General features: G+C 42.9%; 1 protein-coding gene across 2 annotated transcripts; it reads left to right on the forward strand.

Moving 5' to 3' along the window:
• Nucleotides 1–14524: 14524 nt before the first annotated feature.
• DGKQ (diacylglycerol kinase theta) lies at nt 14525–102490 on the forward strand. 2 transcript variants are annotated; one of them, XM_062604457.1, is made up of 23 exons: nt 14525–14800; nt 37306–37385; nt 54556–54655; nt 58357–58442; nt 59473–59598; nt 60973–61126; nt 63805–63888; nt 73128–73228; nt 74672–74895; nt 75718–75808; nt 77970–78024; nt 78840–78901; nt 79121–79271; nt 80116–80154; nt 81811–81926; nt 88607–88758; nt 90135–90283; nt 90838–91019; nt 92501–92601; nt 97331–97477; nt 98663–98774; nt 100581–100733; nt 101887–102490. In XM_062604457.1, the coding sequence occupies exons 1-23, from the start codon at nt 14596–14598 to the stop codon at nt 101977–101979; spliced, it is 2763 nt and encodes a 920-aa protein (XP_062460441.1). In that variant the 5' UTR covers nt 14525–14595; the 3' UTR covers nt 101980–102490. The 2 variants fall into 2 exon arrangements, with proteins under 2 accessions (XP_062460441.1, XP_062460442.1); XM_062604458.1 differs by having other exon boundaries at nt 63805–63873.
• Nucleotides 102491–129067: the final 26577 nt, after the last annotated feature.

A 129067-nucleotide genomic window follows, 5' to 3' on the forward strand; every position in this document is an offset into this window, starting at 1 on the left:
CTGACTTCTTCCATTACAACTCATTTATATAAGGAGCCTTTAAACAGAAATAAGTTTAGGAATTAAATGAAGTTGTTTCACAGCTTTGAAGTTGAGCCTTGGATTTGAATTCTGAAACCTAAAGAGATATAATACTGCAGTGGTAAATTGTCGAGAGGGCCAGAGCCATGGGAGGTAGGAAATTACTACATATAAGCAGGCAAAAGTAATTTGAACTTTACTAACTACCCGGGTAGTTCAGGGTAGGTTTTCTTTTTAATTATATATATATATATTTTTTTTAATTATTATTTTAAGAAAAAAGAACAAGCAACAGATAGTTGCAAATGCTGGTATTATTTACATTTATGACAGGGCTGTAATCAGGAAGGAAGCAGCATCCCTTACCAGTGATTTTCTAATTCTTAAGTATAATTTCTCACAAATATGCCAAATAGTGAATACATTTTAAATGACCTGATCAAATGTGCAAATAGGAATAATATGTTCTCTTACTTCACTTAACAAAAAGCAAAGAATAAGCAGTCTTATTTTCACTTTCCAGGCTGTAGACATCAGGTTCACAGCAAAAGAGAGACACCAAGAGCATAGATCTAAGGTAAAAAGGCAAATTATGTAGAATAACAAAGCAATGGAAACAAAGTTTATACTATGTTTGTATTATTGTGAAGTCTCTCTCTCATCTGAGTCTTATAAGTACTTCTGAGTCTTGATTCTTGTACTTCAGCAGTACTTCAAGGCCATTCAAAATACCTAAAAACAACTGCCAAGTAAATCTAGTATGGGAAGAAACTCTTACCTTTTAACAGATGAGTGATTAAGGATAAAGAAACACACTACTGTAACTAAACCTGAGCCTTCACTAAGGCTGTAGCACTATTCTGTCTGATGACTGCACATGCAGAGCATTGTTTTAGGAAGTAACAATTACCTGAGGAGCAATATGATTAACAGTGTCTGAGATTTCTACTGTGTATCTACTGGTAGACTGTTTGGTTTTTCCATTGCCTTTGAAAACAAACAAAAAACCTTCATAAATAAAAACTGCTAAACAATTTGATTTATAAAGTGCTGTACATGTAAAGTAATTCAAATATATGTGTTAAAATCAGAGCTTGATTCAACACTACATTGAAAAAAATATGGGTTATTAACGGATTTCTAACAAAAATAACGCCAAACAACCTACCCATGATAACAGAAAGGGACTTTTCCGAGACATTTGATAACTTTCACTGAACTCCCACTGCGTGCCTCAAATAGGCACGCTGAAGTCTAGATTTCGTTAGCATTACTAGTCAGTGTGCAATTGGTGAATAAGGATCCCAAAAGATTTCTTGCTGTACATGGGTGTCATTAACACAAAAGATGAGAGTAGGTGTTCAGGATTTCCTACTCAATGATCTCTTTGGTGTTTTATGTAAACATGACTCTGTGTGAACAGGGAGATGATTCTCATTAAGAACAACAAATAAAAGGCTAAATGAACTTAGAACATGCAACAGGAGAAGGCATAAGATGCTTTAAGAACTTTTTAAGTTAGGAAAATCAAGTTCACACTAATTAACATTACTTTCAACAGGAATATTGTTCACAACTATACACTTAATGTAAAGTATGACTTATCTGACAGTTACATCACCACAGAGGTAACAGAGCATTACAACTCTCAACATTACACACTCAACACCTGATACAAGGATGAGAACTGTCAATCCTATTACTTGAGAGAATATTGATTTCAGTTTACGTTAAAGAGATAAAATATGTATACCTATATAGGAGAATCTTTTGTATTCTTGCTTTCTCTATATCTTTCACCCAGATTCTGATTTGGGCCTCCAACCTGTCTTTGTCTGTGTTTCCTCCTCTGTGCCTTTCCATCTGGGACTGTTAAAAGCAAGAATACAGCTATTCTACTCCTGTATGCCTGGCTTCCAATCTGTCAGAAGGAGGTAATAGTACTTACTGCAACATGGATTGTCCTGAGGATAACCATGAAGCTGTTGGATGCCACAGTGAGGGGAACTATATATAAACAGAGGAATAAATTTAGATGCTTAATGTAAGATGCATTTATAAATACAACCCTGTGGACCCAAACAAAAATAACCTAAGACACCGATGTAAAACTCAGCTGTGAAAGTAGAATATTCTAGCCACAAATTTTTGCCTTTTTTCCTCCCAGAAATCCTACTCATCTGTATATTCTCTTAAGAAGCCTTGGAGTATTTACTAAAGTGGAGCACTGCATGATAGCAGATAGTTTATACAAGTTAACAGCAAGAGATGAGTGGTTTGTTGCCGCCTTTGTGACCTTAAGAAAAAATGAAAGGGTATCTGAAATTTTAACTTAATGGATGATATTTTTTTCAATCCATAGGAGAACACAGGCATCATGTGGTTTTTTATTAATAGCATTTTGATAGTACAGTTATAAAGCTTGTTCTTGGCTTGCCTTGAAGCATCATACTGACCTCACTTATTACAGAATGCTACTTTAATTTTCCAAGGTGAAATGTTCACAGAGCAGAAACTGGTGAGGAAAATATGGCCAAAATGGTTAGGTCTACCTTTATTTCTAAAGTGCTGCCCAGAAGGGCTTGCAGCAATTTTTGCTGATGCATAGATTGGCCTAGACAGTAAAAGATATGTGACCTTAAAAATATCTGAAGTAGCCTTGCTTGAGAATTTTTAGTAGAGAGTCATTAAATGGCAGTATAATTTACACAAGCATGGCCTAGTTTATGCTTTAGCATTCTCTTTGACTCTTTCTTGCCACCTGAGAAACATAGAAGCTTTAAAAATATTTTACATATCTCTCTTTTTTCTTTTTTTTTTTTTTGTCATAGAGATGCATCTTATTTATCACACTCAGAAAATCTAATCAAATGTGAGCCTATAGTTTAGCTCACAAAGGCCTGATCCAGCAGAGCGCTTAAGTACCTGCATAACTTCATCATGAAGACATCTTCCATTGCTCATTAACTGGCATTTAAAGGAAATTTTTTATTGCTTGGTGTCTGGGCATTTAGAGGAAATCATTGGCCAAAACGGGTGAGCCATTTAGAAGAATTAGGTCAGGCAATGGACAGGCTACAAGTCACAGAGGTCTGTAGGGAGCCCTGGAGGTTCAGGCCCCTTACAGAAAGCTGGAGATCACCACTGAGAGGGCCTTCTAATAGGTTATTTATTATAATGTAAGCTTAATTCCTCAGCTGTTCTCCACTGCTCAGGGTGGACGGTATTGAGGAGATGAGTGATGGTTGTTCAAGGCTGTGGAGACCACTATTTGTAGAACTTATGCCTTAAATCTTAGCTGAGCCAGTTAGCTTTAGGGCACTGCTGCCTGGAGGCAGCTCAACAGCTTCTTCTTCTGGAACAGGTACAGTAATCTGGGCATCTCTGCATTGCACTGTCTTGCCCTAGGTAGGCTTGCACCAGGGAATGACGAGGAGGAGTCTTGAGGCAGTCATCCCCCATCCACTCACTTATTGCTGCATTTAGCCTTGTTACCTAGGAGCTTTCAGCGCTTTTCACCATTCACTCATGTCCATACTATAGTATGTACATTGCGGGTGATCCTCCCAGCTGAGGTGCACCCACTTCTACCTTATTATTTATACATGAAGAAGAGATTTAAATAAGGGCAGGACTAAAAACCGTTCATAGAGATTACAGCTGCAAGGTTTTATTTTCTTTTCCTTTTTTTTTTTTTTAAGTCTGTTGATCCTGCTGTATTACAGCTTGAGGCTATCAAGGAATGAGAAATAGGTTTTCTGTCCTACTCTCTTAGTTTCTGGATTTTTTCTTATCCCTTGTAGGAAATCAAGTCAGAGGGTTCTTTAAAGAACAGGAAAGAACAGGTTTCCAGCTTGTTTGGAAAACCTGACAAATATTAATCTACTATATATCCTCCAGATTATTTCTTTCATCAGCAACAAAAACTGACCAGTACTGAGACCTTGACTTGCCAAAAACTCTCACATGCTATAGTGTGAATCAGCAAAATATTTTGTGAGCTACCAGACACAAAGCAGTGAATGGCCAGAGAGAACAGACTTTTGATCAAACATTCTGGAGAAGAAAATAGGCACTGCTTATTTATTTAAAGTAGGCTTAACTTTTGATTGATACAAAAGGGCTTCTATAGGTATGTAGCAAACAAAAGACAGACTAGGGACAATGTGGGCCCTCTCCAGAAGCTATAGGGAGAATTGGTTACCCTGGATTTGGAGAAGGCTGAGGTTCTTAATGACTTCTTTGCCTCAGTCTTCACTGGCAAATGCTCTGCCCACATGGCCCAACTCTTGGAAAGCAGATGCAGGGACTGTGAGAATGAAGACCTTGGGCCCACTGTAGGAGAGGATCTGGTTCGAGACCATCTTAAAAATCTGAACTTGCACAAGTCCATGGGACCTGGTGAAATCCATCTGTGGGTCCTGAAGGAGCTGGCAAATGAAGTTGCTAAGCCGCTCTCCATCATATTTGAAAAATCGTGGTTGTCAGGTGAAGTTCCCAGTGACTGGGAAAAGGGAAATATAACCCCATTTTCAAGAAGGGGAAAATGGATGACCTGGGGAATTACAGACCAGTCAGTCTCACCTCTGTGCCTGGCAAAATCTTGGAGCAGATTCTCCAGGAGGGCATGCTGAGGCACATGAAAAACAACAAGGTGCTTGGTGACAGCCAGCATGGCTTCACTAAGGGGAAATCCTGCCTGGCCAATTTGGTGGCCTTCTATGATGGGGCTACAGAACTGATGGACAGGGGTAGAGCAGTTGACATCATCTACCTGGACTTGTGCAAAGCATTCAACACTATCCCACACGACATCCTTGTCTCTAAATTGGAGAGACATCAATTAGATAGATGGACCACTCGGTGGATAAAGAACTGGCTGGATGGCCACACGCAAAGAGTTGTGGTCAATGGCTCAATGTCCAGCTGGAGACCAGTAACGAGTGGTGTCCCTCAGGGATCGATGTTGGGACCGGTCTTGTTCAACGTCTTTGTTGGTGACATGGACAGTGGGATTGCGTGCACGCTCAGCAAGTTTGCCAATGACACCAAGCTGTATGGTGCAGTCGATACGCTGGAGGGAAGGAATGCCATCCAGAGGGACCTTGACATGCTTGTGAGGTGGGCAGATGCCAACAGTATGAAGTTTAACCATGCCAAGTGCAAGGTCCTACACCTGGGTCAGAGCAATCCCAGGCACAGCTACAGGCTGGGCAGAAAAAAGATTCAGAGCAGCCCTGCAGAGAAGGACTTGGGGGTGTTGGTCAATGAGAAACTGAACTTGAGCCGGCTTCAGTGTGCACTCGCAGCCCAGAAAGCCAACCATATCCTGGGCTGCATCAAAAGGAGCATGACCAGCAGGTCAAAGGAGGCAATCCTGCCCCTCTACCCTGCTCTTGGAGGGGGTAGAGACCTCACTTGGTGTATTGTGTGCAGTTCTGATGTCCTCAACATAAGAAGGACATGGTGCTGTTGAAACGAGTCCAGAGGATGGTCACGAGGATGATCAGGTTTCTGGAGCACCTCCCGTATGCAGATAGGCTGAGAAAGTTGGGGCTGTTCAGCCTGGAGAAGGGAAGGCTGCGTGGAGACCTCATAGCAGCCTTCCAGTATCCGAACAGGGCATATAAGGACGCTGGGGAGGCACTCTTCATTAGGGACTGTAGTGATAGGACAAGGGGTAACGGGGTAAAACTTTAAGATGGGATGTTTAGGTTAGATATAAGGAAGAAGTTCTTTACTGTGAGGGTGGTGAGGCATTGGAATGGGTTGCCCAAGGAAGTTGTGAATGCTCTGTCACTTGGCTGTGTTTAAGGCCAGGTTGGATGGAATCTTGCATGACGTGGTTTAGTGTGTGGTGTCCCTATCCATGGCAAGGGGGTTGGAACTAGATGATCTTAAGGCCCTTTCCAACCCTAACTATTCTATGATTCTATAGTTGTGTGGATTTAGCCAAAGCGATGTGCTGCTTTCACAAGTGAATAAAAGCATACACACTTGAAAAATCCCATGCCTTTACCTTTCAAGGAACACTGATTTTCAAAACAAACATCAGTTACTTCCAAAGTCAGGGAGAAGAGGGAACCTTTGTGGCTTACCTTTAGCAATGCCACTGAAAGCAATGCAGTCTCTAGGCTTACATGCTGTATTAACCCATGTTGGTGGAGGCCTAGATGTTTCATCAAATCTTTCTTTCTGCAGGTCCAGAGAGAGGAAAATAATTGCTGATTCTGCCCTTCCAAATGCCATGAAGTATTTTGTGAGTTAAGATGTGGAACAAATTGTCATTGTTACGCTGACTTGAGTGTAACTGAGACAATTTTTACCAACATAGGTGATGGCCACACCTCTAATTTCAGAATAATTTCTGCTTTGTAAAGAAGCATTAGTATAAAATCTAAATTTGTTGAACATGTTAACTAGAGTGTTCTGAATCAACTGGGATGGAATTTTTGATGGTGTCACTGGCAGAAATTATGTAAAAGCAGTTTGAAAAAAAAAAGAACTGGCTGGATGGCCACACGCAAAGAGTTGTAGTCAATGGCTCAATGTCCAGCTGGAGACCAGTAACGAGTGGTGTCCCTCAGGGATCGGTGTTGGGATCGGTCTTGTTAAACATCTTTGTCGCCAACATGGACAGTGGGATTGAGTGCGCCCTCAGCAAGTTTGCTGATGACACCAAGCTGTGTGGTTTGGTTGATATGCTGGAGGGAAGGAATGCCATCCAGAGGGACCTTGACTTCTGTTTAGAAAGTTGTCTTCTTTTGCCCCTTTGCAAATAGTCCAAATCTTTCCGTACAGCTAAGCCTTCATTATGATGTACTTTAGTGGTTGCACTAGCCAATAGCACACCTGCTGAACACAGCAGCTGAGGACAACATAGTGAAGAAGCCAGAGGTTGGTGTTTCTTTTCATCCTGTTCCTTAGCACAGCATTTAGATGCCACAAGAGTGGGTAATCCTCTGCTACTGCTCTGTGTGAAAATAGTACCTCCATTGTTGATCTTTCAGCGAGCAGACTTCCTTATTCACCACAGACCTTAATCAAAAGCTGTGGTTATGCCAAGAGCATCCTACTCAATGGGACTTACTGTGAAATGTTAATTTGAATGCTACCAGACTTTTGATGCTTCATTTACATCAGTGAAATCCCATTCACTTTTTTTTTTTCTGTTTTAATGCAGTATTTTAATAACCACAACCACTGAAAATGGATTTACTCAACATTGGTGAGATATTTCAGTCATGCTCGCTATGCTAGCAGCTCATGAGCAGCCAGGTTTAGTTGTGTGGTACTTTCAACATATACTAAGGCTAAGTATCTTTTTAAATGTCCACCTCCAAAAAGCATTTACTACTGGCCTGATGCAGCTCTTGTAATTTTTACCTTTTAGGAGATAGTGTTAATGTGTTATTTGGAGAGTAATGCTCAAAGGGACTATTCCACATACAGTCCCATCTGGACGATCTTGTTGCACGTTAAAAATTACACTGGCAGTAATCAGTTTAATCCACTTGCAGTGAAAACTTACTTAGGATACAGAACCCTAGTTCTGGAGTAAGCATTCACATGACAATTAGTGGAGGAGTACCTACTGTGCATCTCCTGTTACTTTAATACTGTTGTTTCACATTCTTTTTCTTCCTGCTACATCCCAGGCAAATGGCAAGTTGTCCTAAGATCCTACCCTGAAGTCTGCTTTCTCAACCTGAAAGTAATGCTAACACATGGAAAGAAAGCATTAAAGCATGTTTTGGTTTTTTTTCCATAGGAAACTAACAAAAGATTAAATTGGCAAACAGCAAGTAGTTAGTGTGTCTTTGATCTTTGAAACTCTTCTTAATGAATAATTGTGAAGATGCATTCAAGTATTTGTTGGTAAGTTGAGCCTCTTAAAGTTTTAGAAGCCAGAGGTCTTGCCACAAGCAGCATTGATGGGTCAGTGGAGTGGTTTGTAAGAAAATTCCTGGGCTGAAAGGCAACAGCTTTGTTTTGGTGGTCTCTGAGGGAAAGCTAGGCTGGACTACAGTGCCTAGAATTAATGATGCCACTGGGCTGCAGTGGGAAACTGCAGGGTCCAGTGCCTTTTCTGTTGCATAACCAGCCTTGTGCCCACTGATACCTGCAGGTGGGTCCCTCGGCTGAGGCTGTGCGGAGATGCTCTCAGCTCCTCTCCTGGGGTTGCTTCTGGGCCCATCAAGGCTTTAGTGCTGGAGGTACTGGTGCCTGTCCTCATCCTGCAGTGTGCAGGTACAGGATCTCTGTTAATTTAGCTGTGGAATGTGATTTGCTGTTAGGTGGTCATTTCCCCTGGCCCATGGGGAATTTAAGGACACCAGCCTCTGCAGAGGTAAGTGCCACTGCCACACTGCCTTCCCTGCCTGACACTCTGAGATATCACACTGTTGCCTGAGGCTCTGGCTGCCCTGCACACCTTGAAAGTTTCTGCTTTGCGTCCATGACTGCATGCTGGTCCTGTCCAGCTACATCACAGAGCACACAAGGAGGTTTTTAACAGTTTTACTTGCAGCATGAATTGGAAAAAGGACACTGTTTCTAGAAACTTGAACTGAGTTACACATTGGGAAGTTTTGTCTCATAAGATGGTGATAGAGCAGGTGAGTAGCCCTGCTGGGAGAAAGCAAGACCTCCTTTAACAACAAAGCTGGATCAAACTTTGAGGTTGTCCTTGCTCTGAGCTCTGGAGAGCCCTCTTCTGTGAGAAACACAGCTTTATTTAATGGTGTTCTATATACCAGGTTTCTGATACATAACTAGAGTGTAGAAGAGAAGCTGCAATGTGGTTTTACCAACATCAGACCTGTGTTACATGTAAAAAAATTTTCGGTGTGTAGAACTCTTTCCAAGTCTAAATCTGTCATTCCAGTGTGGAATCTGCCAATTCTGTATGTGGGTGTTTCTGCATATTTTGAAGTTCAGAATGCACTGAGTTAGCTATTCCATAAGAACTGCTTATGTTTTCCATAGGCCCAGAGACAAAACATGATTAAATAAACTAACAATCTTTTACAATAAATAAATTAAACCCTAGTTGGGTTTGGGTTTTGGTTTGTTGTTGCTGTTTGGTTTGGTTTGGTTTTTTTTTTCCCAGATAAATCATTCCTTAACTCTGAGCATATTCCTTATGTTGTAGGAAGTTATTTGTGTTAAAATGTTGGAGCTGGAAATAAGCTATTAAAAGTTAAAAATCAGTGTATTTGGAGCTGAAATAGCTTTCCTGTCATACCATCATATTTGCTAGCTGACTGGATGTAACACTTTGGCCTCTTGACCTTGCTATGTTGTTACACAATAAGTTTTTTTTCTTTCAGCTCTGCTATGATTATTTAAAAGCCTCGGTTTTGTTACCAGAAAGAGAGAAGATCCTGAGATAGCAAGAAGTGTAACGAGTTCTGCAGTTCTGTCTCTCTGTGATAAGTGTCTCCACCTTTTTCTTAAATACTTACTAGTGTTGACTATAATGATTTTGTTAAGCTGCAGTTATATTAATTGATGTTATCTATGTAGGTTTTTATCCACAGGAGACATACTTATTTAGACTGAAGCACTTTCTTTTGATCTAAGTCTCTCTATCCATTTGTGGAATGGTATATTTTATGTATAAATATTAATATATAAGATAATACATTATTTATTTTGTGGAGTTCAAGAGGATAGACATTCTAATTTCCCTCTTTTTTTTTTTTAACAAAGTGTTCTTTATTATAAACTTTATCCAAAAAGGTATCATATCTTAATCTGGCTATATAAAGAATCAAATCAAATACTGAAAGACATACCAGCTATTTTGCTGCATAGCTTGGAACTGAGCCAGAACTTTGTGTTGGCTGTCCATATCTGAGCTTTTGATTCTCTTGTTCAGAAGCAGTTGTTTGTGCTTTTAACCAACAGGTCTGCACTTAATTTATTTCTATTGTGATCAGAACAATTTTTTAAAAGCCTTTTTTTTTTTTCCCCGCCAGGAAGTAAGACATAGAGATCCTAGGGAGCAAAACCAAAACTAATTAAATGCTATGTATTTATTAATACTTTTTTGTAGTGTAGGTATGAGAAGTTGCATTTCTCTTTTGCTTGCCATTGATGGCCAAAGAATGCACAAATGTGATCTAATGCTTTCCTTGTCTCTTCAGTTGTGAAATTTTAGCAAAAACCCCCATCCCAAAACAGTATCCCACTTAAATGAACATCAGGATTTGCTTTTGAATTAGGTAACAACAACTTTAATTATGAAGAGGCAAAATAGGTACAAATCTGAAACTGCTTTTGCCTAGGAAGCTGATACTTCTTGAGCCATTTCTACCAGATTAACCCTCAGTTTTCAAATACTGATGCACTTGTTTAAACCAACCCACCTGCCCTGATAGCCCGCTATTTCTTCTGGCTGCCAACCAGGACACATTCAAAGCACTGCTTTAAATTCTTCATTCATAACAGCCACAGTTTATTTTAAACTTTCCTTTTCTACCTCCACACATAATTTATATCATACCTCTCTTTCAGTGCCTAGTGGTAGGGAAAGAAACATTCTTAGAGTGAAAAAAGCCTTCTTCAGAATCTTCTCTATTTCAGTCTCTGTCCATTGCCTCTCAACCTTTTCACTGGTCGCCACGGAGAACAGCGTGCCTCCTGCTTTCCACCCTCTATTCCTGCATTTATGCAACCCTATAAAATCCTCCCTGTGCCTGGTTTGACCTGGTTGTTTATTGTCAGCTTTTTGCAGCTTGCTTGCAAATAAATTGCTTCATGAAAGAGTTGAGTAACTGGCTTTCATAGTACTGACTGTCAAGCAAGCACTGATACAATTTACTGTATTACTTTAAAGGGTAAAAATATGTGATGTGATGTGATATTGACAGCACAGAAAAGTAATTTAATCCTATACATAACCTGGGGGTAATGTACCAGAACTTGCAATTTTCAGTGGTATTAAAGGCTTTTAAGAAGTCACAGTATGTCCTCTCCCCAGATACACAGACTACAAGAAGGTTACAAAATGTTCAGAAGACCCAAGGTGTAAAGGTCACTTGATTTAAAGAATGCACCTCTACCAAGTCAGGAAACTTGCAAAAATAAGGATTTTCCTGAATTGTCTGCCCTACAGTTGTATTACTTGAGTTTGCTGAGGTCACTGCAAGTACTAGAAGTACTGCAAAATATTTATCTGGGTATATTACTAAGTAAATTATCTTTTCAGAGGCATCACACTTTGACCCTTTTTAATGATCTGGTCAAACCATAGGAAATGGATGCTTTTAGAATTTTGCCTGTTTTCTTCTGTGTGCCACTTCTTTCTTCTAAGAAGTGGTAGTTTGTTCCCTTTTATTCCACCTTTCAATTATCAGCCTGCAAAGCAAAAATTTCTGCGTGATCAAAATCCCTTTCATATTCACTGCAGCTTGGAGGTTTACGCACATCTTTTGAAACAGGCCATTCAGATATGATGGATATCTCATGATTTTATATACTTATCCATTTATTTATATATATCGAAAGACTGGAAGAGCCACCAAGCCTTTAACAAACACAATCCTTTGATCTCTACCAGCTCTATATTTTACGATGGAAGCATAAGGGTAGAAATTACCTCTTCATCTCTTCATGGGTATCTGTAGTTCATGCTAGAGTAGATGGGAATCTTGGTTCTGAATCAAAGCCTTAATGGAATTCCACAAAATCTTTTAAACTGAAATGCTCCAGAATATTTATCCAGGAGAATATATAGTTATTTTAGGATAAACCAAGATATTTTTTCCCCCTAATGTGCTTTTACTGTTCATGATGTTGAGCTATCTGAAACAAGTTCCAAAGAAGATCTGAATATAAGTTGAGCATTGATTACAGTGTCTGGAGGATGACCCCCTTCACATACCCTGATCCAGACAACCTGTCACAGTTTTACCATACTGAGCTGTCAGCCGTGAACGAGGATGAATGTCTCTAAGAACAATTCTGGCTAACAGCACAGAATTCCATCTAAAAAGCCACTGGCACTTCTCATCTAATTATAACTTTTGTCATAATGTAGTCAAACTCAGCTTGTTTGAAAGCACTGAAGTAGACTATGTGAGAGTTAAGGCAAGCAGACAGCCTGGCAGATGTTCTACCTTTTTTAGTCTCAGTCTCGTGTTCTCTATGTTCAACAGGGATTTAAACATACCTGTGGTCTCTGAATTCTGTGAACATCTGCATTCTCACCTGGTGCACAGAGAGATAAAACTCAAGGAACTGTATCAGCTCATACCAACTGACAACATAGCCAGACTGCTAACAGATACAGTCTTGCTGTGTCCGTTCACATTTGAAATGTCTTAGTGTAACACTTTGAATCTTAGGATTGTGGGATAATTCAGTCTGGAAGGGACCTCAAGAGGTCACCTAGACTAACTGCCCTGCTCAAAGCCACATCACCCTTTGTCTCTTGTCCTTCCAGCGTACATCACTGTAAAGAGCCTTGCTCCATCTTCTTGAAAACTTCTGTGTTGGTACTAAGGGGCTACTATGAGGTCCTCCTGAAGCTGTCTCTTCTTCAGGCTGAGCAAGTCCTGCTCCCTCAACCTTTCCTCAAAGGGTGAGTGCTGCAGCACTCGGACCATCCTGGTGGCCCTCCACTGAACTTGGTCCGTTTTTCATTGTGCTTCCTGTATTGGGGGCCAAAACTGGATGCAACACTCTAATGAGCACTGAGGAGGCAGGGATAATCCCTTCTCCCAGCCTACTGCCTGTGCTCCTGAACAGCCCAGGATGCTGTTGAACCTGGTCATTGCCAGGTTCTCATTTTTCACAAAGAGAACAACCAGCCATTGGCAGAATCTCCACAGGGAAGTGATGGACTCCCCAGTGCTGGACACTTATAAGATTCAACTGGACAGGATGCTAGGACATCTAGTCTAGATCAAGCTTTGCCTAGAAAAGTTGGGACCAGAAGATGCTTGCACCTCCTTCCAGCCTGGTATTCTATGATTCTACGTGCCTAGAAACGTGTTCCAAGAGGCCTTGCTCTAAGATTTCCACAAAGACCAAAGTGGGGTTGACTGTGTGGGAGATGGGACCTGTCATTATGGGCTTTGGCTCATTCAGCATGCATGCACTCATTTGTGCATTCAGCAGGCACAGCTCTTCAAAGCAAGGGGGTTCACTCTGCTTCCCTCTTCTCTTGTATAGCTGGAGCTCCATAAAGCTTTATAGAATTTTATGTATGTTTGTAGGACCAATTAGAAATACTTCAAAATATTTGTATCTAACTGCTCACTCTTCCTCCAACAAAAAAAAAGGACACACCAAGCTTTCTTTAGTCTCTGATTTTTAATGTTTCTCTTTCAACTGGTCAAATCTTTCTTACTCCTGATCATAAATAAGTTCATATTAACAGGACAGAAAAGACATGTAAAGTAAGATTAGTGGAACTTAAGATTAGAAGATGCTAAGAAATTTTAGAAGGATTTCAGTGCTGGTCTCAAGACAGCAGGATGGTTTATTAAGCCTTTCACCAAAATACAAACAAATCAGAGTCAGGGATGAAAATCTAAACTGCTTTTTTCTTGTCTGTGGTTTAATGAACACACCTATGTGTGTTGTTTGATGGAATAGTTTGTTTTGGAAGGGACCTTCAAAGGTCATCTGGTCCAAATTTCGGACAGCGCATATTCTCACTCAATATGAAACTGAGAACTAGGACCGAAGTGGAGATGTGGACAGCACAGATCTATAAACACAAAATCTAAAGGCCTAGCCTTTTCTCATTGCAGTCTGCTCCGGCCATGGTACCTTGCCTGTTGTAATAACAGGCAATGAACAGGCAGAGGAGGAAACATCCTGGGGTGTAAATGTTTTCAAAACTAGAAAGAAGGTGTTAAAGGGAACACATAGCACAAAAGTGATATAGAAGAGAGAGACTGCTGGGCAGAACCCATCATCTGTTCTTCCCATAGAGGCAGAGATGTTGACAGCAGAAGGTAAAATCATAGCAAGCCAGTGCATCATGAGAAAACTTGAGATGGAGTTTTGTGCGCTCCAGAACTGCAGGGGCCCCTCCACAGTGGCACAGTAGGAACCCGGACGTCTTTTCAAGCTTCACAGTGCTAAACTGCAAACCGAACCCGATGCTCCTTGCAATGAGACCCTCTCACGGGCAGCTCTGTTTCCTCGACGTTTCCTGCTCCGGGCCTGTCACCAGCAGAAGGCCCGGCGCTGCGGTGTCCGCACCTCCCCGTGATGAGTTCCACCGGTATTGCCGCGGCGGACCCGGCCTTCCAATGCCCGGCCACCTACTTGTTCCGCTCCTGAGGGGCAACTCGCTCCCGCAGAAACAGCCACCTCAGCGTCAACGCCCCGGCCAGGGCAGCCGGCCGGTGCTCCGCGGGACTGCCGCTAGCTGCAGCCAGCGGCCCCAGACGGGCTGCGCCGTGCAGCGGTGCTGCCAGCAGGGGGCAGCGCATCGCCGCCAGCAGTGGCCTTCATGGGCGCCGCCCCCGCCCGTCCCTAGCCCGCCGCCCCCGCCGCCTGGGGCGGAAGCGAGGGCGAGTGGCGGCCGGTGCCGCGCCGCGAGGAGCGGGCATGGCGGACGGGACGCGTTCGCTGCGCGGTGGCAGCCCGGCCTCCAGCCCGGTGCTGAGCGGCCGGGGACGGGCTACGGCGGTGGCAGCGGCGGGGGGGAGCAGCCCGCCGGGCCACGGCTTCCGCAGGGTGACCCTCACCAAGCCCACCTTCTGCCACTACTGCACCGACTTCATCTGGGGGCTGGCCGGCTACCAGTGTGAGGGTGAGGGGTTGCGGCGGCCCTGCGGGGGGCCGGGCGGGCCGGAGGGACGGAGCGAGGGCTGCCGGACGGGGAGCGGGGGACAGGCCGGCCGCCGCCGTGCTGACGAGCGGGTGTCCGTCGTGGGGGACCGGTCGGGGACGACAGCCGCGTCCTGGGTGAGATGGGGGGGGGGGGAATTATCCGAAAATACTGCTGGTAAAAATGGTAGTAATAGTAGTAAGTAATGTGAAAAGAGCCTGATAATAACAAAATAACACATTCTACTAAAATAATCTGACAATAGGAGTACTAGTAATAATGGTAAACTGTAATAATAAAGTCTAATGACAACTGATGCTAAAAATTCTATTAGTAGACTACTATTAGTAATAAGTGTTAATAATAATTTCTAACAGCACTAGTCATAAGCCTAACAATAATAGTTGTAAGTTATAATAGTAATATCTAACTATGATAATGATGAAGCTTCTGGTAATAATGGTAAAAATCGTAACAATAATAGTGGAAGATTGAGGTGTGTGTGCACTGCCGGTACCTGTGTGGTGACAACAGTGTTTGCTGTGATCCAGCACTGCCCTTGCCCATCTCAAGGTTTCCCTTATCTGCCAAAATGCCTGATAGCAAGGAGGAGCCGCAAGGTGTGTGGGGTTTGAACCTTTTAAACCCAGGAGGGCAGAAGGGCTCTCTAGGTCTCCTTGCTGGCCCTTACGGCAGCAGAGGTTCCTGGAGACGATGAAATTATGGCTTATTCTGACGCAGCAAAACCAAGCAGTGTCGCAAGGAAAAGAAGGTTCTCACTGGGCAGTTTTGAGTTGTTTCCTGACAGAACACCTTGATGTCTTCCTGCGCGTATGCAGCCCACCTGACTTGGGTTACGTCTGCAAGACTACATCTGAAGTAGCTGGGCTGTACAAGAGCCTCATTGTTCAGGTGGTGTTCAGGTTCTACAAACGAGGCTGTGTTTGTAAGACAAGCACCCTGCAGTTCTTAAAATAGCTCCTGCCTTTTGTCATCGTTGTGGGTGAAGAAGGTGCGGGATTAAGTTGAGTGGGAAGTCATGTTCCTGTGTGCTGCCAGAGAAGTCTGGCAGGAACGGGTTTACGTTTGCTTAAAACTTTGGCTGCGTGATGTCTTGTTCTGTCTTCATGGCACAAAGTCACTGCATCCCCTAACAGCAAAGAAGCCCCAAATTCAAGTGAAAATTTCTTACTCTGTCAAAACATGCAAGGCTAGTCTTTTACAGGCTTATATATTACTGCCTTAAAAAAGGCAAATTACTGGAGTCACAAAAGTGGGTAAAGGTGCCAGTTTTATTACTTGAAGGGCTGAGTGCCTTTGGTATGTTAACAAGTAAGAAGATGCAGAAGGTTTCCACCCAGGTTACCTCAGTTTTTTCCCATTCACATACTACGTATGTAAAGGTGTGCCGAGCTGTAACTTGAATTTAGGGTCTTTTCCTAATTTGAAAACTGCACTGACATTTTGTGGTTTGGAATTGTTTTCCCGTTTGGCTTTTCAGGCTGAATTCTGGGTGAGGATTGTTAGCACCGCTGTCTAGTGGCTGTGACCTAATGAGGCACTTGCAAGCTGCACTGTTAAGATACCTTTTTTAAACCTAAATGTGAAACCTCCACCCCAAACAAGTCATGTGTGAGGGGGAGAGAAAAACACACTTAGTCTGCGTAAGGTGTACTGTGGGAGGGGAACTCTGTAATGTCCATGTCTCCTTTGGATTAAGAGCTGATCTTTTTTGTTACTGTTCATCTATCTGTTTTCAACCAGTTATGCTCAGTGTCATGTTTGTCTTTTTCAGCTGCTAAACAACAAATCTCAGATATACCTGATGGGTCACTTGCTGATGGTGGCTGCTTTTGGCAGCCACACGTACACCCTTGTACCTTGTTGAATAGCTTGGCAGCTCCTTCTTTCAGAGTTATTTAATAAATGCTATTATGATTTCTCAAATGATACTTTAAGTAAATTCCATTTTGTAATTACTTCCTTGTCACATTTGCTTTGACTAATGGAATTTGATCATCGTTCTTTAGCAAGTAATAAAAGGGTGATCTCTAGGAGTGCCAGGCTGATTGAAAACAGAAAAATAATCCACCCAGCTTTTAGTGAAGGAAATGTTTGCAGTAGACTGCAAAAACTTGGTAGATAATTGCTATCTCCTTTTTCTTCTCCCCAAGGACAAGCATTGCGGGTATAATTACAGCCGAGCTAATGTTGGCATTATTTGGATTCCTTTTGATAACCCACCCACAGGCTTCAAGATGAAGCCATCAAGGGGCCTTTTTCTAGGTGAATTTGCAGTGGTACTATCTGTGGGTTTTGGTGTTCAGTCTCCTGATGCTGTTTGTATTGAAGTTGCCTGAAGCTGTTCTTGATCAAAACGGAAAGTTCCCAAACTTGGAGAGGAACTGAGCATGCTGATGGTAAGATCTGTCAGTTAAAGAAAGGGTGGGGGAAGCTCCTGCCCATCATTATTTTGACTAGTTGTGTGGCCTAAATGACCTGGACTTGAGTTTTAATTGTGATCATGCTTTTTTGACCCGTGGAAAGGGGCATCTTCTGTATGTGAATGATAGGTCTATGCTGTTTTTCAGTAAACTTACCAGACACTCAGCAGGCTGGCATATGCAAAAATACAGGAAATGAATTCTTAACACATTTCTGTCAGTGCATGCTAAGATAAATGGTCCTTCCCTTTTCTTCTTGTGAACTCTGGAAAATACATAGAAGAGATGCTCTGATACTCTCCGTACAAGGCACGAAGTGTCCTGGATCTAATCTCTCAGATTTAGAGTAAGGTACTGCTTCTCTCTTCAGCTCAGGGCCAGTGCCGCTCTTGCCAGCAGTTTGTACAGCACAGGAGGTACTCCTGGGGATAATGGCAGCACTCTCGCTAGTTTGACAGGACATTTTTATGAGTGAAATTTTACAGGTAAGGCAGTAGTCATCCTCTGTGGATTAGGTGTCCAGTTGGGTCTGAAGATGTCACTGTATTAATAAGCTTTTGTGCACTTATTTATTGTAACCTCTGTTAACCAGGCTTGCAGCTGTGGTTTATATTTTTATTTCCTCCCTCCTGCAAATTTGTTTTACATAAAACCTTTGTAAATGACTCTTTATTTTTCTTGCCACTTTACTCCTTGTAGCTGTCACTTCCTTTGATAAGCGTGTGTGTATGTGAAAGAGTAAGTCATGTCTGGATTGTACCATGAACAGTTACTCTTTTGTATTGCCTCTGCTTTCCAAAGGCTGGTAATTTCAGGTTTGATTGGGTTTAAATTTCCTCAGGCTTGGGGACAAAGAGGCAGGGTAAGAGACTGCATTTCTATGCATGTTTATGTGCATCTTAAAAATGAAAAATATTAAATATATTGTTTGTGTAAGAAATTAAGAGTTGAGTTCTTACTGGTAGTGCACAGAGGAACCAATTCCATATACAGAAATAATAGCAGATATTTTGATTTGGCATTTGGGATTTATTTTCGCCACCAATAAATACATTTCTTATCACAGTGTAGTGTGGTTTTGGTGTTTTTTTTTTTCCCATAAATGACTTAGAAAATGTAGGAATAATTATGAATCAGTGCATTTTGGGAGCTACAAATATTTCCAATGCTATAAATCCTTCTAATGTTAACTCAGTTTAGTTTCTTTTAGCCGAAGGTAAAATGTAAGGATTTAAATAATATGCAAATTTGTTAGTAAATGTGGTAAGTAATTATTAAAATAGTAATAGTAAAAAGTAATTTGCTTGGGTTTTAGGCTTTGCATTCCAAGCAGAACCTCCAAACTTATCCAAGATGCAGAAACCCTTATTTCTCCTAATTTGGTTTAGATGTTGGCTGACAACGCTGCTGCTTTTCCAGAATAAAATGTAAATAATGATTTGGAGTTGCATTTATGCCATAAATCTTTGACTGAGCAAGACGTCCAAAAGGTGGTGTGATTCATACAGGCATGTCGCAGACATGGGCAAACCATGTTGTGCTTTGTCAGTATAGCAGAACCTAGAGGTCTTCAGACAGCATCTTTGCAGTGGTCTGAGGTGCATATTCTGGATGTGTTTTGAGCAGTCCGTTCCATGTAACGACTATTCTCAGTAACTGGAGCCAGACAGGGAAGGTGTGTTTTAGTTTAAAGCTGGACATTAGACTAACAGGGAGTCTGTCTTTGTAAGGACATGGAAATAGTAGCAGGGAAAAAAGGGGTGAGGAACAATGCCCTTGAAATCTCATCCTGTCTAATTAGTTTTGTTGTTGGGACAGCCAGCTGGAACATCCTTGACCCTGCTGGCTTCTGTCAGCTCAGTTTTGAAGGAAGTAGATGGTGTATGAGATTCTTCAGAAAGTGTTAATGCTTGCAGTTCAAAAGGAAAACAAATTCTTCTTTCATCTGTTGAGCTTGCCTTGCTTTTGGGGCATTTTGAACAAAAAATGGAAGCTGCAAGAAAGTAAAGTGGCAGTAAAACCTCCCCTCTATTGTACAATCAGTTTGAATTTTCAAGACTTGCTGGCTTTATTCTTTAGTGGGTTCCTTGTCAGGGCTGGGGCCCTTCCGTGCAACTACAAGATGTTTGATGTCGAGATGCAGGGTGAGTTTGTGGTTGAGATGTTCAGTGGAGGTGCCTTTACTGCGTTTTAAATTTACATTGAATCATGTGACTGAATTTGTCTTGGGAGCAAACATAAAGGCTGTCAAGAAAGGGGGGAAAAAAAACCCAAACCCTAAAAACCCCTCCAGAAACACTCCCCAGAAGAAACCCTGACAGAGAAACTTACCTCAGTTCCCGTCAAGCTGAAACGTGTTGGGAAAAATGACACTGACTGACACCCTGAGAAGTGAAACTTGGTTACTGGTCTGGGCTTGAAGGATAATCCATTTTGTGCTCAAGAGAACTCACACTTTTCTTTTTCATGTCTCCCTGTGACAGTGCTTCAGAGGAAGATGTTCTCACCATTGGTGATGCAGAGAAAAGGACAGGGCACTTTGCAAGGATGCACACAGCTTTTGTAGCTGGAAGCTATTTTGTATTGATAGTGTTATCCTAGATTTCAGTCCAGAAACTCAATTAGGTAGTAAGTAACTTACCGCAGAAAGTGCTAAAGCCAGCAATCCAATACCAGCCTTTGCTCTGTGTTACTGCCTCAGTCTGACTTGGCAATAAATGACAAAAGCAATAAAGAAGGTGCTCATCAATTCTTCATGATTTGGAGTGGCTGTGACTGGTACTCTGCAGGTTTCCTTCCTAGATGACCTTTCATCTAATATTGCTTAGACTTTATATAGTCAGGTGTTCCTCAGCCATCTTCTATGTCTAATACCCTCAGGTTCTTTCCATCCTGCACAAAATTTTTCAATATTCTGTGTAGCTTTCCTGTGGCCCATATTCTTGCAATGCCGTGCTAAGGGTCTAAAAATGCATTTATTCTTTCTTGTAGTTGTGTGGGAGATAAATGACAGACTAGTTATTTCTTTCTTATAAACGAAGGACATTGAACTCTACAGTTTTTCCCATAAAACAGTCTCTAAGCACTGTACTGAGCCATTTTACAGCATTTTCTTTAAAAATTGGCTAGTGTTTCAGTCAGAAGTGACCTCAGTACTTCATGAGTGGAGAAGCACTTGCTTGTTCCTGTTTTCTGTGACGTTTTCATGTATTAGCTGTGTGCTAATGCATCCTCTAGTTCAGGTTTGTTTTACTTTTGGGAAGTAGTACATTTTGGTAACAAATCTCCTTTCTCTAGAGATGGTGTGCGTTCCTCCTTTATAGGTGTAGAAGTTTGTTTTAAAATGGGATGTAGCACATCCATCTCAGCAACACAATCTCTGATTATTCTCTTGTCCTTCAGTTTTAGTTATAAGCAGTATTTTTGAGTAGTGGTGTTACTTTTATTTCAGTACTTTACTGATAACATTAGAAGGTATCCTGGGGTTTTCCATGTGAAATAACCCCATTAAGCAATCACTTTGCATTGACAATTGCTTTTTAACAAGGTACACATTATGTACAATGGGCATTTATCATCTAACTGTAGATGCTGATCTTGTAGTGCCATGGAGGATGATATGCAAAGGCTTTGACTTCTCATTCTTGGCAGTTTGTAATGAATATTTCTGCTGATTTTCCCCTACCCGCTTCTAAACTCTTAAGTCTAGGGATAAGGAATTTTGCTGTGTTGTTTCCAGTGGATTCCCCTAGGCAGGGTCCTTGTTGCTTGTCTGTTTTCTCTTCTTTGATTACGATAACTTGTTCCTAATGTTGTTTTTCTGCTTAGTACCCTGTAGAAACCTGGTTCTCATCCTGATTTTGCTGTTCTTTTCTTAGGTGGCAGCTTTGAATTATCTTTGAATCAGGCTGTCCCTGGCTGAACTTTGCTTTTTGGTTATGTCACTAGTTTCTTCCAGAGTTATTTCTGACACTGCATTTCATCACCTCAAACTGTCTTCCTTCTAGACTAAATGTTTATTAAGCCCATCCCCTTGGCGAAACTGCTTTTGCAGTACCTATTGAAAACAGGTGACTAAGTTGCATTCATGCATTTAATTTGACTGCACCAATGGGGAAAGAACAGGAGGTATGTATAGCATTTCGACCTTTCTAAAGGATTAAATAATATGTGATGATCACCTCATGTTTTATCATTTGTTTATTTCTTGTGTTGTTTTTTTTTTTTCTTTGTTCAGTTGGGTTTTTGTTTCTTTGTTTGGGGTTGTTTGTTTGATTTGTTTTGTTTTATACAGCACCTTTCAGTTTTCAGGGAAGCCTGTTCAGAAGTGCTCCCAAGCAGAGGGCAAAACCTAACATTTGTGTATCACAGTGTGATTAGGAACTCAGTGGAAGTGTACTTTTTTTTTCCTAAATGTACCACCACAATATTTTTCCTTTTAAACCATATTATTACCAACTCTTGTCTCACTTCTGTTAGTCTGTTATTTGCTAGAATAAAGTTAACCCAATATTTCACTTCCTGGTTTTTATATAAATATTTGCACTCACTTGGCTCTGGAACAAGGTGGGTGTGTGACTGTGTCTGTATATATTCCTATGTATATATTCACATATATATACATGCATTTGAAAAACACGTATTTGTATTTTTATATGTGTTTGCTGGGGTTTTGCAGTTTAAAACTGAGTATGACTGATTTACTTGGAAGTATGTTTAGGATTACAAATGTAATATGTTTCTATTGCTCACCTGCTTGGCTTCATTTTTAAATAGCACTTGTATGACATAAATGTCATAGAATCATACAATCGATTAGGTTGGAAAAAACCTTTAAGATCATCGAGTCCACCTGTTACCCCAGGACTGCCAAGCCCACCGCTAAACCATGTCACTGAGGGCCTCATCTACACGGTTTTTGAACACTTCCAGGGATGGTGACTCCACCACTTCCCTGGGTAGCCTGTTCCAATGCCTGATCAACCTCTCTGTGAAGAAATGTTTCCTAATAGCAGCTTGAGGCTGTTACCTATTACTTGTTACTTGGGAGAAGAGACCAACCTCCACCTCACTACAACCTCCACCTCACTACAGCCTCCTTCCAGGCAGCTGTGGAGAGCGGTAAACTCCCCTCTGAGCCTTCTCTTCTCCAGATTAAACATCCCCAGTTCCCTCAGCTGTTCCTCATCAGACTTGTGCACAGACCCTTCGCCAGCTTCACTGCCCTTCTCTGGACGCACTCCAGCATGCCACTTGCTATGTAAAAATAATGTTGTTCAAGATCTAAAGCAACTACTAGTGAGAAAAAAAATTACTGTATTTGACCACAATTTCATCTGTCCCTGGAGATTTTGCCTACAGAGGACTGCTAGAAAAATTGTTTATACTTTGGTAAACAGATGTGTTTTGGAGAAACCAACTGGTTTGAACTTGAGGTGTTAAATAGAGCAGTGTCTTGTCATGCAGAGTAGTGTTAGATTACAGTGGCTAGGAAATAGGACTTCCAGTTTAAGTGCAAGAATATGTAGCAATTAAAAAAAAATAAAAATCTCTGTTCCTCATTGCATTGCTTTCTCTTCAGCAGAATGTGTCACATTTTAATGTTTTCTTATGATGTAATTCAGGAAATGAGTCTGTACTTTTTTTGCAGTACTTTCTCTGCAGTGTGTGAAGATAAGAACTGGTACACCTTGTTAGCCAGTGAGCGTAGGAATACTCCACTAGCCAGTTTCTTCAGTGTTTCAAACAAATGCTTTCTCAGTGCTGCAATGATTGCATGGTTCAGAGCTTCAAAAGAAGGCAAAAGAATACAAGGAAATTGCTAAGATTCCTCTAACCATGAAGAGGGCATGAAGAAAGGATCTGAACATCAAGTAAAAAGGCTGGTCCTGTTTGAGGCTGTGGATGCTGTCTTTCAGAATAAAAAATGCTCTTTGTGAGATGAAAAATTCTCATCAGAATGTAGTTAGGATGCTAGAGTCAGGTATAAATCATCACACATATAAATTTGCATGGGAAACTGATCAGGACTAGCAGGCCTGGAATGTGCCTACTATGGAAAGCAGCCGTTAGATTTGAAACAAAGGTGTGGGCTGAGTGGCATGACCTAGGAAAAACTGCTTTTTCATGTTAAACCTTTCTCAAAAGAGTGTTGATAGGGAAGACTGGAAGAGATTTCAAGCTTCTTAGATTATTTGCAAATATTTGGAGAATTTAAACCTCTTAAGGCACTTCCACAAGTTGATGCATGAATTTTGGGTAGCCATGGATGCCATCAGTTATATTGGTGACAGAGTACTGCTCTGGGACAGTTGTGCCATGAGATGTGAGCAGTGTGTCTACACTTGATGCGCGAGAGTTGTCATTTTGTGATAATAGCAGCCCTTCCAAAAAGTAGTCCCAACAGCTGTATTCTAGAAGGGGTTGAAACTTGAGGAAAATGGTGTTTGCAATTATGTTTGATGCTCCAACCCTCTGTCTAGATGCTGAGGAGACTTAACTCTAAAAATAGAAGACGCTGAGTGAAAAACTGAGCATATAACTGAAAATGAGGTGGTGTGAAAGAAGAGGTGTAATCTTAAAAGCAAGTGAAAAGATTCCTGTTTTGTTTTCTGTGCCATTGACTTGGATGCCTGTGGTTTCCCTTATGAAGAAGAGAAGTTAACCAGTGCTGCATATTCCCAAGAGCAGCTGGGGATATTAGACTTCTCCAGCTGAATGCTTTTTCAGAACTAGGCTGAAGTAGAAGGTAAAAATACTGTAATGTTTTAAATACCCTTCAAAATAGCTAAGTATATTCATGTCCATTCTGGTTTGACCCCTCTTATTCTGTTCCTTTTATATTCTCTTTGTTCCAAATAACTCCTCTCTGACAAGTGCCTTGAGATTTCTTGAAGCTATTGTATTTTCATTCAAGCACTTTTTCTTCAGGAGGAACAAATGGTTAATTAAAAGTGAAATCCTCCTCCCCTACCTTTTCACAAGTCTGGAAAAATAATAGAGATATATTACAGTTATGCAGTACTTCTGCTTAGTGTAACTTTTTATCTAAATACGGTCTCATGGGAAGCCTTAAGACCCTTTCCGTGTGCTTTGGTAAATATAGAATCATAGAATGGTTTAGGTTGGAAAGGACTCTAAGATCCTCTAGTTCCAACCCCCCTGCAGGGACACCTCAGACTAGACCAGGTTGCTTAAAGCCCCGTCCAGCCTGGCCTTGAGCACTGCCAGGGATGGAGCACTCACAGTTTCCTTGGGTAGCCTGTTGCAGTCTCTGCTACTGCCTCATCACTCTTGCAGTAAAGAACTTCTTCCTTATATTTAACCTAAATCTCCCTTGTTTAAGTTTGAGCCCATTATCCCTTGTCCTGTCACTACAGTCCCTAATGAAGAGTCTGCCATCTCTGGCATCCTTTTAGGCCGCCTTCAAATATTGGAAGGCTCCCTTGAGCCTTCTCTTCTCCAGGCTGAGCAGTCCCAATTTTGGACTTGCTTCAGTAGCTCCATGTGCTTCTTATGTTGAGGACACCAGAACTGCACACAATACTCCCAAGTGAGATCTCAGAAGAGCAGAGTAGAGGGGCAGGATCACCTCCTTTGACCTGCTGGTCACGCTCCTTTTGATGCAGCCCAGGATATGGTTGGCTTTCTGGACTACAAGCACACACTGAAGCCAGCTCAAGTTCAGTTTCTCATTGACCAACACCCCCAAGTCCTTCTCTGCAGGGCTGCTCTGAATCTCTTCTTTGCCCAGCCTGTAGCTGTGCCTGGGATTGCTCTGACCCAGGTGTAGGACCTTGCACTTGGCATGGTTAAACTTCATGAGGTTGGCATCAGCCCACCTCACAAGCGTGTCAAGGTCCCTCTGGATGGCATTCCTTCCCTCCAGGGTATCTGTGAGGTAACTGAACCACACAGCTTGGTGTCATCAGCAGACTTGCTGAGGGCACACTCAATCCCACTGTCCATATCACCAACAAAGATGTTAAACAAGACTGGTCCCAGCACTGATTCCTGAAGGACACCACTCGTTACTGGTCTCCAGCTGGACATTGAGCCATTGACCACAACTCTTTGCGTGCGGCCATCCAGCCAGTTCTTTATCCACCGAGTGGTCCAGCTATCAAATTGATGTCTCTCCAATTTAGAGACAAGGATGTCACGCGAGACAGTGTCTAACACTTTGTACATGTCCAGGTAGAGAGCGTCAGTTGTTCCTTCCTTATCCGCCAATGCTGTAACCTCATCATAGAAGGCCATCAGATTGGTCAGGTGGGATTTGCCCTTAATGAAGCCATGCTGGCTGTCACCAACCACCTCCCTCTTTTCCGTATGTCTTAGCATAGTTTCCAGGAGGATCTGCTCCGTGATCCTGCTGAGCACAGAGGTGAGACTGACTGGTCTGTGGTTTTCTGGCTCTTCCATTTTCTCCTTCTTGAAAATAGGGGTTATATTTCCCTTTTTCCGGTTGTTGGGAGCTTCACCTGACTGCTGTGACTTTTCAAATCTGATGGATAATTTTTGTGTATAAATTAATAGCTGATTATGTTACATAATAAATTAAGAAGAACTTGCCCTGCCAGTCTGATCAATTAAAACAAAACACACCAAATGTGAAGCCAGATACAAAACAACAAACTTGTGAACATTCAGCCCATTTTTAGGAATGATTTCTAGTTGCTTATGAGTAGACTTTGAATTTTACTGTGTTGTGGGCAGAGCTACTGCATCTTGGAAGTTCTTATGCGCACGTAATTGGTGTATGTGGTGACATTGCAAGCTTCTGTTTTCCAAGTAGATGTAAACACTCACCTTCTGAATTATATATTGTCTAACTTGTGTGAAAGACCCTATTCCTGAAGTTCAAGTTAAGTATAGTCCTGAGTCTCATCAGTGTCTCAAGCTTAAGTGGTGGAATTGAAATACCCTTTCTTAAGAGGAATCTTATAAGGCTTGAAATTCATAATAAAATTAAGAACGGTGGTTAAAAAAGAAGCGTATCACAAGATATTAGCACCTTCAGTTTGCTAGCCTTTCTGGAAATAGTGCCTAGCGAGTGTTTTACTTTCCTGTGATTCATCACTGTATGAATCATTTGCCTTCCTGACCATGTCAATACCCTCACAGCAACCACGTTGAAGCAAATACTGAGTGTACTTACCCAGCTGGCACAGGACCCTCTTTGCTTTCTGCCTGCCTCCATCCCTTTCTTTCCAGCTCTGTTTTTCACTCAGATTCTGTAGTTTTGTACAGTTCTGTCTGTGATGCAGCTTGGAAATGAAGCTCTATAGGAATGAGCGATAGAGGTTGCCATGGCAACTGGGGTGTTTTGTTTTTGTTTGTTTGTTTTGGTGTTTTTTTTTTCCCCTTCACTTATTTTGTTTTGTGGCTCTAGAAAGTGTGGAGGTGTCCTAGATAATGCTGAGATTACACAAGTTGAAAGAATACTTACCTTGGGGTTGCACATACTAAGAATTTGTCCTACATTTTGAGTGTACTCAGTGTTTCTTTTGAAATCAAAACTGTGTTATGGAGGTATGTGGGTGCTATTGTAGCTAAGATTAGCAGTAGTTTTTATTCTAGTCTCCTCAGGATTTTTATTACACTTTAATATTCTGTATTCAGCTTTTAAGAGACAAGGTGGAAGGAAGTGCACCTCCGAGGCATTGCAACCCTCCTGCTTACTGGTTACATAGCTGAGTGGAGGAGGTTGGTTTTGTGTGAAATGCTGCCTGTTTCTCCTTCCTTGGTCCATTCAGGGACTTAAGAGTGTTTTGGAGGGAATTCTTGTGGTTTTACCCCCTAAAGCACTGCATGCACGTGGTATACGTTGTGTGCCCCTGGGGCAGGACTACATTAGAGCTGCTCTGAATGCTATAGTGTTGAGAATGTCTCCAAATCTTTGAGTATTGTGAGGAATTCCAGGGAACTGTGTCGGCATCAAAGTTTTCTGCCAAAATGCCACCATGGCTTTTGAAGTCCTACTGTTCATTAACTTCTGCTGTGGCCCATCCTGTTTATTTATGTGTAACTCAGATTCTTTTTCAAAACTCAAAATATGCTGTTGTTATCTCCCTTTTATAAGTGGGGACGCTTGTATATAATTAAAATTGCAGAAGTGTTAACAGGACTGATTTTGTAGGAGACATCTCTGTTGTCCACCTGAGTTTTCAGAAACTAGTTACTGAAGTATGACATTGACATTGTGTGAAGCTGTATGCATTAAGCTGGAAAACTAGTGATAGTGATGCAGAAGGCCACATATATGAGGCCTGGAAACCTGCAATGTTTATGTGGGGTGCCTAAGCATGGTAAAAGTTTCAAAGATGCTTGCAGTAAATATAAAATTGTTTTGGTGGATTTTTCCTTGAAATTGAGGGCTGTATCAGATTGCCTTGTGGTTTTTGTTGTGTTATTCTGTTCTGAATGCTGTAAGCTATAGCTCTTTGTTTTGACCATTCACTGTGAGTCAGCTGGAGAGTGCTGATAAACAATTGACAAAGTTACTCTTTGTAAAGCATCACCCTGAAAACAGTGGATTGGAGAAGCTGCTGCAGACAGCAGCTGCAGGAACTCAAGTACCATATCTTTAGCATTCATGACACTGGTGTACATGTCCTTCTGCAGTAGAGTTCTTTGGTCCAGCTGGAGCTTCCTTATCACTCTCCTGGTTTTAACCATTGCTTGTTTCTCTGCCCTTGCAGATGCTTCAGAGCTGGCACCTCTCTGCTCTAGCCACTGTTCATTATGGTTCAGTTGATTGCATGGGTAATCTGCAGTAGAAGACTGAAGAGGTTCCAGCTTAAGACAGAGCCAGGGAAAAAGACTGATGTTGAAGTGGTCTTCAAGAACCTTGTCTGTAGTGGTATCTAGTACCTGATTTTCTTTTTACCTCTGTGGCATCTTACTGAAATTGAGCTGGGTGGTGTTGGTGTCCTCTCTTTTTCTCCCTTCAAGGGTGTTAGGAGCTATAGGTTTTCACTGCAGGTACAGATGAGAGGTTTTATGTCAAACTTCAAACCAGCTTGACCCTTTCTAGTTGTGTAAAGGCTGCAGACTGGAAGATCTGGCAAAAAACATGATTATGTATCATGGTCTGGCACCTAGTTTGCATGGGCAACCTTCATCCTGTAGCCTGTACAGAAGAGCTCCTAGAGTACTTAATTGTTTGGCCTCAGATAGATTTCTATGGTTCAGAGATGATTTCTTTTCAGGATCCCTGTCTTCAGGATCACAGAGTACCACTGCCAGCCTGCTAATATTCTCCTTTGCTGGAAGGAGAGTCACAGCCATCCCGATGGTCTGTGACCTTTGCATTGTGGGTCTGACTTCCCTGTGGTGTGCAAACACAACCAGTAATAGTGTGTTTAGCAGTGGAAAGACAAATTCGGTGGACAGAGTGCAAAAACTGTGTTCCTCCAGGCTCCTTGTGCAACTCCACATCATGAGTGTGATGCCTTTTGCTCTGGAGGATCTTTCTGGGGAAACTGCCAGGAGATGAGTTGCTGAGCTCTCTCCTGATGCAGCTGTTTTCAAGATTTCTGGTTTTCCATCAGCGAGCCAATGCCTTGTCACAGGGCACTGTCCTTTCTTTGGTCTAATCCTCAAGAAAAGAGAAGGTGTTGGTGCTTTCTGGATTTGAATGCAGGTTTGACACTAGCTGTCTTCCATTTGTCTGAGGAAGAAAAAGCTCTTCAAGTTGTGGACCTGTTCTGTGCTGAAATCCCATGCCTTTGAAATTCTGTGCCCATCTTCATTTCATAGGTGATGGGAGGATGGGGAGGGTGTTTTTCTGACAGGTGGGCTTCTGTTAGTTCATTTCTCAGTTCTGGGCTTACTGTACCATGGAGGATGGGAGAAACAAGATAGAGTTTGTCATAAGACATCAGAATATTTACAGCCTTGCTGATGAGAGTGTGATTGGTCCTTAGGATAGGCCAGGGTCTTTGTAAAACTACCAACATTTTAGCAAACCTGTTGTAACCAAATTGGTGCTTTTATGATTGATGGTTCAAGTATATAATGTAATTCATTTGACTCTTATCATTATTCAGTAGCTTGTCTTGTTTTCACTTGACTTGTTGCTATTGTATTTCGTAGGAGCGTATCTGAAATACAAATGAATAGGAATTCAAATGTGTTGCCTTGAAATTATAGAGCTCAGATGTTACAAAAACATTCTTTTGGGTATCTATACCCATAAATAGAGCTTGCTCTCAAGTAGACCATTCTAGAGATACAAAGTACACCACCATCCACATTGCGCAGACAGAGTGTATGCTGGTATCTCCATTTAAAGCAGAGGCAGGTATGGCTGGTTAAGTTGGCAAGGCCAGAGAGTTCTGGAAGGAGAAAGAAGCTGGTAAGTACAAGTAATCTATAAGGATGCTCAGTAAATATTTGAAAAACCTTAACAGGTTTCTTATTTCTTCTGGATTTTTGGAAGAAGACGATCACAAAGTGTCACTGAACTGTAAGTCCACTAAGGCCCAAGGCAGTGAGAGAGGAGGGTGGTTTTGATGCCTCACTTATTAAAGCTTTCAGAAATTTTTCCACTCCTGTCTTGCTGTTGTTCAAAATGTTCTGGAAAGATCAAAGCTTCTAGTGACAGCTTTCCTGGTGACATTTAGCAAGCATTGCACAACAGACTTCTAAACTTAAACTAGGTTGTGTTTTTCTCTGAGAGAGCACACCAGTATTGCACACAGGTCTTTGCATGTTTCTGCTGAATTGGGAAATAAGCTGGCAAAGTCCATGTACTGTGTCCAGCATTCCTTTCAGGGAATAGTCACTGTATTCAGGCTGGCCTGTGATCATGGTTCTAAAGAGAAAAGCTGAATGTGTCCTATGTTGGCAAGCTGCTACAATGGAGAAGGAGCTCAAAGCTGTGTAGCAAATGTAAAAGTTGAGTCCCACAGATTTCCAGTGAAAGGAGAGCATTGCTTTTAAGTTACTCATGAAAACAGCATCTCCACAAGCTGGAATGGTCCTGTCTGCATAAGCAGTTCAATAATAGTATGTTTTATGTAATAATTTTAAAACACTGAGATTAAAAGTATTTTTCTCCAGTGTATGACTGCTTAGCCTGTGGGTATTTCCTCAAAGCTATTGTCTTCTAATTATCAATGGATCTCTCCACTGAAGGCAAAGGGAGGCCTGCTGAACAAAACAGCCTGCTTGCAGGGCTTCAGAAGTGAGTGAAAAAGCCCCTAAAGGGCAGAGGCACTCTCAGATCAAGCCTGTTATTTTGGCTTGTGTCATGTCAGTCGCATGCTATGGAGGAGCAGGAAGAGAGGAGGAAATAATCTACTTAGTTTTGACCAAAATAAAACTTTGTTTTGGTAGTGTTAGACTGACTTGGCCTGAGTTTTGTCGGTGCTGATATGCCCTTTAAGTCCCACTGATTCATTGTTTGGAAAGTAGAGACTGTTATTGTTGTCTTGCATAACAGCTTTGAAGCTTTGCTTTACTCCCTGGCTTTGCTAGATCTGTTGTTTGTTTTGTTCTGTCCATCCATAGGCAGTTGTCCTTCCTCCTTCTGTCTTTGGGGCATGCTGCAGTAGCTATGCCTTCTGCAGTGAGCATCCTTCCCATGGTGTGCCTAGGTGTACTTTCATTAAAGTAATTTGAGCAAGCTGATTCTTCCATGTTCAGCTTTCCTGTACCCATCTTCCTTCCCTAAGCACTCATAACCAGCCTCTTTATAAACCAGTGCTGCTGCTTCATGACTGTGAGCTCCAGCAGAGCCAAGCTGGAAGCGAAGACATCGCTATGGGTACTGGCAATCGAAATAGGAATTTTGGAAGCCTTTACAGGTCCTGGACTAAAGCAGTTTGGTTTGTTGATCTCCAGAAGGCAAAGGGTCCTGCTGTGTTTCAGGGTAACTCTGGGTAAAGTGGCTGGACTGAACAAATATTTGCATCCCTTTCATTAGTAAGAGGGGTAATAAGAGGAAGCCTTGTTTTCACTTACTCTAGCAGTGATTGCCAGTGCTCTTAAAAAAAACCAACAAAACATATATTTTTGTCACTTAATGAGTATGATCTTCCCTCCCCTCCTTCCTTCTTCTTTATCCCCCATTTCCCTCCCTTTTCCCCTCTTTTTTCCTCTTCCTTCTCCTTTCTTTCCCCCACCCCTTTCCATCCGCCTTTCAGGACAGACTACCTGAGCTCTCGAGGTCACTTGCTGCCCAGCTTTCTGTGAAAAAAAGTAATATTCATTACAGTTACTTCAGGGACATACTGAGATTTGTGCCCAAAGTAGTAAATATTCTTGTAGAGATTATTTTGACAGTGTATGTGTCACAGAAATAGCACACTGTCTAAATTATGTGAACGTTAGACATCACCTCCACAGGGTTGTTATTACTTTTCTGTCTTTCTGCTTGGAATGAGTTTTGTTTTGCAGATCAGAGAAGAAAAGGATGGAAATCCCAATGCTTCGAATGTTGTTTGGGCTTTGTAATGTCCTCATCTCTTCCTTCCCAGCAGGTGTCTTCTCAGGTGAAAATCATGTGAGATCTCTGAATTCCCACAGTCATTTGGTTTGATAAATGCCAAGACTTTTCTGTTAATTGCTGAATTTGTAGCATTCTTAGGCTTGGTGTCTGTAGTAGGCAAACATTCTGTAATGCTGAGGAACATTTGTATTCTAAAGAATAGCTCTGACTCTGGGGAGAGAAAATGCCTCTAAGTACTGAACAGGTTGCCATGCTGGCTTGATGTAGCATAGGCAAATTTAATTACTCCCTTTTGTTCTATATTGTTGATGCCTTGTGTAAGTTGGTGACATACGGAACAAAGATTTGTAATAATTTTGTCTGTTCAAGAGAAATATTTATGTTGCTAGAAGTACTAGTGTTAATCTCTTCTCAGAGGGTATAATTTACCCTAAGTTATTCTTTCAGTTTGATAAAAGCAAGACATATGTTCCATGGTGTAATTTATGATCTAGTGTATTGATTTAAAGTAAAAGAATCTTGGCTTCTGTAAACTGCTGTGCTTTAGCAAGCTGAAAGGAGTCCTGCTGTTTTACAACCCAGGAGCCTGACCTTAACTCTTCAGACTACATAGTCAGATGTACTGCACTCTAATGCTCTCTGCTGGAGTTAATGAAAATGAAAATTACTGAAAGTATTGAAAAGGAATTGAAAAATTCACCCTGATAAAGTGAATTACCCCTTTGGAGTAAATGGATGAGTTATTCTTTCTGTAGTAGCTGCTGCATTTGAAACATAGTCACCTTTACTATGAAGCACAAGGCTATGAAAGTGCATTTTGTGCTGCCCTGAGACTGCTGCTAAACCTGATGGCTCTGATTTCTTGCTGAGGTCAGTTGTCTGTTGTACCAGGCACATGGTAGTGGAAAAAAGTGTCTGTGCTATCACCTTTCCAAGGAGCCCGCTTAACCACATCAGCTCCCTGGAGAAATAGCATCAGAGTTGTACTCTGGGTACTCACCACCGTGGAGTTTGCAGCCAGGAGACTGGTGGCTCTTGGATTTATCCACTAGCAATGTGGGCTCTGACCAGAGTTATCACAAGGTACACATCTATGATCTTATCCTTTGCCACCAGTAAGGAGCTGGATTTTTGTGTCCCTCTTCTCTTCAAACAGTTGCTCCTCTCTAGGGGCAGTTAATCTTTAGGGCAGTTGTGGCCTGTTGAAGTCCTCCCATTGTTAATTCTGGAAACATGTGGTGGAAAGTATTAAGGGGCATGATCCTGGTTTTTCAGAGACCTGCCCACCTTCAACTGGCAGAAAATGTTGCAGAAAAAGCAGCTGTGATTTGTTCAGATGGAAAAAGAAAAAATTGAATACAGGTGAGTTTATTTGACACATAAAATGCAGTAATGAGTTGAAGGTTGTCATGTTAAAAAGGAGGAGACAGAATCTTGGGGTGTGCGGGTTTGTGGTAAAGAATGAAAGTTTCTGTAAAGGTGGAGATGGGGAGAATGTAATTGTACCACCTGCGTGTGGTCTAGGAAGCTATTTAGAAATGTGCTTAATTTCTGAAATGAATACTTCAAATTTTTAACCGTAAAATCTGTGCAGAGTGCAAAGGCACATTCCAGTTCAGGATAGGAGGAGTAAAGTTGCACTTTAGATACCTCATGAAGACTTCGTGTTTCTCCATCTACTGTGTTCCATCTTTTTATAAATATAACCTTTTATGGTTGACGCGTTTGGGTAGGCAACATCTAGAACACTTATAATACTTGCAGACACCTGTTGTGTAGAAGGTTGGGGGTTTTTTGTCCTGTACAATTTCCATGTGCTCAACAAAAGGTAGGCAACATTCCTGTGGCCACCCAAAGGGTGGTCCAGTGCCAGAGTCAGTTGCTAGCCATAACCACAGCCTTTATTTTTTGTCTTGTTTTCTGAGCATCTTAGCAGAAGACAGGCATAACTGAGGTTACTGTGCAAGGGAGTTTCCCTCCAGAACTGAAAGCTGGCATTCACGGCGTGTGAAATGCTAAAATAAAACCACACTGACTGCAGGCCTAGGGTTTGGGTTGCAGACAAAAGCAATAGAGGGAAGCAACGAACTCAATCGAGGTTGCAAGTGGAGTTGTGGCAGTAATCTTAGTAGGGTGTCTGCTACTTAACTCTCCTGTTAACAGCCCAACATCCCCTCTTCAAAGGCCAGTAATGAGCTGAGAGTTCATGTTGGACATCAGCTGCTGACAAATCTATTTAAGTGAATTCATTTTGATCTACCATCTGACTGCCTGTTGTCAATGAACGTAAAGTGATGGGGGGGGGGCAGATACTCTTGCAAGTTGATGAGCCTTGAGTCAGCTTTTGCAGATCAGGCAAAAGGTGAAGTTAGAGGTGTAATGATGCGTCTAGGGAAATATTTGCCCACTGTGTAACTGTCAAAAAACTCGCATATGTGAATAGGTCCACAGTGAGTTGTGTGTTAAACTGATTATGCTTCCAGGACAGGATCAAATCTATTTTGGTCTTTGTGTTGACATTCCATGATCCTCCTTGGATATCAATTTGGTAGCTCTACTTTAGAAATACAGTTGTTAAAGTTAAAATAAATAAATAGACTTACGTGTTAAAATACAAAATTACAGATTTATGTTTGAAAAGTAGCAAAACTGAATTATGGTAAGTATTTCCTCAAAGAGCAAGCAAAACTAATTTTCAACACCTAGCATCTTTTTTCAGGACTGTGTGTCCTTTCAAGAGTGGGAGAAGAATATGTGTCAAATTTGGTTATTTCATAAGTGTTTCTCACCCAGCCATATTTACATGGGTCACTGATACATTGATAGAGTCTGTACAGCACATAATCTGTCTTTTCTTTCCACTTTTGGGATCTGCTTTGAAGTCTGTCTTGAGGACAGAAAGAAAAAGGGTGGTGTGGAAAAAGTGTGGCATATTTGAGGGTGAAAACAGCCCTTGCTTTGCTAGTAAGTGTTGCACAGCTCATGAATTAAGAGTGATGCCCAGCTTTCTATCTCCTGCCTTCCTAGGGAGGGCTGAAGAGGGATGTTTTCCGTTTTCTTAGAAGTGTAGTTTGGAGAGCTACTGTATGTTCACTGGGTGCTGCCATACATACATGTCTTTATTAAATCACCAAGTCAAGCAAAATGCGTTCTGGGAAGTGTAGGCTTATGGACAGAAACTGCTGTCAAGCTGTCCCTCGTGCCAGATGTGGAGCAGTCCTGTGGTGCCTGATGGCTGTTGCTCTGAATTCCCAGAGGTGTTTGTGCAGGGCCTGGTTAACTTGTGTATTGAGTTACTGTGTGCACACTTGAAATAAAAGCGAATAGCCACTTGGAGATACTTGTCTTGTGGGCTTAAAGTGCCTGCTGCTTCTGCAGGTCATAACATTTCTGGGAGCGATATGTAGTGCATTGCTCTGTTCTTTCAGTCTGCCCACTTGTGAACCAGAAAAATGAGGGAAAGCAGTACCATTTCACTGATTTCATTAGTCACTGATGATTTCTCCTTGACTAGCTCTCCTTTATGAAGTTTTTGACAGTTGCCCGTTTATATTTGAAGCTTCATATTGTCACCAATTGTGGGTTGGCTCCCATGGGAGCCTTTGTCACCATGTTTCTGCCTGCAGTCCCCCTTACCTAGCCAGGTGAACCTGAGCTTCAGGCACCTCTGAGGCAGTGGAGAGGCTGCCTAAACAGATGGCTGGGGCAGATGTCTTCTGGCAGTGGCAGGGTGTATGTGGTAGATTGCAGACTAGCTGGTAATGGGCAGGCAGGTTTTCTCCTGCAGCCTCTGCAGCCCTGCTCTCACAGCAACCAGCTGACCTAAAAGTGTCAGTAGAAGTGTTGTGGAGACCTGAGGAGAGAGTAGGTTATGTCCATCTACATCCATGTTGTGATAACATTACGTAAGTGTGGTAAGAATTCACCTATTCACCATGTGGGCTCGTACCTTTTTTTTAGAGCAGAAGATGCATCTTTCCTCTGCCCAGTCAGTCACTTGTTCTCTTTGGTCTCTTCTGTGCTGATGGGCTCTGTGCTTCTTACTCCATGGTGACCACCTTCAGAGGTGTTGGACATCTGCATTTGTAGCTCTCAGATTCTGTATTATCATCCCTTTATTAACTGTTTCCACCCATTTAGCCAGGAACCCTATTAACCTTAAAGATGCACATAACACTTAATAGCAGCCATTAAAAGGTTTGGATTTGCTCCATTCCTGTTTTCTTTCATCAGTGCAGTAGTCAGTGTGTTACACCATGGGTGATGAATAACATCTTTGTACGCTGTAGTGACTTGCAGTGCTGCTTTTTTCTCTGACTTGCAGGCTAATGGAAAACAAACATCTGCCTACTGCTCAGATTAAGACAGGGCCAGTGTGAAAGGGATCATCTTTCTTTTTGGGCCTCCAAAGGGAAGGGTTACCTTGCATGGTCTGGCAGTAAGCCACATAGAGAAGTGGACTTGGATTTTAGTGCTTGAGTTGGCATGGGAGAAGCAGGAATGTGAAACCAGAAGTCGCTGAGCTGAAGAAGGGGAGATGGGGAAAATTGTCTTCTTCCGATGGCACTAGCCCATGAAGTCAGTAATGGCAGTGGTCTACGGAATGGGAAACCTGAAATGCATGGAGTTTTTTCAGTTGCTGGTGAAACTTAGGAAGTGGTAAGTGTGCTTCTGAAAAGCAGAGACATGGGAAAACCTCCTCTGTACAGCAACAGTTACCTCTGGCAAGTGATCTTCTGCCCAGGCACTGGCAGAGGTGTTAAGCATCTGTGTAAGGCTTCACACTTGAAATGGTAAGAGAGTAATTCTGAAAGAAGGAGGACTCTAAAGACATAGCAGCATGTGTTACAAGTTCCTAATTAAGGGGGGGGGGGGGGGGGGGGAATGAAATAAAGAATCCCTTGTTTTCTTTGCACAGCTTAACACCATGTAAATCCATGGTAATAAGCTGTGGAAAATATCACCACCATGAGAAATGATTTTTTTTCAAACACTGTCCTGCTTGAAAGTATGCTTTGTGGAACTTGGGCAGAATTCTAAACCTGTTGCTTCCACAGTGAAAGAGATAATTAGTTGCTTTTGGCTTTCAAAGCGGCATGCAACCGGTGCCCTTTAATTTCATCTCCTTCATCCATTACGCTCAGTGTGTAACAGTACGGTTGTTTTCTCCCATTTATTCCTGTTGCATGCACCAGCCTGTAGAATAATTCACTTTCAAGCATCTCTCTCTGCTCTGGCTACATCAAACAGCTGTTCTTTTAACTTCAGACTGTTTAAAATTTCTTCTGGAATTCAAGAGCTCAGTCTGGTGCTTATGGAGAGGGATTCTGGGAGGGCATAACTTGCTGTAGTCCTGTGGTGCATTGGTATAAACTCTCCTTCCTTTTCCACAGCCAAAATGAGCTGGAGTTCATGCACAGCAAGAAGTGTGACAGTTGTGTACGCTCTCAAATGTAGGGGAGATAAAATATGATTTAAAAGATGCGTTCTTAGCTGTATTTGACTCAGTATTATTTTTTGTTTGTTTTTTCACAAAGTCTCTTGCTTGTGAAGGTTTGCTCAAGGTTTTTATTTTATTTCTGCAGTTTGCAACTTCATGTCTCATGAAAAGTGCCTCAAGAATATCAAGATACCATGCTCATGTGTTGCTCCCAGCCTTGTGAGGGTGAGTAAGCACAAACACTGCCTTATCTTTTTCTTGGGATAATAGAACAAATTTATTACTAATGAACATGGTGTAATACCATGATGGCTTGTTAATATCATAATGCTTAAATCAATTGTGTTAGTCACTACTGAGACTTTTATAACTGCTCAAAGGAAAAGTTACATTTCCTTTGAAAAGTCCCTGCTATGGGGAGCTGTGGGTAGTCTGTCTTCGAAAAGACAGTTACTGACATTCTTTAGCTGTTACTTCATGTTCTTACTTGTATGTAAGACTTGTGTATCATTACCTAGAAGCCCACAATGGAGTGGGGTGACTGATTGATATCAGTGCTCTCAGAAAACTACACTGTGTGTCATACTAAAGAAGAACTTTGTACGTACAGTCACCATATTTTTTACAGTGATTTCATCTTACTGGGAAAATATTAAAGCTTCTCTGCCTAGTGAAGGGGCTATGTTTGGCTTCTATTGATTGCTGCATGTTAAGAATTTGCTTGTTTATTGTGTCCAGAGAATAAAGTCATTGCATTGGGTTTCAAAGCAAAAAAGTCAGAGGGCAGGACTTCAACTAATGATAATATTTCAAATTTATTTATTTGGGTAATTAATAAAGTGCTTGATTTCAGATGCCCTGTGACTTTTTCCTCTCATAAGAGTTGAAGCTTAAGAGACGGCTTTTAAAGGGTGTGAAAAATAAATTGGATTTAAAAAAATATTATCTTCTTAGTTGCATCTATAAGACGCAATTGAGGTATTAAGAAGCCAAATTGAGGAAAAACCAAAGTGGTGTTACTCACTTGGGAAAGGATAACAGTAAAGCAGAAAAAAGGAAGGCAATAAGAAACTTATTAGAGGAGTAGTAAAACACTACGAATACCTTAAGTAGCCATATGCAAAAGTCAAATGAGACATGGCAGAATCATGTGCATTACAGACATTGCTGACTAAAGGCACATTTATGGGAACACATTGTGTTGACCTGGGAAACCTGTGAAGGGAAGCTGATTCCCTTCTTTGTATCCTAAAAAGCTTTATAAGTCCCTTTACGTTGTGGAAACCTATGTAGGGAGCGAGGCAGGAGAGTAACTCAAGTTACAGAAAACTGGATACAAATCAGCTACTAATTTTTACTAAATTCCTTTGTCTAGAAAATAATGCGGTTAGGCTTTGTTACACAGTTCCTCTTCCCCACATACTTTTCATCTTGAGAGGTATAACAAAAAGGTATCTGATACAGTCAAATGGTAATAAATATTGTTCTAAGTCTTAGAACCCATGGTGCAGGAGATGGAGATAGTGAGAAATGCTATTACTAAGACCGAGCAATCAGTCATTGCAGTATGGGAAAAGAAATGGTAAGTCGGATGATACAGATGTCTTTGCAAGGTCCTTTGGGGGGATGTTACAAATGGAAACATTCTTTCAACTCAGAGTGTCACAATTGTAAGCTTTTGTGACTGCTTCTTTTGTGAATTTGCTCTAACTTTAATTCATAGTTCAAAATAGTATTTGTGCATTTGCTTTTGCATGGTAAAAAAAATCTAGCATTTAAACTGATTAGTGTTTCCACTTACATCAGTTGTGGATGTCAGTCTAGTTCATTTGTTCCTTTGCCAATTCTTATTCTTTACCTGCCTGAATGATGAATTTTATCTGTTTATTATTTACACGTAAAATGTAACTGTCATTCCTGCACAGTAGAATTTCTTCTATCAGAATGGTGTTGTGAGTCCTCAAAGCTGTTTGGAGTTCAGTGTTGCTGTATTCAGCTGCAAAGCATCTTCTGCGTTATCTGTGTTGAGCCTGTAATCATTATGTTTTGAAACTACAGGATTGTACTGTTCTTTTTGGATTGTCTTGTCCTTGACATGGTTATCCAAGTTGCCTTAATCCTTGTCTACTGTGCAAGTGAAGTCTGCCATATGGGAGATGTCCTTTTGTGTGCAGGCTCTGTCGAAGTAAATATTGAACTTGGCATTTGCTTAAAAAACATAACAGAGCAAAAAGCAAATTATAATAGTTCATAGAATGTGTGGAAAGTTTATTTTTTGTAATCTCCCTGTTCTCCTTTCAGATTATTTATTATTTATTTATTAAAAGGTCTGACATAGGAGAGAACACTGGTGGGACTTTTTCCCTGATAGTTCCTTCTAGGATGTCAGTACTTAGTGTATCTCAGAAATGAGTTTTTTTTGTTTTCAATCTCCTGGATTTTATCTAGAGAAGACTGCAATTGTTAAAGATCATTAGAGTGTGTATTATTTGACACTAAGTCAAACTGTCAGAGAATAATTTTTCAGCAGATGTTTCATGGAAACTTTTATTCCTGAGAGTAGGGTTTCCTTCCCGGGGTCAAGAAAAGGCCTAGAGACTCACAAGCATACCATGACTGCATCCAGCGTCAGATCATTCTTGACGAGTTCTCTCAAGGCTGCTCTAAGAATGTTTTTGCACTATTGCTGATCATTATCACCTATGTTTAGTATTCCAGACTGGATCCAGGTGACGATGTTTCAAAACAAGACTTGATGGATCAGTCTTCTGAACAACTGGTGCTTTTATGGTTTGCAGGGCATATGATTTGTTTCACTGCTAAGGTATCAGCAACTTGTTTGAATTCAAACACTCTCTTCCCTACATTCCCATAGGTACTTGTCTACAAAAACCAAAACAAAACCACAAAAAAAACAAAAGCCAAAAACCTAAAAAGGGGGTGGAGGAAAAGGCAAAACACTCCACCCCCCAAACAAAATAACAGAGAAAACAAAAATTATTTGATTCCCTGTGAAGTGGAAAGATTTATTTTCCCTTGTTAAGTTGGAATTGAAGCTGTATTAGAAGCGTGTTTTCTATATACCTGTTCTTTGAAAACTAAATGGAAATGAGATTACGTTGTAAGTGGCTTTAATGAAGTTAGGCATTTGCAATGCTTGTTTTTCCCCCTTTTTATGTTGGTGCATTTCTATAATGGTTTCTAAACATTCCCACTTCAAAAAGGGTTGATGGGCTACTCATGACTTCTTCTGTGCTTCCATTGTTGAAGAGGGGTTGTCTAGAGTGGAAAAATGCTCTTTTAGGTCATCAGCTTTGCCTGGAGCTTTCTATGCTAAAAACAAAACTTGGCTTTGTAGTTCAGAAAGTGAGGAGCCTGCATTTGTGAGCTGTGATAGTGAATGAGAAGTTTGTGGTGCCTGCTTGGGCAAGCCGGTGTTGCCCTTGCCTGCTGACCTGAATTTCTCCTTCTGCCTGCTGGGTTCAGCTACGTGCTGGTGGTTGTTTGGGTGGGTTCCTCATGAACTGAATGTAGATGAGAGGAAAAAAGGGTACTAGCGGCTGGAGTAAGCCCCTCTGATCCCCTTTGGATAATCTGCTCTTTATCGGACATTTCATGCTTTGCATGCACAACTGCAGTGTCTCATTTTTCTGCAGCTGAAGGACTTATGTACTGCAACACAACCTCTCTTTTGTTTACTTTCTTTCCCTGCCCAAGAAGCAATGGGAAGGTCCAGCAAAGTGCAAGACAAAGAGCATCAAGGTTTGGTTATTGGCTTCACTTGCCTTGAAATAATAAATCCAGTCTCATTCAGCTGTCAGAAATGTCTGTTGGATTTTTGTGTGACTGCCTCAGAGAATTAGCTTTTTAAGGAATGTTGTTGCAAATGGCTCATAGATGTTTTCACAGTGGGGAAAGAACTTGGCAAGCAGGGAAGGAGAATTTGATGTTGTTGGACTGGGTGGGAGTTCTGGAGAGTTTAGGGAGAAAAAAATCAGAATCCAATTTTGGAAAATCATTCCTTGGTGGCAGTTGCAGGTGTTTGAGGTTTTATGTCAACAAGGGCTAAAAAATGCTGCAGTGAATGCTTGCTGAACTTTTACTGCTTCTCCCCACAGACTGTCACAGAAGACAAGCCAAAATGCAGTGTTAATGAAGAGCTGGTTGGCATATTATGGTTACATCTTATCTTCAAATTACTGTATATTTAGTGTACATCAATCAAAGGATGTTTTATCCTGCTGCTCTTGTTATGTCTTTTTGGTGGTTGAGTTAAATCTGCTTCACAAAATATGTGCTTAATATTTTTCCATTTTATGTTATATATTATGAGGACAAGTTTGGTCAAGTTCTTCTCTCCCCATTTTATTTGTTCATGATAAATAGGCTTTGCTGGTATAAGGGTTTTTCACAAGATGTCATAACAACAGATGGATCCCAAGCGGAACTTTGTAGCAGGGCCTCTTGTGATAGCAAAAGGGATAGTGGTTTTAAACTGGAAGAAGGGAGACTCAGGTCAGATACAAGAAAGAAGTTTTTTTTTTATGATGAGGGTAGTGGAATAGTTGCACAGGCTTCCCAGAGAGGTGGTAGATACCCCATGCCTGAAAACATTCAGAGTCAGGTCAGACAGGGCTCTGGGCAACCTGACCTACTTGCAGATGTCCCTGCTCATTGCAGGGGGCCTGGACTAGACAACTTGTAAAGGTTCCTTCCAACCCCAGCTATTGTGTATGGTGCTTGCTGGGTAGCCCTGACCACCTTCACCAAGAGGCCCATCTCTTGACTCCTACCAGTGCTGTTTCAGCAAGGCAGTTGCTTGTATTGTTGCATAATAAAGAAGCCAAATGAGGTGTAAAACCACTTGCTCATAATCCTGGCACTGCACCAAGGTTTCCTCCTTTTCCTCCTCAAAGTGATAATCCCTTTAACCCCAGGGTTAAAGGGAAGGGCTAGTAATCAGTAGTTCATAAACTCAGGAGAGTTTATTAGCAATACTGAAACTTGATGCAAACTGCCTAGTAGACTGCAGACTCCCAGATGAGCTGAAACAGTGACTCTTCAGGTTCAGAAGTGGTATGGGATGTCACTGTGTTTGTTGCTTTAAATTTTGAATCTTTATCTTGTTAAATGGAGATGGACATTGATTTCCTCTGTAGCAATAAAAGCAAGGAGTGGCTTTTACATATTGCTTTCTTTTTCCAGTACAAAAAATTCTAATCCAAGCAACTCTTAATTGCAGTGGAAAGCTCTTACATAAGTCTCATTTACTAGGAGAAGTATCAGGTATTCCTGATTTGAAATGGTACTGAATGCGCTGTATAATTCCCATCACAAAGGGTTTTTGAGAGCTTGCAGATAAGCCTAATGTCCTATCAGAGAGATCTGTAGGATGGAGAAAAACATTCCTGGATATAGGGAGGTTGCATTATTCCCTTGCATTAGCCCCAGTTAAAATTTTGATAACTAAGTATTTGATTACCTCGTCTCTTCTGTCCAATATTATGTTGAGACACCATTTAACTTCCTATTCTTATCTATTTTCAGAATTTCCATATGGAGTATATACTTAAAGCTGCTTTTTAACAACAAGTGATATATCAAGTGCTCAGAGGAAGAATTTGGAAGAATTTTGTGTCAGTTTGGACACAACTGATGAGTAATTGACAGGCCTTGTCTCTAAAAAGAAAAAGTAGAAATAGAGTTTCTACTGGAGTGCATGCAGTGTATTTAAGTTGCAGAAATCTGTTGCAACTACAGCAGAGAGGTTTCAAGCAAATGAAAGGGCTCTTTGTGATTACTGAGTAATAATAAGTAAGTAACTGAAAATATGTCAATACTGGGAAAAGTTGTATCACAAAGTTGTTAGCTTCTCTCGAAGGGTGCCGTCTAGACCCTTGATTAACCTGCACAGAATAATCATGGGGTGTATTCAGATCTCATCACTGTATCTACCTCTCTAGAGCAAAGTTTTTTTTTGTGTCACAGTGGACCTTAGGAACATTAGATAAGGAAGTGCTTTGCACTGGAAACATCAGAATCCATAGAAGATTTTCTTATTTCATAAACACCATTTAAATTTGTATCAGCATTTTTTTTTGTGTGTGTGTTATGTTGAGAGCAGTCTTTGTGAAAGATGCCGTGCAATTCATGAAGATGGTTGCTTCCAAGCTGGTTGTGCCTGCCCTTAAAATGCCGCAGTATTTTTGAACGTAAAACTAGTGACCTCAAGTTAAATTCCATTTACTCAACCTTTGGGTTCTATTGTGAGAGTGTTTGTATCCTTATTTCTATGTGCCCTTTCCTGCTTGCAAGCTGATCAGCTCCACAGTTCTGCAGCCCCGCTTCCTCAGTCTGTCCAGTGTTTTCCAAAGTCCTGCCAAGTGCGAGTCTCTGATATTATGGAGAAGGAGATACATGAGCAAAATATTTAGACACAGGCCTAGGAAAAGATTTTAGTGCATGGTCTTTTTTTAAGACTGCCCAAGGCAGCAGCTCACAGAATGGTTTGGGTTGGAGGCCACCTTGAAAGATCATCTAGTTCCCACCCTGTGCCATGGGCAGAGATACCCTCTAAGCTGTCACTCTGTCATTTGGTATATCTGTATTTCTTTCTTTCCGCTTTGAACCTGGAAGTCATAGAATCATATAATAGTTGGGGTTGGAAAGGACCTTAAGATCACATAGTTCCAATGCCCCTGCCATGGGCAGGGACACCTCACACTAAACCATGCCACCCAAGGCTCTGTCCAGCCTGGCCTTGAACACTGCAAGGGATGGAGCATTCACAACTTCCCTGGACAGCCCATTCCAGTCCCTCACCGTCCTTACAGTAAGGAACTTCTTCCTTATATCCAGTCTAAACTGCCCCTTTAAGTTTTAACCTGTTACCCCTTCTCCTATCACTACAGTCCCTAATGAAGAGTCCCTCCCCAGCACCCTTATAGGTCCCCTTCAGATACTGAGTCTTTGGCTCAGGATTCAGACTAAAGATCTTCTGCCCAAGTTGGTAGAAAAGCAGGAGGAGCTGCATGAAGTATAGACCTTCTATAGCTGTGTTTTTCCCTACTGAGGTATATGGAGTGTTGCTGACCAGTAATACTTGTCCTGACCTGACTCCATCCACAAACCAGAAAGTTTGGGTGGTAGCTTAGCTGTTTTGTACGTACATGGTGCTTCCACTTCAGTGGAAGAGCACTTAAATATGATCTGTTGGCCCCATGTTTGATACCCTGTGGCATTTCAGGGTGAGGAGCAATTTTAAAAGCCACTACCAGAAGAAAACATTTACGTTGTTTCTTTCCCCAAGTGTGGATGTTAAAAGCAGTTCATTGCTGGTTTTTCAGTATGGTTTAGAACTGCTATGCACTTGCAGGTTGCACTGAAGGGATTAGATTCTAAATTTTAGGTTTCGGTAGGATCAAATGTCATTGCAGGCTGATACGGACTTTTACAGAAATGTGTTACATTCTGTAATGCTCTGGGTTTCTTGAGGGATGGCAGGAAATAAAATAGAAACTAGAAGTATCTTGTTTATGAGTGCAGAGTCATTCTGGAGCTTATGCTGGGGTGTTACCACTGTATTTTCTGTCAATGTGCTTCTGATCAATACTGTAAGGGCACTTAGATGTTATTTAATGGTATTACTAGCAGAAATTTTCTTTTTTCTTCAGACATCAATTTTAGTGGTTAGCATAAAGTAATTTAAGTAGTTGTACTGGAAAAGTAGTTTTAAACTCTCATCAATTATTAACTTTGTAGGCCACCTTATGTGTCTTTGCTGTACTTAAACAGATGGATCTGAACTAGAGAATAATATGTAACATTTCATGTTCTGACACGCTGCTTCTCTGGCTTTCCTGGTCTGAGTTTTGATTTTTTTTTTCCAATGTATTGGTGTCGTGGTTTAAACCCAGTCAGGTAACTTGTTCACTCACTCCCAGTGAGTGGTGCCGAGCTGACAACAATCGAGGTCCGTGTCCCCCCCCCACCGGGGTTCTCCCCTTCCCCGCTCCCGGAGGAACGGGGAGGAGGATCGAGAGAGTGCAACTCCTACGGGTTGAGACAAGAACAGTCCAGCAACAAATCACCACCGCCACTATCAGCTAAAACAATGATAAGGGAAAATAACAAGGGAAGAGAATACAATACCACCGGCCAAGAAGGCGAGTTCCACCCGGAAGCCCCTGTCCTTCCGGGTAACTCCCAGTTACCCCCCACCCCGGGCATGACGTGCTGTGGTATGGAATACCTCCCCGGCTAGCCCGGGTCAGGCGCCCCATCTCTGCTTCCTCACAGCTTCCCCTCCTCCCTGGCAGAGCACGAGCCTCACAAAGTCCTTGGTCAGGGTAAACATCACTTAGCAACAACCAAAAACATCGACATCACCAACACTGTTCTCAAACTGGAAGTCAAAACACAGCACTGCACCAGCTAACACAAAGGAAAAAACATGACTGCTACTGCGGAACCCAGGACATTATCCACCCCTTATTCCATACCATTCACGTCGTGCTCAGATCCCACATTTTCAATACACCATCGCTCTCCCACATATATACATCCATATACATACAGACCAAGAGGAAAAAATAATTTTCTTAGTGCATGGACCAATCCCTATAATGCTGCCGAGTCCATTCGGTCCATGATGTTCAAAGCTCATTCTCTGTTGGGATGATGGCTGGAGGGAAGTCAGGGCCAGTCGCTGGTGACCTGGAGACATCTAGTTGATGGGCTATAAAAGCATTACACAGCAGGCAACAGCATACAATTGAGTTCACTGGCTGTTTTCCCCTAAAATCAAATCCCCTTGAGGTATACATCGGACTTCCCCATCTTCCCGCATTACCCACCAAGTATATCCAGGTCCCTGAGCAAAAGCAATCCCACAAGTGGGTTTGCCTTTACCTGAAGCAGGAGTAACCCAGACTGTCTTCCCCAGCAAATTCTTCATATGCACCACGGGAACTTTGTCCCCCTCTACAATATGTAAAAGTTCTGACTGGGCTGGGCCAGCCCTGTTGGCAGATCCTCTGGTGTTGACCAACCAGGTGGCCTTTGGTAAGTGTTTATCCCAATGCTTGAAAGTTCCCCCACCCATTGTTCTCAGTGTAGTTTTTAACAGCCCATTGTACCGTTCGATTTTCCCAGAGGCTGGTGCATGGTAGGGGATGTGATATACCCACTCAATGCCATGCTCTTTGGCCCAAATATCTATAAGGTTATTCCGGAAATGAGTCCCATTGTCTGACTCAGTTGTCTCTGGGGTGCCGTGTCGCCACAAAATCTGTTTCTCAAGGCCCAGGATGGTGTTCCGGGCGGTGGCATGGGGCACGGCGTATGTTTCCAGCCACCCGGTGGTTGCTTCCACCATGGTAAGCACCTGGCGCTTGCCTTGGCGGGTTGGTGGCAGTGTGATATAATCAATCTGCCAGGCCTCCCCATATTTATACTTCAACCATCGTGCTCCATACCAAAGAGGCTTTAACCGCTTGGCTTGTTTAATTGCAGCACATGTTTCACACTCATGAATAACCTGGGCAATAGTGTCCATTGTTAAGTCCACCCCTCGATCACGGGCCCATCTATATGTTGCATCTCTGCCCTGATGGCCTGAAGTGTCATGGGCCCACCGGGCCAAAAATAATTCACCTTTATGTTGCCAATCTAAGTCCATCTGAGCCACTTCAATCTTAGCCGCTTTATCCACTTGTTGGTTGTTCTGGTGTTCCTCAGTGGCCCGACTCTTGGGTACATGGGCATCTACATGACGTACCTTCACCACCAGGTTCTGCACCCGGGCAGCAATATCTTGCCACAGTGCAGCAGCCCAGATGGGTTTACCTCTGTGTTGCCAGTTGCTCTGCTTCCATTGCTTCAACCACCCCCACAGGGCATTTGCCACCATCCATGAGTCAGTATAGAGATAAAGTCCTGGCCACTTTTCTCGTTCAGCAATGTCCAGGGCCAGCTGGATGGCTTTCACCTCGGCAAACTGACTCGATTCACCCTCTCCTTCAGCAGTTTCTGCAACTTGTCGTCCAGGACTCCATACAGCTGCCTTCCATCTCCGATGCTTTCCCACAATACGGCAAGAGCCATCAGTAAACAAGGCATACTGCTTTTCACTTTCTGACAGTTTATTATATGGTGGGGCCTCTTCAGCGCGCATCACCTCCTCCTCTGGTGACATTCCGAAATCTTTGCCCTCTGGCCAGTCCATGATGACTTCTAGAATGCCTGGACGACTGGGATTTCCTATTCGAGTTCGTTGTGTAATTAGTGCAGCCCATTTACTCCATGTAGCATCAGTTGCATGATGTGTAGAGGGGACCCTGCCTTTGAACATCCAGCCCAGCACGGGCAGCCGGGGTGCCAGGAGGAGCTGTGCTTCAGTGCCAATCACTTCCGAAGCAGCTTGAACCCCTTCATAGGCTGCCAGTATCTCTTTCTCAGTTGGGGTATAGCTGGCCTCAGATCCTTTATATCCCCGACTCCAAAAGCCGAGGGGTCGACCTCGAGTCTCCCCTGGAGCTTTCTGCCAGAGGCTCCAGGTAGGACCGTTCTCCCCAGCTGCAGTGTACAGTACATTTTTTACATCTGGCCCGGTCCGGACAGGTCCAAGGGCTACTGCATGAACTATCTCGCGTTTAATTTGCTCAAAGGCTTGTTGCTGCTCAGGGCCCCATTTAAAATCATTCTTCTTCCGGGTCACATGATAGAGAGGGCTTACAATCAAACTGTAATTTGGGATGTGCATTCTCCAGAACCCCACTGCACCCAAGAAAGCTTGCGTTTCTTTCTTATTAGTTGGTGGAGACATTGCTGTTACCTTGTTGATCACATCTGTGGGGATCTGTCTACGTCCATCTTGCCATTTTATTCCCAAAAATTGAATCTCCTGTGCAGGTCCCTTGACCTTACTCCGTTTTATGGCAAAACCGGCTTTCAGCAGGGTTTGGATTATTTTCCTCCCTTTCTCAAAGACTTCTTCCGCTGTATCGCCCCACACAATAATGTCATCAATGTATTGCAAGTGTTCTGGAGCTTGCCCCTGTTCCAGCGCATTCTGGATCAGTCCATGGCAAATGGTAGGGCTGTGTTTCCACCCCTGGGGCAGTCGGTTCCAAGTGAACTGGACACCCCTCCAAGTAAAAGCAAACTGTGGCCTGCACTTCACTGCCAAAGGAATTGAGAAAAATGCATTGGCAATATCAATCGTGGCATACCACTTGGCTGCCTTTGACTCTAGTTCATACTGAAGTTCTAGCATGTCCGGTACGGCAGCACTCAATGGTGGTGTGACTTCATTCAGGCCACGATAGTCTACTGTTAGTCTCCGTTCTCCGTTAGACTTTCGCACTGGCCATATGGGGCTATTGAAGGGTGAGCGGGTCCTGCTGATCACCCCCTGACTCTCCAGTCTACGGATCAGCTGATGGATGGGGATCAGGGAGTCTCGGTTGGTGCGATATTGCCGCCGGTGCACTGTTGTGGTCGCAATTGGCACTTGTTGTTCTTCGACTTTCAGCAACCCCACAGCAGAGGGATCTTCTGAGAGACCAGGCAAGGTGGACAGCTGCTCAACTTCCTCAGTCTCCAAAGCAGCAATACCAAAAGCCCACCGGTACCCTTTTGGGTCTTTGAAGTAGCCTCTCTTGAGGTAGTCTATGCCGAGGATGCATGGAGCCTCTGGACCAGTCACAATAGGGTGCTTTTGCCATTCCCTCCCAGTCAGGCTGATTTCAGCCTCCAGCACAGTCAACTCTTGGGATCCTCCTGTTACTCCAGAAATATAGATGGGTTCCACCCCTTGACAGCTTGATGGCATCAGGGTACACTGTGCACCAGTATCTACTAGAGCCTTATACTTCTGTGGGACTGATGTGCCAGGCCATCTGATCCACACAGTCCAGTAAATCCGATTGTCCCCTACCTCCACCTGGCTGGAGGCAGGGCCCCTCTAACAGTCGTCACAGCATTGGACACTTAAGTCGTGTTGAAAGGGATTATTCTTCGTTATCACAGGAGCTGGAGTAAAATCAGCTCTTCCACTCCATCTGGGAAACTGCTCACCAGAGACTGAAGCCGTAGCTCTCATGGGACGATCAGTCTTGGCCCTTGCTCCCCTCTTCAGTTCACTCACCCGTTCCTCCAAAGCTGAAGTAGGTTTTCCATCCCACTTTGTCATGTCTTCTCCGTGATCCAGCAGGTAAAACCATAGGGTACCCCGTGGCGTATACCTCCTGTATCTCCTCTCTTGAACAATAGGACGCCTTTTGTTAATAGCTGAGACGTGTGTTGGTACACGTGAGGAGCTGGATAAATCAGATAGATCGTCCCTCAATTGTTCGAGGTCCTGGGACAGTTTTTCCACAGCTGAGATGATGGAAGGGGTGAGGTTGTCTTCGAACTCTCGGAGTTTATGAACCATTTCATCCACTGTTAGTGGTACTATGTCATTCCAGGTTACTGTTGCCAATGAATGGGCATATGATGACGGTGCATTCCGTGTAAGTTTTAGCCACATGGGTCGTGTACATTCAACTTCATCTGGATCTATGGGTGTATCCCCGTTATTCAGCTTGATGTGATAGAGCATCTCTACGATGGCCGATTCCCTCAGAGACTGGATGCCTTTGTCTATAGTAGTCCACTTGGCCGAACGACTCGTAACATCGTCCTTGTACGGAAACCTTTCTTTCACAGCTGCCAAGAGCCGCCTCCAAAGGCTGAGGGACTTTTTCTCTCTTGCAATTGCTTTGTCAATTCCCCCTTCTCTAAGCAAGTGATCCCAGCTGCTTGGCTTCTGTACCTTCTAGTTCGTGACCATCGGCCCCATTGTCCCAGCATCGGAGTAACCAGGTGATGATGTGCTCCCCTGGTTGACGGGTAAAATCTTTTCGCATATTCCGCAGCTCGGTTGAGGTCCGAGGTCGAGAAGTTACCTCTTCTTCTTCTTCTTCGTCATGTGATGATGACTCCTGATCAGATTCTGGACCGGGTGGTGAATTCATTGGTTCTTCATCTCGCTTCACCCTTTTTGCCTCCTTTTTACTTGTTCTCTTGCGTACAGGGGCAACTGATATTGGTACAAAGTGGTCCTCTGGTTTGGCTGCAGTGATTATCACTGGGGGTGGTGTAGCTGCTGTGCTTGGAGCTGGGGTAACCACGTTGTCTGTTGCAGTTGAAGTTTGAACAGCTGCTGTACTTGCCACTGGGGTAGCTGCTCTGTTGATTGAGGCCAAAGTTTGAGTAGCGACTGTACTTGTTGCTGGGGGTGGTGTAGCTGCTGTGCTTGGAGCTGGGGTAACCGCGCTGTCTGTTGCAGTTGAAGTTTGAGCAGCTGCTGTACTTGCCGCTGGGGTAGATGCGCTGTTCATTGAGGCCAAAGTTTGGGTAGCGACTGTACTTATCGCTGGGGTTGGTGCAGCTGCTGTGCTTGGAGCTGGGGTAACCGCGTTGTCTGTTGCAGTTGAAGTTTGAACAGCTGCTGTACTTGCCACTGGGACAGCTGCGCTGTTCATTGCAGCCAAAGTTTGAGTAGTGACTGTTGCTTTGCCCTCAGATCCGCCGACATTCTTTTCCTTTTGAAGGTGCTGGATAGTGTTGAACAAGGCCCTGTAAGCAGAGGCCAAGCCCCAGCACGTTGCCATGATTTGTCCATCTCTGGTATGGCCAGAATGACCACACACCTCATTTAAGTGTTTTACTAATTCTTCTGGATTTTGCAGTTGTTCGGTAGTGAAATTCCAAAGTACTGGAGGGGCCCACTGACCTAGATACTTGCCCATACTGTCCCACACACCCTGCCACTCATGGCTGTCCAGCCTCAGGCAAAATCTCTTGGTCCTCCTACATCGTCGTTTGACCCCAGACAAGACCTAAACCTGACTCTGCTTAGCTCTTGAAATCAGCTGTGGGCAAACCACACTCTGTATACGTGCTAGCATGGTGATTCCCATCACAATCAGCAAACAAGTCTCAACAGCATTAAAATGCCATTTAAAAAATTCAAAACTCTCAAATGTAAATGGTCTGGGGGGACGACTGGGAGGGTAAAAGAATGTCTCCTTCACAGGTTGAGCACCTGAGAAGGAGAAAAAAGATGTGTAATTGCTAAGCACCTCCATCATATACCTCCCAAAGTATAAAGGTGGTGACCACACTGGGAACATAAGCCAGATCAGTTTCATGATCAATGATTCTATTGTATTACAAGTCATTACCATAAAGTACAATGGGACAAAAACCTTAGCCCAAGCCCCACACTTGAAAAACACTAATACAGCAAGTACCGGATGGACGTAAGATATCATATACTGAAACTGTGAGATCAAGAGGAACAACCTTGAGAGCCAATAAATCAGCATTGTGACGAGTGACTATCAATCCAGTCAGATCTGTTCTTATCTCAACCCCTCGTGCCCCACGTTGGGTGCCAAAAAGAACTGTCGTGGTTTAAACCCAGTCAGGTAACTTGTTCACTCACTCCCAGTGAGTGGTGCCGAGCTGACAACAATCGAGGTCTGTGTCCCCCCCCCCCACCGGGGTTCTCCCCTTCCCCGCTCCCGGAGGAACGGGGAGGAGGATCGAGAGAGTGCAACTCCTACGGGTTGAGACAAGAACAGTCCAGCAACAAATCACCACCGCTACTATCAGCTAAAACAATGATAAGGGAAAATAACAAGGGAAGAGAATACGATACCACCGGCCAAGAAGGCGAGTTCCACCCGGAAGCCCGTGTCCTTCCGGGTAACTCCCAGTTACCCCTCACCCCGGGCATGACGTGCTGTGGTATGGAATACCTCCCCGGCTAGCCCGGGTCAGGCGCCCCGTCTCTGCTTCCTCACAGCTTCCCCTCCTCCCTGGCAGAGCACGAGCCTCACAAAGTCCTGGGTCAGGGTAAACATCACTTAGCAACAACCGAAAACATCGGCTTCACCAACACTGTTCTCAAACTGGAAGTCAAAACACAGCACTGCACCAGCTAACACAAAGGAAAAAACATGACTGCTACTGCTGAACCCAGGACAGTTGGGTACTAAGAACCCTTCTTTTGTTGTTCAGCAGCAAAAGAAATGTAGGTAGCTGCTGGGAGAAACATGGTACAATTGATGAGTTTGTGACATTGTATTCGCTCTTTACCTTTTTCCTCTTCATCTTATTCTCATTCCATTTCCCACCAAGCTGTGCAGTGATTTTGCACCTGTGCCTTCTAAGACAGGTTAGAAAGACCCCTCATAATAAGCAAAGTTTCCTTGGCTTGTTTCTGAAAAGAAGATGTTGAAGGAAGAGATTTTTTTCTGGTTTACCCCTTTTTTTCTTCCCACTCAACATTTCAACCAAGCAGTTGTTCCCTTTTCTTTTTGGCAGTGACTTGAGACGTCAGAGGATTGCCACCAGGGTCTGAATGACTGCAGAATTTAGACTTTGTCTCCTTCCCTTGTGTCTCCTAGATAAGTGCAGTCAGACCATGAGTAAGTCATGCCAGTCCTTTCTCAGTCTTTCACAGAGCAAATACAATTTGTCATGAAACTCTACTTTGATCCTTTGATCTAGAGTGTCCTTTTTCTTCAGCAGAGTCCTTCTGTGACAATAACAAAAAGTCTGCATTTTCCTGTCAGGTGTAAGATACAATAGCCAGGCTCATGGCCAGGGAAAGAAGAGTTCTCTGTGTTTCAAACACAGGTTGTTGAGTGGGTTGGGTACTCATGCTGAGTGTCCAGAGCAGGCTATTCACCACTCTAGAGCTAAAGAAGGTTGTCTCTGTGTCTGATGTCAAGAGGGGATGACTGGCTGCACTGTGGTAGGAGTAAGGCAGGCAGATGACTTGAAGATGATGCTTGAAACCTGAATGCAGGCTGAGATGTGCAGAAAAGCTTTCCTGAAAAAGGTACTGCTAGGGCTTTTTAGTACTCATCACAATTGCTGTGTCTGGCTGGGGCTGTGTTCATGTAGCCATTTTCATTGTCTCTTTCCTCACTGAAACTCATTGCGTGGGATGAATTTTAGGCAAGTGGCCTTCTCCCTCCAGCTGGGAATTGCACTTCTCTCTTATTTTTGGAGTGCCTGGAGTGAGAAACCTGCTGTGGCACTTCACCTCCAGAATAGCTGAGCCAGGTAACTTGTATGTTACTGTACAGGGAAGTTTGTTTTTTCCTTTCCTCTGAAGAAGTAGCATGAAAGTGCAAGAAAAGTGATCAGGGATCATGAGCCTTGAACTTAATCTGAGATAATTCGATTAAGTTCCCCAGGCTCTCCAGTACATTTTCTCCCTCTGCCCCCCCCCCCCCCCCCGATATTCTTTTTATAAACTTGTATTATATAAGTACTCCAGTTAAAAAAATTTAAATAATGCAAGCCAGCCAAGAACTTTGTGTCAGTCAGTCAGAGTTGGTAGGCTGCAGAGATGGAAATTTCAGATTGGGTTGTTAGGAGGAGGAGATGGACTCGAAAGTTTTGGGGTAAATACTGAACTCATACATAAAGTAAAAGTTCTGAGATTTTGGAGGCAGGATGTTCTGGTAGGCAGGTTGGCAGCCGAGCATGGTTGGGAGCCTGGGTCTGGACAGGCAGTTTCCTAGTCAGTCAGAGACCAAGGGTTCTTCCAGACAGCATGGTCTGCTGGGAAGTGAGCTGGTGACTCTGCGTGATTGGTCAGCTGCTCTGAGTGATGTTCTTCATGTCTGGTAACCGAGATTTTTCTTGATTAAACTTTCAGCAATGTTCCTTTCATGTCCCTTTCTCCTTGTGTTACATCTGGCAAACTTAATCTTGCTTACTTTATGGTGCCTTCTTGAAGTACAGGTTGTTTAGTATGAGGCACAGGGGAGACCATTGCCTTTGTCCTGATCAGCAAGTTGGATGATGTGAAAGACATAGTACTGAGCAACAGTACCGACTGTGGCAGCACTGAGCTTTTAAGAATTGTCTTGAGTATGTCTTTGGGGTATTTTGTGTACACATGCAACTCTTCAGTCATCCTCGATTCAATTAAGAATACCTAGGAGAGGAACTGTGATTCCAAGTTAAGTCACAGAGCACTGAACCCAAAGGAAACCTTTGGATTCATGGCACTGTGAATCATCACGAAGCTGACCAGCACTTAAAAATATATACATTACATATTAAACCCCAAGAATTTTAGACAGACTTTCAAAGATTATTATTTAAAATAAAATATTAAGTATTTCAAATATATTTTAAAGTGGTTTTTTGGTTGATTTTTTTTTTTTTAAAGGATGATATGCCTATACATTCGTTCTGAAGTTTAGTTAGTTTACATTGTATATATGCTGTCCTGTCTTGCAAGATAAAACAGTTTCTGAGAATTGTAACTGGCACTATGAACGTTGTGGCTGATGATAACTTACGCATTCTTCATTGGCAGGTTCCAGTTGCACACTGTTTTGGGTCTCCAGGACATTACAAAAGAAAGTTTTGCACTGTGTGCAGGAAGTCGCTAGAATCACCTGCCCTTCGATGCGAAGGTAATGTCGAAAACCTTACCTGTTTAGCCATCTATGTGTTAGACAGTAATGCACACTTTGCTTACATTGCATACCTTGAAAGTACATGTATACACACACACACATATGCACTCACTGTATTTGAGCGATTTTGGGGTTATCATCCACTCATTGTTCATGGAAATGTGTATGTCAAATCAAGGAATAATAAATCAGTAGCATTCAGTAAACTACAATCTTTGTCAAACCTTGCTCTTTCGTCTTTCCTCCAATTTACTTTGTGGTGTTGATGGTGTGCAATGAATCCATGCCCCAGATGTGCAATGAATGAGAGGGTATTATGGCAAAAGAAAGACTTCTGTTGAAGTAATTTATTTCTGTTTCCAGTGGAAACTTTTGGTACAGGCAGTCATCAGGTATTCATGTTTCTAAAACCTCCCCCTTTCTACAAAAGACTGGGATATAACTTTTCAGTGTTACTGGCCACAGATACCTGTTGATTGTAATACGGATGAGGTGCATTCAATTGAAAGGTATTTGAAAATATTATTTATCAAAATAGCACTGCTCTGAGTTCTGACATGGATTCTGTGAAAAAAACAATAATTAAAGAAATCACCCAAACACCGTAATTTTTATTTGAAATATCTGTTGGCATTAGTACGTGACTGATTTTGACGTGGGGCAACTCCTTAATTTTCCCTTGTTTGCTCTGTCTTGAATATCTAGTATTTGTTGTTCAGCTGATATTGTGAGGCTGAATAGAATTTAGTATTTTAAAGAAATACTACCTGTAAACTGTTCAAAAAAAAAAAAAAAGGATACTTTACTGAGAGAAGAAGAACCAATTCTGCAGGGATGCTTTCAAAATTGCTGTTGTGCTAAATATAATGTCTTATTTGATTGCCCATGTGTATGAGTAGTAGAAACATTTCTCTTTGATTGGGGCATTTAGACTTTTAATGGTGCAGTGGTTTTGTTTCTGCTTTGTCTGATGAGTTGCATAATGAATCTAAACTATGTTCTGACTAGTGAGAATCTGTCACTTAATATAGTTACTATGTGAGTTGGGTGGTATGGTGGGATGGTCAAAGAGCTACAGATGCCACAGAGTCTTTTCAGGTGATCTGTCTTAATAAGCCTCAGAACTTGTATGGCATGTGAAAAAAAAGAGAGGATTTGAAAAGAAAATTTTTGCTAGCTGTGTCCTCTTAAACTCTTGAAAATAGCGTTAGTTAAGTGATCTATTTTAGTTAAAGCTTTCTAAATTTTGCTTTCATGTACTTACTCTCTTAATTCTTCTGTATTAGTGGTGTATCCATTACAAGGGAATATTTATCTTTTCAGGCACTTCCACTTAACTGTTCTTAAACAAGAAGCACGTGAAATTGTGGTTATATTTAGTTACTACAAATGCCCAGACATTTTATTTCTTTTCTGGTTCGATGAAGGTTATGAATTATATTCCTCATATGGACTAAAAAGTTTTCTTGTTGTGTGTAGTGTGACTTGTTTGGTATCCCATTTTCTGAATACTAGTAAGTCTACAACTTGTTCCTCTGATACTTTTCCCATATGTAGCTAAAAAAAGGACAGTTAAGGTTTGTACAGTGCACAAGATTCTTCCTTTACTCTTCAAAAATAATTACAGAATTTGTTTTAAGCTGTAGAGCTTTAAAATCCAGACGGAGATGTTGAACTTTCTTTTTTTCTTACTTCTAATGACTCATCTTAATAGTACAAGTCTACTGTTGGTTATAACGCTGTCTTCTGATATTGAAATTTGAAGAACTTTCCCATGAAACTTTGCCATAATTAAGGTAGAAAAGAGGGTTAAGATGAAATTACCTTTTCTAAATAAATGATTGACATCATTAGATGTACTTTCAAAATAATTTAAATAACTTGGTTTGTACTCTTCACATCTTACAATAGAACAAATTTTCTGGAAGCAAATTGAAAATTTTCAGACAAATACTAAATGCTGTGGGTGCATGGTGAGGCATCTGTACTACCCCCTGGTGAGATAAGTACGTACGCTTCATCAGCAAAAAATTACAATGTGTGGACTCCATATGCTGCTGCCAGTTACTAATTGCTTTAGAGAGAGGTTTTTGCTGAAAAAACCTTTCTGTGTTCTTACAAAATACAGCAAAAGGCAGTGTGTGCCTGTATTAGTAGAAGTAACGATAAAAACTCCAATGCTTTTGCCGATTGCTTGAAGCCATAATTCCGTCTACAGAAACTTTTACCATTAATGAGGATATGACTCAAAGCATCTAGCTTGCCTCATAGCTGAATTGGCAAACGTGTAAAATATGTCTGTGAATATGGAGAAATGCGAGCTGATGAGGAACTGTGTCACACCTCAAAGAGAAGTTCTTCAGCTCAGTGAGGATGCGCAGTATGGGGAGCTGTATGTGAAAGCTTGTAGTTGACTTAGTAAGCCCTGTTAAAACAGGCTTTGCTTTGGTGTGATCATGGTCTTCTGCAGGGTTAGAATAAGACAGTGTTAGTGCCGATGGCCTTTCCTAGAGCCCAGAGGGTGATTTCAAAATAAGGTCTTTTTCTCTGTGTAATCTAAGACTGTTTTAAACATGCTTTCAGATAATGTGTGTAGTTGCCACCTCCCAATTTTCAGTTTACAGTCTTCAAATTTTTGTGATGTGCTTGAAACAATAACCTATTTGAGCAGAACAGAAAAAAAAATTTGAAGAATTTGATGTTGCGTCTTATTTTAATGTACTCAACAAAAAATCGGATGCCTTCCCAGAGTACTTGTATACACAAGCAGCTGGAGGAGGATCTTTTTCATCTATTCATGTCTGTGTGGTCCATAGAGAATTTTCCTAACTCTTGCAGTAATGAAGCTAGGTATTGACATATTTTAGTTGGGTTTTTTTTGGTGTTTGTTGGATTTCATTTGTTTGGTTTAGGGTGGGTTTTTTTGTTGTTTATTTGGGGACTGTGAGTGAGGCAGGAGTCCTGGCTGTGAGCAGGAGGGGTGTGCTACCTCCATGCTGCTGTTGTGGCAGGGATGTCCCCTGCTTTGCTGGGGCTGGGGACTCAAACTCATCTCTTGTTTCCTTGTGCTTCTGAAAGCGCCAGGGATATAAAGAATGGGCTAGGCAGCGGAGAAGTGTCTGCTGTTTTGAACCCACTCATGAAGTGCCTGCTTGCTCTGCAGTAGGGTTTGGAAAAGGGTTTGTAAGAGGAATGGAGTATTGTTTCAGGAAGATATTACTTTACATTCAAGACTTGATGGTATTTGGATGTAGAAGGAGAGCTCTCTGTTAATAATTCTAACATTCAGGTTGTTTTGGTTTTCATAAAATCAAACTAGACTTCAGGCACAGTTATATTTGAGTAGGCAGCGATCCCTGTGAAACTGTGAGACGAAGCTGTAATAAGCCAAACAGTTGTTACAAATCTAACATGCTGTATTGGAGGAAATATGGCAAGTGCTTGTGCGCAAAATTAGTTCAGCCTTTCCTTATACTTGCTGCATCAGTTTAGCACAAAGGAAATGGAGCAACACACAGACAGTGCTGATAAATGTCCTTTATTGCCCGTCTTTGCTGAATGGAAAAGAGCATTAAGGAAAGAAGGATGGTGCAAAAAGGTAGTGGAGGAGTCTTGGAGGGAGAGAGGGAGGGAAGGAAGAGCTGCAAAACCCCGTAGGTTTCCAGCTTAAAGAAGTTTTCTTGTTTTCATGCTTTTAGTTTGTGAGCTGCATGTGCACACAGACTGTATCCTGTTTGCTTGCAGTGACTGCCGGCAGTGTCACCAGGATGGGCACCAGGACCATGTAAGTGTGGATGCCTCTGAAGCAGAAAGTGGTCACACGTTCTTGGACACTTTCTTGGTGTGAAAACATGGACTAGAGGAGGGGGAGGAGCCTCGGCATTTCCTTTCACATGCTGCCCATTATCAAAGCACATTTGTGCTTATTGTCAGGAAGCTGTGGCTTCAGAATGTATCACAGATAGCAAAATGAAATTAAGTTCAGGCGCATTCATGATGCTTATTTGAAGCCATGCTGAAAACTCTGTGTGATATATAAAATACCTAATTTAAAATAATAATAAAAAAAATCAGCATCTTATTTAAAAATCTGCATTGCAGAAGCTGTTGTGAAGCTTTATTTTTCCATATGTTGAGCTGTTTGCTGCATTGCATCCTTGGCAAACATGATGTTCCTTAGGCTTCCTGCAGTCTGTCTGAGGCAAGACTGCCTAGCTTCTCACTGTAAAATATATGCATAATACTGACCTTTCAGGATCTTTTTTTTTTTTTAAGAATGTTGTTTTTGGTGGACTGTGAAGAAAAGCACTATGTAATAAATTTTTTGATGGTTGGATAAGCTACTTTTGGTGAAATTTAAGATTTTTCGGGTACTTATTTAGACTGAGAAGATACTTAATGTCATAGTCTATGTTGCTGTTTCCTCAGAGCTGTTTGAATGGCTGATTTTAAAGTTAAGTTGAAGATGCTTCTGTATGTGTCTTTTGAGCAGGGCCTGTTGTGGTAGGATGAGGGGTGATGGTTCTAAGCTAAAAGGGGTGAGATACAGGCTGGATGTGAGAAAGAAACCTTTCATGATAAGAGTGGTAAAACACTGTCAGTGGTTCCCCGGAGAGGTGGTGGATGCGCCATCCCTGGAGACATTCAAGGCCAGGCTGGATGTGGTTCTGGGTAACTTTACCTAGTGTACAATGTCCCTGCTCATTGCAGGCGGGCTGAATTAGATGAGCTTTGAAGGTCCCTTCCAACCCAAACTGTTCTATGAGTATGATTCTGTGTTTCGTGTAACGCTAAACTGTGATGTGTTCCCCCAGGATACCTATCACCACCACTGGAGGGAGGGAAACCTTTCTTCAAGTGCACGCTGTGAAGTTTGCAAGAAAACCTGTGGCTCCTCTGAGGTCCTCTCTGGCATGAGATGTGAATGGTGTGGCATCCTGGTATGTTGTGGTGTTGCATATATTTGTGGGAACTACATATATATATGTATGCCCATGTGTATTTAAATGCTTTATATAAATATACCTCATTTGTACACTTTATAGATACATTTTATATACACTTTATAAATAAACCTTATTTATACACTTACGTTTGTGAGATAGATGTGAAAACATATTTTTAAAATCCTCTCATTAGTGATTAAAATAAGCAATTCTCAAAATCACAGATAAATTTTATATAAATCCAATGGAACTAAAATTTACGAGGGACAAATTATTACAGATTTCTGCTTATAAACCTGCAGAAAACCTTACTTTTCCTGTGTGAAATCAGAATTTCTTTCAAATCACACAAATTCTGCAATGTCAGAGACTTACCATTCTGATATGATTATTTCTCTTTTAGTGTAGAATAGTTCTTAACCTGTGTGGCTGTGGTTTGTTTAAGTTGTCAGTGTTCTGTGTTTCTCCTTGCACATGTTCCTGTGCAACATGATGGTACCCTTCAGTAATCCTCGTGAAAGTCAGAGCTTTTCATGTGCTGATACACAGTCTGCAGTGTGTGTGACAGCTGGTACATCCACTTAATGGTATTGTTTATTGAAATGTGATGAAAGTGCAAAGTTACACCAGTTGGAGTGGGAACTGAAAAGTATATGTAGTAAATCATTAATTTGTCACTTAGAGGAAGATGAGGTACTTTATATAATAATAATTTAAAATGATACCCTGAGGTTATTCAGTATTTCAGGTATGATTTGAACATTTTATTTTAAAATCTAGTTTTGTATTTTTTAACCTGATCCACAATTTCTGAGGCAGGAGTAGCTATCCTTAAGAGTGGTCTAGTAAATCTAACATGGTATGTGTATTCACTAATGCAGAAGATCTCACATAAGTATAAAGGCAGAAACTAGCCATTCGTATTTTGGAATAAAACTGCAGTGTTATCTCTGAATCTGCAAGTGTGAGAGGATATTGCTATTTTCAAGCTATTCAGTATAACCTTCTTTCCTTTCACACCTCCTCCTCAGTAAATATCCATATGGAATGGAAGATCCAGGCTTTGAGACCAAAACTTTAATCTTCTCCACATAGCTGTACAAAATCAGCTGTGTTTTTAATAGAGGGGGTTTGCAGTATTTGGTGTTTCCTCGTGTGTTAAAACTTCCAGTTGTTGGTTATATAAAAACTGAATGGAACAAATGAAAATCAAGGGTGAAAAATGGGTCACTCAGTTTGTGAAAGTGATTTACAAAAGGTCTGTATGTGTCCTAGCCTGGGTTTTGCAATTCCAGGGCACGTTTAGTTATAAACTAATTTGCTTTCTTTGTGTCTCTCTACATTCTTAACTGATGCTTGTGTTTACAGGCTCATGCTGCTTGCTATGTAATTGTCGCACCAGAATGTACTTTCGGAAGATTAAGGAATATGATTCTGCCTCCAAGCTGTGTGCAGTTATTTTCTCGCAACTTCAGCAAACTGCATTGTTTTCGAGTTACAGAAAATTTGCAGACAGAACCAGGTAAATCTTTCAAAGTTGCAGGTAATTGACAGGTATGTTTAACGTAGTGTTGTAATTCACTGAAGCACGTGTTTGCTAATTTTCAGTGGCTTTTGTGGCAATACTGTCACTTTATGATATTTCTAGGACAGGGTACAGATTTTTAAATGCAGAGTGTGTACAGAATGCTGAAACTTCTGCTTATGGTGCAGGGCAATTTGAAAACTGTTCTTTAAACAGTAAGTATGGTGTAAGTGAAAACCTGATATCCAAGCATTTGTATTAGCGTTATCATTGCTTACAGACACTTGCTGATATGCATGTTTGTTTTTATTTGGTGTATCATGTGTACAGATACTTTTATTTGCCTCTTTGATTAGCATCTGCCCTTTTAAGATTTCTATGCTGAAAGGAAGTCGTGTGTTTAGCAGGGTGACGTTCTGCTGCCATCTAGAGTGTATGTTTGTTTAGCAGCTCTTCAGGAATGAGAATTTTTTTTAAGCCACTGAAGTATTTTCTAATCCATATTTTGATTATTAAGTTCTTGTAAAGCCTTTCTTTTGGTGCTTGAATAGAACAGGAAAGCAAATAAAAGTTAGGCAAGACATAGGTCGTGGAAGTATTTGCAGCTGCACTTTTCTCAGCCTGACAGGTTGCTCTTGAGCTTCCTTCTTGGAACATACAGGTTTGGTTTTGATGGTCATGGCAGGAGCCATGTGTTCTCATGTGCAAAAGCTACAGCAGGAGTCCTGCTATTGCATAAACTGCTTGACCCTCAGTCTGTATAATCTAGATACACTGAAGTGACCTGTGAAATTGTAAAGGGAGAGAGGAGGCATTTACAGCGAGTTGTTTTTCTTTTTAATGAATTTGCTTGTTGGTGGGGGAAGGTAAAGTACAGCATGTACTTGAAAGTCTGGGAATTAGTAATGCTTCCAACATAAGAAATACCAGAAATAAACAGTCTGGATGAACTTAGTTTTGCTGTGTCGTGCAGGCATGGCCCTTCAGCAGTTCTCACACTGCAGCAGGGACATCTCCTGTTGCCACAGCTGGTGAAGGACATTGCTCTTAAGATTGTTGAAAGAAGTCTTGGCTGTCACCTGGATGAGTTAGCTGCTGCAGGAACAGCTCTTCCTAAGCTGACGATTGGGAAGTGGCAGATGACTTGTCATAGGCAGAGAATGAACATATCATCATTGACCTATTGGAGAGTGTTTGTCCGGATTAGGTTTTGCCACTAAGTAAATGCTAACCTTCACCACCATCATTCGGTAAACAGCTCTGTGATGAGAGTGGCTTTTCAAAACCAGTGTAGATTTCCCTACTATCCCAACTGAGGGAGAAAGAGTAATAAAAGAAAGACGTCAGCTTCTTCCCATCTGAACTTGGAAAAGGTTAGCAGCAATCAGAAAATCTTTTAATTTCTTATTGTTGTATTTACATATTCTTTTTTTAATTTTCTTTGGTCTGAAGTGAAATTCCAGAAGGCATTCAGCTTCCATTTATTTCAGTGTCTTTAAAGACGGTATTATCTAAATTTCCCTCCAACCTGTTTGTCGACTATAACAAGGAAAAGTATTGCAACCTGACTTTTGTATTTTAAAACCCCCAACTCAAACATTATTGTTAGTATTTTCTGTGGTCAGTTGAAGCATTACCCAAACATTCAGTAAGTTACCTAGTCTCCAGTTTAGGGCTCTTGCTAAGTTCCCTTCTTGACATGCTGTGATTTCTGCTGTTTGGAAGGTTTTGCTGCATCAGTATTCTGACTTCTCTAGTACCTCTTTTGCTCTGAAGATCTGTCTTTACTTATTTTATTTTATTTTTTCTCTTGTTTTCTGCTTTGATTCCCTGCTTTCTCCCTTGATTGCAAGGCATAGTTTTTATAAAACTGTTGCCAGGCTTCCATCTTCTGAGAGCTTTGTTTGCATCCTAGTCAGGAGTGACAAGGAGTTCTAATGGGTGAGAGTATTTGATCATCACACTGGCTTATGTTACAAGCTGCTGCTGCCCTTGGAGAATTAAAATTTACCCTGTTTGGATTTGTACCAGTATTACTGTGTGGACCTGAGTGTCAGGAATGAGAATGCAGTCAGGATGTTATCTTCACAGAAGCAAAATGTAAATGTTAGTAGCTTTTATTTTAATCTTTTCTAGGTATTTTATGTGTTATTATCTGACATGTTAGCTCCTAGTTTTTAGTGAGAGTAATGAACTGCTGTCAAAGTCCTCTTCTGGAATGCAGTAATTTCTTTCTACTGCTGACACCCAAGTTTTTCAATTATTGAAATTATATATATTTATTTAAACCCCATAATTCTGATGAGAAAGCTGTTACTGAAATTCTTGGACTGATCTGTTTTTTAAAACCTAATGGAAACCATATATGCATTGGTCATAGGCAAACATCACAGCTTGAGAAAGGGATGTAATGCAGTAATTGCAATGTTAAAACTAATAGTACAAGGACTTCAAGTGTGCCTTCACTGTAATTAAATGCCAGTGTAGGTTTGTTTTTTTAATGCTGTTTTTCTAGTATGAATTCTTACCAGAAAATAGGCAGAAGAAATAAAGGTGCTTTTCTGACTGGATTCTTTTGTTTGATGGAAACCATCCTTAAATGGCAGACACTTCTGTCCTGCCTCCCCAGTTCAGATGAACAAGAATCCTTTCTCAAAATCTTTCTGTTTTCACAGATGAAGATGATGATGTTGATGGGTCAACACAGGGATCAACAAAAGATGTCCAGATTTCAACAGATTCAAGTAAGCAGAATTTCAGTAAGTGCTAGATAGTCACCTACTCCAGTCTTTATTCATATAATCTTCACTTGCTTTGCCTTGTGAGAAAATATTAAGTGGTTATTTTTCTAATGCTGGGTATCAGTTTGAAGTGCAAAGTTTTCGTCCACTGCATTTATTCAGGTCTTACAAATATCACTATTTTCTACTGGTAGATTGCATAAGTGACAGTCTGTTCATAACCCTGACAAATAGATCATTTCTCTCAACTTGGTAATCAAAGAAAGAAAGAATAGTGTTAATAATCCATAAATAACCAATCAATTTAAAGAGCAGGGAAGCTTGTCTTTTCAAGGCCTTTTGCTTTTAAGATAGCTGGATGCCAATCTTACTGAAGACACCTGCTGATACTGGGATGGTTGCTTCTTTAGCAGTTAAATTCTTATGCATGTGGAATTTTCTGGGGTTGGTATTAGCCAAACTGTTACTTTTCAGAAGATGAAGCCAACCACAATTTAAGGGCATTCAACTCCCTACATCCATATTAGGAACTAGAAAAACATGCAACAGCTGTCAGTCTGGTTTCTGGAACTATGTACACGTGGGTCACAGTGACCTGCAATCCTGCTTCAGTTTGCATGTGACCAGCTTCCTTTATCTCCCCTTATCCCTCTATTATCCCATATTTGATCCTTTAAAATCACCATCCCTTCTTCTACCATTGGTTCCACCCCTAACAAGTCTTGTATAATCCTAGAATGCTCTTCCCATACATCTCAAAGTCCCACAACCCAAGTGACTACCTCAACTGGTGAGGTGACCCACAGAGCTTCTCCTGTGGACTCACATAGTGGTACCACCCCCAGCCCATGGGGCTGATGCCCTTGCCTGAGGCCAGGTCATGGCTTCTCTGGTAATTTCTCTGAAAAAATTTTTGGGTTCACCTGCCAGTTGTTGTGTTGTGACTCTCTGCATGTCATAACCTATCGAACTAAACGTGTCAGAGTCAATGTTTACCGTGCTGGACCCCTTCCACCTGTCTCTGATTAATATTATGTAATATGACTCAAGAGTGAGGTGCTCATTGTCATCTGTGTGTTGACTCAGTTCATGTGCCACATCTTTTGGGATGTTAATGTTCTCTCCCTCAGGAGTGTCTGAATTACATTCCAGAATATTGTAGCTTTCCTTAGTTTAAGCTCTCAGCATTTTACAGATGCATATTTTTAAAAACAGTGGAAGCAAGTCAGGAAAAAAGAATAATACTGATTTGTAAAGACATGCTTTTCTGTAGGAAAAAAGCCAATAGGAAAGGGTGCAAAATCTGTAGATAGTAACTAGGAGAAAAGTAGAATTAAGGGTCTGCATTCCTTTTTATTTCTTCTCTATTGTAGTAGAATTGTTGAGTGAAATGTAAAGTTAGAAGGTTTAAATCTTAATTCTGGGAGCTGAAGTGTGTTAAGTCAACCATGAAACTTAGCCTACCAAGATACTGAAGCCAAAGGCATAAAATGACCATAAAAAACAGCCCTACACTTTGAGATAATAGATTGAGCAGATGTACAGAGCAAATTTGGAAAAGGACTGTAAATCTTTGTGCCTGAGGACATGAGCCAGCTTTTAAGGACTTGTCTACACTGTGAACAATTAGAGGGGAACTGAATGTTACAGAGATAGTAGGATAAACGTCGTGTGGATGATCTCATTAGTGTAGTTGGTTGTATTGCAGGGGAAGGAGTTGAGCCCCAATGTCCATTTTCGTACTGAAATATGTCTTGGTTAATCCAGGAATATGTAACTGATAAAACTGTTCTGTATTGACAGATCTCAGCTGCGGGTGAAGGTAAAGAAAGGAATTAAAAGTGCTCCTTAGTGGTGCCCCTCAGGGGTATGCATTTTCTGTCCGTTTTGTGATGTTCAACTAGGTTTCAACCAGCACAAATTATTCTTGTTTTCCTGGAGACAGAATTCATTGGTTTCAGATAAGATGCAATCACAATGTAGCCTGTCAATATTTAGAAGTCAAAGGCAAACTTTTGGAAAACATTTTCATTATTTCACGGCAATATGGAGACTTAGTGGAGGCAGGAAGGAAAAAAAAAAGAGATTTGTTGTATATATGGACAAAGGAGTCCCAGAGGAGCTATCTCAGTAATTCCTGAAATAATGAGTTAAGAACTCTTACTTGTGTGTTGATCTTCAGGGATCTTGGAACATGAAAAGGCCTAATCATGTGCCTGGGAACATGATTCTTCCCTAACTGCTTGCTAGGAATCAATAGAAGCTGGGGGTACTTCACTGCTGTATAGTGAGGCTTAGGCAGCTTTTACATATTTTAGGGCTAATCCATCATAGATAGTGACTGAGGAAGATTGTCTTCAGCTTCTTTCCTCACAAAAGCTTCTGTTCAGTGGTACTTCAAGGTACTCATTTATAAGTTGAATTGCTGTACCTGGTGTTATGTTGAATTTCTTCTGAGACAGTTTGCTTCACCTGCGTTTGAAGATATTTTAGAAAGAGGATTATGCTTGACTGTATTGATGAACTACTGGCTTAAGTGCTGGAAGAGTTTGTCTGTTTCCTTTTTTAGCTGAAATGCCTGTAACTACTGGGAGAAAAAAAAATTAGTGTTCTGAAAAATCACATTACTTTTATTTTGCTTCACTTTCCCCACTGTGCTTATCTTCTTTTCCTCGCCTTCCCTCAACCCCCTACATCTGCCTTTTCTGACACTTTATGTTGCCCGCTGTTGTTCTCACTTGTAACCACGTTGTATTTTGTGCTCTTCCCCAATTTGTCTCTTCCACTTCACTTCCTTCCTCGAGCATATTTAGTCCCCAGTGCTGCTACCCCTTTGATTTGATTCTCTTTCAGCCTGCCTGACCTCTTCTTGTTCCTTAAATCCCTTAAATCCCTTGACTGCTACTTCTGAACCCAGGACACCCCCTCATCCTTGATGTCTCACACCAGTTGGTAGTCAAAACGTTGGCTGCTCTAGATGTCTATTTCAGGGAAGGTAATCACCTCCTCTTAACTACTTCCTGCAAAATATGAAGAGGTTTTATGGAAAATCTATTCAGAAGAAAGACGGAAAAAAATCTGTTGTTCTGTAGCATTGTTGTCACGAGGCTATGGAGAGATACTCGCAAATGTTATTAGCTAGTGTTAATTTATTTTCTGCCTTAGGGGTCCTTATGACAGTGCTTACCAGATTAAAAATTTAACTGTGGATGCTTGAGAATAACATGAAGATACGTGCTTTGTGAGTTGTTTCTGTGATTGTGCATTCTCTTTGCTTTAACATTCTGCTAGTCTTGATGCTTGAGTACAGTTTCTCCATAGCAGCCCAATGGACATGTGTACAGACATATTTTAGGAGGTGTATTGAGCGCTCAACAGCCTTTCTAGTTCTCCGTGTGTGCAACCCATTTATCAGACAAGGACACATGAAGAGCATGGGCCTCTCCTGGGAATCTCCCTGCCCGGAGTGTCTCTCAGCACTCTGGCTGCATGCTAACTGTCCAGTCCAAATGTGCCCATCTTCCTCAGGACAAAATGCAGCCATCAAAAGAAAACCTCTTGGAAAGAGGTTTTAGAGGAACCTGTCTGAGGAGAGCAGTGAGGGCTGTGGTGCTGCCAGTAAACTTATTTTCCACAGCCCCTCTTTTGCCAGGTCACTGTGCACCTGCTGAGAAAGAAATATGAAATGTCCTTGCATTAGATCAACCTGAGTCATCGGCTTAGTGCTTACTTATGTTTTGTCCAAAACCTGCTGACATTATGAAGGAGACCTTGTAATTCTGCAAGCGGGAGCAAACTTTTCAGGAAGAAGCAGGGACAGCTTGTATGGATTTGAGAGTTTCATCCTTTAAAGATACTTACGAAACATTCAGCCTTCATAAAACGAGTCATTGTACTCAGCTAAAATGGCATACAGACAACTAAGCATGTCACATGTTCCTCTGAAACATCACTTAAATTGATTTCGAGCCCTAAAGCTGGAGGGAGAAACAGGTGAAACTAGATCAAGTGGTGATACACATGGCAGATGTTTGGAAAACAAGTTCAGAGATGTGAAACACCTGCAAATGGCTTAGTGGAGGAACATCTAGAGAAAGACCAGTCCGGGATTTTGAAAGATTCTCTTCAAGACCAATAAAAGTACGTAATTCGTACCTGTTTTATTGCTGCCTTGTAGGTTATGAATAGTAATACTGAAATAAACCAAAATTTGCCAGTGGTAAGTCAAAGTAGCACTGGCTAGAGAAGAAGAGCAGAAAGCAGAAAGGGATAGCACAAGTTTTTCTTGTAAGAATGGTCCTTGGAAAGCAGTGTCTCTTGAGAGTAAATTCCACCGATATGTTTGGTGTAGGCCTGTAGTGGAAAAAACATTCAGGATGGCAACATTTTCCTCTCTGCCACAAGCTGCACATAAGTCTTTTCAGAACTAAGTCCCATCTGTGGGGATTTGGAAGTCAAAGGACATGAACTTTGGACTCATCAAATGCTGCTGATACTTTTCCCAGGAAAATTTGGTACCTTAGCCTCCAAAATCAAATTCCATAGTTCTGTAAATTATGCCTGGAGTTGACCTTTTTGTAGCTGTTTTCGCCCTGAATAGCATGTGCATAAAGAGCAAGCTTTTTTTCAACTCAGTATCCCATGATAAGGAAAAAAAAAAAAGTGTATTTCAGGAGAAAAACTGATACTGTATAGTCTTATGAAACAGGAAAAGATAAAATACATTCAGCAATAAATTGTCAGTATTATGAAACAGGCAGTAACTCCTTTAAATACCAATTTTTTTATCTGCATCTGGTGCATATTAGCAAAAATTTTTTATACTAAGTAGCGGTATGTAGACTTAAATTCAAATAAGTAGCTGTTTGTTCTTTTGTTAATGTGTCTCCAGAAGCTCATGTGCAAGAAAGCCATCATCTTTCACCGGGTTGGAGTAAAAGTGACCCCTGTGAGGAGGGCAATGACAAAGTTAAACATGATTTTTGGCTAATCAGTTGAGCTTGGTTTGTATGAAAGATTACATTAAGGAAAGCAGGATTGAGCATCCTGTGTATTTAGCTAAGGAATGTACTTGAGCTAAGAACATTACTACTGGTCTGCGGATCTAAACCCCTCCTTGCAAACCGGTTTATTTTAAGAACCAAGCCAACTTTTTGCAACATTTGGCTGTTCTTAAGAAGCAAATTGCTTGTAAAAAAATCTCCAGTTAAATTGCTAGGGATTCTCTCAGGCCAGCTAGTATCTAATAAGAGCAGACTACAAAGGCAGTTTGAATAAAAACAAGTACCAAAACTTGGACAAATGTTTTTATTCTCAGATGGATGTCTACCCTCTGGATTGCTAGAGAAAACAGTAGAGATTTTGATAATGTTACGAAAGTTCATACTCAACATCGGCTGTGCTGTCAGTAACCAGCATTTGCTGTGCTTTCTCAAGTCGTGTTAGCCCTAAAGAATGTTGCTCAAGACACAGTGTGTCTTTCGGTTAAAATTTGTCTATGCTAAAGTCACCAGGGAGATGACTCTGACAGAAATCTGTCAGATTGCTTCTAAAAAATTACACTTAATCCAGCAGGGTTTAAAGCAGTGGAACACTTTCTGGTGAGTGTACAGTCTCAAGACAATGTGGTAGCGTTTCAAGGGTCCTTCAGAAATGAGAGTGGATTATATTTAAATGTTCCTTATGACTAAAACAACCTGACAACAGACGCTGTCATGAAGTTGGTAATTGGAAAATTGAAAATGTAAAATCACCTTGGTAATAGTACTTTTCATATCTAAAAAAATACTTGGAAAGTTCCAATGTATCATATCTTGTATCCCAAGCTGACTTCTCTAGTAGAATAATTCACTCTCAGTGTGTAAAGAGTATACATTGCATGTGGAAATTGTGTGATTATTTTCCTTAAACAGATGTTGCAAATGGTTTCAGCTAACTACTCTCAAAAGTGTACTTGAGGAACAGTCATATAGGAAAGAAGAAATTAGAGCTGTGCTTCCAAAGGTCATTCTTCTTGACAGGAGCCAGAAATAAACCTGCAAAACAGGAAGCCTGAAGATCGGTCATGTTGTAGATACTATTTAGAAAGGAAGTAACTTTTTCAATGTGACTTTCATTTAGGATTTTAGTTCCTTTGCTTCCTGCTTAAACCATTTGTGCTTTCACATCAATGTCAAAGTGGAAACCAGTAACAAGTGGTGTCCCTCAAGGGCCCATACTAGGACTAGTGCTATGTATTATTTTCAGTGACAGAAAGTGGGATTGAGTGAACCCTCAGTAGGCTTGTGGGTGACACCAAACTGAGTGGAGCAGTTAGTTTGCTGGAGGGAAGGGTTGCCATCCCGAGGGACCCTGACAGGATTAAGGATTGGGCTCTGAGGGTTGAAATGTCCATTCCTTCGCGAAAGGCTGAGAAAGTCAGGTTTGTCTAGCCTGAAGAGTATGAGGCTCCAGGGAGACCTTACTGCAGCTGTTCAGTAATTCAAGGTTGCATATAAGAACACTGTAGAGAGACTTTACCAGGGCCTGTAGTGACAGGACAAGGGGCAACTGTTTTGAAATTAAGGAAATGTCAGATTTGGACTGAACATAGTTAATAAGAATTTTTTTTTACTGTGAGAGTGGAGAGACACTGGAACAAATTGCCCAGAGAAGTTATGGATGCCCCATCACTGGAAGTGTTCAAGCTCAGGTTGGACAGGGCTTTGAGCAATCTTGATCTGGTGAAAGAGGTCCATGTTAGGATGTTTGAACTATATGATCTTTGAAGGCCCCATCTAACCCAACTATGTTGTGAATCTGTGATCTTACTTTTTATCTTCCTTTCTTTGTACAAGCACCCCTTGTACAGGGGTACCCCTTCACAGGCTGAGATAGGAGGCAGTATGGAGATTATCTAGGCCAACCCGCTGCTCATCTCATGCAGGGTCAATCAGAGCAGTATGTTCAGGGTCATGTCCAGTTGGGTTTTGAATATCTCTGAGGATGAGACTTGAATACCCTCCCTGGACAACCTGTTTACAGTTTCACAGTAGAATTTTTTTTTTCTTAGGTTTAAATGTAATTTGTTTGGTGTTTTTTTTATTTGTGTAATTTTTTTATTTACTTGTTAATTTTTATTTGTTTCCATTGCCTCTTGTCTGTTCACCTTTACACCCTCCATTAATTACTTATACATATCAATAAGGCACCCCTCTCCCTGATCCTTCATTCTCCAGCATGAACACTTCCAGCTCTGTCAGCCTCCCCTCATCTGAGAGATGCTTCAGATCCATTATCATCTTCCTGGGCCCTCCTTTCATTCCTTACAGTACAGCTGTGTCTGTCTTGTACTGAAGAGCATAGGACTGGGTACAGCTCTCCTGATGAGGTGTCAGGTTCAGCAGGGTGAAATAATCATCTCTGTCAGCCTGCTGGCAGTACTGTTACTAATGCAGCTCTGAATGCTGTTGGCCACTTTGCTGTGAGGCAGAGCTCTGAGCATCCCCGCTGCTCTCACACTTGAAGGGGCTTAGTAAGTGGACCAGTCTAAATTGAAAAACAAAGCCTGTAGCTGTCACATCTCCGAATAATGAGAAATAAAGGTAAAGAGAACGAAGGTAGCAGGATTTTATTTTGATGGTTAGAGTCTCATGTTAAAAGACTGTTTTCAGACATAGTGTTGGATGAACCTTTAGTTCTGTACCAGTCTGCCTTTGTTTGGAGTGACAGAATTTACACTGAGACAGGAATAGGTGGATTAGACACAGCGTACCTGAGTTTCAGGCTCTAGGCAGCTTGCAGAGCATCACTGCAGTTACTCACCGCAGTCTTTCCCTTTTAATCTGTCACTGCAGCACTAAGATACTAAATGATGCACATTTCATTCTGGGATTTTAGCTTGCTTTTTTCTACCATCACTTAGGAGTGCTGTGGTTTTTTGCTTCTCCAGCTCCAGCTCTTCTTTTTAATCCTTCTATGACAAATGGTACTTTGTTATTGAGGTCATTTGACCCTAGATGCCATTATTTGAGAGCAAAAGTCTTTCAGTACCTTCTGCTGTACTACAAAGTATTTCCAGGCTCTAAGGATGGAAGTAGATTCCAGCACGTGACATATCTCTCCTTTACAATGTGTATTAACAAACTGCATGATTAACCTGTTGTGTGTGCAGTACCTCTGGTGTACATAGCTTTCGGTTAATACTTCTAGCATTTCAAGTCCTCAAGTGATACCTTCTGGTGATTTTATTACTTCATGATGAATACAGCTGTACAGATTTGTTGTGAGATCAGTCGGTAACGTAGTGTTACAGTAAACAGTTCATTGTGACTTGTAAACAGTTCAGTCCACTGCTGCAAATACAAAGGGCAAATTCTGACCATGGATAACAGTCACGTCTGTTGTAAAGCATGGGCTCTCTGGGAAGTGCATGAAAGAACCTGCAAAACTGAACAGCCCATCAGGTCTCTTCATAAACATGTGATCAGGAGAGGACACAAGGTCTGTCTTGTTGGAATCTCCTCTTTGGTCTGGATTGATTAATTCCTTGCCATAGACTGAAAGGAGGCACATACTGGACGTTTATGAGAGAAACTTGTCATACATTGGATTGTTCTGGACTTGAGTTTTAGCTCATGTTTGCAAAAGGTTTGCGAAAGTCAAACCTGAAACCGCTTAACTTTTCGCCCTTTGAGAGATGTCTGTGCAACAACTTGAGCTCTGTGGTTTGAGCATTTGATAAGGCTTTAGTGAAATGAAACACAGCAAAGAGTTGTGGTTCTTCATTTGCTGTACTTCTTTCTTGTAGTTTTTCTCTTGTTCCTGCATTTTCTCCTGTTTCTGTACAGTTCACCAGCTATTTTAAAGACTTTCTTCGGAAGGGTGCTCTCAGAACTTGCAGTGCTTTGGGAGCTGTTCTGAAGGTGATGGCACTCTGTCTTAGTTTCATGTTGTTGAACTGGTCAATAGTAAAAGCAGTCATGAATGGTGAGGATGAAAAAGAGGTAACATGAGCAGTATAGTTATGTATGAACACTTACATCAAAGGACAGGATAAAGCTGTGATTATTTGAAACACTTTTCCTGCTTTCCTCCCTCGTTCTAAATTAAAAGTAACAAAACAAAAACAAAAATATTCAGCCTCAAAGCTTGTGATGAAGAAGCAGTTCCGTAGATTAAATGCAGGGGGTTTTATAGTTTCATTATATGCTTCCTATTCAGGTAGCTTTATGATTTGAGGGGTGTGTTACTGAAATGTAGTAATTGTTTTCATTCAGGTAAGCAGACATTAAAGATATTTGATGGGAATGATGCTGTGAAGCGCAACCAATTTCGCCTGATCTCAGTTCCAAGGATTGCAAAAAATGAAGAAGTTGTGGTAAGATGCCCAGTCGATGTCAATATTCCAGTGTGATAAAGGGGCACATGACTGTACATTACAATTGTTAGGAGCTAAAAGTTTTACAGATGTAACTCAGTAACAACAAAATTTGTAAATGGGCTATAATAATACAATCTAATTTGACTTCTGCATGTAGCACTTTTATTTTAGACCATCTGAAGAAGTGGTGGCCTACATATCCATAACATAATGGGGACCACAGCGTATCACACATTAAGCAGTCATTCTCCTTCCCTGTGTGACTCTGAGGTCTTAACTTTACTTATGTGAGCAGTACTGGATAATCAGCTCCTTAGGTCTTGCTCTTCTTCTGTAGTGTTAGTTGTTTGACATTGGACAGCCACTGTTAATTGCACTTCAGTTAATCCATTTTGAACACTGAAGCATCCTATGGTTACCTCCACTCCTTGGCTGTAAAAATAGTGAATTATCAATCACATCATTGCCACTCCCTAGCTTTTCTAGTCCTCTGTCTGGGGGTGGAAACATGACTGAGTACTAAGTCAAATGTTCTGTACAGAGCTTAATTTACTGGGCTAGGCAGAGACCCCATGGAGCGCAGATATAAAGCCTAGGGAGGGTAGGGGGTGGTGCACAGTAGAATTAAGCATGGTGAGAACTCAAAGACTTGGCCCAGGAGTCTGAATAATTCATTACATCAGAATTTGACAATTTAAACATATGGGTCATTAAGATTTTATCTTGATATTGTGTTCAAAATCAACAGGAGTTTTGGAAAATATTTGTAGTGTTCTGCATGTCAAAGATCTTGAAGGAAAATGGTAAACAGTGCTGAAAACACTTTTATTTAGGAGTGCTATTTGCTTTTAAAGCCCATTTTATCAGGTTGCTGCTTATAATACCAGGGCAGATTCATACCAGTTCTCATAGCTGACTTACTGGGCAGTAGTGGATGTAAAATTCCTGTGACTGCTTGCATCTTCCAAGGACTGCCCTTACCTTTCCTCTTTACAGGTTTGTGGTTTCAGGACAGACTCGTGGCTGACAAGTTCCTAATTTTCAGCATCCCCTTAGTGCACAAAGGTTGTTAGGCATAACCAAGTGTAATTTACCATTTTCCTTGTTGAATTAATTTTGCATGCAGTGAGTATAGCTTTATTGGTGCTGAAGTTTTACATTCAATCTGTCATGTAGGACTTGACTACCATTTGACGGAAATACCATGGGCTATGTTCAAATCCACTGATATCTCAAATTTTCTTTTGTATATTCCACTAAAATTTGTTTTTAAAATTTTGCTCGTTTTGTTTGCTGCCATTGCTATTTATCCACCATACTGTGGTTAAAACATGCATTAAAGGTTCATTCCATATGTAAGATATTTATAAATGTCTGTGGTTACACAGGTATTAATGGTGTCTTTTCAAGGAAATGTTAATTTATCTTGCTGTGTTGCAGGAGGCTGCTTTGAGGGCATACTACATAAATGATGACCAGCAGGAGTATGAGCTTCAGACCTTTACACAGCAGGCGCTGCTGTCTGATGATGTTATCAACAGGAACGATGCCGTGGAGGACAGCAACTTGAGCTCGGTATTCCACGAATCTGTTCCTGAAGCTTGGATCATCAGAGCCAAACCAAAGGATGAGGAAGTGATCAGAATTTATCCTGCCTGGCTGAAGTGAGTGTTTTTTATCACAAGGTTATTCTCGTTGGCTACAGTTGTCGTCTGTAGTCTCCAGTGTGTTTCAGTTACTGAAGTTGCACAAGTATAACGGAATGTAGTTTATTCTTCTGTATTTCAAGATTCTTCTGTTTATTTTTCTGAATGAGGAAGATACATACTATTCATTTCTGTGCATGGAGACATGTTTGTGCTTTTCTTTACATGCATGGAACATACAGCTTGTGCAGTTCTGTTGTCGTGTGTTCAGCCAAGAAGATGCAGCTTTACATGAATGCCATCTGTAAACGATGACACACACATGCCACTTGAAAGCTTGATTTAATTTCTTTTTTTGTTTGGAAGAAACACTGAGTAGGAAGAATTCAGTGTAACTTCTGATATGAGAATAGAAGGAAAAAATCAAGGGAAAAAACTCTGTTCCATCTACTACTGAGACAATATATATTTTAAGCATATTTAGCAGTGGAAACAAGACTGACTGGTAACCAATTCATTTCTTAAGAGCAGTGGTAAAAAATTTAAACATTTGTTCATTTTACTTATGCATCTACATTGCCAGGTTTTATGAAAGACTTGCAGATAGTTCTGTGTATAGAAAGAAATTAATTGCCCCAATTGAAATGATCATTTCCTTGAGATGAAAGTCTTTGCTTCTCTGTGGGGTGAATATTGCATCTGCCGTGAGCCTCAGTGAACAACTTTTCTTCAATACAGATTTCTGCCTATCCCCATAGAAAATTTGCCACTTAGGTAAAAAAGGTACAGACAGGATAGGTCAAATGATTGTCCTAAAATAAGTATATCTTTTCTCTTTAGGGTGGGAATGGCATATGTTTCTCTACGAGTAAATAAGGATAGCACTACACAGACTGTCATCAAGGAAGTGCTTCCATTACTTGGAAAACAGGTAAATGAAAGATAGTAAGCATGTCCATAATACCACTTGAGTGATCCTGAAGTGGGGTGTGTGTGTTTTTTCTCTTTAGAGAAATTATAATCTGTCAATACACAGTTATTGTGAATGCTGTTCATGTTTGGTAGATGATCTCTTGTGATTGGAATGATGCTCAAAACTTTCTGCAGTCTTGATGGTACATCTGGTTGCTCTGTACTGGAAGTTACTGTCAGTATTTCTGGGTCAAGCAGATTTACTAGCATGAACACAATGTTTCTTGGCATGCAGTATATTTTCTTATGGCTTTTTATGTCTTGAGATATTTAAAATACACTTGTGTGTAACTACACTGCTAATCTTACGTTGTTGGGAAACTGGAGATCAGTGTTAAGATGATCATGCTTTTCTCCTACTTCTTTGCACTGCTCTGCAAAGAAAGTCATAGAATCCTAGAATATCTTAAGTTGGAAGGGACCCATAAGGCTCATTGAGTCCAACTCCCTGCTTCTCACAGGACTACCTAAAACTAAATTGTACTGACTAAGAGCATTATCCAGGCACTCCTTGAACTGTGACAGGCTTGGTGCCACTTCCCTGGGGAACCTGTTTCAGTGACCAGCCACCTCCCAATGAAGATACTTCTCCTAATGTCCTATCTGAACCTACCCTGATGCTGCTTCATTTCCCTGTGCCCTGTCAAGGGTGACCAGAGAGAGGAGATCAGCACCTCCCCTCTGCTGCCTGCCTGGAGGAAGATGTTGACTGTGATGGGATCACCCCTTTGCCTTCTCTTCTCCAAGCTGAACAAAGTGACCTCAGGTGCTCTTCCTCAGCCTGACCCTTGAGGCCTTTCACCACCTTGGTCACCCTCCTCTGGACACACTCTGCTAGTGTGATGTCCTTAAACTGAGGGGCCCAAAACTGCACAAAAGCCTCAAGGTGGGGCCACACCAGTGCAGCATAGAGTGGGACAGTCACCTCCCTCAACTAGCTGGCTATGATGTGCTTCATGCACATGAGGACATGGCTGGCCTCTTTAGCTGCCATGTTGATTCATACTCAATTTGCCATCAACCCACATCCCCAGATCTCTTTCTGTAGGGCTGCTCTCCAGCCTCTGCTCCCCCAGTTTGTATTTATAACCAGGATCACCCTGTCCTGGGTAGAGAATCTGGCTCTTGCTGTTGTTAAACTTCATATGACTGCTGATTGCCCAGCTCTTTGGCCTATCCACATCTCCCTGAAAGGCCTCTCTACACTTGAGGGAGTCCACAGCTCCTCCTAGTTCAGCATCATTGGCAAACTTCCTTAATGTGTATTTAATTCCTGCATCCCAGATCATTTATAAAAACATTAAGAGCAGTGGCCCTAAAATTGAGCCCTGGGGAGCCCCACTGGTGACTGGCTGCCAGGCTGATGTAATCCCATTTACTGTAACCTTTTGCACCTGACCCATCAGGTCAACTGCTCACCCATGTATTACAGACTTGTCTAGGTATGCGCTGGACAGGTAATCCAGAATACTGTGAAAGGCAGTACCAGAAGCTTTGCTAAAATCCAGAAACACCATATCCTACTGGATTCCCTTGGTCAGCTATATGGGTGGTGACCTTGTCATAAAATTCAATTAAGTTGGTTAAGCAGAACTTTCCCCCTTGTGGACCCTTACTATGGGCAATGACTGCACTGTCTCTCTAGTGTCTTTCACTAATACCCAGAGTAACTGTCTCTGTAATTTTACCAAACTCTAAAGTGAAATTGGTGGGCTTATGATTACCAGGGTCTTCTTACCCTTCTTGAAAATTGGGACAACACTTACCAGCTTCCATTCTATTGGACTCTACACTTCCAAGATGGCTGAAAAATGATGGAAAGTGGTCCTGTGGTAACATTGTCCAGTTCTTTCAGTACCCCGGGATGAATCCACTGGGCTGTGAGGATGCCAACATTGTTAAGGGCACAGGAGGAGCCTGACATCGTGTGTGTGGCTGAGTGTGTAAAATGACTGTTCCTGGGTCAGGAGGAGTGGTTTAGGAGAACATCATTCTTGGTTTAAAACTGTTTAATTTTTCATGCTCTGTGTGTGTGCAGTGTAACCGTAACATTACTGTAAATGTCTGATAAAATTATATTTAATTCAGAAGCTACATTTACATGTTGCATCTTTTGGCAGACAGAGTGCCTTGAGAATTTCAAATTGGTGGAAGTGCTTATGGGCAGTAAGCAAGGTAAGCAAAGGAGCATTGGCCAAAGGCACGTCTGTAACTGATCTTCCTGGAGCTGCTTTTTTCCCTTTTTACACAGTCCCAGTTATTTTTTAACAATAAATACCTTCACAAATGGCACTTCAACATGATGTTGAAGTACTTCATTGGAAGCGATGTTTGATCGTTCCGGTCTTGGGTGTCCTCTGGGAATATGGTTGCCTTCTCTTTCTTCATCATCACCTAAAGTTTATTAATGGTTTCTGGCAGGTATTGACCCTTTGGCAAAAACCTTGTTTAGGGGAGCTGCCTTTAACTGACATAATTGTCTTAAGTGCAGTACTTAATAAAATTTTATCGTAAAGTTCAATTGGCTCCCTGCTTTCCCTTCTCTTTCCCTCTGACACTGCCTCCAAACAAGAAAAAATTCAAGTCTTGAGATAGTCCAAGGGGTATGTGTGTGCACTATAAAATACACAGGCCTAGAGTTGCTCAAGAGGTTTGTGACCCTGCAGGAGCTGAGCTGGTGTTCTCCAAGTTCACATCCCTTTGTGCTTCATTATTTGTAAGGCTGCATGGAGAGGTAAATAAAGCCACTGAAGTAGTCTGATGATGCCCTGGCCACGTCCAAGTAAATATCTTTGTATTTTGGATACTGGCCTGATAACTGGCTTTCTTTGTGAGCATTATGATGAAGTTGGTTTGTTAGGTTAATGTAGCCTTGTGAATGTCCTGCCTGGTTTCTGGTGCTCTAACTTTTTTTTAATGGTTTTTGTTTATTGAGCCTGATAATAACTTGAAGTGCTTTTAAACATGATTAATGTTCTTGCTGTCTGCAGTTCAGCGCATGGTGTTGGACAATCAGGAGCTGATTCTTAACAGACTCAAGGACATAAGAAAGGTAAATCTCAAAAAGTAACATGAGCCTTCTTTCTATCAAGGAGGTAATCCCCATTATTACAGAAAAAGCAAGTAACCAGCTTAGATTGAAGCTTGTTTCTGTTCAAAATATCCTCCAGGCTTAGAGGACTTGATTGCTAAGTCCAGAACTGTTTGGGATTTTGTTTCACAGTATCTTTTGGCCAAATGTCACATCATTTATTTTTCTTTATTTTGGTAGACTTCAATACGTCAGATGAATCAAACAAGATTTTACATTGCGGAAAACAGTAAATCCATAGTGCGAGTAAATTTACTTGTTGGTGGCCTTCCACCTCAACTTTCTCATGAAGAATACACCAATATTCTCAAAGCTGAATTAGCTATCAAAAGTAAGTATGTGTTTTGAGATATATTCATATGTATAAAATAAAGTATGGTAGCATCTATTGCTCCTCTTTTTTTTCCTTAGTGTTTTAACATTAGTTAAATAATCAGTTTGCCTTGTGTACACTCACGGGGGCTTTCTTAATTCATTTTAAAATGGTCATGTTTGCATGAAAGATGTAACAGTTCATTATTCACAGAATTATTAATACATTACTTGAGTTGTATGTGACCACACCATTTTTTCTCTAGTGAAAAGTATCACTTCTTAGAATTGAACCATACATACCTTACACCATTCAAATCATAGCAGTGCAGTTTAATTCCCTGTGCGTGACCGTTCTTCACCTTTGTTAACCTCTGACATTTTTTGTGTGGGCTGTTCTCCATGTTGTTCATGAGCTCTGTGCCTGGTCATGGAGAAGAATGAGCACTGTGTGCACACACATACAGACAAGCACTGAGTTGAGGGATTTTGTTTTTCTTTTTGAAAGAAGTGTAACTGATTTTCCATAATACTCTTTCAACCAATGTAGACTGTAAACAGTGTCAGGAATGCATCATGCTTTTCATTTCAGGAAGCAAAGCATTTTTCCCAATCTTTTATGTAACTTCAAGAGGAATTAAACTTCAAATGCCAGAAAGAATTCATAGTCACATTTTATGAAAATCAGTTTAGCTTTTCTAACTTGCAAAGTAAACTTAGGAGAGGGAAAGTGTTAGCTGGAGGTTCTCCCTATATTTGTGTAACTTTTAATATTTATTTATGTTATATTTATGTAACTTTTAAAAATATTTTAAATATTTACTCTAAATGTACCAAAATGTTTGTATTTTTACCCTTTGCAGCAAATGTAGTATCTGTGAGTCATGTTTATCAAGCACAAGGTAAGCATTAAGGTTTTTGGTCTTGCAAACAATGCCTATTTTCAAAACTGCAGCCTAGTACTAGAGTCTCTAAGTTTGGAGTCTGTTAGTCTCAGCCCCTCAGGTAAAATGTAAATTGTATTTACAACAAGCAGTGGATTAGTGTTACCTTATTGAAAACAAAAAGGTTGGCTTTATGCCTCGTACCAGAAAGTGGAGACATTTCACCATAAAAATGAGTTTGAAGTTGCACTTCAACTGAATAGTCTAACACCACCAAACAGTTAAAAGCCCTTAGAGTACTCTCTCTTTATTTTGACTTCTAATATGCTAAAATTAGGTGTTGCTTTTGAACTTGATGGTTTCACAATGCCATCACTGTTTCCTAGCACAGTTTAAGTGAGAGTTCAGTGGCTCCTCTGAAGAAAATCAGCACACTTAACTCTGCATTCACCCTTTCAGATGCTGTTCTGCTTTTGCTTTACAAGCTTTATTTCAGCAAGCTTGAAGATGAGGTTTCTGAAAGCTGGAGCAGCAGTGGCTCTGTACAGCTTTAGTGCAGTGGTCAGGTGGAGATCTGTATTTGGGAAAACTTAGAAGTGTGGAATTTCTTTTGTACATTTAGGTGTTCATATTCAAGATGTTTCACAGCCTTTGGCAGGCTTAATTTTCACATGACTGCTAAGTGAATCTTTCTGTAATGTGATTTTGAGGACTGATACATGCTTCCTTTGTGTATTTGCTGTCTCCACGTGGCTAGTAAATATTGACTTGTCATAAGGAAAACCATAAAACTTTCATATGTGCCTTCTCCTTTTATATGCCAGTGGAGAATAGTTGGTTTTGTGATACTCTTCTCATGTCACAGCTTCATTTAATCAAGATTACCTGCATGTGTTTTTTAGATATTTCTGCTTGTGCGTGATTTTTACTGTTCTTTGTGGGATTTTCTTTTTTCACTTTCTGAGTATTTTAATGCTTCTGGTAACATCCTGACTCTCTTGCTTTTGGTTGCAGCCAGGTTGTGGTACCAGCTCACATCTCATATGCTGTCCATTATGCACTTTGATCTTGTCCTACCCTGTTTTCCTCCTCACTAAGTATCTTACTTTAAACCAACTTGTCAGTATTTTATTTTCTTTCATTTCTCCCTTTTGTCTTCTCTTCTTCCCCAACTTCCCCATACAGGTCCTAAGAGAACATAAAGATCTTAAAGTGATTCTCAAACTAAGTCTTTGCTTGTAATAATTCTTGCTGGGATATTGTTAATGAATGGAACTACTGGATTTTTAACAATGAGATACAAAATGAAACCTAGTACCTTTGTCACTTCTGCATGAGGATAACAATCTGTTGGTTATGATAGAGAGTAACAGGCCATACTTCTGAAGCCCAGAGGAGGTCTTCATATATGCAGTAGCTTTGTGCTACAGTTCCTCTTGTCCTCAAAATGCTTTGCTTTGATAAAAATCGAGATTGTGCTTGGGGGTATGAAGGAAAGATTAAAAATCAAAACAGCCCAATTCACTGCTAACCAACAACCACAAGTGCTGCAGAGTAACGTGTACTGAACAATGTCCTGAGTAAACTGAGTAAACTTTTGCTGTGATTGATATACAGGTTTTCTGATAGTAATAGAATATATAAGAAAAACCCAGTTCTGATGCCTCTTTACAGGTGCTGTTGTACTCGAAATTTCATGCTTTTCTGAAGCTGAAAGAATATATATGCTAGTTAAAGATACAACTGTCAATGACAAGCCTCTAAACGTTGTGGTGATACCTGAAGTTGTGGTAAGAGATGGGTTTGTATTTAAAATATGTCTTCAAAAGAAAAACAACCACCTTAAGACTTTTTCTGCTAAGTAAATAAAAATACATTTTATTCAAGGGAGCCATAAAGTGAGCTTCTGTAAGCAGTGTGATAAAACAAAATACTTGAGAGCCTGTACTTTGTGTTTATGATACACTTCTGCAAGTTAAGCCACTTCTTTATGGTTGAGTTGTCGGGAATACTATATGACTATGCAACAGCATAACTATGGGAAAAAAATCCAAACAAAATCTTTTTTCTTCTTTATTTCTTCCAATGATCAGAAAGTTAGGTGGGGTTCTAGTTTTAGCTGGCATGTCTTGAAATGCTTACAACAACTTTGTATTGGGGACTAAATGTATTTCCTCACTAACCATGAGGTAAAGTGCTACTGCTAATCTTCACCTTTACAGTATCTTCATATTCCCTGTTCTGTAGCAGAGGGACTTTGACCTTGTTCAAATGCTGCATCGTGTATTCCAGAGGAAAAATAATAGTCTTTTGAAAGAGTGCAAGAGTCCATTCACTAATTCATGCTTGATTCTGATTTCTTAATTTTTATGGCTAAAAGTCACTTTCCTATGAATCAGTTGGTTTTATAGTAGATTTCATGTTAAAAAAGCAGATTCAGGGTGAAAAGAGGGAAATGGTTCACTGAGCAAAGTGCTTCTTAACCAGGATGATGTAGGTTCTGTCCAAAGGAGAGTGTAGCCATAGCTGCTTCCTGCTGAGGTGTTATCTTGTAGTTACTGTCATTCTGGAGTTGCTTTATGGCAAGTGAACTAACTTAGAGTCTTGGTTTGACTTTAGAACCTCACAGAAAGTTGAAAACTTAAAAATACCTGATAACTAGGAACTATGAAACAACTCTAGAAGGCAGGGTCTCAAGTTCAGTAGTCAGACTTGCATTGTTACATCTCTCCTTTTACCATTTAAAGAGTCCTAGGCTTGTCACAGTTTTCTGAGGGCAACATTATATTTTAGTATGAGCAGATACTAGTCATAGTGCTACATGAAACTGACAAGATTAAAAATTATCCACCCTCCGAAAAAATGATAGCTGCCTTCCTGAGCACGTGTAGGCATTATGTTTTGTGAGACCCCTAGAAACAAACATTCCCCCTCATCCAAACTACGTTTCAGAGTTTGTTACCAGAAACAGAAGGCAGCGTGAAGATGGCACTGCTTTTGGATGCTTGGTTTTGGTGGCTTAGGCAAATGTATTACAAGCCTGGACTTGGTGCATGGTATGTGAAATCGAACATACTCCTCTCTGTGGATTACATGTGTCTGGCTTTCTGACTCTAAGTATGTTGGAAGTGACCTTCTTGATGGCAGGAAAATACGGATAATTTTCTGATGCAAGGTTTTTTTCAGAAACTCCAGTTTCTGAACTGAGGGACTGCTAGGGATGAATTTATGTTATGTTAGGAGAGGGAGGGGTTGTACATGTGCATATGCATTTTGTTTCTGTTGCAGCATGTGCTGTTTGTATCTGGTCATCTCACAGAAATAAGCCAAGATTAATTAATCCAAATAATACTTCAAGTGTTGTTTTTATGTGCTTTGGCCACACCATTCACTAATTACCCAGGGTAAACTGATGAGTGTTTGTTGACCCTACATTGGGTAGCAATTGGAGTAGATGACCTCCTAAGGTACTTTCCAACCTAGATTATACTTGTATGGTATGATACTGTCAGCCGTTGTTTATACTTTATATATGTAACTATTTAAATACAGCACCAGAAAGTACCTACCAGGAGCTGAACACAGTATTACATTTACTCTTTGTTTCACATTCCTCTTCTGAGTGAAATACAAAGGAATTGGGAATGAAGGGCTAATGTGTAGTCTTAGAAGAGGAATGGGTAATAAAACAAAGGCCACAATGTTTTGGTTAATGAATGATTTTTCCAAATTGCCACTTAAAAACAAAATAAACCAACCAAACAGACAAAAAAACAGAAACCAAAACAAAACACCACCCCAAACCAAACAAACAGAATTTCCCCTGAGCACAAGAAGAGCACAAAAGTAAATCTTAGTCCTTTGTTTTCGTGAGGTGAGATTCACTTGCTCTTTGCCTCATATACCTTCTAAGGAGGAGGCTCAGTTCTAGTCTGGCATGGTCAGGTCTGCCAGAAGCAATTCATCCTCTTACTCTCATTACTGAAAAGTTTGAATGTAGAATGAGTTTGCGCTGTGCATTAGAAAGTCAAACAATCAGTGTGATCAGATGTGTTGATCTATTCTGCTGTTTCATGATCTTGGGCCTTTAAGAATTTAATCAAACACTTTCATAATATTCAAGTAAATGAAAATACTTTGTTGGAGTGTAAAAAATATTCAGTCTCTCAGAAAGCTGTTTAGCTGCTGGGTAGTTTGGTATTTCTCTTTAGGAAATGTTAAGGTGAAAGACATTGCAGGGCTGGATTTTTGAACTGAAAGCTAAGTTACCAGAACTGCTTGTTTGCTGGTACTGCAAATGGAAATGAGCAGCAAGTTTTACAAGAGCAGTATCATCATGAAAGTGACAAGTTTTTATGTTTTTATCACTAATGCCACTTACTGGTGGAGTGTCCTCTAGCGCACTCCATTTAGGTTCCTCAAGAGCAGTAGATACGGGTGTGGAAGTTTACATTTCATTCATTCTACTGATTCCTCACTCAAATGTGTTCAACTTAAAAGAGTGATTGTTTAATGACTCTCTTTGCCAAAACACCATGCAAGGTTACTTTTCACCCTCCTTCCACTGCTGCAGTTCCTCTCCTGCTGCTGACCCAGCTACTGCTCTGGTTGCATTCGAACACCTTGCACATCATTCCTCATCAGATGCAATGATGTCTTTCTGGCCAGGGTGCAGGAAGTATATGCTTAGGGTGTTGTGAGTCCTTGCACACAGGAGATTCGACAGACAGACAGCTTGCAAATGTTGAATCTTACTTGTCACAGAGGTATCTGCAGTTCCTGGAGAGAGTCCACCACTCTGGAAGATGCACTGTGATGGTTGTGCTGGCCGGCCTGTGGCACAGAGCACCTTGTTCTGCTTCATGCCCAGATGCGATTACACAGTACACTCAACAGAAAGGGTATTCGTTTGGATACTGACTATCTTGCCCCAGCCTGAAGCCATTCTTTGCTAATTCTGACAAATTAAGCAATTCACAGTGACTGTCAGAGTGTCTAAATCACATGGCCTCCTTCATGTGTCTCTAAGAAACGAGCAATAAATTCCTTCCTGAACACCAGCCAGCACAAAACCCCTCTGCACATTTCACTCCTCAGGCAGGCCACTGAAGCCAGGGCCAAAGTGGGAAGGGAGCCCTCAGGCAGTGAGTCACACATCCGCCTCTGCCCAGTAACAGACTCATTCTGTGTCCCCACTGGGGCTTGATTGAGGGATTAAAACATGTTCAGCAGCATAAGAGCGCTGCCCTTGTGGCCATCTGTAGTTGTAATGGAGCATCTGCAGAAAGCAATTCCCTGTTCTGCTGTACAAACTGTCACAGGATTTTTAACCCCCACTGGAAAATAACTGTTTTTCTTAAAAGCTGGCCTTTATCTAGCAGCTCAGCAGTGTTTCTTAATCCTTTAAGTGTAATTAGGCGTGGTGGTGGGAAGCAAGTTGACTGTAAGGTTTAAGTACTTTCTAGAATACTTCTATTTAGCCTATATAGGCATGTTTAGTCCTAACAGGTATAGTTAGGGATTTACATTAAAAGATACTTGAACAAGGATGGGTTCCAGTGCTTCGGCTGTTCTGTTTACGCTACAGACAGATATTTTGTTAGCCCCAGGCATTCTGCACAGCTGCTTGTGAGTCGTCCTAGCTTTCAGGGTAAATGTTTCACTTTTTTCTGGCACAATATTGACACTGACAATTAGGAAATTTAGATGGCAGTTGTGTAGAAACTGTAAATACATATTTGCAACAATATATATTTACTTGGGTGAGATCCTAGTCGACTTTCCAAAGCACAGCTGTGCTTTTGAATGCCTTGGAGCTTACATCTCAAAAATCATTGCGATTCCCTGCAGTTCCTTGTGAATTATTTTAGTTACTTGGTTTTAAACCCAGCGCATTAGAACTTGTCTGTAAAAGCAAGTAATATAAAACATGTGTTCAACATGTCACTTCTAGATGTCCAAAACCAGTATTTTTAGAAACTTACTTCCTGAAGAAGGTCATCATGTTCTTGTCCACATTCAAGTAAGGTATTTATTTGACTTGAACGTTGCGCTGGTTTCTCTTCTCTTGTCCTTCTTTGAAAATGTTTTCATTTACTTTGAGCAGCAGAACTGAGTATTGTTTCTTTCTGTTATCCCCTTACTTCCTTTTTTATTAAGCCCCACAACCTTCCAGGCGTTAGACCAATCCTGAGGGTTCAGATAGCTCATGTTTTTCAGGAAGTTGAAGTGACTGCAGATGAAGTTTATGTAGTAAAAAAGCTTTGAAGAGGAAGAAATGGGAAGTGTTTAGGTGGAAATATAGGGCAGATTAGAAGCTGGAACAAGGAGTGCAGAAAGGGAACAGGTTGCCCCATTACCCCAAAGGGATGTGGTGTTTCCTTTCAGAGCTGCTCTGCCTTTCTTTGCTTGTGGGATTTTCGGAGGAACATTTGTAATAGGATATGGCAGATGATGGGGCAAGAGCAGATGGAGTAATAAGAAGGGCTTTACTTTTGGAAAAACTAGAGCTCTGCTTACTGTTTTTATTAATGTCTGTGATGGCTGGAGGGGAGGAAATCTACTCTTCTCATTTGGATGTGTGGATCCTTGAGCCACACAAGACTCAAGAAAGTCCTTCCCTTTTGTGACAGTGGCATGATTTGTTTTCCTTAGACCTCCTTTTCTGGCTACAAATATCCTTTCCATATGCTTGACAGAAATAAATGTATTACCCTTGTTGTGTGTTGGGCACGCTTTGAATGACTGCTTCCCCTTTTCCAATACAAACTGAACATGGAGGTGAGAGGTGTTTTGACCTAACAGCCATCACAGGATGGTGTGAACATGGTTTCTCTGGAGGCTGTGAGGACAGCTTTGCAGCCTATGTCTATCCAAGATAGTTATATTGAAAGCAGTGAAACCTTTCCCATAAGACAATCATCAACCTTGTTACCTGCTTAGTGTTCCTCTTCCCACTGTGTTTTCTGTTTGTGCCTACAAGTCATGCTGAACATCAGAGGGCATTGCTTGTGCAGGGAGTGACACAGAGGAGAAGGATTTTTGTGTGTTTGCAGGTATCTTCACATGTCTGGGAGGATATGGCTTGCAGAGGATTAGCACCCAGCACTTCTAGGAAGGCAGAATTTGAGGAAATCTCTCAAATACTGGAAAACCCCAGATGAACATTTGGTTTCAGTCATCCAAATTACATCACAGGTAGACAGTGGTCTGAGGTATCTCAACATCACTTTGCTTCCCCACGAAGTTATTGGTTAATTTGCCCTGATTTCACCTTTCTTCACCTTATATTGTGCTCTGGTGGTTGCTCGCAGCAGCAGCAGACAGGCTCTCCCTGTGCTGTCTCCTCCCCTCTGTAGCTGTTGGTATCTCTCTGCGTGTTTGCACGCTGCAGTCATGCTGCTGCCTCACTGCCCCCTGAATCATTCTTGTCTAAATTAACTTATATTTAGCACTGTTGTTCTGTTCCCTGAGTCCATCCTGTCAGCTGCGTGACAAATTGCTGTTCCCTGAATGCTGTCCGATTTGTAGACACAAATTACCACAATTTAGGGACTGCGTCAAACGTCTCTGTTTTGAAGCATGCTCGTTGAAATGCCTATGGACTTTTCCTGGTGGTAGGGGCTGTGGCAGATATGAAAGGTGTGCCGGCATTCTCTGATCTCTGTAGAAGACACACAGATCTTCTTACAGCATAATTTATGGGCTGGCTGACTGAAAACCAGTCCCAAGGGGTGCGTCTGGGTGCCCTCCAGTGGGGCTGCAGGTATCATTCTCATGCAGTCCATGGAGCACCCCAGGATATCCTTCCTCTGCCATATGCAGAGGAAGCGGTCTTGGGGAGTGGTCTCTGGATGGGCACCAGGCTCCCCCGTCACACGGCCATGCTCTGAGAGCCCTTTCAGCAGCAGCTTCAGTAGAAGTGTAAGGATTAGTAAGGACACCAAATCCTCCCCATTAAAAATTATAAATACTTACTTTTTAAAGAAGCTTTTGGCCTCTCATGGGTAGGGACATGCCAGTATTTGCCCCAGACACGCTGGTTTTGCAATATTTTGTCCTTGTAAATTAGTACGTATTCTAAGATGACCACAAAACTTCACACAAATGTTCCAGCTCTTCTGGGGAGAAATTATCTCTTTGCAAGGAAGTGTCTGAATTGTACATGACTCGGGAAGGTACCTCCTCCCTCACACTGTTGTTTGGCATGGAGTGTTTACTGTCAGCATGTGGGAAGGACTACTTTGGTTTTAATGTTAGGATCAACTGTGTAGTTGGAGTGGGTTAAGGAAACTTCACTTCCCAGAAGAGTAAGATCAGCAGCGAACCTACCCCTTGTCTGGACATTGAATGCTTTTATTTATCTAATATGTATGTTTTTACTAAGCATCAGGAGGTACTTCTTAGATGTAGTAGTAATTTTCCTGCCTAGTAATGATTTTGGCTAATCCTTTTCCTTGTCTTCTTTCAGGCTTCCAAGATACCACAGAACTGCTGCCCAATTCTTGTGTTTGTGAATCCAAAAAGCGGTGGTCTAAAAGGTCGGGACCTGCTGTACAGTTTTAGAAAGCTGCTAAACCCACATCAGGTCTTTGAACTTACCAATGGTGGCCCATTGCCTGGGTAGGTCATCATATTTTGGAAAGCTTTTTATTTGTTTTGCTTTGTTATTTTTTTTAAAGATGGATCAGATTCACTTGCCAGGGAAGATTGAAACTGCTTCTGTTCTGTGCCTGAAGACCAGAGCAGTGGATCACTCCTGACTGCTTCTCATTGTGAAAACAGGTTTAAACTTTCTGGTTCTGTAACAAAAAGAGAGCACAGTAGTTCCTGGTAGACATGCTTATGTCAGTTGCAATAGAGCCCAGTCCTGGGAACGTGATACGTACTTTACAACAACACAGATTTAATCATTATTAAAAATAAAAATATTCTGTAATCGAATGGGGATGGAAAGAGAAATGTCACACTGCCCCACGAGGACTCATTTTTGCTTTTATTCCTTTGATGTTTCATGGGAACTAACAGGAAACTATAATAAAATTTTCTATCTGACTTTTGAAACTTGGCCACGATTGCAGAAGTAACAGGGCTTGCCTGGTCACAGCTGCAACATTTCTAAATACAGGGAACAGAACATAATGCACTTGTAGGGAGGCAGGAACCAATTACTTGGTTTAATCAACACCACTTGTTACCAGCTTCATAAAACTGAAAGTGATGGTTGTGGCCTACTCAAGAGTAACTTCATTCCTTCAGCACTGCTTTAACAAAGAACTCTCATGACAACTCTACAGAACAAAAGCTTTTGTGTAAGAAACGCAGCTTACACAGGAGGCAAGAGAAAACAAGTTGCACAGACTAAGCTTTTTGTCAGAACTGGATAATTCTGTTGTCTTTCTAATGTAGTTCAAGCTGCAACTTCAGTAATTCGTTCATTTTGGTTTGCCCACAGAATCCTTCTGTAGCTTTATGGCAAAATGCTTCCATTTGTTCACAGCTTCTTGTGCAATGGGAAATAAAGATTAATTTGCATCATATGTAGGTACGTAGGATGAAAAGCTGCAAAAGGTAAGAGTGACCAGGAAAATAGGACTGGGAAGAAGAAAATGTATTATAAGTCGTATGACTGACCATGTTAAAAAACCCTACCACTAATCAACATCTCTGCTAGAATTTAGAGAGTTACAGATGTTCACATTGAAATTATGAATAGTTAGATGTCTGTCTTTGGAGAAGAAGGAAGTGATTAACAGTTTCTCTCTAGCTGTGATGAATCTTAGCGGCATCTTTTTCACTTTTTTAGACAGCTTTATCTAAAAGTTCCTATTGTTCCATTCACTTTGTTGAAGTTGATCCGGAAACTGATGGTAGTGGTACAGGCAGAAAGGAGAAATACAGTAATAATGTGTTATTTTAAGTAGCATATTAAGAGGACTTGCTTTTCCCGTACCACATTGTAACATTTATTTTACCCTGTGCTTTGTTTCTCAATGGAGGTTTCATACGTTCTGTAAAGTCCCCTCCTTCCGAGTGCTGGTGTGCGGAGGGGATGGCACTGTCGGCTGGGTCCTTGGTGCACTGGAGGAGATCAGGCACAAGCTGGCATGCTCAGAGCCCTCAGTTGCCATCTTACCTTTAGGAACAGGTGAGAATCTCAGCAAGCACCATTCTTCTGAGGGCAGAAGTCCTCCAGAAAGTTTGTCTTTATTTACCCATCTGACAGACATCTCAGTTTTGCAGTAGGGATGCCATGACTCAGTTCTGGCTGGTGTTTGGAAGCCAGTGCAGTATCAGCTTTTCAAGGAAATGTTGTCAGTCATTGCTTTGTGAAGGAAAAACGAATGGCATGGGTGTGTATGAGTGGGCAGGAGCTGGAGAGGGCAAAATCATAGGTGTGTCAGCCATTGCTATAAACCAGTGAATTCAGCTGCTCCCTGACTTCTTAGCTCTGTAACAAACAGGTTTTTTCATATTTCATGAAAACTTTTCTCATATGTGATACGAAGCCCACGTGCAATACAACAACTTTCAGGTATTTTTTCAGCTTGTTAACTTTTCAGTCCAGTCTCACTACTTCTGTGACTTGTTTGGAGCACCTTAATGCTGTCTGATTTGTGAAACAGGGCAGATACACTTTTTGATGCTTCTAGCTGACTTAAGAAATGCAGTCATATTTTGGAGTTCTTCATTGTTCCCCAGGTAACGACTTAGGGAGGGTCTTGCGCTGGGGAGCTGGCTACAGTGGAGAGGACCCCTACTCCATTTTGGTTTCCGTGGATGAAGCAGATGATGTTCTTATGGACCGCTGGACTATCCTTTTGGATGCAGATGAGCCCTCTGAAGGTGCAGAGAATGGTGTTGCAGAACCTGAACCTCCAAAGGTGAGCTGAGCACCATTCAGATTTGATTCTTAGGAATGCTGTTCTAGTGGAAATCACAAAGATAGATAGATACTAACCTAGTTTCATCTTTTACTGCTTACCTGTCTTTGAGCTTGGACATTACTGAGCTATTCCTTAGTGAATACAGCATAGATCTGGAGCTGGTGCTTCTATTCTGGTAGGACTGGTTGGCTGCAGGACACACTTTATAGCTGCTTGGCAAAAAGTGTCTGATAGAGGATCAGTGAAAAGATTCAAGCAACAGTGGCATACCTATTTGCTTCAGCTGTGAAGAAATTTATTTCTCAAATAAGAAAACCTTTTTTAAGCAACACCAAACACTTCCCAGAATACTCATGAATCTGGAGTGTCAACCAAAAAGCACTTCCTCCCCACACCACTGTACTCTCACCTTTCCTTGCAACATTTCAAAAAAATGAGTAGGAGTTGCTAGCAAATAGAGGAAATAAATCCTTATGTCATCTTACTCCTATTGTGTGCCTGCATATATGGCATCTGTTTTATTTTGGCACCTGTTCTATTTCTTTTTTTTTTTTCCTGTACCTGGGTCTGTATTTCTTACTTCTGTTTAGGAAAATAAAAATGTTGGTTATAGATGGTAACTTCAGAGCTTTGTGTGAATCGTGGTTGTGTTTATCTTCAGATAAAACAAGGAAATTGGACAAAGGGCGGCAAAACGAAAGTAGGAAATTGTAGTATGGTAGCAGGTGTCCAAGATTATAGTCCAGCCACTGAAAATCCTAGGCATTATGTGTCAGTTGGAGGATTAAAGTTGCTCAAGTTCCAGCTATTTTTCATGTGGTCAGGACAGGGGTTGATTTGCCATGACTGCCTAATCTGCTTTTTAAAGGGGAAGTGTGGGGAGAGTCAAGGGCTAGGGTAGAAAAGCTATGGAATGAGCTGGTATGCAAAGAAAGAATTAATTGCAGAAATGGTTGAAACCCAGAGAAACTGGAGATTGGCATATAGGGACCCATTTAAAAGCAGCTGAGTAGGTGAAGTCAACTTCTTCATTCACCTGGCATAAGCTTGTTCCCTTCCAAAGTAAGGAAGAGCATCTTCCCAGTCATGTCATGATAAACCTATGGCCAGTGCCAGAAACAACAGTGGCATTAGTGTTGAGCAACTTGTGCAGATATTGCATAGAATCGCTTTGAGAAGGTGGGTTGGTTTTATTCCTGCATTTGTTTTTATTTCTTCCATATTATGCTTGTTACTTGCAGTTAAAGATTAGATTTAGAAGTTTCAGATACTTTGGAAATAATGACTACACACGTCAACAATTGTCCGTACAGCTTTGCTTTTAGCACAGTGTTTCTGGAAAATGTGTTCCAGAGTCTGTCGGGGTGCAAGTGTCTCGGGAGGGTCATCTACGAACCTTGCTTTTGTTGAAAACTTTGGAACTTCTTCATTTGTGAACGCAAGGAGGAAATAATACGATTTTTTTTCTTTTTTGCCAGATTGTACAGATGAACAATTACTGTGGTCTTGGCATTGACGCGGAGTTGAGCTTGGACTTTCATCATGCTAGAGAAGAAGAACCAGGGAAATTCAATAGCAGGTAATCCTGGAAAACCAGGGGTGAAGGGTGACTCGTGGTATTGCGTAACTTCCAACTTACACTATGACTGATAGTCTTGAAATGCTACAGGTATCCACAAACAACATTGCTTGACATAGAGCTGGCACAGGGAGGGCTTAAGTTAGCCAGGAACTTGCAGGCACAGAATCTGGGAGCTTTATTTGGTTTTTTTTTCTTTTTTCCTCACGTCCCCTTACCAAGAGAGAGCACCAAACCAGTTTTTGGAAGCACTGTCATTACATATACGTATTTGCCAATAACTGCAGTGTTGAGTTCAGTGAAATTTTGAGGTAGTAGAAATATCTCTTATTCAAAGCCTTTAGCAGGAGGGAGAGCAGTGCTGCTATCAGAGCAACGCACTTGTCAGAACTTCTTTGTACCTTTCCCACCCTTGCTTAGTGCTGTGGTAGCACCTGTGTGCTGGTAACAAGAATAAAAACAGATCTCTGTATCTCAGGTGAGACTGTGATTTTAAAAGGTGTGGAGAGGCACTCTCCTCCTTTGCTTGTGTCATGGTTTAAGCATGCAGATCAATCAATAATAGTACTTTTTCACAGTATCACAGTATCACAGTATGCTAGAGATTGGAAGGGACCTCGAAAGATCATCTAGTCCAATCCCGCTGCCGGAGCAGGAGCACCTAGATAATGTTACACAGGAATGTGTCCAGGCGGGTTTTGAATGTCTCCAGGGAAGGAGACTCCACAACCTCCCTGGGCAGCCTGTTCCAGTGTTCCATCACCCTCACTGAGAAGAAGTTTCTTCTCAAGTTTAAGTGGAACCTCTTGTGTTCCAGTTTGTACCCATTACCCCTTGTCCTATCATTGTTTGCCACTGAGTAGAGCCTGGCTCCATCCTCGTGACACTCCCCCTTTATATATTTATAGACACTTATAAGGTCACCCCTCAGTCTCCTCTTCTCTAAACTATAGAGACCCAGCTCCCTCAGTCTTTCCTCATAAGGGAGATGCTCCACTCCCTTAATCATCTTCGTTGCCCTGCGCTGGACTCTCTCCAGCAGCTCCCTGTCCTTCTTGAACTGAGGGGCCCAGAACTGGACACAATATTCCAGATGGGGTCTCACCAGGGCAGAGTAGAGGGGAAGGAGGACCTCTCTCGACCTACTAACCACCCCCCTTCTGATACACCCCAGGATGCCATTGGCCTTCTTGGCCACAAGGGCACAGTGTTGGCTCATGGTCATCCTGTCGTCCACTAGGACCCCCAGGTCCCTCTCCCCTACACTGCTCTCTAACAGGTCGTTCCCCAACCTATACTGGAACCTGGGGTTGTTCCTGCCCAGATGCAGGACTCTACACTTTCCCTTGTTATATTTCATCAAGTTATTCCCTGCCCAACTCTCCAGCCTGTCCAGGTCTCGCTGGATGGCAGCACAGCCTTCTGGCGTGTCAGCCACTCCTCCCAGCTTAGCGTCATCAGCAAACTTGCTGATAGTACACTCAATTCCCTCATCTAAATCGTTGATGAATATATTAAATAATACTGGTCCCAGTACTGACCCTTGAGGCACTCCACTAGTTACAGGCCTCCAACTAGACTGTGCCCCATAGACTACCACTCTCTGGCTTCTCTCCTTCATCCAGTTCACAGTCCACCTCACTACCTGATCATCCAGACCACACTTCCTCAATTTAGCTGTGAGGATGCTGTGGGAGACTGTGTCAAATGCTTTGCTGAAGTCAAGGTAGACCACATCCACCGCTCTGCCATCATCCATCCACCGTGTTATTTCCTCATAAAAGGCTAAGAGATTGGTCAAACATGATTTCCCCCTGGTGAAGCCATGTTGACTGCCCCTCATAACCCTCTTATCCTTGATATGCCTTAAGATGGCACCAAGGATAAGGTGTTCCATCACTTTCCCAGGGATGGAGGTGAGGCTGACCGGTCTATAGCTACCCGGGTCCTCCTTCTTGCCCTTTTTGAAGACTGGAGTGACATTTGCTTTCCTCCAGTCCTCAGGCACCTCTCCCGTCTCCCAAGACTTGGTAAAGATGATGGCGAGTTGTCTAGCAATGACTTCTGCCAGTTCCCTCAGCACCCGCAGGTGCATCCCATCTGGACCCATGGATTTATGGATGTCCAGATTGCTCAACTGGTCTCTAACCCATTCCTCATCGACTAAGGCAAACCGCTCCGTTGAGCTGACTTCATCTGAGGTCTCAGGGGTATAGGGCTCTTCAGGACTGCCTGCAGCAGAGTAGACAGAGACAAAGAAGGCATTCAGTAACTCTGCCATCTCTGTATCTTCTGTCACCAGGGCACCCATCCCGTTCATCAGTGGGCCTACATTGCCTCTGGTGTTAGTTTTATCTGCCATGTATTTGAAAAAGCTCTTTTTGCTGTCCTTGACCCTTCTCGCCAGGTTTAATTCTAAGGAGGCCTTAGTCCTCCTAGCTGCCTTCCTACATCCTCTAGCAGCAGCCTTATGTTCCTCCCAAGTGGCCAGCCCCTCCTTCCATGACCTGTAAACTCTCCTCTTCCACTTGAGCATACCCAGCAATTCCCTATTTAGCCACGCAGGTCTCTTGGCCCTCTTCCTTGACTTCCTACGTGTCGGGATGCTCTGATCTTGAGCTCGGAAAAAGCAGTCCTTGAATGCCAACCAACTATCTTGGGTCCCTTTACCTTCAAGCAGCCTTGCCCATGGGACTTCCCCTAGCAATTGCTTGAAAAGGCCAAAGTTTGCCCTGCTAAAGTCCAGGGCTGCAATTCTACTTGGTATTCTACTGGTCCTACCACACAAGATCCTGAATTCCACCATCTCGTGGTCGCTGCAACCAAGGCAGCCCTCAACCCTTCTTCTTCCCATAATCACTGAAATTGATGAGAAAAGAAATCACATATCTGTAGTCTAGCAAGCCTTCCAAATAGTTCTGGGATGACATAATGGTGCAAGTGCTGCAGCCCAGCTGACGCGGGGATCACTGGCTCCATGGGGATGGATGAGCTTTAGGTAACGCCCTGCTCTCCTCTCTCAGCCCCAGCATTGTCCTTTACAACAGTGACTGCAACATGGGTCGCACCTAATACAGACCTTGATCTACTTCAGCACAAATAAGGTGTTGGAGACTGTTTCAAGAACAGCTTTCTCCTTCCTGCCTTGCCAATTGACTGCGGTGAAACTGCTGTCTGCAATTGTACCTTCCCAGCGGTTTGCTTCTCGAGATGACTATTCTTTCTGCCAAAGTGGGCAAGCTAGTATGTTATTGACCACAGCTATCAGTAGACTGACAACTTCCACTGGCACTTTCCCCCTGATCATGTCACACGTGTGGATGTGCAGAGATGGTTCTCTCTAGTGCTGGGTATGCAAACATCACCTTCCCAGCTCGGCTGGCTATTTTAATCATAATTTTATTTTTTTTTTCGGAACCATTGGGTAGGAATTGGTGGGGTAATGTTACAGAAATCAGTTTGTTCTTACCTGGTCTTAAGACCAATAAGATACATAAATGGAAGGGAATATGTATGCAAGAATGGAGTGATGGGATTTAAGCTCTGACAGATTTATCCTTTTTTGTGGTATTCAGTGTCTCTGATCCTGTGGACCGCAGTGGTCCATAAGTGTTTCTTTGAAGTCGTGTAATTCAGGACTATGTCTGCAGTTATGGTACTGTGTTGTATTCTTTCAGTTTCTGCAGGCTTCCTTCTTCATGCAATAAAAATACTTCTTGGGGCTATTTATTGTGTTTCCTACTGATACTCCATTATTTTCCAGTTGTATCCAAATTAGACAAAATCCATCTTAATATAGGCACATCTTACTGTCTTGTCTGGAACAGAAGCTTACGTTAAATATATATTAAATGGTGCTATGTCAGGTCCCTTTAATTCAGTGCTGTTTAAAACTGTTAGCAGGTAGGACTAATCATTCCCAGTGTAATAATGTAAAAGAACTGAAGAGTCTCTGTCTGAAGAGTTGACTGCAACCCACATGCTAAACTGTCTGTCTTCCCCACATGAATGTCTACGGCATTTAGACATAATGCTACAAGAGATTTTGCAGAGTTGGATTCCAGTGACACCATTTGCTAGTAGGGTCAAACAATGAAAATTTACACTTTTTATTTTAAGGTTGTCCTGAAGGCTGTGTATGAAGAGGTTTCCATTATAGAAGAAAATACTGTGTGTGTTTAACTAACATTTTGTTTTTGTAATTCCTAAAATATTTTTATATTTCTAGGGATGCCATGAAGTCTTCTCCATCCTTTTTTACTCTAAAATTAGAGCCATTAGAGCTCTGTCACAGGTTTTGAGTTTCTGCACCTGAGTGTATTTCAAATGAATGAGCAATATGTGAAGCAAAGACTTGCAAAGGTTTCTCAAGCACTGCTTGAGAAAACATTTAAAAATGCTTCATTAGGACTTCTAGATCATAATTAAAAATGCAGTTTTCCCAGAAGTTTACATTTCGAAGAGTCATTGCACTCAGGCAATGCTTTAAGAAGGGTTGATTTCTCTGTAATAAAATTTCACAGATCTCCACATTCCTCAACAGCACAAATTATCCCTTAAGTAAAAGGTGTATAAAGCAGCAGTTTGTGACTTATGCTTTGTTTCTGCAGTAAAGCTACAAGAATTTGGAGAGGGTTTTAATTGACAATCTCTTCAGCCATATCTCATAGAAGGAAAAGTGCTACACTGGGCCTTACCTTTTAGTTACAGGATGCTTGTCTGCTCCTAGGTTTCACAACAAAGGAGTTTACGTGAAAGTTGGGCTGCAGAAGATAAGTCATACCAGAAATCTACACAAAGACATAAAGCTTCAAGTGGATCAGCAAGAGGTGGAGTTACCAAGTATTGAAGGACTCATTTTTATTAATATACCCAGGTAAAAAGGAGAGGAAGGACCCTGTGTGTATGCATGTCTGGCTTTATGTGTGGAAATGCTGCTTGATATTTGAGCATCAAATAAATGTTAAATGGTCCAGATTAATAGATGATTATCACTGGTATTTTTGATTATTGCCTGACCTGCTCCCTTTGCAATTGTGCTTAAGGAGCTAGCTCTAAATACCATTTTGACATAATTTTTCTGCCCTGTTGAAACTCAGTGTCACTCCACTATCTTGTTTTCCCAGTGCAAACCCCTGTATATTTGCTATTTCTTCTGTGTCTAACAGTAAATTGGAATGATTTCCTTACCAAAGGTCTTCAGAAGTCTTATGGAGCAGTTTTCCCATAAACCATGAATTTTCAGACATGGTAGTAGGCTTGTGGTTTCTGCCCACTACCATTTCCAGCCTTCCCCAGACTGAACAGTCCACTGGATTTCACCATGACTTTCAAAAGGATCAGAGCTCATCACTTGCACATGCTTTCTGGCATGCTAGACCAGGTGCCTGAGCAGGGTTCAACTGTTAGACACTGGCCAGGTCCTACAGTCAGCTGGTCAGTGCTGTGTAGCTGGTGATGCTACCCAGGTAGCTGTGGAAAACCCACAGTTCAGGTACCTTTTGCAGGGTTGTGGGGCTGTCCTGACACCTGCAGGGAGCTCGAGTTACTGCTGTGGAAGGAAGGAAGCAAATCTGCAGGAAACCTGGCGTCTTTAAATGTGCTGATGGTAGAGGCAGGGCTTTTTCTGTACAAAACCAGCAAGTAACTAGTGCTGCCATACGATTCTTTTTCCAAGGCCACTCTTGTCTTAAACTGCCTGTACTTCTTTCTATTTTAGTCGAAAATGTTTCAACTTTTTATTCAAATACATGTATCCTTACATGTGTGCACATGTGCGCACACACAAGTGTACGCTGCACAAGAGAACTATGGAGGAGAAAAGATCCCAATTGGTACTGAGCAGTCAATGCACTAAAACAATAAACAAGTGATTTGCCTTAAGGAGGGTCAGTAGTGCACAAAAAGCAAAATTGTGTTAGAAGCATTTCAGAGGATTGAAGTGCAGAAACACTGTGGAGTGTCTAGCTTTTGAGGCCTGTGGAACTAGCTGCCCTCAGCAGGGAGCCAGGCAGGGTGCTCATGGCAGACAGCAGGTCACTGTGGTGTGCTCTCCATGCAGCTGGGGGTCCGGAGCTGACCTCTGGGGGTCCGACAGTGATAACCGCTTTGAGAAGCCACGCATTGATGATGGGCTGCTGGAAGTTGTTGGTGTGACAGGCGTTGTTCACATGGTAAGTTGGCATCCCACTAAGAGCTGAGGAAACATACATTTTCTCAGACAAGTTTACTTTTGTAACAAACAGTGCATTGTAAGTGCTTAGTCCTAAGAAGTATGCATCGGTGTTAAGGTTTAACCATTGTTTATTCAGGTACTTATTGTGTCACACAGAAATGGTTATAGACCATAACCAGAATTAATGGGCAGCATCAGCTGTCTGTGAACAAGGGATTGGGGTGTCGAGTTCAGCTGCAGCTGTAATACCTGTTAAGAGAGCAGTGCACTCTCATTGCCTGTATACTGGCCTGCTGTGAAGGTCCAGGTTGAAGTGCCAGACTACAGTGGGTGGAATGGAAGCAAAGAAATCTGTGGTGGGGTAAGAATAAGTAATAGCAGTGTGAAGAACTTATTAAAAGTGGATGGGGAAATGCTTCATAACTTAAGCAGGTTTCGAAGCAAGGCCAAGGCCAGAAATATGCATATATACATACATGTGAAATGCAAACATATATATTTGCATATGCGTTATGGTATATATAAATATCATGGTGTCAAAGCCAAACAGTTCTTGGATGAAAACAAGGGTTTATTCTGATATTACAAAAACAGATGGTGTATTTGTGAAAATTCTTGTTATACCTGATCACAGTCATTTCCCCTAGACAGGTGGCTTTTGTAATTATCTGCCACAGGCTTTCCAACACCTGTCTCTGAGAATCTGATACTGCCCTTGATCCTGATGCTATGTGAGGCAAATGGTATACCCTTCTGCAAAGATGGTTATGACTCAATTTGTGCAATTTTAATTCTTCCATTATTACGTATTTTAACAATGGCTTGCTATTAGTGATGCAATCTTGTGAGGTGCTGGCTTGTTTTTGTCTTCATATTTCTTTCATTATACTAAGAAAACTGCTGCTGGAAAAAGTATATATGATCAGGCAAGTAAAGACAACTAGCCCATACAACCAGTGAGATGGAAAGGTGGGTGGATGCTTAAAACTGTTTGTGCAGCTTGATCTTTGGTGTTGGCGAACTTCACCATTTTGTAATTTAGATCTTTTAAAGAAAGGCAAATATAAAAAATTCTATTAGAAGTAGTAGTTTGGTAGAGATCCTTAAAAGCTGGGTGAAATTAGAAGCAACAAGGTATGTACCCACTGCTCTGGAATATAAATGTTAACAAACCCATGCTCTGGTTCTGTGATCTTCTATTAAGGTTTTTACTTCCATGTTTGGTGTCTGTACAGGTTCCCCAAGAGAATGTGTAGCAGGAAAGTTTACTTTGCTTTGCTTTTTACAGTCAACACTCAGCTGAGTACATAATATATATATCTGTATATATATGTGTATATATATATATATATATGTATATATATAATTTGAAGTTGAGTTTGGCAAAACTCTCCCTGTTCGATAAAGTGCTTTTAGACCCAAGTTTCAGATGTATGTGCTGGTCTGTGTGTATAGCAACGTGTTTAGAAACTGTATTTGCTGTTATGGTGGGGGGAAATAAAAGCAAACAAGACCTTTGTGAGTGCATGCTCCTTGGCCAACCTGAGTGTACACATGGCTTCATTGTGTAAGTTACTTTGCCAGCAGCAGCCCACAGGGGTATCTGCATTCGTCTTCATGCACTAACTTAAAATAATGAACGCTGCAGTAAAGGCATCTTGTGCAGGTTTTGCCTAAGCAGTTCTAAGTAAAATAACTTAAAATGTCAGGTGAGAGTAAAATTCTAACCACCCAAAAGTGTAGCTAATGTTTATGCTTCTGGTTTATTGGGGTGATTGATATCCTGGCTTTTACTTCCAAACAGGGTCAAGTCCAAGGTGGTTTTCGATCAGGCATCCGTATAGCCCAAGGCTCATATTTTCGTGTAACTCTCCTAAAGCCAATTCCAGTTCAAGTTGATGGAGAGCCCTGGATTCAGGCCCCTGGCCAGATTATCATTTCTGCTGCAGGACCAAAGGTACTGGCTGTAGATCTTTTTTTAGCAAGTTGACTTTGTTTCTCCAGTGGATATTATCATATTACTGCCTATCGTGTTCTGATGCTTAACTGTAAAGGAGCTTGTTGTCATAGTATGGTAACTGTTGGATAGATACATAGCAGTTTCTGCAGAGGATGATTTGAGGACCCTCTCCACTGGCTCACATGAGGCTTGTGTTTAGAAAAACAGTTCAGCCTAATGACTTAAATTTTTTACCCATCATTGAGATCTCCAGGCAGCGTTGCTTGCCCTGGGGCAGACTACAGTTATGAGGGCCATGGCAGTATGCCATCTGCAAGGTAGCAAGCAGTCTGCTGGTTGTGCTGGAGGAGGGAAGGTCTGTCAGAGAGCAGCAAAAAGGATGACTGAGTAGCGGAGGAGGAGGGCCTGAGAAAAAGAGAATTTGGAGTAGTCACTGTCTGGGTGATATACAGTCATACCTCAGTGTATATGTAGAAGGACAAAAGCATCAGTTACCTAAGAATTTAACTTCTCTATTGACTCTGAAATTGTGAAATAAACATTTTGCAGTAGCTGACTCCTGGTGCACAGTGGTGTACACATTTGTCTGCTACATTAAGGATGCCTTTTCAACTCTCAGAAACAGGTTGCTGCTGTCAATCTTGGAAAGTGTGTAGCCCTACTGGGAGGGCTACCAGAAAAATGGCCTTTGCAGAGTCAAAATGGTGAAAAAGAGGGTCACACCTCAAATGTTTTGCAGTATGTTAAACTTTGTTCTTTTCCTGAGAGAAAAAGGGGGAAAGAGAAAAATGAGAGAGAACATGCCTAACTTTGTCCTTCCAGTGAGAAATATTTAAATCTTTCTATCAGGTTAGTGACTAATAGTGTTAATCTGTATATAATGTGTATATATATATGTGTGCACATGAATATATGCGCACACAAATACGTACACTTATCTATATATGTCCACATACATGTGTATATATGTTTATGGCAAAAAGTCACTTAATCCTCTAGCTTTTTAAGGATAGGTGCTTCTGGTAGTTCTGTATTTAAACGCTTTTCTGTTGCAGTTCCAACATTTTACTTGTGTTAGTTGCCTTAGGTCTGCTTATAGGTGACTACAGATACTTAATTGCTCACTTTCATTTAAAACTTTCTATTTTAGGTCCACATGTTGAAGAAATCCAAGAAACAGAAAAAAACTGGAAGCATGAAAGAGATGCGAGGGGATATGTCCATCTCTGAAGGAGGACGCTAAGTGGAGACCTGTGCTCAGAAGAGATGCAGCAGACCTACTTTAGATACCAAGATGGCTCAGTAAAAGAGTGCAGACAGCTAGTGAAGAGAGTTGCTTATGAGCGTGCCTTTCATTACATTTTGATAGTATCAAGTTCTATTTTGTCTTTCAAAGATAGTGCCTCATTGTTAAAAATAACTGTTATATACCACTTGTCACATCTGAAATGTTTACTTTGGGTTGCTTTTCCATAAGCTATTTCCTACTTTTCCATGTATATAGAAACTGAGGCCAAACAGAAGTTCCAAGATGCTGAGATTTCTGATCTACCTTTACAAAGACTCTTCCCCTCCTCCCAGCTGTTTCTTAAAGAAAACCATTCCATAGATAAATTTTGGTGCATTGTTCCATAAATCAGTATGTGTGCCTCCCAGCTAGAAAAGGGCAAAGACGTGAGCTGCTGAAAACTCCTTGGATCAGTCCAAACAGCAGCACTGAAACAGTACTACCATAAAGAGAAAAATACAAAACACAGGAGAGATGATTTCTGTTAAAGGAGCCCTTTGATCTGGGAGGACAGAAAGTACTAGAAAGTTGAGTCAAAATATTTCAGAGTTTAGTTCAACAGTATTTGGACAGAATGAATTAAGGGGAAGCAGTTTGTAGAGCAAGTTTTCAGCTTAGTTTCTCCTATATTATTCAGCCAAAGCCTATTTTAAAAGGCATTTGAATTTCAGCAGCTACGCTCTCATATAAAAGAGGAATGAGAACACCTGAGGTGGTATTACATTATACTGATGTTTTTCTGTCATTGAAACCATTACCTTTGATGCCAGACTTTTCTTCTTGTCTTTACTTGTGATTAATTTATCACAGTTGGACTGTTACTTAACAGCAAGCTAGAAGACTAAAATAACCATCACTGATTAGGGTAAAAGAAGTACCATTTAGTGTTCACTTTAGTAAATGCACACACAGTCATATATTAGAGCTGAACCGAAGTATAGTGTAGCTTCACTGAGTAGCCTGAGGTGGTACTGAAGCCTGTAGTGTGTGTAACATGCTGTAGGCTTCAGGTAACTGGGAATGCAATAGCCGTCATGAAAACTCACTTACCTGGACAGCCTTCTCAAGGTCTTGGTAGGTGTTGTTGCCAGTGTGGGCCCAGGGACACAGTGACTCTCTTTTCTACTTGGTGTGTGTGTGTGCTTCCCAGAGGCCATTCCTCTGTCAGGTCCTGTGAGATAATCTCTCTGTGCTTACCATTTGCTGAAGATGTGGGGATCAGGTACTTCTTTTTTGTGGGGATCTAGAACAGCTTCCTGCTAGAGACTGGCATTAGAGCAGACATGCTGATCTGTCATTCACTATTACATATCTGCTGTCCATAGCCATAATTGTGTTGGCCTTCACTCGCATCTCTGCTGGTCTCATCTCACTGTGGTTCTCTAGCGACTGAACCTTTCACTTCAGGTCAGCATCATACACAAGCAGCCCTCTGAGCCAGTTGTGCTGCTTGGTTTTGCCACTTGTGTGCATCTGCTGCCTGGAGCTACTTAAGCTATGTTGCCAAAACTCCATTCACTAGCCAGTGGGCTTACTTGTTGTCCTCTATTGTGTGGTAATAACTAATTTATCTATGCATGGTATGAATTGATCACTCAAGCTTTAGGAGCATTCCTCTTGCCAGTGCCTCTAGGAAAACATCTCCAGCTGCTTCAGAGGACTGCAATATAACTTTGAAATACACAAAAGCTGTTCTGTGTTGGAGCCAGCCACATGCTGAGGCAGTTCTTGGTGGGTCTTGCTCAGTACTCTAAGCACTGTGCCAGCCTCAGCTACATATGATCAGTACCTGTGCTTTCTGCTTTCCAGTCACGGTGCAGACAAGCGTGTCAATGTGGGTGCTGCAAGACAGTTATCTATAGCAACAGAATGATACAGCTAAAGCTATAAACAAACAGCCATGCAAAAATGGCATCTGCCTGCAGCTTCTCTGTACTGTTCAGTGATTCCTTCTGTTCTTAGTGTTCTAGTTGAGATGTGTTTAGAGGACTGACTCCTGTTTTCAGTGAAGGGTATTAATATTTAAAATTGTTCATTTAATATTAGGATGTTTTTCATGTTCACCATGTGGATTACATGTTACCTCTTTATACAGCATGCAAACTGGAGTCATGATATGAAGGAGATAGTGTGGATAGTATAGAGCTAATATCCCCACCTCCTCATCATTAAACACAGAGTTGTCTCTGCTTCAGAACCTGGGCATGAAGGATCAGCTGGAGCTCTTCTGGCATCCTGGTACCAGCATTACAAATAAGAAGGGTAGACTGTTGTATTTCAGGGTATGCTCTCTCAGGATGAAGCTCACAAATTAGAGAGGAAATGTGAAATTGATTGCTGCTTGTAATTGTCCAGAAAGTCAGAGAAATTGCTTTGGTCCTCATGGCAAGAGAAAGAATGCATGGTCTTTTTTCCAGTGGCTGACTCAGTAATGGAGAGGAAAACTTGACTTTTTGTTACAGAAAGCATGTGTAAACTTTCAGCTTTCTGGTACTGACCATCTTCTGCAGCCTAAGTAAATCAACCTGTCTTACTGTTTTTCCAGACATACAGAATCCTGCAGCTGACCATGTTTCATGTTCTTGGCTCGTTAAGGACCTGGCTCTCTCTCCCTTTTGCTCAGTATCTGTTATCTGAAATAACATGAAACTTTAGGGTCACGGTATTTTTAATCAGAGGGCCCCTTACTGTGGCATATCCTTCCATGGGGGTTTTCCAGGCCTGGAACACTGCACCAGCCTTGGGTCAGGTAGTGTCATGGTAGCAAGGTGACAGAAATGTGTTCTCCTTATAACTGCCAGAGGGGATCCTGGTGCAGAACAGGAAGGCTTTGAGTTTTCTTTTTTTCTTGACTTTTTCTTTTCTCTTGACTTTTTCTTTTCTTCCAGAACCCAACTCCCCCACGTGTTGTTTCAGCAGATGCCACACTGGAATGAAAACATGTCTTAAGAAAAATGCACTTAGCATTTAAGGTCTCTGTGCATCATAAAATAATGCCTGGTATGTTTTGAAGACAAAACAGATTCCTGGACAGTTTAGACAGAAAAGCTGCTGTAAAGCTTTTAAAAAGGAGAAACTCAATATTTAACCCCTCTATTAAGATGTTCCTGTTTCAGGTAGTGTAAAGGCCTGTGTATCAAGATATATTTTTTTCTTACATTTTCATCACACATAGTATCTGAGAAGGTCTAGTATTTTCTTCCATAGTATGTTAGACTTTCTTGAAGAGAGGAGGTAACTCTTCGCAGTTAATATGAAAACATTTTGACTTATCCTTTACATTGAGCAAAACAGTGCCATATAATTTATGCGATACGGGCAGGTAACTGATTCTTAGCACTGAGTCTCTGAGTAACACTGTGTGAGAGCCTAGCAGTAACTTGTCCAAGTGCTTTAAATAATACAGTAACAAAAGTGTTGGGAAGAGGTTTGATTCTGTCAAGATTAAGTGTCAGTCAGCACCAGGGACACAGGACCAGGAACCATAGTCTATAGGCAAGGAGGAGACATGGGCTATTGCTATTCTGAGCACACTCTCTGCACTGCCCTGCCCTTTACTTTGCATGTAAACTGTGGCAGGCACAAGACAGCACAGCTAGCACCTCTCCTACTGAGGTAGGAGCTCCAGACCTTCTACTAGTGTCCTACAATTCTTTGCCAGCAAGGGGGAGAGAAGGGTCCTGAAAACCATGCTTCATTTCAGATAGCCCACTACTGCAAAGAGAAGGTGGTCATCTGTTTAAAATCTGTTTTGATGGGTAAACACATTATCTCTGTCTTGAATCAGAACCCAAATTTGAAAGCTTATTCCCAGGATACAGGAGCTACTTCAGAACATTTGCTGCTTTTCCACCATGGCTTTCACACTTTATTTGTATAGTTAAAATTGATACTTTTAATTGCATTGATTTTTAAATGAAACTGTTGTTATTTTACAGAAAAACTTTTTCATGTGCACATGAAACACACCCTTTAAAAATAAGCCTTATTGTATTTGCTTTCACAGTGCCTACCTGTACAGCTTTTGCTGTGTTACAGCATTCTGATAGCACTTACTTCTGGATCTTTCCCTCACCAGTTTTGGACAGGAGGCAGAGCTTGCTCTCTTCCTGCTCCCACTGAGGTTCCCAACACATATTTCTAATGAGGATGTGCTTTACAAGAAGGTATGATGCCAATATAGTGAAAGCACAACTGTGTTTATAGTAGTCTCTGCATGTGCACAGTTTGAGCTCTTCTTGCTCTTTCAGATTTTGATCACGTCTGTGCATGTCTAATGGCAATTTTAGCATTTTAAAAACTAGAAGAAGCTGTAGCATAATTCACTGCAAGACTTAAGGGAGAAACCTAAATGAACTGGTATAGACAGTTGTTCATTAATCTTCACAGTTACCCTCTTACAAGTATTGTACAGATTGCATTTCTTTCAAGAGCGAACAATGTACTCACTTTCAAAATATCAGCTGTTTGGAACTGCTAAGCATTTACGCATGCACATTAGTATGCAGCAGTCTGTTGGCATGTAAATGTGACATTATGAAATGAAGCCTCATTTTGTGGGAGGAGAAGGTAAGAGGAGCTGTTGTGACACTTAAAAAGGACTTATGTCACTCAACAGATTTAGCTGCATAGGTGTTTTGTAACGTACTGACTGTGCGCAGATACACTGTGTGTGGCACAGCCAGCGATCCATACTCCAGCAATCCATACACCAGCACTGAAACTGGGGATGTGCTGGAGGGGTGCACTTGAACGACCTGGGATTAGATACTCTATTTTTAGTCTGTGTGTGCCTCATACCTCTTCTTTACAACCTTCACGGTAACTGTGCTTTTCCTCTTCTGCTAGGCTGACTCCCTGCCCTTTTGGCCCAGCCTTCATACTGAAACTGGTAACAAAGGCGGGAGTCTGTGGTGGTGAAAGTGCGTGGAGAGCAGGGGAACGGACATCCTACTCCAGAATATGGCCCTGGTGTTAGGCTTAGACTGTTGGTTAGTTTCCCCTTCAGCTTCTACTTCAGCCATTTAATAGCTCTGCAGCAAAGACTCAGCAACTACTGAACTACCTTGGATTCCTAGTGACAAGCATTGCCTCATTTTCAGGCTTTGATCTTATCTGCACCAGGGCACGTGTCACTTCCTGCAGGTTTTGCACTTAACAGAAAATGCAGGTTAGATAGGCTTAAGGTGTGGCAAAATTGCAGTGTTTGTACTTTTTTGTAGATATGGGGATGATTCTACAGATACAAAGATGCACTTTCAGGTAACGATGAAAACAAGTTTGTAGAATGCAGCTGTTTAGGACTTGGACTGCAGCATTCCTTGCTTTATATCGTGTCCTCCTTGAAAGCCTGCTTGGGAATGAGAGATGTTATCTTCCTCCCATCGCAGTATATATTTATAACTGACTGACTGAAAATTCATATATATATATTTAAACAGTTACAATTGGCTGCTACTCTAAGATTTACTTTTATTAGACTTGATATTATAATGCATAAAAGCAATGTTAAAGTTTTATTTATAATGTCAACATATACTGATTTGACACTTGGCTTGCAGGAGTGATCCAGCTTAAAGCCTTCATTCCTTTTGCTACTTAATGTAATTAACAGTGTAGCCATTGTATGTGTGCAGTGAAATGAGTGCAAATTACTAATCTTATCCTGCAGTTAGACCAGCAGTTTCAATGTTTACAGGAGAGTGACTATTGATTGTAAACCCATACATGCTTATTGAAACAGTACAGTCTCTCTCAGTGTTTTGGAAGCATTGTTTGTGCTTCCCATGACAATTAATGAAAAAATTGCCTTCTGGTTTAGATTCCTGGTTATGTCCCTTTGGAGAGATTTAAATGGGGATTATGACTTTTCTGCCACCCAAAGGACAGAATTTCTACTGACGCAAGAGTTGTACTGAACATGTTTTCTGAAAGATTGCCTTTATTTTTTGTGAAGATAATTTATGAGCATTCCGTGTTGCTGAAAAAGTTGGTCTGAAGTCTTGAAATAAACGTGTGTAGATATTAAAGATGTATCCCAAAGCAAAGTATTTTTTGATTGGGCACAGTTACTGGTGCGGGTTATCCCTCTGATCTCTCCTAGCAACACACCCACAGGAGTGTGCACAGCTCCCGTGTGTTACTTAGGAGATGACTTGATTGCAGAAGATGTGGGTTCATTTACATTGTGTGTGTCCCGTATCACTCCTCTGGCGGCAACTCCTAATTACAGACATGGGGTGTAGAAGGCAGAACCTCTTCCCCATGCACATCACCACAGGTGAAAGGAGAGGCCACCTGTGTGCCTGGCCACAGGGCTGTTTGGCACTTGCAGTCCTCCCTGTCCACACAAAGGGTGTGCCATGCATTAGTCCTTTTGCTTTCTGATGGAAGGAAGTTGCAAATGAGCATGTTGCCTGTGTGATCAGTTACCAGCTTGCCTCGCTGTGGCATCCCTTTCTTTGTGCTGCTGACCTTGCCAAACTGGGTAGCAAGAGGTGCTTGAAGAGTTACTATTTATTGTGTATTTTTTAGGTGCTTATAAAGCCTTCACTGCTATTTTAAAGCAAAATTCGGGGGATCTGTAGCACAGCAATAGCTTTAAAACTCCAGCTTTCTGAACATGCCAAAAGCAAGTTATCCTTAGGGTAGTTTAATTAGCAATGGTGCACATAGTAGTAATCATTACCTTGAAGCTGTACATTCTGATTACTGAAAGAGAGCATCTCTGATTTGAATGTAAAGCATCACAGAGTTTATAAATAACATCCTGCATACCCATACATCACGTATCACATCTTAAGTCTTCTCAAACTGTGGCTGCAATATTGCTTAAATAACTGTGTTTCTCACTGCAGATTATTTAAGTAGCCCAACTTTGAGAAGATACTCTGTCTTAAAGCATTTCCTGTGAATGTTCTAATACATTGGTAATAAGTCGTGTTGGCCCAACAAGATAAGGCAAGCTGACCATAGAACAGTTTAGTTACTGTCTAGTGCTTTTTCTTTGTGCATCTGCCTAATAATTCTCAGAAAAAAAAAAAAGCCTAAGTATAAGCATTAAAGTGAAAACTGTTTCCATATTGCGTGCCTCAAACCAGTAATGCATTATCACACATGTTTACTTGTGGACTGGTCTCAGAAACAGGCTTTTAATGATGTAACTTGTTTCTCAATGTCTGCCTTGCAAATGAGACACATCACTATGCTGTGGTAACTTGTCTACAAATAACATACTGAGTGTACTAATTGGTTTAAAAAAAGTAATTTATAAAAGATGAATTTTTCTCTTCTATTTAAACATCTGTTTGTCCTTGGGTTATGCTCTTAGCACAATTCTGTATATATTTTGCAATATGTGTGTTGTGTTTGATTGTACATTTTGCACGTGAAATTCTGTATTCTAATACAAGTTCCAGAGATCTGTAACTAGAGTTTGTGTGTGAAAAATACAACATCTCTTCTATCCTGGATGTTTGTGGAATAGTCGTGCTGTAAAAAACAGTGAAATACACTTCTGCAGAGACAAACATTCTGTCAGCTGAGCACTACATTTATCAGTATTCTGTAGCCGTGATGTTCGAGACCATGTCACGCTTCCTGAGAAAACCATGTGTTACTTCATAGGTTTTCATTTTTAAGATGACTTCTACACACTAAGTTTGACCCTTACAGGATTCAAACACTTCTTGTACCCTTATTTCTGTGGGTAGCGCTTATGTTAACTGGTAAAATCTTTCTGTAATAGCACTGATGATACAGATTTTCCAAGGTAGTTTTGTGCAATTGCTTGCCTTATTTGTATTCCTGTGCGGAAACACATGGCCTTGTGTTTTCAGGCTGTTTTCAGGGAACAGCACCATGCATGCTCCACACTGTGCTTGGCTCACCTGAGCAGTGGTGGGCCTCGCCTGCATAAAGCAAGGGCCACACCCTGTGAACCTTGGAGGGAGTCAGCTGGGGCAAGAGGAATGGCTGTCCACAGTGCTGAGCCCAGATGGAAGCTCAGCCCCACTGTGGGTGGACATCCCATCCCTCCCTGGAGGGCAAGACCCATCAGCTCCCACCCTGCCTCTCAAGGCTGATGGGTCCATCAGCTTGACACCTCCATGTGGGATATCTCTGCTGCAGAAACCCTTCTTCTGCCTTGCAGCAATTGTTTTTTCCCCACCTGTTAACAATCGATTGCAGAACAGGGATGGGCTTGTTTTTGTCCTAGCATCTCAGGGTACCTTACTGTTCCTTACTGGGCTGCAAATCAAGACTTTCTGAAGCAGGTATAGCCACATTTAAAAAAGATACATAGAAAACCACTTCAAGACTGCCATTCTGGGAGGAAAGGGGAAGCAAACAAATACCTTCATGCAGAGGGGAAAAAAAGCCCCAGCACAATAGATCCAAACCTTGAAGTGTTCATGATTTAACAAAGCTTTAGGTGTACTAGCTTGCCTTAAAAATGGAAGAAGCATTGCCCTTTCTTTGTTAACTGGGAAAAGCCAATTGGCACTTACACTTTTTTCAGGTCCTAGTGGTGTTACATACTGCTCTTCACATTGCATGCACTTCTTTTCAACTGTCACACGTTGCAATCCAACACTTTCAACTAAAGCAACTACAGGACCCAGCCAGGCTGTCCAGGGGTAAAACCCTGCAGGTCTTCAGTTCACTGTGGGTGCAGAATGTGATGAAATCCTCTCAGTGCTGCAGGTGGGCTTGTGGTGCATCTTTGCAAGACAACAGCATGCAGTGCAGTAGGTAAACTTTTTCAAGCTGCATGACCAAAACATTCATCCTTGTACACAGTCCTAAAAGAGAAAGGGAGTGTGATCTAGTTCTCCAGTACCTGGGAAGAAGCATGCAGTGATGAAGTGATTATCCTCCTTAGGAGAGCACTGCTAGAGGCTCTAGCATTGACATCTCGAAGTGGTATGCATGGCCCCCACAACCTGCCCGCAGGAGGCAGCCAGTAGACATACGCTGTGGGGCAGGTGCCATGTGAAGCTTCCTGTAAAGTTGCTTAGTGAACATAAAGGCACATCCTCAATCCTACCCATCTTAGGGAGGCCTCAAAGCCTTTACTCAAGCCTAATGAGAGTGCTCTGACTGTCAAAGGGAACAGGAAAAGAAGGAGAGGAAATGCAAATGAAGGAGTTTCCTAACTGGGGCTCCAGAAATCCACTGTGGGAGGGATTCAGGGGACAAGGGATTGTTTGAGTAGCCAGAGGGTTGCATCCCATGTTTAAGTACACCTGAAGTGGCCTGTGGTGGAAAAGGTACCAGGTGAAGTTACCTGACATCTCAGGATGAGGCACCATAGTCTTCAGTGGAAGATTAGTATCTTCATAGTTCAATAGGCGTCCAGGAACTCAGGTGCTTCCAGGATGCCATGATGTTCTGCCTATACTGATGATGACTGGCCAGGAAATTTTACCCCTGCCCTCCTCTGAGCTTGAGAGAACAGCAAGGATCTGGTTTGCAGGCAGAGTGGATGATTTCCAGCAGTCCCTTCCCTCCTACTCTTGGAGGCCCGTGCCTTGCAATGTGGCCATGCCACATTCCCATCAAGGGGAACTAGTGTCCCCGGGAAAGAGGACTGGCCACAACAAATCCCAGTTTGACTTTCAAGCGGGTTCAGTCACCAGCTAGACAAATACACTTTGAAGCTCAGCTAAGCAAAAAACCTTTTAGACCAATGATTAAGTCAGAAGAAAATTAAACTGAGGGATATCTGGGGGCATTCTGGACATCAGATTGGCCATCAGAGGACAACTTTGGCCCTCTGAAACAGATGCGTTCTTGTTGTGAAGAAGGTGGGCAGTAGCATACAGGGGATTCCTCCCGCTGGGGCTGCATGACCAAGTGCTGGGACACATGGTGGCAATGGCTGTATTTCCTCATTCCCAGGACCAGCCTGTTGCAAACAGCCCAGACATACAGCAGCCTTTGCAGACACTCACATACAGGCAAGCAGAATCAACATGAATAATACAAATGGGCCAACCCTGTGCCTTCTCACCAACTAATGAGGTTCAGAATTCACTACTGAATTAATCTCTGTTTCTCTCAATTTTCCCAGGCCTCTCTTGTAACTGGCACTATACTCTTGGTCTGTGCAGAAAACCAGCTTAAAAGCCTGCTAGGGGATCGCAGAGAGAAGGAAAACAAGAACAAAAAACCAGTTATAGACAGAATTTAATGAGGTAGAACAGCCTGCAAGGATCAGGCACAGAGTCTGGCCAGACAAATGCTCTGACCAGGAGCCTGCTGACTTGTAAATACAAGCATGCCTTTGTAGTAAGAGGGGGTCAGGGCAGGAGCCAGAAAACACACCCAGAAAAACTGCACACAGCACCTCAAACCAGACTGGGACATGGGATAGGGACAGACTTTGACCCCTCTGGGGTTGCCTCACCCAACCTGTGCAGGCAATCAAATTGATTAATTACCACAAGCAGCCACTCTCACATCAAGTGCTGGCTGTGCTGCTGGAGCAGTGCCCCAGCTCTGTGCTGGCCACTCACAAAGCTGGTGTGAGCCCACCATTCCCAGGGATGCTGCTCACACCTCCGCTCATCTGCACACTGCTTTGAGGTCAGGACCTCATGGCTCAAAGCGGCTTTCCCTCCTGCAATGCCCAAAGCACAGGCAACTACAGCAGCTCTGGGAGCACAAAATATCCCCAGCAGCAAGGACATGAGCCATGGGTCTTGATAGTCCTGCTTCAAATTGGACAAGTTGAAACAAGTTGAAACCTAACCCAGTTTCATGTGCCACTACACAACCTTATGTTGAAGGCCCTGTTCACACAGTTCTCTGTCACAACAGGATGGCTTGGCATCCTCTCATCTGCAAGTACAAACCATGGAGCAGAGCTGGTAGTAGGTGTCCTACAACTCTGTCTCATAAGCCACAGTCCCCACAGCTGCACCCTGATTATCTCTGGTCCAAACAGAACTCCTGGACACTGAGGAAGCTGTCTGACACAGTCTCAGCACATCTGCAGCCAAAGTGTGAAAACAGACCTCACCTAGGAGATGCCAGAACTGAAGAGCCTCCATCAGAGGCTCCCTGTTACACAAGGGAGGCTGCTTCAGTCAACTGGGAGATACCTTTTCTCCTGCATTTTTCCACCTCAGCTTCCCAACCTTTGATTCCTACTGGAGGACTTCCATCCTCCTCCTAACTCCTTGTCACCCATTTTCTTTCCACTCCTATGTCACTGCCGTGTATGGCTTGCCATATTTGCTATCCTCTAGCAACAGTTAACTCTTTTTTTTTCCCCAGACTTTTTGGGGGTTTATATGAACACTGTGTGGACTTTTTTGCAATCTCTTCACGTTTTTAGCTGTGCTGTGTCAGCAGCCTCTGGTCATAAACTTCAAACATGCTAAAACATGTCCAAAATCTGAGTTATATCTGCCTGTTACAGGGAGCCGCTTTAGTTTCTAAGTATCTTTCTGGGTGCTTGCCAAGTTTCATGCTAAGTGCTGGCACAAAACAAATCCGTGCCATTGAACTACTAAAACAGGGACCTTCACTCTGGCAGTTGTTTTTTATATACGAACAAAGCTATTCGCTGCTGAGCACAGCCTTATGATTTTGCTGTCAACTGCACTGTCAACTGTTAAAATGGAGATTGTTGCCCTCTTGCTTTCAGACCGAGGATAGCAAAACCCATCTCAGAACCAGGAAAGGCTTTCAGGAGCACCTGCACAGCTGCTCGATGTGCCATTGCTGCAGGTTAAAAATTACTGTAAGAGAAATGGTGTGCTGTAGTTACGCGAAAATGCTTATGCTATAACTGGTTCACTGAAAAAAACCTTGTTCTGTTTCTTTAAAGTCATCCTCCTCCAAAACTATCATCAGTTCTGGGAGGACAAGAAAGGCAGTTAAGGCGGGGTGCTGAGGGCACAGGTTTCTGTAGCTCCTCTCTCAGTGTCTCCAAAGCTTTCTTTGGTGGTCCCTCATGCTGCCTTCTCCACAGTACCTTTCTCCATCCCCACCACAGGGTGTTTCCCTGCACTAGGACATGTTGCTGAACCCAGACACCCACCACACGTGCTGAGAGCAGCAGTGGTGCCATGCCATGCTGCAGTGTGGAGAGCGTGGAGCAGCCAGCTGCTTCTGCTCCTACTCAAGAAGGAAGCAGGCAACAGGGCTGTCCCTGATGGAGACAGAAAGCTGAACCTCTTCCCAGCAGTGCCCCCAGAGGCTCCTGCTTTGACCTGCCCTGCCAAGGACTGTTGCTGCAGGAGCAGCAGCAAGGTGTGGGTGCCATTCTCCTCTGGAAGGGGGAAAAATACTGGGGAAGCATTGGCAAGCTGTGCCCTGGGGGTGACCCACATGTCCATGTGGCCACACAGAAAAGGGAACAAGGAACATAGTCCCTGGTGGGGCATCGGGAATTTGGCCCTGAAACCTGCCCACAAAGGGACACAGGGCAGCCCAAGGCATGGCCCAGCAGCCAGGGCCATGGTGCTGAGCTTGAGGTGAGCTGGAGGAACGTCTCACAGCAAAAGGGTCCAGATTCCACAGCATTCAGCACATGGAGGTCATGGCGTGTCACAGCGTGAGGACCAAGCCTAGCAGTCAGCAGTGGGGAACAAAGACCTCAACAGACCAAGAGCCAGGCCCCAGGGTGCTCAGACATGGGGAAGTAAGTGGGGCAGGGTCAGCACCATCTCAGCAATTAGTCTCACAGTGCTTAGCTCAAAGGCGACCTGAGGTGGAAGGACCTGTGGAACAAATCTCTCCTGCACAGCTGGACAGCTTGGCCCTTCTCCCCTCTGCACAGCAGCCTCCTCAGCCAAGGAGGGCACAGAGCTGCTGACAAGTTTCTCCCGTGCAGCCTCACCCAGCACACCCAGAAGCGACAGAAGGGGGGCAGCTCGGTCCACACTTGTGTCATTAGAGCTCTGCTGCACATAGAGAGGACCGTTTGGAGCCTCCTGACAATTCCTGGGTGCATCGCTCCCCTCACCTGCCACATGCAGCACATCTCTCTTCCCTGGCCTCTACCTCCAAACCCTCTACTCTTCATAGGCCCTCTGCCGGCTCCTCTGGCTTCCTCCCGTCTGCCACTGCTCCCCTCTCGCCCGTCTCAGCTCTACAGCATCTGGCTCAGGCTGCCAACACCACCTGCCTCTTAACTCCTCCAGATTTATGCCCGGGCAAGTCCAAAGAGCATCTGCTGCAGCCACAGTCCAAGTGCCCACGGACACAGGAGTGTCTCCTGCCCTCAAGAGCAACCCTGCTCTAGAGATCCCTCTGGCAGCCCCAAGGCTGCTCCCCATCCCCAAGGCACCGGCCAACTCAATCAGCATCAGCACCACCAGGGGCTGCCCAAAGAGCACCACCAGCAGAGAACAGCCACAGCAAAGGGCAATTTGGGGAGCAGCAGGAGGGTACGAGGCGGCGCTACCAGCCAACAATAAACCGAAACCTGACGTGGCTGCTGCTCCCACGAGAGCTCTGAGCACATCCTCATCTGCCCCCCGGCACCCAGAGCCCTGGCACACACAGGGTACACGCAGGCAACGGGCACAGGACACGTCTGCTTTTTGGGGGTGTTCCAGAACAAGCGGCACCGCGGCAGGATTAACCCATCCCTCTGCTCCGTGCCCCTGCACAGCTCCACCGTGGTTCCCATTCAAGGCAAAGCTGGAGGCTGGCTCACAACCCAGCCCGGTGACCGGCACAGGATTACTGCCACAATCACGGCTCCAGCGCACTCAGCGCAGCCACAATGGGGGAGCAGCAAACGCGTTCTCACCACCATCAGCTGATGGCCCTGGGAGGCCCAGAACAACACAGCAGAGAGCTGATGGGGCAGCACTGGATAAGCCCCCCGGATTAGAGAGGCTCAAAGGGGCTGAAAGCAGCACGTACCGCTAACCCAGCACAAAGGCAGCTCCAGCCCTCGCCTCTTTCACCCAGACACAGGCAGGCAGCTGCTGACTTCCAGCGCCCCAAGAAGGGTCCCAAACACCAACGCTGCCACTGAGAAGCGGAGAGGTAAAGCGCAGCCACCTGCAGACAGCCCCAGCCCTCAACACACAGCATCGCTCGTCACTACACGCAAACCTCCTCCCGTGCTCCATTGCACTGGCCACAGCAGCCCCCTCCTGCACCTGGGGAACAGCAACCTCCCCCCTCCCTCGGAGTGCCACCTTTGCCCACACTGCTCCCCACAAGACACGGGAGCAGCCAAGAGCACAGGGTGGCGACGGCAGCATCCAAAAGGCAAAGGGCACCCGCCTCCCTCCTGGCTTCTGACCCACAGTCAAACTTCAACTTCTGCAAGGCAGGTGCCTCGATTCCCACGTCCCAAAACACACTGCCGGCACGGCACCATCCAGAGTCCACCACACTTCATTTCACCTCACACACGCACATACACTGACCTGTTGACCACAGTAACGTGTCTCTGCATGGGCATTTCTTTAGGTGGTCCACTCCCAGCACCTGGTGACAAGGCAAGACGGGCACTCTCCACAGTGGGTTTCACCACGCCACCCGCCACTCCTCTGCTTCGTGGCAAGCGAGGAACAGGCCTCTTGCTGCCTTCTTCTGGCACGCTCAAAGACCTGGGCTGTCTCAAAGTTCCTTTGGGCTTTCCTAAAGAGTTTGCAGACACAGCTGTGAGTTCATGCCCTCCTCCACCCAACCCAAACAGACTTCAAGCGCAGCAGGTAACTCTCCCCACAGAATCCATACTTCTCCAAAACACAGTTACAAAGGATGCTCTCAACCACGGTCTTGGGTCTCCTTGCTTCAGCACTGTGGCTCGCATCCAAGGACTCACAATCTCCACCACTGCACTGCAGCATGGAAAGAGACTGCAGACCATCTCCCCTTACACTCTCAGAAAAGACACTTACTCTGAGATGCCACATCCTTTCACCTTTCAGGTGCGACCCATGGTCAGGCTGCTCTCTCCCACCCCTTTCCTTCTGTAAGGAAGCGAACCCCTCCTTACACACAAGAACAGGGGAACACAAACAAACTCTGAGGCCCACTGTTGCTGCCAGCAAAGCTGCCTACTCGCAAGCAGATGGGCCTTGTCTAGGCCTGATGCTGGGAGATGCCACTGGCAGCAACACAACAGCAGGGAGGGAAAGACCCAGAGGCTCTGGGTCTTACTTGCATCTTACTTGCTCAAGAAGGGCTTCCTACCGATCAGGGCCTGCAAGCACAAGCGCCCTCATCAACAACACTGCCTGCTCCCAGGAACTCTTCACCAGGACCTCACAATTCCTGGCCATCACTGACACAGCCTCACAGGGAAGACTTCTGCTCCAGCAGCTGCACACCCCTTTCACAAAGGCAGACCCTCCACTGCTGCCTCTGGCTCACCCGCCAGCTTGACTGGGGACGTGTTCTTCAGCCTCATTTGGCAGTTCACTTGCCGTCCCGTCTTCCTCTTGGAACTCCTCTGCCGGGCCACCAGCTGAGCAATTGGCTCAGTCTCGCTGCAAGCAACAGCATGGCAAATGACCTGGGGGAAAGGGGACAGAGGGAAAGCAGTCAGTAAGGCCCAAGCTCATCCACAGCCTGCACAAGGATTTCCACCCGCTTCCATGCCTCAAACTGCTGGATCATGCCAGTCAAGGCTTCAGCTGCCAACAAAGACTTGGAGACCTCCCTCTCCTTTTGCAGCAGAGAGCAGAGCAGCCAGCACAGCCTCTCTGTCACCTTCCCACATGAGCTTGGGCCCCACCAACAAACAGCCTGCTCTGTCACTCTCATCCCACAGGCTGACCATCTCACTTTACAACACTGGCGAGCCACAGCCTTTCACTTTGCCACTGCTCCTCCTGCAAAGGCTCGCCAGGGCCCCAGCACCGCCGTGACCCTGAGGAGGGGCCTCTGCCCCACTGACCCAAGAAACAGCACGGTGCCCCTGGCTGCACAGGCTGTCCTACAGTTACTGCGCTGGGCATCAACAACAGCCCCAGCTTGGGCAAGTAAGGCAGATACCTCCTCCCTTTCAGGCCTCCCAGAAACCACCATGACCTTTCCAGGATAATCAAGAGCGCTCTTGTAACATCAGCCAGCTCACTGAGCACCTATGAGCACACTGCAAGAGACCCATGGACTTGCGCACTTCCCGTTCTTTGAAATGTTCCCTAAACTAATCTTGCCACACTGAGGTCAATCTTCCTTGCCCTGCACTTTTTCACTGGTCTCAGTAGCCTTGGGATTACTCGCAGCTGGTCTTACCTGTGAAGACCAAGGCAAAGAAGGCAGTCAGTGCCTCAGCCTTCCCCATGTCCTTTAAGACCAGGTCCCTGTTACCATTTCTCAGAAGACATACATTTTCCCTAGTCATCCTTTTGCTGATGATGTACTTGTAGAAACCTTGCCTGCTGCCCTTCATGTTCCTTCTCAGAATTGGGTCCGGATAGTCTTTAGTTTTCCTAACCACATTCGTACACGTTTGGACAGCATCTCTACATTGCTTCCACCTCACACAACTCTGCTTCCTCCTCCTGTGCACAAGCTTCTAATTGGAGAGGTAAGCCAGGAACTCCTTGTTCATCCACACGTGCCTTCTGCAACCTTGCTTTCCCCCCAGCCCCAGTTGTTGAGATGGTCCGTTCTTGAGATTGGAGGAGGCAACCCTTGAAAATCCACTACCTCTCCTGGTCCACTCTTCTCTCCAGAACTGTATCCCACGAGAGTTCCAAGCAGATTCCTGAAGAGAACAAAGCCTGCTCTCCTGATGTTATGGCTTGTTGATACTGTTATTTGCTTTATTCCTCTCCTTTCAGGCTCCTGAACACCACCTTCTCGTGATCCCTGCAGCCAGGGCTTGTCCCCAGCCTTTACATTCCCAAGCAGTTCTTCCTTGTTTGTAAAAATCTGGTTCTGTAGACCATCTTCCTTCATCAACTCCTCACTTATGTCAGGACGCTGTCATCAGCGCACCCCAGAAACATCCTGGATTGCTCATGCTTGGCTGTCTTGTCCCTCCAGCAGGTATGGCAGTGACTCAAGTCCTCCATGAGAATCAAATCTTGCAAATGTGAGGCTTGTTGTAAGAAGGCATCATCTGCTTTATCTACCATTTCTTTCTGATAAGGCTGTGTGTAAGAGCCAGCCACTATGCTGCACAGACTGTCCTACAGTCACTGCGGTGGGCGTCAACAGCACCCCCACCTTGAGCAAGCCCACAGCCACCTCCCTGGCCTCCTTCATGATCTCTTGCCTCAACCTCCCCTTGGTGCGGCCCAGCATTGCTGCCACAGCCATCCCCTGAATGGGTGCAGGAACGCTGCATTGGTAACCCCCCAGAACACACACACAGTGTGCACTTTACCTCACGGAGGAGATGCGAGCCCAAGCTTTTGAGCCATTCAACTGCTAAAAGCCTGCAGTGTAGCTGGATGCGTTCTCCTCCAGGGCTCCAAGGACACAGGCAGACACCCAAAAAACCCTGAGTAAAAAATGAGAGACTGTGATCTCAGGGACTCTCTATGTGGGCCTCAGCCACGTGCAGTGGTGGTGGTACAGGCTGAAAAGGGGGGCCCTCAGGCCCAGCACTGTTACCCTCATCACCATGGACCCCAACAGGCATAAGGGTTGACAGCTGAGCACAGGAGAAACTCAGGCACTTGGCCAGCACCAAATAGCAGCAAGGATCTTTGTTCTCAGGGTAACCAAAGCAGAAAAAGCAAGTGCCAAGAAAAAAAAGCAAGCAATTGCTAAGCAGCAACAACTTGCTTCAGAGCTCCCCGCAGTCTCTCAGGCTGACTCAAACAGCCGCGGGAAATATGGGCAAGGGATGACAAACTTCAGCAACAATCCTGCCCCCCAGCAGTGCTCATCCTTCTCCTCACTCCTCTGCACACTCAGCATCTGCACTGGGCTGGCCCAACATACAGCCACTGGAGGGAGACCCTCTCCTTGCGAGGGACAGACAGCTCTGCCGCCTGAGGAGCTCCTGCTTAGGAATCAGACAGCGGCTATGCAGAAAGCCTGCCAGTGGTGTCAGAGGTTGGAAGGGCAGCCTTGCCTGTGCTTAAATGCAAATCGGTACACAGCAGGTATGCAACATCACCTGGGGAGCCAAGAACCCCTCTTCTGTCTCAGTGATTCAGAGATGCTCCAGAGATGCCTAGGAGCAGTCCCAGGCAGTGACAACCCACAGCTTCACCCACCAGCCCTGCTCAGTGTCCACCCCTGTGCACTCCTTCAGCATGTGTTTCAACAGGAAAAGGCCTTAGCATATCTGAGACTGTTGTCTAAAAATCCCCTCAGACAAGAAGATGCTGTGTGTGTGACCCTGTAGCACATCCTCAGACAAGGGGACTTGGCTTGGTGTGACCCTTCTGTGTACAGACCACACTTGTCTGCCACGCAGGCCTTTTGCCCTGCTCAGCAGTTCTGTATCTGTCAGATCCCACACAGCCATACACACCAAGAGACTCACAGCAAAATGCAGAGTATAATCTCTATTATTCAAAACTAAAAGCTTCACCAGCCATTTTATCGCTGCCACCCTGCTGCTCTGGGCTCCAAAATAATAATGGTCTGAGCTGAAAAGTCTGCAACACCCATCACTCATACTGATCCACTTGCCCTTTCTGAAGGAGCTCTGATACCTCAGGGCACAGGGTTGCGGTTTGTCCCCAAAGCCTTGCAGTAATTGTTGTCTAACAGGACAATCTTGATATTGTCCTGTCGTGGTTTAAACTCAGTCAGGTAATTCGTTCACTCACTTCCCCCCCTTTTCTTGCCCTCCCCCTGCTCTCGGAGGGACGGAGAGGAGAATCGAAAAGAATGCAACTCCCACGGGTTGAGATAAGAACAGTTTAGTAACTAAGGTATAACACAAATCACTACTGCTACCACCAATGATAATAATGATAAAGGAAATAACAAGGGAAGAGAATACATCATCTCACCACCAGCCGACCGATAACTCGCCCCCCCCAAGCCCGACCAAGCTCTGACCAATACCTCCTCCAACCCTGCAGTCTCCCAGCCCTTCCGGCTCACTCCCAGTTACCTCCTGGGCATGACGTGCTGTGGTATGGAATACCTCTTTGGTCAGTTTGGGTCAGGTGTCCTGTCTCTGCTTCCTCCTGGCCTCCCCTCCTCCCTGGCAGAGCATGAGGCTCACAAAGTCCTTGGCCAAACCTAAACATCACTATCAGCTCTGTTCCCAAGCTGAAAGTCAAAACACTGCACTGCACCAGCTACCAAGAAGGGGAAAAATGAGTGCTACTGCTGAACCCAGGACATGTCCCCATGCACATGCCTATGCCTTCCTTATGGTCATCTCAGAAAGTTTTGTAGTCCTCAGGCACATCCCAACTTCTCTGTTCCACCTTTTAGGTGGTCCCCAGACCCAACAGGTCAATACTTTTTGTGCAGCCATGCAAAGTGGAGGGCCTGAGGGCATTTTACTGCCCCTGGAGGGCATTTTACTTTTCTTAATTACATTTTATAGACTTTTAATTATCCATTCCATTACCTTAATAAAGTCTGGTCTCTGTATTTTACACCTGGTTTACAGTTGTAAATATTTAATTTATATACCTCTGTAAGAATGTATCAACACATCTATATATAAATAAAAATGCATATTACTCTACTCCTTTACACATGTATTTCTAACTATATACATATTGTGTGCATTGTATATAAATGTATGTATTTTTGTATCTGACCACTTCTTGGTACCAAGAAAGAAGGGTTGCAACACTGAACAAAATGGCAGCTACCTCACACAAAATGGTGGCAGTTACCTGCCAGGAGGTGAACAGAGCTGCAGAGTGAGAAGAAGTGGCAGTTAGAAGAAAAAGACCCAGGAAGTCCATTGCACCTGTTTGGACCCACTCACTGTGGACACATTATGTGCTAGACAAATGTATGAATCTCAACTTGGTATTAAAGGTTTGATACTAAAAGCATTCAAAGTCCTCTTCTGCATTTGCCTGCCCATCACCCATGCTGCAATAGTGAGAGGACCTCATGAACACTGCAGCATTAAGGGAAGTGTTCCAACCAGCACTTCCCTGTTGCTGACAGCAGTGTTGGGTACCTGCCCTGCTCTAGGCACGGGGTTTAGCCCTCTGTGCTCCAGTGAACATCAGGGGTTAGGGGTCTGGGAAAAGGAGCTGCTCCCACAGCTGTGTCGAGTGCCCTTCCCACAGCAGGAACCTCCTATCAGAGGAAGGTGGCGTACTCGATTACCAAGGTACGTAAGGTCAGTGTTGCAAAACGTGTTTGGTCCAGGTTTTTGTCTCAGTCCTGGAGATGCGAGAGACTGCTCCATGGGTGAACTTGTCCATCCACCTGCTCTCACTGACAGAGGGCCACTGCAGCCTTTGCAAACCAAACCTTACCTTAACCTCCAGGCATTTACTGATTTTCTTGTGTGCATTTACTGAGAATTGTGAAAACATTTCAATGTTGTGGGCAAATACAGGGCCCTGTATACTGTGTAGTAGTGCTTGATATTACCCAAGATGGTGAGATCTCCCCCAAGTTTCCACTGCTCTTCACCTGTCTGCACAGGGCTAAGGAAGACACAAGTATAACTAAATCACTGTGAGCAAGTAACTGTCTGTATTTGTTTCCCATTTTAGGCTTGGTCTCCAGCAAGAGTATGCTGCACAGCTGAGAGACTTGCACAAAGAGATGTATTCCCAGAGTTCAGTAGAGCAAGACAGCTCACCAAGCTGCCTCTGCCTAGCCCCAATTATCCCAACCACCAGACCATGGTTCAGGCGAGGCTGAAAGCAAGCTTTCCCAGCACTGTGTCTCATTTACCAACAGCTGAGAAATGCCCAGGAACACTTTCCTGAACTGCCTCGCAGCTGTTGAGGTTTGCATACTGCAAGCATCCTCTGCAGTTTGCCTGAGTTACTCTCCATCTCATGATCATCTTCTAGGAAAGCACTGGGAACAGGAGGTGAAAGTGTTAAGCTTCTGCTCCATACCCAGGGCTTCACTACCATAACTGTGTAGTGACATGCCCAGAAGAAACAGAAACAATTACTGCACTGCTTGGTGTGACTCACAAAGAAGCAGCTCTGTTCCCAGCAGCGGTCCAGGTTTTATCTCCTCATGTTCATCAGGACAGCAAACTTCAGGAGCAGTTCAAAGAATGACCTTAAGCAGATCAGTATAGCCCTAACTAGTGTTACTGTTAAAATAATACAGTTTGTGAGCTTGTGCATGCATTAGCTCTGTTTAATGCTATCACCATAGGATTTCTGTAACAGGTATTTAGATTATTTTGCACTTTTCTGTAGAGCCATGTCATTCTCTTAGCACAGGACTTTGCCTGCTGTGGCTCCATCTACCTGGTGCAAACCACAAAAACTGAGGCAAATGACAGGAGCTGAGCTACCTGTCCTGCCAGAAGAACCTCTCTCCACAGTGGTTGTACCTTCAAGTTCCATGTATGTATGGCTCACTTCGCCAGACCCATGAAGTGAGAAGGGAGTAAAGAACTTCCCCACCATGGTGCCTGTTGGACAGGTCTCTTTAGCTGCATAAGTTTGCAGCTTGGCTCTACTCCTCATCATAGTAAATTTACAAGTATAAGAGTTCTGTGATTTAAATCATCTATGTGAAGCACTTAGCAAGTGATGGCTCAACTCTGTACTGACTTTACAAGGCCTCAGGCTGGGGGCTGTGAAGCCTGCTCTGTGTGAACTTTTCTTGGGCTGCCTGCAAATGTATTTGTTTTTGCTGTGACAACTAGATGTATATGGTTGATACGGCTGCTTGTTTTATCTTTCCTTATCTTTGTCCAGACCATAATTTATAAACAGAACAGTTGGAACCACTTGTTCTATGTCAAGTGAGATTATTTGCAGCACTAGCACAATGATTTCATGAGAGAAGTACAGGCCTGGTGTTACACTGAACCCCTTGAGAAGTTACAGCAAGAAGCATAGAGTACAGGCAGGAGGTGGGAAGAGATAGGACAGAGAGTTCTCATTGCAGACTCCATGGCAATAAACTCAAGCAGACCAGCATAGGGAGTGTGTATGTGCCTTATCACAACAGTAAGTACAAAAATGCCAAAAGCAATGAACAAAGGACCTCTGTAAAGACAGAGCTCCAGGCTTCAGCTGACTGCAGCCCACAATTAGGAGCAGCCAGTGTTGTGACAATTAACATATTCTACAGACCAGTAATAAGATTCACAACTGTACTGTAATTCCACAGTATACTGGAAATGCAATAGTCTGCAAAACGTAATGTGTATTTCTACTGTGATTACTGTATCACCCTACTAAATGAACCCCCCTGAAAATGCAGATAGTCTCAAAGAAGTAAACTGCACTAAACACTTGACTATCTTAAAAAACCTGGGCAGAGAATACTGGAGTTTTGACAGGTCGCTCTGGTCCCTGGAGGCTGTCACAGCTTGTGGCTGTCACCAAGTCTTCGCGGCAGGCATCACTGGGAGCCTTTTGCAGGCACACCCGAAGTAACGTTAAGCATCCCCACCTCAGCATGTGCCCTTATAGTCTCCCTCTGGTTTGTAGTCTTCCCTCCCCTTTTAGTCTCTTCTCTGGCTTGGCTTTGGCAGCCCTCCCATCTGTCCACAATCAGGCAGCTTGACCTGATGTTGCCTCCAGTCTGGCTCTCAGAAGTGGACATCTGCAGAAGAGAGAATGCTACTGCAAGTGAGCTGCAGGATGGTGAAGGTCTTTCCACTGCTGGCAATGAGTAATGGAGCAGACTTCGTAAGGCCTGATGGCATACAGCTGGTGACCATCTTCTGCCCCTGTGTGTGTGACACTCATTAGCCATGTGGAGCGCTGGAGAACACAATGGAGGCCAAACCTCTGGGATTTAAAGGTCTCAATTATGCAGCACTGCCTGAGGTGCCCAGATACTGTGTCTCTGGAGCTCTGCAGCTGCCTGGGTACAGGTTGGGACAGGCAGAGCCCCACCGAGAGGCTGCCATGGAGTCAGGGACACCTGCGCACCCACCAGTCCCTCCTCAACAGAGAGTGCACCTGTGTTCTGGTTTTGTAGAGACGTCAGTAGAGAGATCATAGAAGTAAATTCAGTTTTCAGTACTCAGAAATTGAGGGAATTAAGCGAATTAATTTAAAACCTGTGATCTCTGCAGAAGAGACACACTTAACTGTCATTACTTAGTCCATCACTCAAGCAGGCGACTTTAGCAGCTGCCATGCGGCAGGACCAAGGTCAGAGTATTGCCGCAAAAGACTCAAAGAAACTCTGTAAGACTCGGTTTGGTGTTTTAGAAAGCAGGCATCCTTTGTTGCAGTTCTGGGTGCAAATGCAAATCATTTCACAAAGGTGAGTGTGCCTCAAGTCTACAACAAACATGCCCATTTGGAATCACAGAATCATAGAATAGTTAGGGTTGGAAAGGACCTTAAGATCATCTAGTTCCAACCCCCCTGTCATTGGCAGGGACATCTCACACTAAACCATGTCACCCAAGGCTCTGTCCAACCTGGCCTTCAACACCACCAGGGATGGAGCATTCACAGGTTCTGTGGGCAACCCATTCCAGTGCCTCACCATCCTTACACTAAAGAACTTCTTCCTTATATCCAACCTAAACTTCCCCTGTTTAAGTTTGAACCTGTTACCCCTTATCCTATCACTACAGTCCCTAATGAAGAGTCCCTCCCCAGCACCCTAATAGGCCCCCTTCAGATACTGGAAGGCTGCTATGAGGTCTCCATGCAGCCTTCTCTTCTCCAGCCTGAACAGCCACAACTTCCTCAGCCTATCTTCATACAGGAGGTGCTCCAGTCCCTTGATCATGCTCATGGCCCTCCTCTGGACTTGTTCCAGCAGTTCCATGTCCTTTTTATGTTGAGGACACCAGAACTGCACACAATACTCCAAGTGAGGTCTCAGGAGAGCAGGGTAGAGGGGCAGGATCACCTCCTTCGACCTGCTGGTCACGCCCCTTCTGATGCAGCCTAGGATACAGTTGGCTTTCTGGGATGTGAGCGCACACTGAAGCCCGCTCATGTTCATTTTCTCATTGACCAACACCCCCAAGTCCTTCTCTGCAGGGCTGCTCTGAATCTCTTTTTTGCCCAACCTGTAGCTGTGCCTGGGATTGCTCCGACTCAGGTGTAGGACCTTGCACTTGGCATGGTTAAACTTCATAAGGTTGGCATCTGCCCACCTCTCAAGCGTGTCAAAGTCCCTCTGGATGGCATTCCTTCCCTTCAGCATATCAACTGAACCACACAGCTTGGTGTCATCAGCAAACTTGCTGAGGGCACGCTCAATCCCCCTGTCCATGTCACCAACAAAGATGCTGAACAAGGCTGGTCCCATCACCGATCACTGAGGGACACCACTCGTTACTGGTCTCCAGCCGGACATTGAGCCATTGACCACAACTCTTCGCTTGCGGCCATCCAGCCAGTTCTTTATCCTCCGAGTGGTCCATCTATCAAATTGATGTGTCTCCAATTTAGAGACAAGGATGTCGTGTCGGACAGTGTTGAACGCTTTGCACAAGTCCAGGTAGATGACAGCAACTGCTCTACCCCTGTCCATCAGTTCTGTAGCCCCATCACAGAAGGCCACCAAACCGGTTGGGCAGGATTTCCCCTTAGTGAAGCCATGCTGGCTGTCACCAACCACCTTGTTGTTCATGTGCCTCAGCATGCCTTCTAGGAGAATCTGTTCCAAGATTTTGCAGGCACAGAGGTGAGAGTGACTGGTCTGTAGTTCCCTGGGTCATCCATTTTCCCCTTCTTGAAAATGGGGATTATATTTTCCTTTTCCCGTTCATCAGGAACTTCACCCAATGCCATGATTTTTCAAGTATGATGGACAGTGGCTGAGCAACTTCATTTGCCAGCTCCTTCAGGACCCATGGATGGATTTCATCAGGTCCCATGGACTTGTGCACGTTCAGGTTCTTAAGATGATCTTGAACCAGATCCTCTCCTACAGTGGGCCTAAAGTCTTCATTCTCACAGTCCCTGCATCTGCCTTCCAAGACTTGGGTGGTGTGGTCAGAGCCTTTGCCAGTGAAGACTGAGGCAAAGAAGTCATTCAGAACCTCAGCCTTTTCCAAATCTAGGGTAGCCAGTTCTCCTGCGAGCTTCCGGAGACGGCCCACGTTGTCCCTAGTCTGTCTTATTTGCAATGTAACTACAGAATCCCTTCCTGTTATCTTCCCCATCCCTACCCAAGTTTAAATCTAACTGGACCTTAGCTTTCCTAACCTGGTCCCTAGATTCCTGGATAACATCCCTGTATTCTTCCCAGGCCGCCTGTCCTTGCTTCTACCATTTATAAGCCTCTTTTTTCCTTCGAATTTTCCTCAGCAGCTCCTTATCCATCCATGGAGGTCTCCTGGCCCTCCTGCTGCACTTCCTAAAATATTCACAAGAGGAGCTGCTTATCCCAGCTCTGAAGCACTGCAGTGGGGCGAGGAGAGCGTTCCTGCTCTTCCTGTGGGTAAGGAAATGATGTTCTCCCACCCACCCCCTGTACCAACACCAAGAAACCTGAACAGAGACAGGCAGTGACTACCAGAAACAAGGGATTTACATTTACAGGTAGAAAACCTCTCCCACAACTCTTAAAAAAAAAGTGTATTTTAGGTTCTACAACTGAAGTTTCTTTAGGAAGTGAACAATCTGTGCTGTGAGGATGCTCTGGGGTATCTCCTGCTGCTATTTTACCCCTGAACAAAAAGATTAGAAGAAAACAAAATATAAAATAAAATAATTAGAATAAAGTTGTCCAGACAAGTTCTTCAGCTATATATCACCTGGCCCTTGCCCTTTACAACCTTTCTGGGAAACGTTTCACATATTCATTAGATTTCCTACAACTTATTGTAGTATTTGCATTTTTAATTACACATGCGCTTTCTGAGTGGCGGTCTCCAGGAGTCACTGATGGTGGCTGATATTCTTCCTCACTGTGTCCACTGACTGACCTCTGCACCTGTGCATGTGCAAAAAAAAGACTCCTATGAATTGCTTAACAGTTGTGTCTGTGGTTTAGGTCAGTTTGTTCTGATTTGTCCCTCATCTTGAAGAACCGGCCCAGTCTGCCTTGGTCGCTCCTTTCTTATCATCACAGCCGGTTGTCTCCGGAGGGGTGAACCTCCCCATCTGTCACGGTTACTCCCGCCTTATGGCCAAAGGCTACCCTCGCTTTATACATACCCCAAGGCGGCACCAGCCCTCCTTGCTCTCAACAGAGCGGTCTCAAGTTACAACTCAGCATTTAGCTCATAGGAAAGCACGACGACACCGGGCCGGGGAAGTGCCCGCCACCCCCACCGGGTGCCCCGACACAACCCCCCACGACTCCGGCCGCCTCAGACCCCTCCCACCTCCCCTCGGCCTGCCGCGAGCCGGAGCGGTGCGGGAGCGGCGCATGCGCCGCGAGCTGGCCCGGGCGGGGAGGCGCGGCGCGGAGCGGCGCATGCGCGCGGTGGGCGGTTGGAGGCGGGTGGGCGGTGCCGGGCGGGGTTGGGAAAGCAGTGGGTGTTGCTGGTGCGCCCGGCACCCAGGGGAGAGCGGCGGTGGCTGCGCTCGCTTCGGCTGCGACGAGGCGTTGGTTGGTGTGTGAGAGCCGCCGGGGTGAGGTGGTGGTAAGGAAACACGGCTTAAGCCGTCCCGTGCTGGGGGGAGAGGCAGTGCGGAGGGCCGGCTTTGCCCGTCAGAGGGAGGCTGCTACTCCTCGATGGCTCCCTTGTGAAAGCGTCCCGGCTTCAGTGGGTTAGTGACAGCTCTGTGCCTTCCGAGGGGACTTGTGTCCCACAGGGTTGTGTTTGTAGCCTTTTAGAAGTATAGCTATTAGGGAGCTCATACTTGTCAGCAGGAAAACTGTCCTCGCTTCCTTTTCTGTCTGTTAGACGGAGCAGTGATCTGCAACACGGAGGCCGTTCTGCTTTAACGTACCGAAAAAACTTTTGAGTTCTGATGCCGGAACGGACTGGTTGGATGTGCCCTGCATTGTTGGTAGAGGCTGCCTGGGCTGTGTTTCCATTGCCGTGTCCTCTGGTCTGAAGACAGCCAGCCGCTGGGTGAGAGCCGTAACT

Source organism: Pezoporus occidentalis, unplaced genomic scaffold, assembly GCF_034315485.1.
Source record: "Pezoporus occidentalis ecotype Australia unplaced genomic scaffold, CSIRO_AGI_Poc_V1 ctg86, whole genome shotgun sequence".
NCBI classification, from domain to species: domain Eukaryota; kingdom Metazoa; phylum Chordata; class Aves; order Psittaciformes; family Psittacidae; genus Pezoporus; species Pezoporus occidentalis.

What these genes read in the sequence shown, in the direction of transcription:
- DGKQ (XM_062604457.1), top strand. Translation starts at nt 14,596, where the DNA reads ATGGCGGACGGGACGCGTTCGCTGCGCGGTGGCAGCCCGGCCTCCAGC. An exon ending in TTGCTCCCAGCCTTGTGAGG is followed by an intron (nt 37,386 to 54,555) that starts GTGAGTAAGCAC and finishes CTTCATTGGCAG; the next exon opens with GTTCCAGTTGCACACTGTTT. An exon ending in GCTTATGGGCAGTAAGCAAG is followed by an intron (nt 78,025 to 78,839) that starts GTAAGCAAAGGA and finishes TGCTGTCTGCAG; the next exon opens with TTCAGCGCATGGTGTTGGAC.